Consider the following 113,029-nt stretch of genomic DNA (forward strand, 5'->3'; position numbering starts at 1 on the left):
TCATCTAGTGGCTTGTTCTGTCCTCTGATCTTCAGACAAATTTTATTAGGGTACATAATATATCACCACAGGCTTTGAGGTCTCCTTTGCTTAAACGTTGCTCAGTGTGACACACACTTCCTGTTGCTTACAGGTCAAGATGTAGGACTCTCAGCTCCTCCAGCACCATGTCTGCTTGTACACCACCATGTCCCACCATGATGGTAATGGACTAAACCTCTGAAACTGTAAGCCTCCCCATTAAATGTTTTCCTGTATAAGAGTTGCAGTGGTCATTGTGGGGGGGGGGCAAAAACAGCTTGACCACACAGCTGCCATGACAGGCTTAGGGGTCCAGACATAGCTGCAATGACAGGCTTACTGGCAGGCAACACCCAGATCCAGGAAAAGTCATAAACTTATACTACCCAGGGATCCACTCAGGGATGGGCTAGCATCTAAGGGAAGTACCTGACATCTCAAACATTCCAGCTATTAGATAAGATTGCCAGATGTCCCAGAACCTAGCACACACCTATTTCCCCTTTATACCAAGGTACCCTAGACAAATGTCAGCCAATCAGGGTCCTGAACCCTGGAAATCCCCTCACCCCAACCTCTGCTATGATAAAAACCCTACCCCGCCCGGGCTCGGGGCTCTCTGTTCTCACTGCTGCATCAGACAGACAGAGAGACAAAGCTCAAGCTTGAAAGAAAGGTTGTAACATGAATCTTAAACGTCTTACTAATAAAATCAAACCTGTAGCCAGGTATTGGGGTGAATGCTGGAAGAGCAGAGAAACAGAACAAGCTACAGCTTCCTCATCTCGCCAATTCCTCAGCTGATCCTGTTTCCTCAGACTGGAAGCCTCTGAGTCCTTATCTGAATGGATCTCAGCTGAACTGCTGCTAAAAGCCTAAAAACTTAACCAGGCTCTAGTTCCTGGTTCTCAGGCCTTATATACCTTTCTGCTTCCTGCCATCACTTCCTGGGATTAAAGGCGTGTGTCACCATACCTGGCTGTTTCCAGTGTGGCTTTGAACTCACAGAGATCCAGATGGACCTTTGCCTCCAGAACACTAGGATTAAAGGTGTGTGTCCCACCATTTTCTGGCCTCTATGTCTATCTAGTGGCTGTTCTGTTCTCTGACCCCAGATAAGTTTATTATGGTGCACAATATATTGGGGGACACAATATTACCACATTTTCCCTTTTTTTTTTGTCTAAAATTTAAAGAAGCTTATAACTAATACAAGAAAAACTATATCCAATAAGTATATACAATATATACAGTCAAGAATTCCATTAACTGGCTGGAGAGATGGCTCAGAGGTTAACTGCTCTTCCAGAGGTCCTGAGTTCAATTCCCAGCAACCACATGGTGGCTCATCTGTAATGAGATCTGGTGCCCTCTTCTGGCCTGCAGACAAACATGCAGGCAGAACTCTGTATACATAATAAATAAACAAATCTTAAAAAAAAAAAAAAAAAAAAAAAAAAAAAGCCGGGCGGTGGTGGCGCACGCCTTTAATCCCAGCACTCGGGAGGCAGAGGCAGGTGGATCTCTGTGAGTTCGAGGCCAGCCTGGGCTACCAAGTGAGTTCCAGGAAAGGCGCAAAGCTACACAGAGAAACCCTGTCTCGGAAAAAAAAAAAAAAAAAAAGAATTACATTAACAATGTCTAGTCCATTAACATTTGACAGATTCAGACAAAAACTCCAGTACAATGTCTAGTCCATTAACATTTGACAAATTCAGACAAAAAATTTCATTACTTATCCTATTTAAAACAAGCAATTCCTTTTTAAAAATAGATTCAATAATCTCCCTTTTTATCTTATCATATTCAAAAGGCTCTTTGCTTTTATGTATGGGTTTCTGTCTCTGTGGTGGTCTTTTGGGGGTCCCCATGATCTGGGCATAATAGTCACGATGTCTCTTTACAGCAATAGAAACCCAAAGATAAGAGGTAATAAAGATTAAATGAGGGCTGGAGAGATGGCTCAGAGGTTAAGAGCCTGTTCTTCCAGAGGTCCTGAGTTCAATTCCCAGCAACCACATGATGGATCACAACCATTTGTAATGAGATCTGGTGCCCCCTTCTGGCCTGCAGGGATACATGCAGGCAGAGCACTAGTTACATAATAACAACTAAATAAAAGAGATTAAATGAGCTCATACATGGGGAGGGGCAGATCTAATAGGACTGGTGTCTACGTGGATATGCATACCTGTGTAATACACACACACACACACACACACACACACACACACGCACGCACGCACGCACGCACGCACGCACGTACGTACGCACGCGCACGCGCGCTCGCGCACACACACACACACATACACACACACAAAATACAAAAGAAAAAAATGTGCCTACTGTTTGTTGAGAATCTACTTTGTCTCATATTTTGTTCAAGCCATAAGCATTTACCTTTGTTAATCCTTACTGAGGGTTCATGAGTATGTGAGCTTTCTATCACTATAAGGAATATTTGAGGCAGCTTCAAAAGTGAAAGGGTTTCCTTTGGTGCACAGGTTTGGAGGTTTCAAACCGGGATTGGTTGAGCCCTTTGCTTCTGGGGCCTGCAGTGAGGCAATACTTCACATAGAGTGAAATTATTGTCTTACCAGAATTGTAAGAGGAGACAGGAAGGGGCAGGATCCCACTATCCCCTTCAGTGGCAAGTCTCCCAGTGACTCAAATACTTCCTACCTGGCTAACTAGCACTCTCCTATGAAATATAATTGTGCAGGTGAGATTGTAGTTCAGAAGTTGAAATCATTCTTGATGTTTCAGACAGAGGGCGATTTAAAACTAGGGATTAATTATGAAATGACAAAGCCAAAAAAGTAGCTGTCAGGGACCTGTGGCTAGATCTCCAAGTCATGCTGCAGTAGTGGTGGTTCGACTGTGCAACAAGAACATATAGAAAATCATGGCCAAGGTCACAGCTGCCTAGATCCATGAAGCTGGATGAGAGCTCCGTGAGACAGGTCCTTGTAAAGTTTACATCAGCCAGAGCCTGCACATCATGTGCCACCACTGTCTGGGGAGTAGTACCTTCTTCCTTCTCCCTCCTAGAAGTCAAATCTCACTGGCATAACCATGTCTGTCCATCCAGCATTCTAAAAGGAAAGGTCGCTAGGAGATGGAGCTTTCAGCTTGAAAGCCCTTGCAGCCCAGGGTATAGAGAAATGAGTAAGTGTCGTAGAAGTGGTTTATGGATAGAAATAGGTAACGAGAAGAGATAGTATTTTTTAAAGATTTATTTGTATTTATGTGTCTGTATGTCTGTGTGAGTGTATGCCATGTATGTGCAGGTGCCCAAGGAGGTGAGAAAATGATGTCAGATTCCCTGGCACTGGAGTTACAGACAGTTGCTGGAACCAAACTCAGGTGCTCTGCAAGGGCAACAGCGTCTCAGCTACTGAGCCATCTCTCCAGGTACGATAGAAGAGAATTTTTGCAATAAAAGTGTTATTTGGATCTAAGTGTAGTGTTACATGTCCATAATCCCAGCACTTGGGAGGCTGAGGCAAGAGATCAAAAGACCAAAGTTTGCCTGGGCTACAGAGATAGTTCAAGGATAGCCTGAACAACTTAGTGGATCCCTGGTTTAAAAGATAAAGTAAATAGAGTGTGGGAGATAGAATGCAGTAGTAGTGTGCTTTTTTGTTTGGTTTTGGTTTTTTGAGGCAGAGTTTCTCTGTATGGCTTTGGAGCTTGTCCTGGAACTTGCTCTGTAAACCAGCTTGGCCTTGAACTCACAGAGATCCATCTGCCTCTGCCTCCTCAGTGCTGGTATTAAAGGCATGCGCCACCACTGCCAGGCTAATGCTTTCTTACTAAGCATGAAGCTATAGGTTTAACTATAGTATTACAAAAATAAATAGATTGACAGATAATACTATAAACAAGATGTTATTTGCAGTTTTGTTGTGAGGGTACATGTGTATTGTGGCATATTATTTTAAGATGTGTTACATCTGTTTATGCTGTGGAACATTTGTTTAAAATGATGCAAAGATGTGTTGCATTCTTTTATGTTGCATTTGTTTGACTCTGTGAAGCTGTGTTGCTGTGCCTGTCTAAAATACCTGATTGGTCAGTCTAATAAACAGCTGAATGGCCAATAGTGAGGATGGAGAGAGAAATAGGTGGGGCTGGCAGGCAGAGAGAATAAATAGAAGGAGAAAAACATTAAAGGGAAGAAGAAAAGAGAGATCAAGGAGGAGAACATCAGCGGCCAGCCACCCAGGTACACAGCGAGCCATGGAGTAAGAATGAAAGTAAGATATACAGAAGTAAGAAAAGAAAAAAGCCCAGAGGCAAAAGATAGGTGGGATAATTTAAGTTAAGGAAATCTGACTAGAAATAATCCAAGCTAAGGCTGGGCATTTATAAGTAATAATAAGCCTCTATGTGTATTTATTTAGGAGCTGGGTGACAGGCACCCCAAAAGAGTAATAAAAAAAAAAGGACAACGTGTGTGTGTGTGTGTGTGTGTGTGTGTGTGTGTGTGTGTGTGTGTTTTGTGTGTTGTATGAGTTCATGTGGTGTGGGCAGTGTGAGTGGAAGCCAGAGGTCAACATGGAGCATCTTCCTCGACAGCCTTCCATCCTATTCTTCGCAGTGAAGCTGCAGTGCATCAATTCAGCCAGACCGGCTGCTCAGCAAGCCCCTCCTGTGTCTGCCTCCTCGGGGCTGGGATTACAGGCCACGGTGGGAATCTGAACTCAGGTCCACCCTTATGCTTGCACAGCAAGCCCTTTACTGACCGAGCCAGTAATCATCAATTTTGATGCCATATAGTTATAGGATTAGTAAATTTTTTCCCCAAAGAGTACCTCTGAGACTGGAAGAAATAATCAAAACAGTGAAACCAAAAAAGCAAAAGCCCAGTCCACTCAGTGCTCTGGAAATTCCCCAATAGCATGCATCAAACTAAATATTTATGGAAATTGCTGATGTTGGATACAAAGAGCCTGTGCTATTCTCGACTAGTAAAATTGCTATCCATCTCTATTTCTTTTTGTTTTCAGATTGGCCAATTTGTATTGATCCCTCTTGAAGTGTGCAATTGTTTGCTCTGCCTTTGATGTCTCTCGTAAGTGCTCCTCTTCTGTTACTATGCTTTTCAATTCCAAAATTAGAATTTCCACTTGATTCTTCTGTATAACCTGTCTTTGTTGAATTTCCTTATTTGTTGAATCATTGCTGTCATGCTCATCTTTTAGCTACTTAACTTTTCTAAAACTTAATCTTTAAACTTCTTTAGAATAGCTGCTTTGAAGGCTTTGTCTGATAAACCCAGTGTCTGGATTTCTTTTTTCTGAGTGTTTGTTAAATTCTTGGCCTTTGAAGTACAGTATTGTACCAACTCAAATGGTGTTTTGTTTGTGTGTTTGCTCCAAACTCCGTCTCCCTGACGATGTGTAGCTGTTTTGTTTTATTTTTATGTGTAAGCCTTGCTTCCCAGCCTTTGCCTCTGTGACTTCATAGCTGAGCATTCAGCCAAAGGCTTGCCAGTTTATACTCAGAGCCAAAATGGCTGCTACCCTTGGCCAAGAGCAGAGGCTGAGCAGAAGAATGGGTTCTGACCATGACCACATTCAAGTCTTCTCTGGCTTCTATACTAGGTAAGAAATGAATCTCAACAAAATGACCACACAATCCAAAATACTTCATCAAGATAAAAGGTTTTATTTTGCAGAAGGGTGAATCCCGGTGCCGATCAAGCAGTCAAGCCCTCCCCAGCAGGGGTGCCATTGGGTTTTTAATCCTCGTGTGAATCATTGTGCCTCCCTCTGAGTGGTCAGGAGCTAGACTTCACATCCTTATATGATTGGCTAATTTAGTGCACCACAGCTGGTGAGTAGAATGAAATTTTCAGTACTGAGTGCAACCTTGCACATATATTTTAATTTCAGAAAGTACTGATACTGGAGGAATTTGAATTTCTGTCAAGTGGCTTTACAATTAAAAAAAATTTGCCTTATTTTACCTTTTGATAGAAAAGATAGTACAAAGTAAGAAATAAGGGGGGGGAGTACATTTCTTTTACATATCCCACAATCGGAGAGGGAAAGGAGATAGATGGGAAGAAAAGAAGAGTGGATAGGGAGTGGGGAGCAAGTTTTCAGGGAGTCCCTGACTCCAAGGCACTAACCCCCTGACGGGGGCCCCACCCTCATGACCTCCCAAAGAGTCCTCAAATATGCTCAAATGTGTACGTTCCCAGGAGCTGAAGGAAAAAAACCTTTCTGTCGTACTTGGACATGGGACCTCTCTAAAGTGAAATTCCAACTGGGGCTCCAGTTATACGGGAAAGATATGAAGAGGTAATGGCTGCTGGGTCAAGGAAACTAACCTGAGAATGTACAGGAACGTGTGGATGGATTTCTGTGAGGTGACTGCAGCTATCTCCCCTATACGCATATGCTCATGGGGTGGACACTACATCACATTAGAGACCTCCCTCCCTGTTGTGAGATGATAAACAGGTGAGTTTACCCTTCAGTCCATATTAACTGACTACACTCCATGAGAACATACAGAATTACCTAATCTCGTATACATCATCATATGCCATTAATTTGAAACAATGAACAATATCCTCTGAACAAAGAGATGATCACTTTAAGTAGTGATAATGTTAAACATTGCCATCTTATCACCAACAAATTCTCTTCAAACCATCATGTGGCTCTCTCACGCACAAAAGGTGACAGTTCATAGACCTTAGATTGGGGCAGATGGCAGGAGTCCTTGAGTGCCCCCCAGTGGTGAGTCCTGGGATTTTGGACAAGGCCCTTGTCTGTTGCTATGTACCTGTCTATTGTTAGAGACAAAATTACTGGCTTGCAAGAGGACGTTAACTGGAACTCCACTAAGCCCGAGGAACCTAAAATAATCTTGGAATCTGAAATTCCCACAGTGCATGAGTGATGTCCGAGACACACTCCAGGGAAGACAATGCCAAGAAGAGTTCCACAAGATGGGCCATCATATGGGGATGCACACCTGCAGGATGACTGGAGAGCCATCTGGGGTCTTCCAGGTCTGTGGCCACGATGATGACGCCCCATGAACAGTCCCCACTGAGCGGAAGGGCTGCTTCATTTACAAGTAGCTATTTTAAGGTGAATGGCTAATATCCGACCCCAAGGCCACTGTAACATGACCTACTAATGAAGAAACTCAGAGCCAAGGCAGTAAGAACAAAGCCACCCAGTGAGATGACCAGCGAGCTGTTTTTCACAGTTGTGGAAGGGTAGCACAATGCTAAGAGCCCTCACCTTAGGATTTCACTGACATATGAGCAGTGACCTGTGGCCTTGCCATGTGACAGACAGCAGTGGTGAAGCAGGTTATTGAAAGGATACCCAAGTTGCATGTAGCCCTGTGGAACTCATTATTGGCACCTGAAGAACCCTTCTGAAATCAATGATCGAGTACGTTCAGCAGGTGTGTGTCCTAGGGGACTCAAATGAGGTGCCCCCCGGGGTTTGACAAGTGGGAGTACTTGGAGAACTGCAGCTGAGCAGAGGTGGGCTGCTTGTGAGTGAGTCTCTAGCATCTTCTGGGGTACAAAATGCCCTTAATAACTCTCTTGTCAAGGCAGGTATAGCAGTGCTCCCTGTGCTGGGAAGGCAGACAGGAGAATCCCTGGGGCTTATTGGCTAAGCCAGTCTAACTGAACAGGTCAACTCTGGGTTCAGCAAGAAACCTTGTTTCAAAAATAAGGTGGGCCTGAGGATAAAGGTGATAGAACATTTGCCAAGCACACTCAGGGACTTAGGTTCAGTCCCCAGTACTGCCAACATGACAATCACATGGGAAATAGTTGAGACATTCAACATTAATCTCACACAAGTGCATACACACACATGTGCACACACACAAGAACTCTCCTTTCTGATAGCAGAGACAGAAACTACAAAGAGATACAGGACAGATTCCCAAGGGAAACTCCCTACCACAGCTGAAAACGGAATACATGGAGGCCATGCTAGTCACCCCTTGTTGGAGCTATAACCTGGTTCTGGCAGGAACAGACACATTGCACTGGACTTTTCATAGTGAACCATAGTTGAAAATGTTAAAAGTGTGGTAAAAAGTACCCGACAGAAGATAACTGTGTCATTTTGTACTGTGAAGTTACATTTCTACAGACCAAGAGGCACACTTCACAGACCACATGAAGCAAAGATACTGTATCAAATAGGTACATCCTGGTGCACATAATCTCAGAGTGGTAATTCATTAGAAAATTGAAACGAGAATGGAAAAATATGTTCTCTCTCTTTTTAAAAAAAGATTTATGTATATGAGTGACCTGTCTTCACACACACCAGAAGAGGAAATCAGATCCCATTATAGATGGTTGTGAGTCACCATAATGGTTACTGGGAATTGAACTCAGGACCTCTGGAAGAACAGTCAGTGCTCTTAACCACTGAGCCATTTCTCTAGCCCCAGTTTGTTCTCTTTTTATTTTTAGTAAATATTTATTTATTTTGTATGCATGTCAAGAGGGAAGACACACAAGTGGCGTCACACATGTGGAGGTCAGAGGACAACTTGTAGGAGTCAGTTCTCTGCTTCCACCGTGTGAATCCTTGGGATCAAACTCAGGCCATCAGGTTTGGTGGCCTGTGTTTTTACCCTTGAGCCATCTCACTGGCTTATGAGATTGGTGAGTTGTATCCCCTTTCTCCTGTTAGGGGCTGTGGTAGTTTGAATGTCATTGGCCCCCATAAGCTCATGTGGAGTGGCACTATTAGGAGGTGTGGTTTGTTGGAATAGGTGTGACCTTATTGGAGGAAGGGTGTCATTGTGGAGATGGGCTTTGAGGTCTTATATGCTTAAGTTATGCCCAGTGCCTCGGATCACTCCCTGTTGCCATAGGTCAAGATGTAGGACTTTTAGCTCCTTATCCAGCACCATGTCTGCCTGAAAGCCATCACATCGCACCATGGTGATAACAGACTAAATCTCTGAAAATGTAAGCTGCTGAAAAATTAAGTATTTTTCCTTTATAAGAGTTGCCATGGGGCCAGGCCATGGTGGCACACGCCATTAGTCCTAGCACTTGGGAGGCAGAGGCAGGAGTATATCTGTGAGTTCTAGTTCAGCCTGGTCTACAGAGTGAGTTTCAGGACAGCCAGGGATGTTAGAGAATCCCTGTCTTGAAAAAAACAAAGTAAATAAATAAATAAAATTAAGAAAGAGTTGCCATGGTCATGTTGTCTCTTCACAGCAATAGAACCCAACTAAGACAGGGCCTAAGCATTGGCCAATTTGTTGAATCTGTTCAAAGGACCAACCTCTGGCTTTACTGATTTTTCTCACTGAGTCTGCTGCTATCTGTCATTGTTTCCTTCTGTTCATTTTAGTGCTGTTTTGTTCCTTAGTTTCTCAAGATAGATGCTTAGATGGCCATCCACACATTTCTTTTCTTTAACAAACACCTCTCACAAACATCCAGTGCGAACATGGTTTTACTCACCTCCAGCAAAATTTGAGATGTATCTTTTATTTCAGCCTAACGTATTTTCTAATTGAGCATGGTGGTTTGTAATTGCTAAATGGTTTTATTAATAAAAAAAAAAAACCCAGAGCCAGACATTGGGGTAAAAACCTGAGAGATCAGAGGAATAGGACAAACCACAGACAACCTCACCTCACCAACACCTCAGTCTCCAAAGAGACCTACTTCCTGTATACCCACGCCTATATGCCTTTCTGTTCTGCCATTTCATTTCCTCTTTCCACCCAGCTACATCACTATCTGTCTGTCTGTACAGACCTCCAGACCTCTATGGTTAGTGCTGGCATTAAAGGTGTGTATCACCGTGCCTGGCTCTGTTCCCAGTGTGGCCTTGAAGTCACAGAGATCTGGATGGAGCTCTGCCTCCTGAATGCTAGGATTAAAGGCGTGTGCTACCATTGCCTGATCTCTATGTTTAATATAGTGGCAAACAAACAAAAAAAACCCAAAACTTTAAGTTTTCTGAGTGATGTTAAGTTGCAGATGTGAGATACCATGAAGAGTCAAGGAGTTTGTGCACACAGCCTGGCCAGGGTTCACAAGTCATGGGGCCCAGTGAGGTACAAAAGTTGCCCTCAGCACCTGGAAGAGAAGATCTCCGAAGGTTGTTTGTCCAGCTAAGTTGAACCTGGAGAGCAGGTTTTATTCCAGCGATGTGTGAGGACATCTAGACCCTTGCCTTAGGAACAGGATGCCTTCCTGACCCAGCCAGTATGTTCAGGGTGCAAATGCCCTGGTTCAGGGTACCTGTTGCACAGGAAAAGGAGAGGTGAATGGGGGACACCTTTTGGGGAGTTTGAACAAGAAGGCTGTGAGGTTCTAGAATGGTGTCATCTCCAAGACAACCCTTGCAAACACCAGATATCCATGCTCCTGAGCCAAGCTCCAAAGTGCTTGCCACACAAAGTTCCACCAAGAGCCAGGGAGAGAGCTTTTTATTTATTCATTTGTTTATTTTTCTTTAAAAAAAAAAAAAGATTTATTATGTATACAGCTTTCTGTCTGCATGTATGCCTGCAGGCCAGAAGATGGCGCCAGATCTCATTACAGATGGTTGTGAGCCATCATGTGGTTGCTGGGAATTGAACTCAGGACAGTCTGGAAGGACAGTCATTGCTCTTAACCTCTGAGCCATCTTTCCAGTCCCCTATTTATTTACTTTTTCATCAAGCAATGAACAAACAAAAAAAACCCACTGACCAGTTCTTATTATGGGTAGAAGTCTTCAGGGGGAAAAACATTCCATAATGGAAAATGTGGGGCCTGTGTTAGAAGCATTTGTTCCCATAAATGACTGTCCTGCTGAGTTGTGCCTTTTTCTCTCTCCCAATGCTGAGTCATTTTTATTGCAGGCTCTGAGAACAATGCCATTTTTGAAACCTACAGTTCCCTACAATCTATTCTCCAGCCCCCATCCTCTCCCTCCTTCCTCAGAGAAAACCATGTCTTGAATTGGCCTTTTCTGCAGCTCATGTTTTCGCAATCTTTCAGCCAATTTGTCTATGTGTTGGTTTCTAAGTTGGCACGCATACTCTGTATACCATAGGGAATTTGTACTACAGATGTGTGCTACCACATCCAGCTTTTTATGTGGGTTCTGGAGATCTGAAGTCAGTTCATCAGGCTCGTGCATTAAGTACTTTTACTCATTAAACCATCTGCCTGGATTTCTTGCTCATTTACTTCTGAGACAGGCTGGCCTCCAACTCAGGCCCCTGAGAGTGACCTCAAACTCCCAATTCTCCTGCTTCCACCTCCCAAGATCTGGGGTTACCACCATGACTGATTTGTTTGATGCCTGGGATGGAACCCAGGGCTTTGCGTATGCTAGACAAGTGCTCTACTAACTGAGCTGCAACTCCTGCCCAGAATCTCTTTTCTTTGTAGCATTTGCCTAAGCCTGTAACATTTTACAGGATGAATAGGAACTTTGTGTTGCCTAGCATATTCATCCCAGGTCCTCTCCCTTGGTAGCTCTGATTCACAGGAGAAAAAGTGGTAGAATCAACTCCTCCCCAACTCCCAAGCTAGTCTGCTGAGCTGGGAGCAACCCTCAGCACTGGGGTACTACCATGAGATACATAATGTATCGGGCCTGCCAGGGCCCACAGGCCAGAAATGACATCTCAGGTATCTTAGCATGTGACAACACAAGATAAAATGAGCAATATCGTGATGGAGGCTTTTCTCTATCCCACTCCATCCTGCAGCTGTTTCCAAATAATCACTCAGAGGCTTATATTAATTATAAATGTTTGGCCAATGGCTCAGGCTTATTATTAGTTAGTGCTTACATTTAAATTAACTCATATTTCTTATCTATGCTTTGCCATGTGGTTTGTGGCTTGTTACCTCATTTTCTATACATCTTGCTTCCTAAGTGGCTGGCTGGCGTAACCCCTGATTCTGCCCTTCTTCATCTCCAGATTGATTGTACTGCCTAACTTTATTCTGCCTGGCTATTGGCAGAATTTTTTTGAATTGGCAGAATTGGCAGCTTTATTTATCAACCAATGAGAGCAACACATATTCACAGTGCACAGGAAGACCATCCCACAGCATTTCCTCCTTTCTGTCTAATCAAAAAGGAAGGTTTTAACTTTAACATAGTAAAATTACATATAATAAAACAATTATCAAGCAAGAATTACAGTTACATCAGGCGGTGGTGGCATATGCCTATAATCCCAGAACTCAGGAGGCAGAGGCAGGTGGATCTCTGTGAGTTCGAGGCTAGCCTGATCTACAGAGCAAGTTCCAGGACAGGCTCCAAAGCTACAGAGAAACCCTGTCTTGAAAAAAAAAAAAAAAAACCCAAAACAAACAAACAAAAGAATTACCATTACAATATCTAGTCTATTTGTATTTGACAAAGTTAAAATTATCTATCCTATCTTTATGAGTCTAAAGTTTTATATCTAATTTACTTTTTATCATAACAAAGGAAAACTTTAACTATCCAGTCTTCAACTCCAGGGTACCAGGTATTGTGGCAGGCCACAGAAGTTTTGGGTCAGGAAGATTTATTAAAGGATGAAATCAAGGGCTGGAGAGATGGCTCAGTGGTTAAGAGCACTGACTGCTCTACCAGAGGACCCAGGTTCAATTTCCAGCACTCATATGGCAGCTTACAACTGCCTGTAACTCCCGTTCCAGGGGATCTGGTACCTTCACACAGATATATGCAGGCAAAACACCAAAGCACGCCGGGCCGTGGTGGTGGCGGCGGCGCACGCCTGTAATCCCAGCACTCAGGAGGCAGAGGCAAGTGGATCTCTGTGAGTTCAAGGCCAGCCTGGTCTACAGAGCTAGTCCAGGACAGGCTCCAAAGCTACAGAGAAACCCTGTCTCGCAAAACCAACCAACCAACCAACCAACCAAACAAACAAACAAACAAAAAACCCACCAAAGCACATGAAATAAGTAAAATTTTTTAAAAAAGGATGAAATCAATACAATACAATACACTCACAAATACAGAACAAAGTGCTACCGCTGCTTCTTCTCCACTAGGGAAAGATGGGAAACTCCCCACAAGGTCACCGAGCCGTGGCGTCAGGAACCCTCCACCTAAAAAAGGGTGTACATGACCTTCTTCCTCTGGTTCTTTTTTTTTTTTCTTTTTTTAGATTTATTTATTTCATGTATGTGAGTGCTCTATGAGCATGTACATGTTTATGTCAGAAGAGGGCATCAGATCCCACTATGGGTGGCTGTGAGTCACCTTGTGGTTGCTGGGAATTGAACTCAGGACCTCTGGAAGAGCAGCCAGTGCTCTTAACCGCTGAGCCATCTCTCCAGCCCATCTCCTCTGACCATGCCCATCGGGCCAACCTGCTCCATTCCATTGGTCATTAGCCGGAAGGCAGAATTCCCACAACAATATCCTGAAAAGCAAAACCCACCTTCAAACAGAACTCAGGAAGGTGTGACAGTGCACAGCTGGAGTCTTATTACCCAGGAGGCTGAGGCAGAAGGATCCTGAGCTACATTAAAAAAAAAAATTCAATCCAGAATTTGTGTTCTGTATGAGATCAAAAGACAGAAATAATATATATATTAAATAAAAATTTAAGAATTGCTTACTAAATATTTACAGGATAAGTGATGGATTAATCACTGTGAACACTTTGAGTGCACTAAACCTCACATCTTTAATCCTAGCACTCTCATGTGGGATGGAAGGCTGGGTGGTAAAGTGGCCTGGGAACTCAAGGGCCAGCTATCCTGCAGTTCACAGCTCAGCCCTAGAAACAAGACATACACACACACACACACACACACACACACACACACACACACACACACACATACACGGAGGGAGGGAGTGAGGGAGGGAGGGAGCGAGGGAGGGAGGCGAATGTCATGAGCCTCTGTAGCAAAGGAGAAATGTCTCACAGGCACAGCCAGCTGCCAGGGTCTCCTCAAACCCAGCCGATGAAGCTCAGAGTTAAAACACGGCCCACAATCTTCTGTGTGCCACTGGGAAACCCACAATCCTCAAACCTCAAATTTAGATTCTTGAACTACAAAGTCCACTATAGGCTCAGATCCTCTGGGGTGAGTTCTGTGTGACGTGGTTTGCACCACTGAGGGCTTCTTTTGGGGAGCAGAGTTTGGAGTGAACCCTGGAAATGAGACTGTGCTGCCCACCCCCCAGTGTTTTAGAAATTACAAAGCAGGTTGTTTTTTTTTTTTTTTTCTTATTTTTGATATAGGGTCCCCTGAAGGCCAGGCTGGACTTGGACTCACTATATAGCCAAGAATGATCTTGAACTTCTGACCCTGATGTCTCCACCAAACACTAGGATTATAGGAACATGCCACCATTCCTGGTTTGTGTAGTGCTGGAGTTCGAACCCAAGACTTTCTGTATGCTAGGCAAGTGCTCTACCAACTGAGCTACATCCCAGCAGCTTTTTTTTTTCTTTTTCTTCCCAAGAGATGGATTTGTTTGGGGCAAAATGATCTGAATTTGGACAATTAAATGAAAGCATTTATGAAGACTGTCTGTAACATAATGAACACCCCAGAAACAAAGGAACTCCTCCCCTTGTGTTTGCTGTCTGTCACCACAGCAGGAGGAAGAGGAGGGAGCACTTCCCATGGTCCCCCACATGCTCTGCCTGCCCCACATCTCCAGAAATCATTTTTTTCCCAAGTACTAACCACAGCTCTGCCTATTTTGAGTGACTCCCTGTGTTGCTGCGTCACCCTCTGGTTATTCCGGTGACCACATGACATACAGTGCCTCAGTTCTTCACATCAAGGGCTCCTCAGGAGACAAAGACACTCATCCCAGACCTCAAGCCAAAGCTGTTATTTTCAGGGATTTTCCCGACATAGTGGAGGGCAGATGGGGACATTTACAGCTTCGAAGCCAGAGCCGCCTCCAAGCGGGAAGGGTTGAGAGGTAAGCAGCTTTTGGGGGCCAAGCACCCTCCGGATCATAGTCTCTCCTGCCTAGCACTGAATGCAGGGTCACACACAGAGATCCCACCACCTTGTGGGCCGCTGCAGCTGGGGGGTTGGGGTACAGGTCATTAGATCACTGTTATTCCTTTCCTAACATGACACTCAGGAACAAATAAAAAACATGGTCATAAAGACAAGGGATTCGGGGTCTGGATGTGGGGGTGTAGTCCAGTGTTTGCCTAGGATGTAGGGAGCACTGGGTTGGATCCCCAGCCCCACATAAACTAGATATGGTGACACACACCTATAATCCCACTACTTGGGAGGGGGAGGTAGAAGCATCAGAGTTTAAGGCCGGCCAGAGAGGCGTGTCTCAAACAACAAACGAAAACAACGAGCTAAATAAACCTCTGAACAAACAAATAGAACTTGAGATCTGGAGAGGTGTAGGCCTTCATGCTCTGGGTGGTGTGAGGTATTTTAGGACGGCAAAAAGTTCTCCATCCATCTCTAAAATGGCCATGTGGTCATGTAAAATGAGTCACTATCTGTGCTCGTCACCCTGGTTGGCCGCTGAGGCTGCGTGGGCCTGTGGTTCAGGACTGGAGTATAGAACCCAGCACACTGGGGAGAGAGAAGTGCCTCATTCCTGGTTTCCACCCCTTTCCAACTCCTGTCAGGGTCTGAATACCGGGAAGGTGGCGAAGGCTGAGGAAAGAACAGGCCAGGAAGCAGAAGGACTGGGTGGAAAGGGTCTCAGTGGTGGAGAATCGGAATCAACAGAACAACATCTACAGTTGGATGCAGAGTGGGAAACTGTGTCTACACGTGGGCTAGATTCTGGTTAAAGAAAAAAAAAAAAGTACATGCAAATACTGACCGCACCCGCAGAAATTGCCTAGGCGATGCCTTGAGCTGGGGCCTGCGACAGAGACCCTGGCTTTGGTATCCACAGACTCCTCCAGCGTTGAGGAATGAGAACTCAGCGATCTTGACAGAGTTGGTGCAAGACCCTTCCTCTTACTGATGCTGCTCACAGGGACAACCATTTCCTTTAGAATGGATTCTCTTTGTGGCACTTTAATTTCACAAGTAGCATCTTGGATCCCCAAGCTTCTGACTTCCTCTCTGTCCTACCGTTGACATGTGGAGGGCACTTCAGGAATATCTGTGGGACTTTGGCCTTGTTCCAATGAATCCCACATGTGTAATGAGACGGTGGGTATATAGACAAGTGAACAAAACCTGAGAAGCTCTGGGCCTGGAGGCAGATGGCTGGACAAGACTGGCCACCCAGAGCCACTGACTCACGCTTCTGGTCAGCTGGTGGGCACTCGGGACTGCGGGATTCTTTAGGGCTTACTCCACCTCCCCATTTACAAGTAAACACCATGGTAGAGACTGTCCGGGCTTCTTAGAGCCCTTACTCACAAAACATAGCACCATATACACACCACATACCTACAATACAGATACATACCACACACGTCACATGCCCACACATACATGGTAGATATCACATATGTGCCTACACACCGCACACTGTGTACACCACACACTCTTTATACTACACATCTGCATATACACTCTGGCACAGCATCCATACAAAGATCTCCTTAAGAAAATGCATGTTTTGGCAGAGCGGTGATGGCGCACACCTTTTATCCCAGCACTTGGGAAGCAGAGGCAGGCAGATCTCTGTCAGTTCAAGGCCAACTTAGTCTACAGAGAAAGTTCCAGGACTGCCAGGGCTACACAGAGAAACCCTGTCTCAACAAAACAAAACAAAACAAAAAACAAAACCAAACAAAAACCAAAAAGCATAGAAAAGAAAATACACACTTATTTTCACTATAGCCTCCTTTACACAGAGTCAAGTGTCCCTGCACCACGAAAAGGAGTTGTCTGTGATATTAAGAGTATTTAAAGATCTCTGCAGCTTCAGGACCCTGAGTCTGTCAGAAGTGGTAGGTGGGTGATGGTGTCAGGAATAATAAGTAGCCTTTTTTTCCTGTGCCCTCCTGGAGCCCAAAACCACATGGATTCCTGCTTACCCAGGCCACTGCCCCACTCGCTACCAGCTCGGCACCACCAGCCTAGCTCCTCGGCAGTGTTGCTATGGGGACCAGTCTGTGGCATCCCGGGCTGAGCCCCGCCCGCCTGCCTCCCTAGCTCTCCACATGCTGGCTTTGTCAGGGCTCAGTCTCTGCAGCTGTGGCCAGCAGAAGACGAGGGCGCTGCCAGGGAGGCAGGACCACCCACAAGACCCCAGGCGGGGCCCATCAGGCCCTGGAAGCACAGCTCAGCTCTTGACATCTGCTTGTTGCCCTCTGGGACCCAGTGGAGCTCCTGCGGAAGCTGTCCCTCTGAAAGTGTGCCAGCCTCCAAGGTTGCCTGCTCAGGGCCACAGAAGGCACGGGCTCCTCTTGTTTGTTTTAAAATGACTTTCATTCCCAAAGGAAGTCGGTAAGTACCCTGGATTTCAAGTGGCTTTGGGACCTGGTTTGGGGTCTGTGTGGCTAATTTCCAAGGGGTGGAGCTGGTAGGACTCTTTCTGAGGAGGAGGGTGTGTAATTTGAAGCCTCCTGAGTGAGGCTGTTGGGAGGCCACCAGGGCTGTCTGCTGTGATTCTGGGGTCCTCAGCTCCACACAGAATTAATTATCTAAGTGTTTATTGAACAATATGTGGTAGGTTTTGATGAGATTTCTCCACCCTTGGTCCACTCTTTGATTTTGTTTTCAAATGGACAGGAAGGTAAAATAGTGTACTTGAATAATGTTATCGTTGCCGGTAAGGTCCCCTTTGACGGTGGGACCCCGTGTCAGGGCACTAGCACCTTTTTACACCCTTTTCTTTTCGTTAGTGTTACTAGGTGCTGCTCTCCCTGAGAGTCACCTCTAAAGAGAGTGAAAGTAAACCGGGGAAAAAGGGGTCTTTGGCTTTTCTGTGGGGAACTGGAGGATCGTGGAAAGAAACTTGCTCTTTACGTGATCAAGGGGGAAACTTTGTCAAAGGCCACGCGGGGTGGCGGCCTGTCTGCACTTTCTGCTGCAGACCTCTGGACACTCCAGGTTGCCTCAGGCACACTCACCCTTTCCTCCTTCCTTTTTTTCTTCCTTCCTCCCCATCCCTCCTCTCCTTCCTCCACTCCTCCCTCCGTTCCTTGTTTTTAATGAGACAAGACAGTCACATGTAACCTAGGCTAGCCTCATACTCACATGTAGTGGCGTTGGAACTCCAAATCCTCTACCTTTCAAGGGCTGAGATTATGGACATAACACTACAGTATCCGGCTCAGCTGTGTGACTCTTAGGCTCTATATCAGTGGTTCTCAACCTGTGGGGCGTGACCCCTTTAAAAGGGTTGAAAGACCCTTTTACCGGGCTTGCCTAAGACCATCTGCATATCAGCTTTTTCCATTATGATCCATAACAGTTCATTCACTGCAGTTGTGAAGCAGCGACGAAAATAATTTTATGGCTGGGGGGCGGGTCACCACAACATGAGGAACAGTATTAAGGGGTCACAGCATTGGGGAGGTGGAGAACCACTGCTCTATATCAATCTGTAAATTAAGACAGCTAGAGAGTTCTGTGCAGGGATCTGTGCAGGGGTGACCCAAGCAGTTCTTGGCCACAATCTATGGCTCTTCCTTTCCTGACCTTGTTCTGGTGCAGGGGGTGGTCCACTGAAGGACATCTGGCTTTGAGTCCTGAAAACCAGGGTTATCTAGGGCGGGCAGCTGGTTCCCAGTCCCTCTGCCCCAGGGTTGAGCTAGGCCCCAGGGCGTCTCCACATCCTTGAGCCCAGGGACTCAGAGCTCAGGCTCAGGAAAGCGTTTCCTTATCTGCAAAGTGAGGGCTTGTCTCAGGCTCTTGGTGAGAGTCAGTCTGTTGTTGGCCGGCACTGTTTTGGAAGACTGGGTTACACACATGTGACCTTGGGGTCAGAGCATCGACTGTAATAGGATCATGTGTCACTTACTGGCAGCTTTCTGTGGCGTGGAAGAGCCAAGGGTATATTTGTGCCATGAGTGGCTGGCAGCTGGGTCTGATACGAGCTCCCCACCTCCAGGCTTGGGGGAGGCCACACATATCTGTGTCCATTTACTAAGCTAATGGATGCCATCTCATCCCTGCAGCCACAGATCGGTGCCACTGGGGCATACACTGTCTCTCAGGGAGGGAGGCTGCATAGGGGCCATTAGACCCAGAATGAGCTCAGCATTCCAGGGGCATCTGAGGCCCCATATGTGTCTCCGTGGCCAATGGTCCCATGAGAGGTAAGAAGCTTGCTTGCAGAGATGTGTCCAGGAAGAGGGAAGAGACTGATGGCTGCCCTGTCCAGACCTGCACCTGTCCCTGGGTGCCCATCACAGTCCCCTGTGTGCCAGTGAAGGCGCAGCCATCTGGGCCCATTACAGATCTGTGTGAGCCAGCGAGGGGTTAGCCTGCTCCCCTCCCACAGTCTGCTGGGGAACTCTGTTTGAGTCAGCCTCATGGAGTTCAGGTTGTTCTCAAAGTTGCTTTGTAGCCAAAGATGATTTTTGAATTACTGATCTTCCTGCTTCCAACTCTCAGGAGCTGGGATTTCATGTGAGTATCACCATGCCCAGTTCATACATTCTGGGGCTTGAACCCAGTGCTTCATGCATGCTGTCCCATGAAAACACTATACCAACGGAGCCACATCCCCAGCCTAGCTGAGGAACTTTTAATCTCCCTATGTCCAAAAAGCCTTGTCCTTACTGCAGGGGCTTAACTAGCCCATCGATGACCAGTTAGAAAACTAGCGAATAGAATCCATCCATCCTTCCTTTCTGCTTTTCTCCCTCCCTTCTTCTTTCCTTCTCTCTCCCCATCTCCCTCCTTCTAGATAGCTCTTACAGCACTGCTGTGGCCATCCTCAGTTGATGACAGCTCCGTTTTTTCCCAGTTCTCCACAGCCCCAGCTTCCCAGCTCAGCCTCATCCTGTTGAAAGCAACCCTCTAGGTTCACACCTGCTATCGACCCCTGAGCAGTTTTTGCTTAGGGAGGAGCTGAGGATAAAGAGTGAAGAGTAAAGGTTGGGTCCAAGTGGTGGTAAAAATAACCATTTGACAGGATTTAATGTCTGGATCGGAGACAGAGTAGAGGCAGGTTCCAGCGTCACTCAGGCTTCAGAGTGTGTTCCTGGCTGACGCCTCGCAGCTGCACCGGAACAATGCTGGAATTATGGCCTATTCAGCGCCTGATGGAGGAGGGGCGTGGCCACCCCTTTAGTGCCTTAGCTTTTATGGATCACTCTCTATTTATGCTTCGATGCTTTTTTTCTTATAGTGTAAAGGGGGGGGGGACACGAGTCATAGACTTCGTGTGAAGGGCAGACACATCAGAGCTTTTTGTTGTAAGTAGGAAGAAGCAATTGCTTTCACTTCAGGCTCAAATGTTATCGGAGTGACTGCCAGAGTCACCCTGTAATTATGCCCCCTGTCTGGTAAGCTCTCAAAATGCCACTTCACTTAGGCACTGAGCTGGTGTTGCCTCTTCAGTTCAGTGCTAAATGCTCTGTGGGCTAAGATGACTGAACTGTCAAGTATTTGAAAAAGCTTTTTTTTTTTTTTTTTTTTTTTTTTTTTTAAGATCAAGAGGTGAAGAAAAGCCTGATTAATAGCTACTCTCATGACCTAGTTGGAGTGAAGGGCCCATCCAAGGTCAATGAGCTTGGCTGACATCACACACAGACCTTTGCATACAGGTTTGAGCACCCTGTGGCTACTTCCCGAGAGGAAAAGGCAAGCATGGGTAAAATTATGTCAAAGTTTGGGAAATATCGTTCACTCCCGACCTGAATGCCATTGCAGTTTACGATGACCTAGAAAGCTTTCTAAAAGAAAAAAAAAAAAATGTTTTCAGAAAAGGACTCACTCTCAGCATCCCGCTTCTGGTTTCTTGGCTACATTTTTCCTTAGGGAAATGTAAGGGTAGTGAAGTAGGAATTAAAATCTCCATACATAAACAGACATGGAGACGGCTGGCTCTTGTGCAAGAGCTCTGGGCTGGGGATCTTGGATAAACAACCAGAAGTTTTGTGCTCTTATTTTTAAATGGATTGGCTTTTCTCTTGATTACAAATATTGTGAATTAATCGCTGTGAAATTTATGAGTTATTGAGGAACTTTGAGAAGAAAACAAAAATTACTGAATGCTCATCACAGTCACACAAGTGACCCCGGAAGCTTTTTTTCTTCCTGGGTCTGACTGTCTGTCATTCCACGGGAGTTTAGCTGTTGGACCGGGAAGCTGGTAAGGGTGTCTGGGGCTGGGAAGGTAGCCTAGTCTGTAAAGTGCTTGCCTTGCGAATACAAGGACCTGAGAACAATCCTCAGATCTTACGTAAAAGGAGCTGGGCATGAGCTGGGCATGAGCTGGGAGATGGCGCAGTCAGTAAAATGCCTGTTGTGTAACATGAGGTCGAGTTTCCATCCCTACCACTCACGTCAAAAAAAAACAGTAAGGTAGGGGCTAGAGAGCTGAGGTTAAGAGCACTTGCTGCTCTTCCAGACAGCTAGGATTCGGTCCCCAGCATCCACATAGTGGCTCACAACCATCTGTAACCCCAGCTCCAGGAAGTCTAACACCTTCTTCTGGCCTCTGAGGGCACCGTGTGCACATGGTACACATGCCACAGACATACATGCGTACAGGCAAAACACTCAGGCACAGAAATTGAGGAACATACCTGATCTGGGCTGATGGCTCCCCCTTCCCCCACCCCCACAGGCATGATGTCACCAGTTTGTAATCCCAGTGCTCGAGAGGTGAAGACAGGTGGATCTTTGGGGTTCAATAGTCAGGCATTGTTGGTTAAGTCACGCACTGCTCGGTGGCCATGCCGGCGGAGGAGAGTGCTGATCGGAAGAATCACAGCCATGGTTACCTTTTTAGAGCTTTATTGGGGTGGGGGGAGAGAGAGAGAGAGGGAAAGAGAGGACAGACGGAAGGAAGGAAGGAGTGGAAAGGAAAGAGGGACTCACAGAGGGCCCACCCATTTTTTTAGGCTAGAACGTCGTTGCAGGCTGATGACGCAATTAAGGACCGAATCCTTACAGGCATCCTAACTTACTTGACAAATTCTAAGCCAGTAGAGACTGTGTCAAAACAGAAAAGGTGATCCGGGCATGATGGCACGTACCTTTAATCCCAGAACTCAAGGGGTGGGGGTGGGTTAAAGGTATGTCCATAGAAGCAGGTGGATCTCTGTGAGTTCAAGGCTAGCCTGTCTACCTAGAGAGTTCCAGGGCAGCTGGACTACATAGTGAGACTTTGTGTCAGAAAAAGAGGGGAAGGGAGAGAAAAGGTGTTCAGCACCTAAGGAATGACACCTGAGATTGACCTCTGACCTCCACATGCATATGCACATAGATGTGGCCACACATAGATGAACATGCACACACACACACACACACATACAGGCAAAGACGCTCCCTGTCCAAGCCTCTTGGAAGTAACAGGAGGGTTTCCACCCTTCTGCTTGCTGGTCCGGTATTTATTTTATGGAAATACCATATGGAAAGGTGAGAAGCTCTTGAATATTTTGCCTGACACTTGGATTCTGAAGGGTTCCAGGAAGGATTTGGGATTTGTGACTCTCATTCCCAAAAATAGATGGGTAATTGAGAAAGGCATTCCCTTGTGGCTAGAGTGACAGGCTGTGACCCCAAGAAATGAACAGAAGGGCTCATATGGGGGGTTCCTTGCTGAGAAAGGTCTCAGTGTCTTTCCTTCTCCAGAAACTGCCTTTGGGGCCTGTTGTATGTTCTGTGTCTAGCAGCTGATTTTTAAAGGGTTATTGACCAATCAGGTAATGGCATTTGGCTCTCAGCCTCAGTTGTGGGGTCTGTCCTGGCAATTGGACCTCCCCTGTGGGGATTCCCAGAAAGTGGCATTTTCCGAGTACATTCCCCTGTTGGCAGGTCTCTGCTCCAGGGCTGTCTCATCGAGGCCCCTTTTAGTCCCCGAGTTTACAGCTCCTTGGCTTTTGATCTTTGTAGAGGAGCCTGAGCTAGAGGCCTGGCCTCCCTAAGTCATTGCTAGCTTTCTAGAAAGTAAGGCTTAGGGATCCCACAGGCAATCTAGGGGCCCAGGAACAGGAGTCCTTCCTCCTGGGAGTTGCCTCCTGTGCAGTGAGCTGCTTGGCAGAAGAGGGAAACACCTCCGATGGACATCTCAGGGGGAGCCTGGAGCCCATGTGGTCTTCCTCCGAGGAGCCACTGACTCTGTGAAGTTCTTCAGGGTCCTTGAGACTGAATAGCATTCACAGGCCTTCTTGTCCACCGTGTTATGGTGTGAATCACAAGTTCATGTGTTTGTCTCAGTTTTTGAGACAGGGTCCCACGTTATCTAGGCTGGCCTCAAACTCAGTATGTAGCCAAGGACAACCTTGAGCTGATCTTCCTTTCTCCACCCCTACAGTGATGGGATAACAAGTTTGTGTCACTATGCCTGGCCGGTTAGCGTTAGATTCCTAGTTCATAGCCGGGGGAGTTATTTTGGGAGACTGTAAACCTTTGGCAGGTGGGACCTAGGTGGAGGAAGTGTCAGTCACTGGGGGCATCCCTTGGATGTGTATTATCCTTAGCTCCTTCCAGCCACACCCTCTGCTTCCTGCTCAGCATCGTGTGAAGCATTCTGACACATTCCCACTGCCATGATGGACTCATGGACTGTGAACCTAGAAGCCTTTGGCCCAGATAGGTCCCTCCTCCCTTCAGTTGCTCCTGCTGGGTACAGTGTCTCAGTGATACACAATTAACACATCAGGAGCACTGCAGGGCTGTGGATCTGTTGGGCCATTAGTCTCATGTACTCCAGGCAGAATGATTAGAAAAATTGGAATATGTGCCCTTACTTCCCAGTGAACATCTTCTACCTTGCGAGGAGCTTCCCTCCTTGGACCTCAGGTCACCTCCTTGCTCTTTTCCTGATGAAAACATTGTACCATGTATCTACTGCTGCTTAAGCATCTTCTACACACACACACACACACACACACACACACACACACACACACAGTAGTGAATCTATTACCTCTGCTTAGTTTGACTGACCAGGAATTTGGGTACAAGTTGGCTCTGGATACAGTCAGATGGTGGCTGAGATGAGCATCTTCCAAGATAGGTCATTCATTCATTCATTCATTCAGGGCAAGTTGGAGCTGGCTGTTGGCTGGGGTCTCAGTTTCTTCCACACACGTGTCTCCTCAGGGCTGCTTGAATACCCTTCCAACACGGAGACCAAGTCTACCCTGCCCCAACAAAAACTGCAGTACTGTGTATGACCTCGTCAAGAAGTCACCTGGCCACCTGTGCAGGCTTAATTTACGGACACTAGCATTTATGGGTGGTTCATAGTGGGAGGGGCTATGTAAGAGTTTGTCAGGATATAGACCATCATGGGGTCCTTTTTAGAGGTGTTACCCCAAGTAGAGGCACTGTTTCCTCCCACTTGGGAACAAGAGGGCATTAGGGCCTCCCTCGGTTCTGGCTTTTTTTTGAGGCAGAGTTTTATTATGTGTCCCCAGCTGGCTTGGAAATGGGTATGTAGACCAGGCTGGCTGCCTCTGCCTCCTGAGTGCTGGGATTAAGGGCGAGCGCCACCACCTCTGGCCTCTGCTTTGTTTTTAAGCCACGGGGTTCTCCTTCACTCTCTTCTCTCACTTGCTCTGAAGCTCTTTTCTCCAGTCTTCACATCTGGCCTGATGTGCTGCTGCTCATCTTGACTTCCTCCACCTGATTCCGTGTTCCCAATGGGATGGTTCCCAGTTCTGGTGGGATTCCACTGCTGGCCTCCAGGCTCAGGGTGTGGCAGCAGAGGGACAATTATACTGTGTCAGAGGACAGGTGCTGTGCTTCCTGGCCTGAGTTGGAAGCACCTGGCTGGCCCAAGGCGGCCGCCTCAGGGGACATGGCCCTTCAGGGAGTGAAGCAAAGGCCTCTGGGCCAGATGCTGACAGCCCAGCAATGGAGATTCAGACAGGACTAAGATTTTTCAGGTTACTTGCCTGGGCTAGACCTCTTTCCTCACAACACCTCTAACACACACACCTCTCCATTTTATGAAAGAATTGAGGCTCTGAGAAGTTCCATCCTACCAAGGACATGCTGAGGTTCGAGCTCCTGGAGATCTTGACCACTGTAGCATATCACTTCTGCACACAGCAGCTTTGTGTCATGCCCCTGACCCACCACAGTGGCTAATAGAGTCAGAAAGAACCTGTAACAGCTCTGCATCACCTCACTCTTCAGCTTCTGAAGGGTACAGTGCTCACCTTGCAGACTTGAGGACCTGGGTTTGGCCCCTAGAGCCCACATTAAAAATCTGGGTGTGGTGCTCATTGCAGGAGTTGGCTGTTTGAAACCTGGAGCTTATGCAGGGACACTTGGCTCAGTCTGGGAGGAAGGGACTGGACCTGCCTGAACTGAGTCTACCAGGTTGATCGCAGTCCTCAGGGGGAGGATTTGCCCAGGAGGAGGTGGGAATGGGGGGTGGGCTGAGGGTAAGGGGAGGGGGTGGGAGGGGGAGAATAGGGGAACCCGTGGCTGATATGTAGAACTGAATGGTATTGTAAAATAAAATAAATAAAATTTAAAAAAAAATCTGGGTGTGGTGCACACACTTGTCATCTCAGCACTGGAGAGGCAGAGCCAGGCAGATCCCTGGGGCTTGCTGGCCAGCCAGCCCTAGCTTTCACAGTCCAGTGAGAAACCCTGCTTTTAAAAAATGGATGGACAGCATCCTGAAGAACGATGCCCGGGCTTGTCCCCTGGCTTCCAGGTGCAAGTGCATACAGGTGCATTACATCCCTGCATGCATGCACACATTCATATACACACAACTAATTAGCTGAACAAAACAGGAGTTTAGAGGATTGAGGAGATGGCTCAGTACAAGCATGAGGACCTGAGTTCAATCCCCAGCACCCACGGGGAAAGTCTGGTGCAGTAAGTAGCACACACCTGTAATCCCAATACTAGGGAGGCAGAGACAGAAGGCTCCTTGAGGGGTTGCTGGCCTGCCAGTCTAGCCATGTTGATTGATCCCAGGTTGAGTTAGTGCCAAATACGTAAGGTGGAGAGAAACTGAGGAAGACATTTAGCTTTGACTTTTGGACTCCACACACAGGTGCGCGCACACACATGCACACGTGTACCTGCACACATACACAGAATTTAAGATGAGCTGATGCAGTGGTGCACAGTAGAAATCCCAGCATTTGAAAAACTGAAACAGTGTAAATTCAAAGCAGTTTGGACCACCCGGTGAATTCAAGGCCATCCTGGACTACTTGGTAAGATTGTCTTAACAAAATCCAAAACAAACAAAAAGTTTAGGATAGATTAAAAAGGCATTACTAACCAGGCATGGTGTTGCACACCTTTAATCCCAGCATTTAGGAGGCAGAGGAAGACAGATCTCTGAGTTCAAGGCTAGCCAGAGCTACATAGAGAAACTGTCTTGGAAAAAAAAAAAATCTAAAATGGAGGCAAATGTCCCCATTATTTATTGACTTCCTGAGCTAATGAGGGGGCCTTCCCCTTAGGGCTGACTGGAAGAGGCAGTACTCAACCCTGCTGGGCAGACCTCATCAGCCAGCTCACCAGAGGTTCTCCAGGCCTCTTGGAGTCACCTTGAAACAGTCTTTCAGTCGTGGGGTCTGCCTCTTCCAGCCTTCTGTAGCCATTTCACTGTCCCACCCACCAAGGTTTGAAGACGACCAAGTCTGGCTTCTGAGTCTGTCTGGCCTGGGTCACCTGTCTCCTGGTGCATCCTCTTTTGGCTCGATCTCAGGTCTGCTCAGAGAAGCACACCAAGCCAGATGCAGGAGGCGGGGCTGCAGTGGTCCTCGCCCGGCAACTTGTTAAACTTGAACTCAGCCCTGGCTGCTGCTGCGGAGCCAGGAGCCTGGTATGGTTGTGACTAAGGATTACGCTTTCGAAGTCATCCCACCACAAGCAGATCAGGCCCTTTAGAAACAGCTAACCAACCTCCTCTCACGTTGCGTCATTGCTACGGAAATGCAAATACGCCACTGTTTTGTGACCAATATTGCAAAAATTAGAAAGAGGAAGTTGGGTTTTGTCCTTGAGTGAGTTCAGCTCTGGAGGAGAGACACAGACTGACTGGTCTTGGAAGAACGGTGAGTGGAGACTGACTCCTGGGATCTTTGTTGAGCCCTAAAACATTGTCTGGTGTCGGGAGGGGAGGGTATGGTGGGGGGGGGGGTAGTGGGGGAACACTAGAAGCCAAACAGGAACCATTCAAGGAAGACAGATGTTTTCAAGGCAGGAAGTTGCCGTGGAGTGCTAGAGGCTTCTCATCTCATGCCGTTGTCTTTGAGTGCTCACACTGGTGGAAAGACAGAGTTGCTATAGGCATTGAATGGTAAGCAAGAGACGCTTCTGTAACTACAGAAGACTGGACATGCCGTTGGCAGACAGGGCACAGCTCAAGCTTAGGAGATGGACAGTCTGTCAGCGAAGCTCAAGAGGGGCACAGATCCAAGGATGACCCCATGCAGTGATGACCCCATTTCCCGTGCCTCCAGCCTCTCTCCTGTCTTCCAGGCTTGGGGGAAAGAAAGCAGGCCTTTCTCTCTAAGCTGAGGAGGTGGTCCCAGGTGAGTCCTTAGTGGGGGATAGGCCTTTCTCAATCCAGGTGGCTCTGGAATCTTCTAGAATCTACAGTGTAGGTATTGACAGATGTATCTGTCTAGCAGGACACTGCCAGGAAAGAAAGCTGAGCCCATCAAGGACTCCTTGGGACCCCCAAGCTATGCGTGGGCAGCTATGAGCAGTGGTACCTTAGGAGGCTGGTAGCCTGAGAGGAGGCAGGATCACAGCAGCAGAGATGGAACAATGTGATTATGTTAACACTATGATGCCACACATGGTGCAGAGGGCACAGAGGCCCTCGGAGAGGCAGGGCGTATTTGAAGAGCTGGGCTCTGGGACCTGTGGAGAGTGTAGAGCAAGAGTCACTGTCATTGTGGATGACCAGCCTGTCCATTATCTGGGGATCAGTGAGTGGGGTAGATGATGAGCAGCTGTGGAGGGACAGGAGAAGGACCCTGATGGACAAAGAAAGCCAGGAACAGGATAACGGGCAGTTGTAGAGCCCCAGAACTGTGACTTTGGGCAGCTTCTCAGACTCGGCCTCCATTTCCTTGTCTGTAAAGTGGACTCTGAATGATGTTAAGCTCGCTGGGTTTAGAGCTTATGCAGCTCTGCCTCATTTTAGACTGGTCCTTCTTAACACCCAGGGTGGTCGTTGCTAGCTGTGTGTGTGTGTGTGTGTGTGTGTGTGTGTGTGTGTGTGTGTAAGCCAGAAGACAAGAAGACAATCTCAGGTGTTATTCCCAGGACCTGTCTACCTTGCTGTTTTTGAGACAGGGCTTCTCATTGGCCTGGTAGGCTGGCTGGCGAGTGAGCCCCAGATCGGTCCCTATACCCTCAGCACTGGGATGACCAGAGCATGCCATTGTACTCGGCTGTTTTTTGTTCTTAACCTGGGTGCTCTGGATCACACTGAAGTCCTTATGCTTGCAAAGCAAGTGGTTTACTGTCCGAGCTATCTCCCCGGGCCACACTTTTGTGAGAGATGAAACAGGCACAGAGCACTCTGTCAGCTCATCCTGGGCCCCCAAGCCTGTGAATGGACTGGTTCGTCCCCACATAAACTCTCTGAGCTGATAATTTACAAAGCGCTTGCGGGGACGGGTGGGGCCAGACCCAGCAAGGACAGGCGGAAGTGGTTAGTCTCAACTGGGCTGCTGCAGGCCCCAGGAAGCCTGCTTCTGCTCCTGGGGGAGAAGTGGAGGCTGACTTCTGTTTCTGGAGGGATCGGTACCTCCCAGTGTGCAGGGGCCCCAGAGCCACACTGGACTCCGCATGCAGAGGTCAAGAGCTCATTATGAGATTAGCATTGAAATGAGCTTGTCTTCCGTGGCCTGACAGATGAGTGGGAAGCGTGGCCCTGCTGCCCTGTGATGAAAGGCAACTCTACGGACTGCAACAGGGACTTTGAGTGTCTTGATGCGTGTTCAGGAAGTTTCCACTGCACCGCACCCTCTCATGGGCCCTAGGTAGGCTGATTGTGATCCCCCCGCCATGCACAGATGGAAAAACTGAGGCTTCTTTGTAAAGTGACTGGGAAGGGAGTTAAAAGCAGCGTTGGGCAGATATCGAACCCAGATGATACTGGGTTTGTGGACTGTTCTCACGGCTACAAGGAGGCTCTGAGATGGGTGTGTTAAAACAATGAACAAGGCCAGAAGAAAGCACAGAGGTAGCCATGGTGTGATGGCCTGTCTCTGCCTGCATCTGGGCAGGGTGAGTGACAGGGGCCAGGGACCAAGCTAGGCCAGGAAGGAAATGAGAGCTGAGAAGGCCCTTCATTCATTGTGGCCACTTCCTTCTGTGTGCAGGATCCTCTGTGTCCCAGATACCTACCAGATGGATGAGGGGTTAGACATGGCAGGTCTGTGCTGGTGGGGAGGAATGTGACAGAGCAGATCCTGTGTGAAATGGAGGCAGCAACATGATGGGCTGAGGGCCAGCCACCTACAGCCCAGCCACCTACAGCCCAGTGTCATGCCTTGCACCCACAGTGAAGCAGACACTCGGACCATCTTGAGGTCTGGTCCTCTCTTCCCTCTGGTGCTGTGACTCTGGACAGCCTCTTCCATGATCATTAACAGGTGGTCTCTGTGGCACCTGGGCCTCACATTGGACTTTCCTTTAAGTTGATTAGTGAGACCCTGTTTCAATGACTCCCCAAATGGGGCTGGGCCCACTGGCTGCCATTCACACTGGCATTGAACTTAATTTACTGGTCTCAAGTCCTTCCCCCAACACCCACCCCAGTGAACCCTACTATGGAGACTATACCTCACATGACTTCGAATACTTGCTGCCTTCCCACTACTACAATATTGTTGCCCACCTTTGAACCTCTTGAGATGAAGGATAATTAGATGTTCAGGTCCTGTAAAGCAGGGTGATCTGGACACTCAGGTCCTATGAAGTGGGGTGACCTATGCTGGAAATGAAATCTGGAGTCCAAGGACCCACAAAGAGCACACAGACAAAGTGAAAGTAAGTTGACAAGGCAGCTTTTACTTTTGCATAAGGATGCATTGCTGGGTGGCAAGCACATAGAGCAGGGTTTTATTTGATAGGTTTTTATCCTAACGCAATGGTACTGTGTCTTTTCCCAACTGGCAGAGGTTCAACCTCACAATGTTTCTTGCTATTGGCTAGTTTAAAATTTGATGCAAGTTTGTGAGCCTCTGTGTTAATTGCTACCTACTGCAAATAGAAGCTTCTCTGATGAGGGTTGAGAGACGCATTAATCTAAGGGTCTGAGAAGTCATCAGGAGTGTGTTTAATACAATGGCTATTTGGCAGAATAGCAGTTGTAGGTTCTTCCCTGAGGCCTATGACATGTCTAGTCACAGGCTCTTGCTTGGCCTGATATGCTGCCAGGTATGGGTTTCATCTCATGGAATGGGCCTTAAATTCAATCAGGTAGTAGTTGTTTATTCCCATGATGTTCATGCCACTACTACAATAGCGAGCATGCCTTTCCAGGCCAGTCAGTTACGGTAGCCCACAGGGCACAGCTGGGTATGATGGATGATTACTTTTTCCTCTGGTAGCACACATAGCAGCTTCCAGCACTGTGAAAGCTAGCTAGTCGGGATGAAACTTCCAGGTCAGTGTCGGTTTTATTTCTTCCATGTTTTATGTTTCAAGTATGTGGTATCTTTAGCAACTGGGTCTTAACCATCAAATTCTGTAGGGTAACCAATAACACTGGCCTGTAATATTTGGAGGCCTACGGGGCCTCATTGACCAACAGTGCCATGCCATAAGTGGTAACCCATTCCTGGTACTGGGTATTTTACTTATCAGCCTGTGGTGTTTAGTAGGGATATTCTCACCCCATTATAGGGGAGCTCTCTCTCTCTCTCTCACACACACACACACACACACACACACACACACTCTCGCTCTTGCTGTGTGTGTGTGTGTGTGTGTGTGTGTGTGTGTGTGTTTGCTTAAAGAAGCTTGTATAACAGGCTTTCATATGAGTTTTTTGAAAGGTCTTTAGTGTTATTTATCCCTTCCTGTATTCCCTCCTCTACCTTGTCCTCTCACCCTCATCCCAGTTGAATCCTTCCTGTTCCATTATGCACAGCCCTGCATGGGACATGTATGTCACCCCCTCCTTCCAAGGCTCTGGAATCACTGCAGAAGAGGGAGTGGAAAGATTGTTAGAGCCAAAGGTGTCCTTGTAGATGACTACAAGGAAGGAGTGTCTTCTGGACACAGTAGGGCAGCTGTCTATATGAACTCACAATGGTTGTCACCACATATGTAAGATCTGTGCAAATTCAAGCCAGACAAACACCCAGGATGGAGAGTGGAGGTGGGCACACAGTTTCACTCCTAGTGGAGGAGCTGTTGGCAATTGATAGCGGCTGGGAGAGGGAGAGTAGGTTTTTTTAAGACTGTAGCCCCTGGTAGGCCAACAATGCTCCAGCAGAAGGCCACACATCCAAGAACATATGAGCAGAACAAACCAGGCTTAATGGATTAAAAATCAAAAGGAGGTCAGGCAGTGGTGGCGCACGCCTTTAATCCTGGCACTCAGGAGGCAGAGGCAGGCGGATCTCTGTGAGTTCGAGGCCAGCCTGGGCTACAGAGTGAGTTCCAGGAAAGGCTCCAAAGCTACACAGAGAAACCCTGTCTCAAAAAACCAAAAATAAATAAATAAATAAATAAATAAATAAAATCTAAAAGAGAAACAAATTTGGGTGGGTACAGAAGGGAGTGGGTGTGGGAGGGACTGGGGGAGAGGAAGACTCTGATTAAACAGGTGTGAAATTTTCAAAGAACTAATAAAAAATGAGAGGAAAAAATTGAGTGTAAAGAAAATGAGGGCCGGGCGGTGGTGGCGCACGCCTTTAATCCCAGCACTCGGGAGGCAGAGCCAGGCGGATCTCTGTGAGTTCGAGGCCAGCCTGGGCTACCAAGTGAGCTCCAGGAAAGGCACAAAGCTACGCAGAAAAACCCTGTCTCGAAAAACCAAAAAAAAAAAAAAAAAAAAGAAAAGAAAAGAAAAGAAAATGAAGGAAATGAAACAAGGGGTCGGTCCTCTGCCCTGGCCATTAAACTCTGGGAAGGGGGTAGGACCTTTAGGTAAACAAATGTTTTTAAAGGGAGGGAGATTACAAATAGCATTGCAAAGGTTGCATTCCCGTGATCAATCTTTTGACAGGAAATATTTAAGTTCCTTGTAATTATTACCCTCACATTGGCACTCAGCTCTTGTGAAGTGGGAAAACCTGGGCAATCAAGTCCTATAAAGTGGAATGGTATGGACTCTCAGTTCCTCTGAGATGCTATGACCTGATCCCATGTCTAGTGAAGAAGATATACTGGTTTATTGGATCCTGAAAAGTGGATGACATGGCTACTCAGGTCCTGTGAGGTGGGATGACTTGGACACTCAGGTGAGAGATAGAGCAACCTGTATACACTGTATACAGAAGACACTCAGAGCCTGTATTCTAGGTCATGACTGTCCTCAAAGTCCTCCCAGATTTGTATCTCAGCTTTTAGCTCCTGACAGTTGGACTTGTGGCCTTGTAAGGTTGAGTCATGGTCTGGACCCCTTCCCTGTCCCAGTTTTCTCCTGCATGGTGATGTGATGGGCCTAGTCTAGGAAGGTCTGCTTTCTGATGGAATGCTGCCTTTTATGATCGAACTTTTAGTTTTATGTTTTCAAAATTTGCCAATTGTCAAAGCATATTTCTCTGTGTGGATGTAGACATATTAGAAGGATTCTAAACATTCACTGAGATGTTGATTCCAATTCCTCCATTCATTTGTTTACCCAAAATATCTATTGAGTCTCATGTGCCCGGCTGAGGGCCACATGATGAGATCAGGTTCCTTCTCTTTCAATGACATGCCAATGAGGAGAAGATGAGGAGGATCGTGAAGTACAGGGAAGAGAAGCCCTGGGGGAGAGCAGGGAGGGGGGTTGAATGGGAGAAGAGAGCAGGATGGAGCATATGGGAGTCATGGGGTGTCTTCTTGAGGGGAGAAACCTGTTTGAGGGCCAGATAAAGCAGGGGATGACCAATCCTATTCCCTAATGAGGAAAAGTTTGTGCAAAAGGTCTTAGGGAGGCCCTGGGAGAATATCAGAGCTAAGGGAGTGGACAGTGGTGTGGACAAAATCAGTTTCAGGCTGTCATGAAGACCTTGCTCATCTACCTTGTTTCATTACTTTTTACATTGGAAATCGCCAAACATAATTCCAAACAGAGAGAACTGTATAATGAGTCAAGGAGCTTGTTCTGAAGGCAGCCTGAACTAACGGAAAGAATGGAATTCAGGCGGCCTAAAAGACGGCTCAGCAGGTGAAGGTACTTGCTGCCAAGCCTGAAGAGCTGAGTTCTGGCCTCAAGACCCTCACAGTAGAAGGAAAGAACACACCACAAGCTGACCTCTGATTTCCACACTCAGGCTGTATCACACTCATGCTCCCCCTGCCCCTGAATACAACCATGAACACACAAACATGCATATGTACACACAGCAAACAAAAACTATTGAGTAAACACAGATATGAGAAGATTAAATGTGAGATGGAAAGATGACTGAAGAGGTAAAGGCACCTGCAGCCAAGACTGACAAGCTGGGTCAGTCTTGTGGCCTTGGAGCCTACATGGAGGAAGGAGAGAATCTCCACAAAGTTGCCTCTGACTGCCACATGGCATACACACAAAAGTATATAAGTAGCTGGGTGATGGTGGCACATGCCTTTAATCCCAGCACTCGGGAGGCAGAGCCAGGCGGATCTCTGTGAGTTCGAGGCCAGCCTAGTCTACAAAGCGAGTTCCAGGAAAGGCACAAAACTATACAGAGAAACCCCCTGCCCCCCTAAAAAAGTATATAAGTAGATATAATGGTCAATTTATTTTAAGATTGAATGAGCCAGGTGTGGGCAATGCAGGCCTTTAATCCCAGCATTGAAAAAGCAGAGGCAGGCAGATCTCTGCCATCTCAAGGCTAGCTTGCTTTATAGCAAGTTCCAGACAACCTAGGGCTGCATAGTAAGACTCTGTCTCCAAAAAGAAAAAAAATTACATGAAAAGGTCCCCAGATTTGACTTCCCAAACACAGCCACCCTGTGCAATAGGTAGCTCCGTCCTTGGTGTTCTGCAGCCCTGATGGCCAATCCTCATGCATTCCTGGACTGGCAATCTGTGATTTTCTGTCAGTCTAGTTTCAGGCCCAGATGATTGCTGTGCTTGGCACTCAGTCTCCCTGTGTCCTGCCACAGCTGAGTGGGCTAGGGGCTCATTACAGAGGCCTAGAGCTGTGTCGGGTGATAGTAACCCATCAGGTGGATGTGCCATACTGCCTATTAGGGCTTCCAAAAATGAACAAAATGGCTAATCTGGGTGTGGGGTTGTTGTATGCTGTCCCAGGCTTCAGTAATCTGTGTAGGGCCATACTGTGTCCCTTCTGGGGAACCCAGGGCTAAGTGTAGCCCCTGTTTTCTAGGAAATAAGGCCTCTATACAGGACCTAGCAACATGCAAAACCCTAGGGCTAGCAAGGGCCACATTACCTTGAAGATGTATGTATTGGCTGAAGGTATACCACATAAGTAAAATGACAACCTCGCATGCACAAGGCCTTGGATTCTAGGTTGAGGTGGGAACAGAGGGTGTCGACACAGGCCCTCCTATGAGACCAGGCTGCTGGAGCCTCTGGGAACTTCACACTCCTGGATATGCTGGGAACTCTAGCCTTCTGATCCCCCCTCCCCTGTCTCTGGATCTGTCAACCAGGGAGGTGTCTATGGCCTAGAACTGTAGTCCATGAGAAAGCCATCCCTGCATTTTCCTAAAGTCATGTGCTGAAACTGTAATACTACCAGGGCCACCAGGATGGTCCTCCACTGTCCCTAGCCTCAACCCTAGGTGACAGGATGTAGAGTTGGGCCTTGATCTTGTGGGGAGGACTAGGAAAAAGGGGCAGTGACCCAGGGAACCAAAGCTGTGTGTTAAGGCTTCAAAAACAGGTTGGTGGGCGCTCTCTCCTGGCTCAGACCTCTGAGGGCCACACTCCTCCTGGTGCCCCACCCAACCAGGAGTAAACTCAGGTGTTGGGAGACCTTGGCATCTTGATGTGAATTCTCAGAGCTTTCCCCCTCTTGGTTCAAAAGAAATTGTTCCCTCTAAGCATGGTGGCTTATGCCTGCAATCCCAGTCCTGAGGAGACTGAGGCAGAAGGATGTTGAGTTTGAAGTCAGCCTGTCTCAAAAAAAAAAAAAAAAAAAAAAAAGAGGAAGATACTGTGTTGTCTTCTTTCTTCTCCACTTAGCTTGCCCTCACACCCCTGCCCTGCTTGAGGTCCCACTAACCCCACCCCCAATTCCAAGGTGTGAGGCCCCCCCTACTGTGTTCTCAGCAGATGGGTGGGGATCCTTGGCCACAACAGCAGCTACTAGAGCCCCTCCTAGACTGAGAGCCCATGATGAATACTGATCACTCCCAGGCTCCTCTGGGTCACGAGGTGACATTCATCATGCTGGGTGCTGGTTATCCTACCTGGGCTGAGTGGGCTCGAGGCACCCTGGGGCTTTCTCCTTGATGATATGAACTTCGTGGATTTTCTTTTTTTTTTCTCCCACCCTCACCCCCCAAGACACGATTCTCTGTGTAGCCCTGGCTCTCCTGGAACTGGCTGTGTAGACCAGGCTGGCCTTGAATTCAGAGATCCGCCTGCCTCTGCCTCCCAAGTAAGTGCTGGGACTAAGGGCATGCACCACCACCACCACCACCACCACCACCACCACCACCACCACCACCACCACCACCTGGCCTTGGTGAGTTTTCAATGTGAAACCATTAAGTTAAGCCAAGGAGAAGTTTAAGCAAGGACCCAAAGTGGCTTGCCCACAGCTACTCTGTCAGTATCCTTAGATTTAGGACCAGTACAGTTTATTATTCCTGTCTGACGTTTCCAACATCCAAGTCAGTTATGAGTCAGTGTCAGCTGATTGGGGCTTTGGTTTGGTTTTTTTCCATCATGACTGGTTATATGTGTGTCTGGTAATTGGGAGGAGGGATTTTTTTTTTCTTCCCCACACAAGGTCTATGTAGTTTAGACTAGCCTCTAACCTCCCCTACAGCCAAGGATGACCTTGAACTTTAACCCTCCTGCCTTCTAGTCTGAGTGATTACTCGGGTGTACCACCACATCCAGTTTAGTAGTGCTGGGACTGAACCCAGGGCATGCCTACTTCGTAACTCTTCTACCAATGGAGCTACATCCTCAACCCTGCTGGTAATTGTTGATTATATGCCAGGCATTGCGGTTTTTACCTTGCTAGGTGCTAGATATTTTAGAGTTTTCTTCGAGGATAAAATTAAATTGTAAATGGTTTGGCCTTCCTGTTAAGATTTAAGTGGTGGGCCACTGGAAGGTCAGTGATCTCCTACCACTGAGACAAGACCCTCCTGAGTACTGGACCTGACACCTTACAGATCTGCGGTTTTCAGGCTGGACAGTGGTCACAGGAACCTTGTCCTGTGTAGGTATTGTAAATGTTCCCTCTGGTCGTCTGAGGGGCTGTTCTTTGTCCAGGCTTCTGAAGTGTCCACCCATGAGTACTCAACAGTCCTCGGGAGGCATCTCTGCGGATCTCTGGGTCTTTTTCTGTGAAGCTCTCTTCTTTGTAGGGCTTTGTCCTGTCAGCCCAGTCAGCCTTCATAGTCAACTGGACATCTCACCTGTGAGAGCCCACTGGGCTCTCCTTCCTGCTCCCTGGCTCACGATAGACCTTAGGCAGTCGTCTGAGACAAGAGGTTTCACCCACTGGTTCCCATGTCTCAAGGCTCTGCAGTCTGAGATGGGGTCTTGTAGATGCTCCATTGTATATACAGTGGCACACAGCACACAACTTGGAATGGGTGTTTTCTTCTCCATTCCCTGTTGGTTCCACTAAAAATAAACCTGCTTTCTGAGCTGGACAGGATAGTGTACACCCAGCATCCCAGCACTTGGGAGGTAGAGGCAGGGGAATCAAGGGTTAAAGGCCAGTCTTGGCTACTCAGCAGGTTTGACAGCAGCCTGGATGACATGAGACCTTGTCTCAAAACCAACATGATATGGGAAGATGGCCCAGCTAGAAGGTTCTTGCTGTACAACATGAGAACCTGAGTTCAGGTCCACAGCACCCACATAAAAAGCTGGGTACGGCCCCAAGTTCCTGTAATCCCAGCACCGGGTAGATAAAGAATGATTAGCCAGTCTAACCAAACTGAGCTTCAAGTGTAGTGAGAGCCATGTCTAAATAAGATGGAGAGAGACTAAGCAAGACACTCACTGTTGACCTCTGGCCCCCACACAAACACCAACACATGTCTTGACCAGAAGCCCAACTCCCCTGTTGTGGGGACGACAGCCTCTACTTGGCCAGATCGCAGCCTCTGACCACACGGAGGCTGAACTCAACTGACATTCCTTACAAAGGAAAAAAAAAATTTATTGCTGTGTCATGTCTGACTTCTGGAAAGTTTTATCTCCCGTGCTATGACAAGAATGCAGCAAAACATGTATTTTCTGTTTGGAAGTCTAACATTTCTGTCCAGCAAGCCTGCTAAGAATGTAACATGAACTCTGGTTACTGTTTAGCTTGCTACCATCTTGGAGCATGCTCAACAAACTTCTTTCTGGTTGAATTTAATAGGTAAATTCACTTACAGTCCAGCCACAACAGATGTTTGGACACCTAAGGCTCTTGGCCTTGAGGCATTGTTATATAGTAACCGGAGTAATAAAGCTATTTCCTTTAAAGAAAAAAAAAAGGAATGTGACACTAGCCAATGAAAAGTGTCTTCCTGAAATGACTTTGGAGTCACTGACAGAAAAGCCCACCCCAAGGTAGTTTAGCCACAGGAAGGTGCTTAGGCGCCTATGTGGATGGGAGGAGCTCCGTCCAGTGGCTTTCGGCTCCTACAGACGGGGAACGCCTCTGACTCTGCTTGTCTAGAGGCAAGGCAGTCAGGTGTAGCCCCAGGACAAAGACAGACAGACATCTTTTCCCTGTGTGCGCAAGAGTGTGTGAGGCTGGCGTCTGCACCAATGGTGCTGGCCCTGCTCTCCGGAGAAGAAGGAAGTGAGGAAAGAAGCTGCGGGCCAGGCGGTATCTGCCAGTGAGTGTGTGAGAGCCAGCATGAGCACCGAGCTACCCAGTACCCAGTGGAGGAACAGTGTGAGTACGTTGACTGAGTGTATCTAATGGGGTCACTGTGTGGACGTGTCACTGAGTGTGTCTGGTAGAGTGTGAGCATGTGTGCGTTACTGTGTGAATAGCAGAGCTACTGTGTGTGAGTGTTTAAGAAAACTACTGTGTGTACGTGTGGGAACTCTACAGTGAGTTATTAGGAGTGTGTCTGGGTGGCAGTGTGGTCTAGGGAGGACTCTGATGTGCCCAACTCTCCTAAACCTGGGTGTTGCCTACACATTCCAGCTGATCCCTGACTTCAGGGCACTGCTCACCCATGGGCACCGACCCTGGCACCATCCTTTCTTCTTGGGTCATGTGTGTGGTCTTAGAAGCTGACGGTGAGCCTTCCTGGGCCTGAAGCCTGTGTTCTGTCCTGGGTCTGCTATGTTGGGTGGGGGCCTCAAATGTCTTTCTTTAGAACTGGGCTCTGGCTCTTCCAAACACTGTTCTCTTTTGTGTTTTTCCAGTACTTTCTAAACAGCTCCACTTCCAGTGGTCTGGGCAGGAGATTTCCAATAGACTGTTCTAGCCTCTCTTGGGCAGTCCCAGGAGGAAGCAGGCGTCTGTCTCTGGCAGCCTCATTGGGCAACAGCGTGGGCTAACAGGTAAGTGACTGTTGTCTCCTGCCCCCTTGGTCCCCTGAAGCTGCACTTTAGCATCAAGAAGATGATTTGGGGGACTGTCTATCTCCCTCTAGTCTAGTCTCACCTTTGACCCTCCTCAGAGCTGTTGATGAATTCCTTGAGCTCTGAGAGTTGACACTTGACTCTGTCTCCTGTCTGGTGTGCAAGCGTCACATGAACTACCTGTCGCACCCAGGTCATTGGCTTCATCTCCTGAGAACGCCGGGGTTTAAAAAGCTGTGCGGACACGGCGGTGTGTTATAAACGGAAGCCGCCCCCCTTCTGCTGCCTCTGTCACTGGTTCGTGCATGAATTTTAAATATATTAAACGGCCAGTAGCCTCTCTTCCACACAGTATGCCACAGGATTACTTCTGTGTGGATGGGGGTAGGGTGCGCCCATGTGTATGTGTGCGCACGTGCATGTGTGCATGCGTGCGTGCGTGCGTGCGTGCGTGCATGTAGGCCAGAGGTCACATCGGTGTCTCCCTCTTATTTTTTGAGGCAGGGTTTCTCACTAGATCTCACTCTTTAGGCCGGCCATTGAGTTCTGAGGATTCAACTGTCTCCCCAGCCCCCACCCCTAACATAGGGATTACAGGCACAGTCAGGTACCACCACACCCAACTTTTAATGTTGGTGCTGTGTGTCTGACCTCGGGTCCTCATTCTTGCACAGCAGCAGCTCTTCACCCACTGACTCCCCAGGCCAAGGATTACTTTTTTTTTTTTTGTTTTTGTTTTTGGAGACAGGGTTTCTCTGTGTAGCTTTGCGCCTCTCCTGGAACTCGCTTTGCAGACCAGGCTGGCCTCGAACTCAGAGAGATCCGCCTGCCTCTGCCTCCCGAGTGCTGGGATTAAAGGCGTGTGCCACCACTGCCCAGCCTAGGATTACTTTTTGATGTGGGTGAAAACCTTACTTTTCAGATAAAACATACTCCCTTTGCTGTTCTCTCAAAGCCTGTCTGCATCGGACCCAACTGAAGCCAATGGGGTGTTGTGAAGTAATATTTCCCACACAGCCCCAGCCTGCCCTGTCTGGCTGAGGCTAACTCTTTGGAGGTTGCTTTCAGTGACTGTGCTGAACAGGCTTCTTTCTCCCCAACAGGAAGCCGGCAGCCTCCCAGCCGAGCCCAGTGAGTTTGGCCGTGAAGATGGAATTGGGCAGGAACTCTTCAACTCCCCAAGAAGCCATTGCCCCTCCCGGGGTACTTGGTGCTGGACCCAGAAGCTCCCCACTGGGGAAGCTTCAAGCACTTCCCATTGGGCCAGGTGCTCACCGAGGGGCTCCAGCTTCAGCAGGGGACAGCTCTCTGGGGGAGCCAAGTGGTGCCATGAAGATCCCCAACAGGGACAGTGGGATTGACAGCCCTTCCTCCAGTGTGGCCAGTGAGAACTTCCCCTGTGAAGAGGGCAGTGGGGGCTCCCCAGGCCCTGCCATACTGGGGTTACACCCTGAGACAGCTGTGGACAGCCAGGTCCCACAAGACACCCCCCAGGAGGAGGAAGATAGTGGTGTGGGTGAGGAACCTGACCCCAAGATCATCCCTTCCGGGCCAGAGGAGAATGTTGGCTTGACTCAGGTAAGCCCCGCTTCCTCTACACCCAACGCAGGGTGTCTGGGCAACGCTGGAGATTTGTACTGTGTAACACCTACACCTGTGCTCAGGAAATGTACCCACACACTCACTCCGCACACTGGTAACGCCTGGGATGGAGTCTACCAGAACAGGCCAGATGGGGCCCCCGAAACCTTGGGTGTGCTCATCCATGACACTTGAATGTGGTTTTTTCCTCACTGGTGTGTGTGTGTGTGTGTGTGTGTGTGTGTGTGTGTGTGTGTGTGTGTGTGAGAGAGAGAGAGAGAGAGAGAGAGAGAGAGAGAGAGAGAGAGAGAGAGAGAGAGAGAGAGGTTATATAGATAGTTACCAATTCTTTGAAAGTTTGGTAGAATTTGTAAGTAAGTAAGCCACCTGTCCCTTATCCTTTGTTGGGAATTTTGAAATTATTGATTCAATGTCCTTATTCATTGCTTTTTTTCCCAGATGTTTTTATTTCTTCATGATTTAGTAGTCTTTATAGCCAAGTATTTCTAAACATTCATTTTTTTTAAGGTGGACAACTTGTTAGCACATAATTGCTCACTTTCTTGTATCCTTTTTATCTTCACATCACCAATTGTAACAATACCACCCCTCTCTCATTTCTGACTTCAGCAACTGAGTCTTCTCTCTGTTTTCTAAGGTAACCTAGATAAAGTTTGTGAGGGTTTTTTTTTTTTTTAGCTTTTCAAAAAGCCGACTTTGACTTGATTACTCTTTTGAAATTGTTTTTCCATTCTTTGTCCTTTATCTCTGCTCTGATCTTTCTTACTTCCTGCCTTCTTATAGCCTAGCCTTGGGCTTAGCCTGCTCTTGCTCTTCTAGTTTCTCAATATGTGCAGTTAGGGTGTTTTAAGATGTTTGTGTATATATATAATTGTTTCTCTGGTTCTGGGAATGAACCCAGGACCTTGTACATGATAGATAAGTGCTACGTCACTGACTGTATTCTCAGCACTTCTTTCTTTCTTTGTTTTTTGAGTGTCTGTGTTCACATGTGGGGGGGTACTTTTGTATGCAGGTGCATGTGCACCTGTGTGGGCATGCACGTGGAGGCCCTAAGTTGATGCTGGGTGTCTTCCTGGAGCCCTCTCCACTGTATTTATTGAGGCAGGATCTCTCCTTGACCTACAGTGCTCCCATTGGCTAGTGGAGTTCACCAGCTTGCCCTGGGACCTTAATTTGCCTATATCAGTGGATTTTCTCCATTTTCTGGCTTTATTCCATTGTGACTGAAAAAGATATCTTGAATAATTTCCGCTTTCTTGAATTTGTTAAGACCTGTTTTATGCAGCACATGGTCTGTCCTGAGCAATGTTCATCATATGCTGCACGGTTGTCCGGTGAGCATTATGTATGGTGTTGTCCAAGACCTCCGCTTGCCTACTGATCTTCTGCCTAGAATGGGATCTCTCTGCCCATTACAGAAAGCTGGGTATTGAGGCTTCTAGCTATTAATTTGTTGTTCTCCATCCAATGTAGTCACAGTTTACTTCATATATTGTGATATCTTCTTGGTGATTCTTTTTATCATTTTATTATGCTTTTTATAGTTATTTTTAATTTTTTAATTTTTATTTTTTTATTATTATTTTATAACACCATTCAGTTCAACATAATAGCCAAAGATTCCCCTGTTCTCCCCCTCTCGCCCCCCCCTCCCCCCAGCCCACCCCCCATTCCCACCTCCTCCAGATCAAGGTCTCCCCCGAGGACCGGGGTCGACCTGGTAGACTCAGTCCAGACAGGTCCATTCCCCGCCTCCCAGACTGAGCCAAGTGTCCCTGCATAAGTCCCAGGATTCAAACAGCTAACTCATGCTATTTTTAATTTTTTAAAACATGGTTATTTATTTAGTGTGTGGAGGGGTATGGGAGTCAGAGGACAACTTTGTGGAATGGGTTCTTTCCTTTCCACCACATAGTTCCCAAGGATTGAACTCAGGTCATCAGGTTTAGTGGCAAACATCTTATTCTGTGTGCTATAAATAAGGCCATTCGTTTTTTTTTTTGGAGGGAAGGGGGAAGTTGCTATTTGCATAGGATTTCATCTTCCATCTTTCCCCACTTCCATCCTGTGGTTTCTTACATGCAAATATACAAAATGAGTCTCTTATGAATAACATATGTAGGTGGATTTTTCTGTCCCTCCTGCCAGCTCCCAAATCATGACATGGAGACTTATTAATTGTGAAAGTTCACTCGGTAGCTTAGGTTTTTTTCTAACTAGCTCTTGTTACTTGAATTAACCCATTTCTGTTCATTTACTTTCTGCCTCGTGGCTTTATTGCCTTTGCTCTGTACTATCCATGCTGCTTTCCTGCTTCCTCCATCATGGCTGGCAACTCTCCACGTCACCGCCTTCTTCTTCCCAGCATCCTCTCTGCCCTGAAAATCCTGCCTAGCTATTGGCCACTCAGCTTTTTATTTTATTTATTTATTTTGGTTTTTTGAGACAGGGTTTCTCTGTAGCTTTGGAGCCTGTCCTGGACTAGCTCTGTAGACCAGGCTGGCCTTGAACTCACAGAGATCTACCTGCCTCTGCCTCCCGAGTGCTGGGATTATAGGCATGCACCACCACCGCCTGGCTCAGCTTTTTATTAAACCAATTCAGGTGACAAATCTTCACAGTGTACAAAACAATTATTCCACAACAACATATCTAGGAAAGAGGGAGTGTGATAGTGCACACTTGCAATCCTAGGATTAGAAGCTGAAACTCACCCTCAGCTACACAGGGAGTTTGAGTCCTGTCTGAGTTACAGGAGAGCCTGTCTCAAAACCAACCCAAACAACTATAATTAATTGTTGTTTGTTTGCCCCAGGATCTTGGTGCCCCAGGATCAACCCTCCTGGATGAGGTGAGGTGGGGGAAGAGAGAGGGGGGTTGACTCACTTTATACCTCAGGCTGGCCTGGAACTTGCCTCATAGCCGGGCTGGCTTGTATTCTCAGTCCTCTCGCTGGAATTACAGGCATGTGCTACCACACCCAGCGTCAGCTGTCTCTAGTTCATTTGACCTGTGTATTTTCTTCTGAAGAGTTTACATGATTACATGTAAAGTCAGTACTAATGGGGAAGGACATGAAGGCCACTCGGGAGGTTGCTGCCTGCACCCGGTCACTCTCTTGCTCTCCCCTTTCCTCTCTTACTGTGTGTCTTGCAATTTATTTCATTGATTTTGGTAATGATATACTTTGATTCCTTCTACTCTCCTTTTGTGCATATTCATAGATGTTTTACTTCTAGCTACCATTGTTGTTCCTAAAACATTTTAAATTTGCAGCGTTTCATTTGATGCTGACATCCACCTCCTCCTTCCTGATGCCACAGACTCACCTGGATATGTCACAGACCATTGAAGATGGATTTCACGGTTTTCTTATTACTATTTCTGGGCTGTGTAACCCAGGATGACCCCAAACTAATAATCCTCCTGCCTTAGGCTCTTAACTGTTAGGATTGCAGGCATGTGCCACCACACCCACACCCAGTTGATGTGTGCTGTTGTGGAATCCAGAGACTCCTGCCCTAGGCAAGTGCTGTGCCAGCGGAGCATCCCTGTAGCTCCAATCCGTCATCTCTTCTTGACCAACTCCTTTTGCTGTTCTCCCCCCCCCCAAGATATATGTTCTTATTTATTTACTAGTATGTGTCTAATTAGGGTTTCTATTGCTGTGAAGAGACACCATGACCACGGCAACTCTTATAAAGCAAAACATTTAATTAGGACTGGCTTACAGTTTCAGAGGTTTAGTCTGTTATTGCTATGGCGGGAAGCATGGCGGTGTGCATGGTGGTAAGCAGGAAGACATAGTGATGGAGTTGAGAGTTTTCCTTGATGCGTAGGCAGCAGACGGAGACTGTGTACCACACTGGGCATAGCTTGAGCATATGAGACCTCAAAGCCCGCCTTCACATCAAATTTAGTAGCAAACGCCTTATTTCTCCACTGACTGATTTTAAATGACTTCTTTGGGAGCTGGAGAGATGGCTTGTGGGTTAAGAGCACTGGTTGCTCTTGCAGAAGACCTGGGTTCAGTTCCCGTTACCCACAACTATCTATAACTCTAATTTCAGGGGATATGATGCTCTCTTCTAGCCTCTTCAGGCACCAGGCATACACCTAGTGCACATATATACATGCAGGCAAAACATTTATATACATAAAATAGAAATAAGTAAATCTTGGAAAAAAAAAGGCAGGGTGTGGTGCTGGAGAGATGGCTCAGCAGTGAAGAGCATTGGATGCTATCCCAGAGGCCCCAGTTTGATTCCAAGCACCCACATGACAGCTTGCAACCTTCTGTAACTCCAGTTCCAGGGGATCTGATGCCCTCTTCTGGCCTCCATGGGCGCTGCATGCACATGTGCACAGACAAGCAAAACCACCCATACAATAAAATAAAAAAGAAGAGATGATCACAGCAATTCCTGTTTGAATGACTTCTCTTCAAGTTTGCAGTTTCTTTTGCCTGTTCAAGTCTGGATGGACCCTCTTTATGAGCTCCACAGGCTATTCAACTCTAGAATGTCTGCTTCATTCTTTTTAATGGTTTTGTTTATATCCCTGTTGATGGTGTTTCTTGTTCATATGTCATTTCTTAAATTTTTTTAGCGCATTTATGACAGATTTTCCCCATCTTTGCTTGATCATAGATCTCTCTCTCTCTCTCTCTCTCTCTCTCTCTCTCTCTCTCTCTCTCTCTCTTTCTCTCTCTCTCTCTGTGTGTGTGTGTAGGTACACATGCATATATGTGTACTTGTGTGTGGAGGCCAGAGTACAACCTTATGTCTTCCCTCAACTGTTATCTACCTTGGTTTTTTTGAGACAGTGTTTCTCACTGGGGTCTAGTGCTCGCTGATTAGTCTGGGTAGGCTGGCCAGGGAGCCCCAAGGATCTTCCTACCTCTCCCTCTCCAGTGCTGGAATTACAAGTCATCACGCCTGGCTGTTTATATAAGAACCCAGGACTAAACTCAGGCTCTTGTGCCTATGTGGCAAGGACTTTGCTGACTGAATTGACCCCCTCAAGCCCCAGATCTACTATTCTTTAGGGTCAACTTCAGAGGGATTGTTTTCTTCCTCTGATTGGGTCATAGTCTCCTGCTTCTATGTATGGTTTATAAGTTTTGTTTGTGGCTTTTAGTTTTGACTGGATGGGGGCATTTGAAGAAACCATCCCTCCAGACTGTGTGGAGCTTTAGGTGGAGGAAGACTTTATCAACATCGCTGGGGGTCTCAGAGCATCTGCCTGTGGAACCCGAATTCTTACGTGCTGCTGCTCTTTGTTTTCAGTGACTTTTACACTCCAGTTCTGGGTTCATCTGCTCTCTACTCATGCAAGACAGCGTCCACAGTCCCAAGTCCCCTGGGTAGAGCTCTGAGGAGCCAGACCTATCAGTGCCTGGCTGAGTTTTCTGTTTCTACCCTGCAGGCCTAGTCCTGGTGTGGAAGGGACCCTGGTGTGGGAGGAGCCCTGGTGTGGGAGGAGGCCTGGTGTGGACGTTCCCCCCCCCCATTTGTTCTGTGCCATATTGCATAGGGGGAAGAATGCTGAAGGGCATGACCATAGACTGAATATGCACCCCGGAAGTCACCTGCTAGAGTCCTGTCACCAATGTGACAATACTAAGATCATGGTCTGTTTCGTGGTTAAGCCATTAGGAGGTGTTAAGTAATGAGGAGGGAATCAGTGTCCCCACAGGAGGGAGTGGGGAAAGCCTGGGAGGTAGCCCAGCAGCCAGTGCCTTAGGGCGTGTTCAGGGCAGGGTTCAGTCCCCAGTACTGTAAATAATAAATACAATACAAATACAATAAAATAGCCACAAGGGAGGAGTTCGTGGGTTCCTTTTCTTCTGTTCTTCTGTCCCTTGAGGACGAAGCAGCATTCATCCCTCTTCCCTTTTCCTCCCCTTTCTCACTGTGAGCTCAGGCATCAGCGTCACCATTTTGAAACAGAGACTTGTGACCTCACCAGACACCAGACCTGCCCATGCTTTGACTTTGAAATTCCATCTTCCATAACTGGAATACATTTCTGTTGTTTATAAACTATACACTCACAGGCACTTTGTTATCTGCCAAACAACTAGACTAGGATGGGTATATCCAGTGCCACCAATTTCCCCACCTTCCCCTGGGTGCCCTTTGTGGCACACACCTGTGGGTGCAGTGGTGGCTCACTTTGTGTCTCCAGCTCTCATAGGTTTTCTGGTCCGTATGTTGTTCCATCAGGGTCTCTGTGGAGGACCTGCAGCTTGGTGGCCTTCTGCCTTGTTGATGTCACTTTGCAGTAGTGTGGCAGGCTTTCTTCTGGGCCATCAACCAGCTCCCAAATCACGACACAGAGACTTACTGTTAGTTTTGAAAGCTCGGCCTTAGCTTAGCTCTTGTTTTCATCTGTTTCTCTTTATCAACATTTTGCCTTGGGACTTTTTTTACCTTTGTTTCTTTTTGTATATCTTTCTTTCCTGCTGTCTCCATGGCTGGCTGGCAGCTGGCTGGCTTCTGGCCCCAGGAGTGTCCCTCCATTTCTCCCATGTTCTCTCCTCCTTCTTTTAGACCAATCAGGTGCCTTAGGCAGGCAAGGTGAAAGAAATGCAACACATCTTTACATCGTTAACAAAGGCAGCAGAAATAAATGAAACACGTCTTTACACAATTAAACTAACATTCTGCATAAACAAATGTAATACCTTTACATAGTAGGGCAGATACGATTTTGTGTGTGTGTGTGTGTGTGTGTGTTGCTAGTGATGGAACCCCAGGTTTTGTGCATGGTAGGCAAATTTTCTCTCACTGAGCGGCACTCCAGCTATACATTTGATTTTGATGTGGTTGCTATGGCTGCTCCCTAGTTAGAGGTCCAGAAACATTTCCAGTCCCATCTGGACTGAAGAAGCTTTGGAGAGACTGGCAGAAACTGCTGTGCTTTTTCTAGAACTCTCCATGCAAATAGCATCTAAGAGAACCAAGTACCACATCTGAGACTCAGGAGCCTCTTTCTGCTCTCTCTGCACCCTGGGCATCCTGGTGTATTGTGGGTAGCCTTGTTCGGTGCACCGCCCCCACCCCCAAGTAAGTGGCTCCCTTCTTTCTGCAGCGCTCGGAACCACAGAAGCTGCTGCACATTGCCCAGGAGCTCCTGCACACAGAGGAAGCCTACGTGAGGCGTCTGCACTTGCTGGACCAGGTAGCCCGGAGGGCTGGGAATCCCCTTCTCTCCACGCCCAGAATTCAAACTACAGATCCCTTCGCATTGTTTGGGTATCATGCTTAGAGTACGAAAGACAGGTACTAAAATTCAGATAAAGTGAAGTCTGGCTGAAAACAGATGTTTTTGTTCCCAGTGCTTGTGGCTCTGGAGCAGCAGCTCAGTGTGTTCACAGTGGGGGACATTTCTTCATGGAGAATGCATGATTTGAACACATGAAGGATGTTGGGGTCTGAGGAGATGCCTCAGTTAGTAAAGTGCTTGCCTTGAAGGCACAAGGGCTTGAGTTTGATTTTTAGAACTCATGTAAAAATGCTAGGCTAATAATGATGGTTAATGCTTATAATCCCAGCACTGGGGAGGTGGAGACAGAGAGATACCTCGAGCTTGCTGGTCAGACAGTCTAGTCTTACCTACTTGGCAAGTTTAAGTTTAGTGAAAAGACCTTGTCAAAACAAACAAACAAACAAAAGCCCCCCAAACAAGATGAATGATGCCTGAGGAATGACATCTGAAATTGTCCTCTAAGCTCCACGGCATGCACACATCTATGCCCATGTGCACCTGCACTCTCATGGACGTGCACACATGTACACACACAAAACATCCATAGCTGGGTCAGTGGGGGCTATGCATCCCTGCCCATGAGGAAATGGGAAGAAGATCCTTAGCACAGAAAATACAGCACCCAGGAAAACAAGGTCTGCACAGGGTGTGGCCCCTGCCTGTGCCTCCCAAGTCAGAGGAGATCTCCTTCTACTCCTGAGAGGGTGATGATGAAAGATGTCACACCCCATCCCCCCACCACACACACACACACACACACACACACACACACACACACACACACACACACTGCTCCTACTTAACCCTGATCCTCAGCTGTAAGCAAGCTTTCCATAGACTTAAAGCTGGAGGATTCTGGTTCTGACATTCATCAGGGAAACGTAAATGGGGCTAGAGAGATGGCTCAGCAGGTAAGAGTGTGCCTTGGTTAGAGTTACTATTGTTGTTTTGAAACACCGTGACCGAAAGCAAGCTGGAAAGGAAAGGGTTTATTTGCTTTATGCTTCTGCATCATAGACCATCCTTGAAGGAAGGTGGAGAAACTCAACCAGGGCAGGAACATGGAGGCAGGAGCTGAATGCAAAGGCCATGGAGGAGTGCTGATTCCAGCTTGCTCATCAAACTCACTCAGCCTGCTTTCTTAAGAGCACCCAGGCCCAACAGCCCAGGGACGGCACCACCTACAATGGGCTGGGCACTCTCCCATCAATCACTAATTAAGAAAATGCCCCCACAGCAGGATCGTATGGAGGCATTTTCTCAACAGAGGTCCCTCCTTTTGGATGACTCTAGCCTGTGTGAAGTTGGTGTAACAGCCATCACAGAGTGTTTACATGCAAGCACGAAGCCCTGTGTTTGAATCCCAGCACCCACGTAAAAAGTGCACACTTGGGGGCTGGAGTGATGGCTCAGCAGTTGGGGGCGACGGTTGCTCTTCCAGAGGACCTGGGTTTGGTCCCTAGCACCAATGTAAGGCCTTAGAGCCATCTGTAATTCTAGTTCCAGAGGCTCCGAGGCACAAGGCACACAGGTGCATAGACATAACTCAGACAAAGCATTTGTAGGCATAAAATAAACATAAACAAAGTGCACACACATCTGTCACCCCAGCAGCATGGAGTGCAAAGACGGGAGGTTGCTGGGGTTCACTGGCTGCTAACTTGCCTCTAGACCCTGCTCAAGAGAATGCCCTGGGGACTGATAGCAAGACACTGATGTCTTCCTCAGGCCTCTGCATATACATACACACAGGTGTGTGCACTGCATGCACCACACACACACACACACACACACACACACACACACACACACACAGAGTAAATTTTTTTGTTTGCTTTGTTTTCAAGACAGGGTTTCTTTGAGTAGCCCTGGCTGTCCTGGAACTTGCTCTGTAGACCAGGCTGGCCTCGAACTCACAGAGATCCACCTTCCTCTGTTTCCAAAGTGCTGGGATTAAAAGTGTGTCACCTAATTTAAAAAAAAAAAAATTTAATTAAAAAAAAAAAGCCAGGTGATGGTGGTGCATGCCTTTAATCCCAGCACTTGGGAGGCAGAGGCAGGTGGATCTCTGAGTTCGAGGTCAGATAAAAAAAGAGGAACCCAAGAGCACACTCCTGTGGCAGGTGTCTGGCTGGCTCACGGTGGCCATTGTGGGCTTCTCTGTGACTTCTCAGGTCTTCTGCACCAAGCTGACAGAAGCGGGGATCCCTCCAGAAGTCACCACGGGCGTTTTCTCTAACATCTCTTCCATCTACCGTTTCCACGGGCACTTCCTCCTGCCCGAGTTGCAGAAGAGGATCACAGAGGAGTGGTGAGTATGGTCCAGGGCCACCCACAGGGCCTCTAAACCAGGTTCTTGGGGGTGGGGGGCTGTCTCATGGAGACCTGGGTGCCTCCCTTCCCTGAGATTCTGGTTCCAACCCCAGCACCGCCTCTTCCGGGGTGGTGGCTGTGACTGGGCCTTGGGGGGTCTCTAAGCTTGTGGATCGGGGTGAGATCTGACCTCTGGAAGCAGCACAGTGAACATTCCTGGTGGTTTTATTTTCCCTCTCAGCCTGTTTCTACCTTTGCTTTTAAAAAAGACTTTCTCCTCAAGAGTGGTTCCAGTCCTTTGCTTTCTGTGGCCCTCAGCTTCTGCCTGTCTTTAGAGAAAGCTGCAATGCGATGCCATGAGAGAGGTTGACCAGTTTTAACCATGCACCGCCTGCATTTTGGGAGGCGTGAAGTTTGCCTCCTTCCCTTTGCAGGGCTGGCATGCCCCTCGTGTCTCCTGACTCTGCCTTGGGTGGTTGGGGGTGTGTCTTGTCATCTTTGTCTCAGTGTGTGGCTGGGCCATTTTGTGAATCTTCAGAAGCGGCAGGGCAGGCTGCACTGTGTCCTGAAGGTGTTTAGAGCTGGCCGTGGAGTTCGGGGGACAAAGTCCATGTCTGCAGCACAAGCTTTCTCCTTCCATGCTCTGGAATCCCTACGCATCCTCACAGTGTCTCCACAGTCTTGTAATGATGACGACACAGGGCTACTTGTTGCTTAATCTTGTAAAATCAAAACTTTGTGCATAGTTTCACAGGAGTACCAAGTGGTGGCTTTCTGCCTGTGCTTTTTTTCCCCTTTGGTTTTGGTAATTACTAAGGATAAATCTTCAAAAGAGAGCTTGAAGATCAAAAACTACTGTGTTGATTTTTCCTGTGGAGATGTGAATAACATCTGTTTACCCAAGATAGGGCACCAATGATAGACCAAAAATTTTTTTAAAAAAATTAAAAAGGGGATGCCACCCAATCCCAGCTTAGTTGAAGCAGTGAGTTTATTGGGGTTACTTATGGGAGCATGGGTGACTTCAAGGTGTCTGCAGCAGGGGAGGTCTCATGAAGGCTGCATTCCTGAAGCTCCCCCACAGCTTGATGGCGGCTTGGCCGAGTGAAAAGTCTCTCCCAAGCAATTGCTACCGCTTTTATGACCTTGGGGTGAGGCCTTCTGAATCATGTAAGTTTCAGGAGCTTCCTGAAGTTTTGGTCACTTCCTGAGTCTGGTTAAGTTTTACTGCCTGAGTCTTAAGGACCCCCTCCCCCTTTCCTGGAGGAGATGTTTTAATGCAGAGGCCATAACTGCACAACTGTTATCATAATATTTGCTTCCTAGAATTTATTTGTTCACTCAGCGCACCAAGAACTTTTCGCTGTTTGTCTTGCAAAGTCTGCTTCTCTCTGTGGCTTTGGTGGCAGTGCATAGATCCGTCATTTCTAATCTGTGCTCATTTAGAATAGCATTTCACTGACCGGCCCACCAATCAGGGGCAGCACCATTGCTAAGACCTTGTCTTTGGGCTCCGGGCCTCACCGGTGCTGTTGAAGTATTTAGAGAAACCCTCTCCTAATGTCTAGTAACACTATTTTCTGCTCCACAATGCGGGAGGAAACACGCTCAGAGAGGCTGGCCAGCGTGCTTACCATCAGAGCACTGCTTGTCAGCACTGTTCCACCTAGACGACTGTTCATCCGATGGCCATGCTTCTCCATGCAGGGACACAAACCCTCGACTTGGAGACATCCTGCAGAAACTGGCTCCGTTCCTGAAGATGTACGGAGAGTACGTCAAGAACTTTGACAGGGCAATGGGGCTGGTGAGCACATGGACCCAGCGCTCTCCACAGTTTAAGGACGTCATCCACAGCATCCAGGTTGGTAGCTGAAGGAGTATGATATACACACCTTTTTTTTTTTTAATTCCAAAAAGATTTTTTAAGACAGGGTCTCAGGCCAGGCACGTGCCTCTAATCTCAGCACTCAGGAGACAAAAGCAGGTGAATCTTTGTGAGTTTGCAGCCACCCTGGTTTACATAGCAAATTTTAGGCCAGATAGCACTACATGCTAAAACCATCTCCAAAACAAAAACAAACAACCAAAAACAACAACAAAAACAAACAAAAAATTCCTCCACAACAAAACAAGGCCTCTCGACCTGACCAACTTAACTCCCTATGAAGCCAAGAATGACCTTGAACTTCAAACTTTCTACCTTCACCTCCTGAGTGCTGGGATTGCAAATGTGTACCAACACACCTGGATTCTGCAGTGCTGGGATCACAGGCCTTTATCAATATGCCTGGCTTTTCTGCATGGGTTCTGGGGTTGAATTCAGGTCCTTATGCTTGAGCAGCTACAACATTCCCCCATCCCAGCCCTCTGAAGAAGCTGTGACACTACATTCTCACGTAAGTGTGTGGTACAAGACTCCTCTGTACTGTGAGCTCACATACATCTCCCTCAAGAGGGCAAGACAGTGTTCATCCTGAGCACAGGCCACTGTTCCTGTCCACACAGGGCAGACCAGGCCTTTGGATCCAGCAGGTCCTCAGGTGACCAGACACCTCCAGGATTGGGATGACATTGTCTGCCCTGACTGCCTCAGCACTGTGTTGTCCCTGAACAGTGGGGACTGTCTGGGGATACTTCCTGCTAGACACAGCCATGGTTCTGCCCCTTGGCCCAGACTGTGTCTGCTGACACCGATGTGGCTTCTGGTATCTGGAGGGTAGAATCTGGGGCAGATCTACAATGCACAGGATAGCTCACAACCGCAAATTCTCCTATGCAAATGTCCATGACCAAGGCCAAGAAGCCTTGACCTGAACAAAATGGGATCAAATAACTATCAGATTTCCCTTGGTCTCTGGAGAATTCTTTGCTTGATCCAAAGCATATTATAAATTATAAGCCTTAAAAAATTCCAAACATTTACCAAAAGTTTGTAAAATGACCGATTTAAGGCTAGAGAAAGAGCCAAGAACCTGTTTGGATCTCTAGCACCAGGTAAAGGCAGACATGGTGGCATGTGTCTGAACCTTTGTGCCAGGGGCTGAGGGTAGAGTCATGAGACAGGTACATTCTGGGGATGATTAGCAAGCCTCAAAGAAGCTCAGTTTTCAGCCAGAGATATGCATGCACACACCATACTCAGGCCTGACCACAGAAGGACAAACTTACAGATATTACAGACATTCTGTGCTATTTACCATGATCTCTAAGCACACATGATGGTTATTGTCTTTTGAAACTCATCTGCAGACGGTACTAAAGGTTCATCCCTAAGTGTGAAGCAGAGTGTCTCCCTCACACACCGTGATCACTGAAATCAAGGTCCTCACGTGGCTGTCACTTCACTGTGTCTCCTCGCAGCCTGCACAGTCACCAGCCATCCCAAGGATGCACTTCTAAGTTTTCTCTGCTTTTTTTCTTTTTGTGGTTCACAAACCAAAGAAGGACCACACACTGCTCTCATTATCAGACTGAGTCCTGCCCTCTAGGACAGGCTCTGTCCTTGTCCTCTTGAGGGAATTGACTGTCTCTTGGCTTGGATTTATCTGTGGTTTTTCCATGATTCAATTTGGGCTGTGCCTCTGTGTGAGAGTCATTGGAGCAAAGCTTTTTTTTTTTTTTTCCTCTCTCTATTCATAAGTTTCTAGCAGGGAGGTACTTTGAAGCCCTATGAATATCCATTCCTCATCTTCCCTTGCTTCTTGCTTGAAATAATTGTGTGTGGGGGGGGGTATGCTTGTATGTGCACGTGGAGGTCAGAGGTCAGCTGAGGTTGATTGTCTTCTATCACTCCCCACCTTATGTTTTGAGGCAGGGTCTCTCACTGAACCCAGAACTCATTAGCAGGCTGGCCAATGGTATCTGCTTGTCTCTGTCTCCCCAGCACTGGGATCACAAGCAAGCACATGACACTCAGACTTTTTTTTAGATTTTTTTAAAGTTTTATTTTATGTGAGTATTTTGCCTGTATGTATGTCTGTGAACCCTATGCATGTCTGGCTCTCAAAGAGGTCAGAAGAGGATGTCAGACACCCTGAAACTAGGGTTACAGATGGTCATTAGCCATGTAGTTGCTAGGACTGAACCCGGGTTCTCTGCAAGAGCAGGAAGTGCTCTTAACCTTGAGCTATCTTTCCAGCACCGATACTCAGATTTTCTTTTCATAATTGCAACCTTCATTTAAAAAAGACAGGCATATGGAGGGAGGCACACACCTTTAATCCCAGCACTCAGAGGCAGAAGTAAGTGGATCTCCGAGTTCAAGGCCAGGCCATCCAGCTCTACACAGAGAACTCTTGTCTTGAAAAAGTTAACAACAACCAAAACCAAACCAAACCAACTGCCCTCCCCCCCACTTCAAAAAAAAAAAAGCCTTAATTGTTTTAGGGGCTGAGAAGATGGCTTGGTGGGTAAAGTGTTATGTTAAACACAGGGACCTGAGTTCGGATCCCCAGAACCTGTTGCACCCAAAAGAGTTTTAAGCCCATCTCTACCAGAAGTTTTGTACTGAGGCCTGAGGAAGATGTGGGTAGCTGGGGTCCTGAAGGTGTGAGGGGCAGGGCAGGGCAGTGGGCAGGGTGGGGAGACAACAGGCTCTCTCCGCTGTCCACATGGCGGAGGCAGATGAACCAGGCAGCATGGCAGGAGAGCCCAGTGTGAGCGAAGAGGCCGTAGTGTGCTAGCAGTCTTCGTGGATAGGCCTGTGGGCAGGGTCAAGGGTGGCATGGAAGTGTGGCGGAGGGGGAGCTGTGATCTGGAGGGAGTAGGGGAGGAGTGGAGAGGGGGGACAGTGCAGGGCTAGGCTTCCCTGCACCCACTCGCTCTCTCCTTCCTTTACTATGCGGGGACCCTCATCAGCCTCAAGGCTTGAGGACTGATACTGGGGGAGCTAAGATGACCTCCCCCTGAGTGTGAGGAGGGTCGGGTAGGAGTGGGGATCACTTTTGTGGGGGGAGGCATTGCTCTGGCACCTGTTTTCTTCAATCCAGAGCTACCCACCCAGAAAGTTCCAGTTCTCCTTCCATCATGGGGCACCTCCCAGCCTCAGTTTCTCTAGCCATCAAGTGTGGTCTGTGCCAATTGTGTCTTGAACAGCAGGCAGCTCCAGGGAACCTGCAGGGCCTGTGGTGCCAGAAGCGGGGGGCTAGACTGGTGACCCCACGTGTTCTCTGTTCCCCAGAAGCAGGAGGTGTGCGGGAACTTGACGCTGCAGCACCACATGCTGGAGCCTGTGCAGAGGGTGCCCCGCTATGAGCTGCTGCTCAAAGACTACCTGAAGAGGCTCCCCAGGGATGCCCCAGACCGGAAGGATGCTGAGAGTAAGTGGAGGTGGCTTCGAGGCTGAGGGGGAATCTCTGGAGGAGGCTGAGAACCCTGGGCTGAGACACACAAGAGAAAGGCAGAGGAGGGGGGGAGGGAGGGATATGTGTATATCTAATTTTATATATATATATGGAGAGAGAGAGAGAAACTAGCAGCAAAGTGATTTAGTCTTTTGCTATCTCTGGGGAAGACATTGCCAAATGCTGACTCCATTCAGAGCAGCGGGTCCCACAGTGAGGGCATTCTTATTTCAAGAGTCATGACCAGTGCAACTGGTGGGCAGCACAAGACTGGGAACTGTGCAAGTGAGTCAAGGGTCCCACTTGTGTTGGCCCCAGCAGGCTCAGCAAGTGGCTCTGGGCTTTGTGTCTTCTGGGCCAGACCTCTGGAGCGGTCTGGGCACCCTGAGCAAGGCCAAGTGCAGGAACAGGGCCTCCCACTGGAAGCCATGCCTACATTTTCAGTGTCAGCCTCTCCAGCGAGAACTTGTGAAGTTACCACGTGCCCAGGCTCACTCGGTTCTCCTTATTCAGGGTCCCTGGAGCTCATCTCCACAGCTGCTGACCATTCCAACGCTGCCATTCGGAAGATGGTGAGTTCAGACTGCTGTAGGGACACAAAGCATATGCAGGGAGAGTGGGGGGTGGGTGACCCATATAAGTAAGCACCTTCAGCCCTGATCCCCGGTGGCCCCATCAGTGAGCACATATATACCCAGTCTCCCCAGGATGTACCAGGTACACATCCTAGCACCCCCTAGTAATACCAAGTGCATGCTCAGCCTCTCTCTGTACAAACCAGGTAGGCATATGTCCACTGTCTTAGTTAGGGTTTCTATTGCTGTGAAGAGACACCATGACCATGGCAACTCTTATAAGGAAAACATTTAATTGGGGCTCGCTTACAGTTTCAGAGGTTCAGTCCATTGTCATCGTGGTGGGGAGCACGGTGGTGAGCAAGCAGACACGGTGGGGGCTGCATCTTGATCAGAAGTCTCAGTGTCACACAGAACAAAGTCTGAGCAAAGGAGACCTCAGTGCCCGCCCCCACAGTGACACACTTCCTCCAACAAGGCCACACCCACTCCAACAAAGCCAGATCTCCTAATAGTGCCACTCCCTATGAGCTTATGGGGAGGTGGGGGAGGCAATTACATTCAAACTACCACACCCACCTTCCCAATGCAAGCCAGGATAGGCCATGACTTCACCTGACTCTTCCAAATACCTGCCAGCTCCTGCAAGGTCATAGGTTCTTCCCTGCCCTCCAGGGTCCCAGGTACCCTGTTTGACCCACTACCATCTACAGTGTCCACACAAGAGACAGAGGGGCCAGCCTGACCTGCCACTTCTAGGTACACAGATCAGAATTACAAGCCCAAGGACAGGACATCTGAGGCCTAGCAGGTCCTGGCCCAGCCCTTGTTGGTATTGTCTAAGTCCCTACAGGATCAATTCTACTTTGAATAGTATTGAATTCTAACCAGGAGCTAGAGCCATGAGCTGTTAACCTTGTCCCCATTGTACCTCTGTGCCTTGTGACTTCCCAACCAGGCCTGAGGAATGTGATGTGTAGATTGGCCCAGTCTGGGTCATAGCCACTCAACTGACTCCTGCATTCCTCAATGTCCTTGTCTGAAAACTGGGGATAATGATGCCACTCACCTCATAGAGTTTGTGTCAGAATTAAATGACTAAAATGTGGATGGTGTAGAACAGTCCCTGGTACATAGCAACAGAGGCTTGTGATTTATCACTCTGGATGATGAGTTTCTTGTCACCCTTTGATATTTAGCTCAAATGTCATCCTGTGTGTCCTTCCCTTTTCGATGGCAGCCATTTCATTGCTACAACGGACTCGGGTGGCAGTTGCAGAGCATGGCTTTGCTCACCTCTGGGTCCAAAGCAGTTCCCTAGGCCTTTGTCCTTGCAGCTGCCTGAGCAGAATTCCTGTCTCTTGCAGGAGAAAATGCATAAGCTCCTGGAGGTGTATGAGCAGCTGGGTGGGGAAGAGGACATCGTCAACCCAGCCAATGAGCTGATCAAGGAGGGCAACATCCAGAAATTGTCAGCCAAGAATGGCACCACTCAGGAGCGACACCTCTTCTTGGTGAGTCAGGCTGAATCCCAGCTACAGAATCCCTCATCTGCCTTCTCAGGCTCTGGGCAGTGCCAGCAAGACTTAGAAGCCCAAGGAGGAGGTTCTTCTGTAGCCTCCTCTGATAGTTTGCTGGGCTATCTCTTGTCCATGGCTCTGCCCTGGTTTCCACAAGTATCTAATATTGATGTCCCTTATATCCAGCATTTCTGTTTTCTTTGGTCTATCTCAGTTACAATTAAAGAGTCTCCAGAAACCAGAAATGTAAAGACTGTAGCCAAACATCAAGATCCCAACTGTCCCAGAACTAAACTCTGGTTTACAGAGAAGAGAAGACAGGAAGGAGTTATGGTGAGGGAACCACTCAAGCACCTGACATATAGGAAGAGACACGATCTTTTTTTCCTTTTTTCTATAGCTGCTTCTCTTCTCCCCTACTGCCTCTTCCTCTTCTCCTTCCTCCTCCTCTTCCTCTTTCTTCTTGCTTCCTCCTAAGGCATTATCTTTGCTAGGCAAGCACCCTATCACATTGCCTTCCGCCTATAGCCCCACATCTATTCTTAAATTGGTAGCTGTGTCTTTGAAAGTTTCTTTTCTTTTGTAACCTAAGGCCTGTGACATATCTAGCCACAGGTTATTGCCTAATAACGCAGGTATGGGTTTCATCTTGTGGAGTGAGCCTTAAATCCAATGGGAAAGTGATTGGTTACTCCCACGAATTCATGCCACTATTGTACCAGTGGGCATGTCTTGCCGGGCCAGTTGTTATTGTAGCTCACAGGGTTCTCAGCTGGGTATGATGGATGCTTACGTCTCTCCTCTGGCATAGCATTTTCAGCACTATAGAAGGTATCCAGTAGCATGAAGCTTCCAGGCCAGTCCTGACTTGATTTCTCCATGTTTTGTGACTCAAGTATGTGGTGTTTTCAGCAGTAGAGTTTTCATCAAGTTCTTGAGGGGAACTAAGAGCATCAGCAGGAGCCTGCACTGTGTGGGGGTTTATGGGACCTCACTGGCCAACAACTCCAAAAGAAGTAACCCTTTCCTGAAACTGGGCTTTTTGTTTGTTAGTCTCTGGTATTTAGTGAGGCCATTGCTGTCCATTACAGGCTCAGAATCTGCCTTTTGAATGTTGTGTTTAATGTTAGGGTCCTGGAGAAGTCCCATAAAAGACCACCATCCATGTATGCAATCAATAAGAGCATTTATTACCAGCATGCTGGGGCTGTCCATCCCACACAAAGGCAAAAGAGCGATGACCCTGGGAGGAGCTCTCAGGCTCCTTTTAAGCATAGCTAAGGCAATTAGATCATTTTATCTAAGCAAGTAGCAATCATATTAGTACGTTCTAATGGCTAGGGCTAGTCAGAGGCTGACTAGGGCTACAGTTTCTCTATTTTGGAGCAGGCCTGGACAAGTCCCAGGCTTTGTCCTTATTTGGTTATCTTCTTGAGCTGTTGTGGCTCAGGCTGGCTGGCCTAGTATGCGCTGACTGTGAGGGCTGGCTCAGGCCTGGTACTGCACATAGCAGGCCTCCTCATCCTTGCTGTCAGGGGTGTTGGAAATTGTCCTTTTTGTTCATGGCTCTTCCTCAGAAACTGCTTGCTCAGTCTCAGGAAACTGAAATTGAGGCCTGATCTCTAAGAGAAGACTGAGCAGCCTGTTATGGTGTCTACTTGGTCCTCTTACTTAGAGGCATGTGTGCATCTTTGAATAAATAGATATATACTTACATATTATATATATATATATATATATATATATATATATATATTACTTTAAGACATTAAAGAACGCTTATATGGGTCCCTGTGAGGAGCTCCCTGTAACTATCTCTCCCCATGACACCTTTCTTGCAGTTCAACAATGTGATGCTCTACTGTGTACCCAAACTAAGGCTCATGGGCCAGAAGTTCAGTGTACGGGAGAAAATGGACATCTCTGATCTCCAGGTGGGTGGAAGGGGTACATCAGGGATGGGGATGCTAGGCTTTGATGCTCACTTCTGTGACTCAAGGTTTCTGAGATAGCATCTTGGTCCTGGTATACTAGCCTTGTGGGCAGTGTTCCCCAAGGTCTTGGATTCTACTTCCTGTCAGGTCCCTGATGGTCTCATGCTGAAGGGGACAGGAAACTGGAGCTAAAGTTCACAGCCATGGGGGTCACATAGACACAAGATAGGCTGTCACTTTGTGAGGACAGGACTCAGGACCCCAATTACAGATCCAGGAGTGAAACTCAGGTCACAAATTCAGAATGGGGTATAGGCCTACTTGCCTGGCCTGTACCCCAGGCCGCAAGTTGTCTCATTCCCTGAACTATCTCAAAGTCTTTCTGTCTTTTCTTGCCTTGATCCAAAAGTTGTGACATTCAGGGCTGATATGGATTCTATCTGCCACTGAGAGAGATTTGAATTAATAATTGCTCCAAAAATATTTTCTAATTAAATGAATCTAACTATCTGAAAAAGCAGAGATTTGATTAAACAGCTATCTACTCCATAGAAATTCCCTTGGAATTCTCTGGATCCGTGTTAAGAAATAATTACAAGCCGTGACTAGCTACAGGAAAAACAAAACAAAACAAAACAAAAACTTACTTCTTCCATAGTTAGAGGAAACCACGTTTGCAGTGTTGCTCTATGAGAAATTGGTCCAGGGGCTGGAGAGACGACTCAGTAGTCTCGTCTTTCAAAAGACCCAACATCAGTTCCCAGCACCCAAATGGAGTGGCTCACAACTGCCTGTAACTCTAGCTCCAGGGAATCCAATTTCTCCCTCTGTCCTCCTCGGGCACCTGTACTTGGGTACATAACGGCACACAGACACACACATAGATAAGTCTTTAAAAACCAGTCCTGTTTTAGTGGCTTTTATATGTTAGTATCATTTTCAACATGTAGTGAGAAGGTCCAGAGGTTTCTGGCTGGGTCCAGGTCTGCCTACCTGTGGTGCCTCCAAATGGGCTGACTGAGGTCAGGGGCTCTTACAGAGACCAGCCCAAGAGCTGCCAGGAGCAACTGTGCTTCTGTGGTTTTCTGCTGATGTGAGAGAGTAAAATCTGAGACCTCCAAGGAAATGACACTACTCTATCCACTCTGTCTGGGGCACTCCTTTAAACTCACAGGGCACCTGCCCATGCGGGCCAAGCACCTTCTAAGGGACAGAGGCAAGGCTCTTCTAAGGTTTGCATCCCTCCCAAGGGGGTGCGGCTGTGCTGGGGGTAAAGTTCCGCATGCTGGAAGGGAAAGACTTGGCCAGGGCTGCCTGGGGACAAACAACTGCTAAAGGAGGCCTGATGGACAGGTGTATTTCCCAAGCAGCTGTCTAAAGACAGAGACTGAGGCCCAGCTCTGTGTGGGCAAGACCAATGGCCTGCCCTCCCTCCCCCTGAGCTTCAACATCCCCATTTTGTAGATCTGAGAGCCCATGGGGTCACCCTGACACTTTCACAGGAAAAAATAAATAAAATAATAACCTCTGAATCAGAGAACACAGGTCTGTGTTAAGGAACAGCTAAAATGACAACTTGCATTCGTTTGCTCTGTTCTGTGTTTTTGTTCGTGCAGGTGCAAGATATCGTGAAACCAAATGCAGCACGCACATTCATCATAACAGGAAGAAAAAGGTCCCTGGAGCTTCAGACTCGGTATGGCACTAGCATCTGCGGCTATATGAACATCTTTGACCTGAGATTGTAGCAGATGGCTTCTTTTACTGAATGAGATAATCTTTCAATATGTTTTTATTGGCTTACAGTGTGTGTGTGTGTGTGTGTGTGTGTGTGTGTGTGTGTATGTATTTTTAAATTAAAGATGGGAAGACATCTCTGTGGGTAAAATGCTTGCCTCATGACATGAGGACCTGAGTTTAGATTTCTAGCACTCACGTAAAAAGCCAGACACAGCAATGTGTCTCTAATCCCAGTCCTGTGGAGGCAGACAGGCAGATCCTCGAGGCTTGCTCTCTAGCCCACCCTAGTGGAATTAATGAGCTCCAAGTTCAGTAAGAAGTCCTGCATCAAAAGTAAGGTGGAAGCCAAGTGGTGGTGGTGCACACCTTTAATCCCAGCACTCAGGAGGCAGAGGCAGGCTGATCTCTGTGAGTTCGAAGCCAGCCTGGTCTATAGAGCAAGTTCCAGGAGAGGCTCCAAAGCTACACAGAGAAACCCTGTCTCAAAAAAAAAAATAAGGTGGATAGTGATTGAGGAAGACACACAATACCAATTGCATACATGAACATGTATACACACACACACACACACACACACACACACACACTCTCTCTCTCGAAGGTGGCTATAACAAATAGCATGTGTCTTGGTTAGGGTTTCTTTCTTTTTTGTGTTTTTAAGATTTATTTATTTTTATTTTGTGAGCATTGGTGTTTTGCCTGCATGCATGTCTGTGTGAGGGTGCCAGATCCCTTGGACCTGGAGTTACAGACAGTTGTGAGCTGCCATGTGGGTGCTGGGAATTGAACCCAGGTCCTCTGGAAGAGCGGCCAGTGCTCTTAACCGCTGAGCCATCATCTCTCCAGTCCCTTGGTCAGGGTTTCTATTGCTGCGATAAAACACTATGACTAAATCAGCTTACTGAGAAGAGGGTTTATTTCACTTACACTCCCCAGTCTGTCCACCCCTGAAGGAAGTCAGGGCAGGAACTGAAATAGAGGAACCTGCTTACCAGCTTGCTCCCCATGGCTTGCTCAGCTTGCTTTCTTACATGACCCAGGGCTGCCTGCAGAGGGGTGATACCACCCACAGTATGCTGGACCCTCCCACATCAGTCATTAATCAAGAAAATGCCCCCAAGGACTTGCCTACAGGACGTCTGATGGAGGCATTTCCTCAACTGATGTTCCTCTCCCTCGATAACTCTGCCTTGTGTCAGTTTGACAAAACACTCACCAGGACACCAGTCCTTCATCTTGCTTTTTTCAGTTAGTGTGTCAGGATTCATCCTATGATCTCACACATTTTCCAGGAATAGCACAGTCCCCATCGATATCCTTAACTGGCACCATTGAGATGGCTTCGTGGGTAAAAGCCCCACTGCCAAGCCTGATGACTCGAGTGCCATCCTTCCTGCATGATAGGAAGAAAAAGCCAGCTCCTGCAAGTTGACCTCTAAACCTCCATAGGTAGCACTAACACACATACACAGACACAAAAAAATCTAAATAAACTGTAATGATTTTTAAAAAAAAATCATCAACAGGGTCCCAGGTTGACAGTCTGAGTCTCATTTCGGCAGACTGTGCTGAGAACAGAGTCCCCATACTTGGGCTTTTGTGCACACACACGTTGCTGCCTCTGTGAGATGGACCTCTGAGGGGAAACTACCGGTCAGCATGTGGGATGTCTGCTCTATCTGGTCACCCTGTCCTCCAAGGCCAACCTTGATCTCCCACTAGAAACCCAGTCTGTCACACTCCGCCTGTGCATAAGAGCTTTGTAATCAGCTGCCAGGGTCCAGGGAGCTGTTGGTCTGCAAGATGAGCCTGGCCACATCGGGCCACATATGTTCTGCACACAGAAACTACCTTTCCAGCCTCGAGTTGCAGTTATAAGGCAGTGGCTAGGCAGGCACACAGTGGGTACCCGTGGATGGACTGATAAAATGCTGATTTTGTCTTCGTAGGACAGAAGAAGAGAAGAGAGAATGGATTCAGGTGACGCTTCTCAAGTCTGTTCTATCTCTGTCTTTCCCCCCTGTCCTAGAGCCCGGGGTCTGCTCAGCAAATGCCCTTGTGTTTGGGGGATAGGTTTCGTTAGGGAACAACACTGGTCTCAAACCTTCAACCCTCCTGAGGATTTCAGACATGCATCACCATGTGTGGCTTACACTGCATGTTATTGTAGTATGGTCGTTTCATGTTGGACCACATGACCCAGGAACGCTTTCCTAATACTAGCCCTGCCTGTCCTCATGTCTGAAGGGAGACAATGGCAATGGGGTGCCTCTGTATATGCTTTCAGATACCACAAGCCTTTCAGTCTATTTCCTTCAGTCCATTTCCTTCAGCCCCTTCTCCACAAGTAAGGAACCAGAAAGGGCCCGGAGGGACCTCGGGCTAGGTCTCGTCTTTCCAGAGCCAGTCTCTTTGTTCTTCCTGGCTCCAAGGCATGAGTCTTCGGCCAGGATAAGATGATCAGGGGTGCTCTGTGGACACCTGGGCCCTGAACCCCCAGCGTCCTTCCCTGACTCTCTGACAGCCCTTTGGCTTTGCTGTGTGTCCAGGTTATCCAGGCCACTGTGGAGAAGCACAAACAGAAGAGTGAGACCTTCAGGGCCTTCGGCGGTGCCTGTAGTCTGGATGAGGAGCCCAGCCTGTCCCCAGACCAGCCCGTGAGTCAGCAGCCTGTTGTCGGGGGAAGTGGGACTCAGCTCTTGGCCAGGGAGTGAGGCCTAGGGGTATTGTGCAGACAGCATGAACACGCATTTCCCTGCTTGCCCGGGTACTCATTAAGTACAGCTGCAACCTGATGGACCTGCTGCCTTGCAGGTCAGGGTCCATGAGGAGGAAGTGCTCCTCTAGTGCTAGATGGACATCTCCATGCCTTCAGCAAGGCAGCTATGAGCACCAAGGGACCTCATCTTCCTCCTGTGGAATTGAGTCTCAGAAGCTGAGTGACACTCCCAGGCCACTGCAGTGGTACAAGCATCCTCAGGTCCTGGTGCCTTTTTCACACACTCCACTTGGAACAGCTAGTGGATGTCTTTTTGTGCTTATGTTTTCTCTCCAAATTCCCCTGGACCCCTGAGGTGTCAGCTCCAAGCCCTCTGCCAGCAGAACCAGGGGCATATGATTCTCCATCCCCTTGAGTGGCCCCAGAGGTACACTAAGAAGACACGGCAGAGCAGGAGTAGGCATGGACGTCCCTCATGTCGGGGCTTCCCCAGAATTGAGAGAGCAGACCCGACGTGGAAGATGATGTCTGCCCTGTGGGAGGACGGCCCTAGAGGCTGCACCAGACAGAGGTCACAGCAAAAGCTCCTGGGAAGAGGCCCCCTGGAACAGTGATGCCCACCCCTCCTGCACCCCCTCGCTCCACCTTCATGGGCTGCTTTGCTCACACTCACCTGGTGCATCTGGAGGGAACAGCTGGCCCATCCTAACTCCTCAGTCTGGCTGGCCTCCTGTCCTCAGGGTCTGCCTGCTCCTTATTTATTTGCATCAAATCTGCTCCCATTTTTCCTGGATATATTTTTGAGGACAAGTTAGCACTCTTTGAAGGAAGGAGCCTGTCAGCTGTTTGAGGGCGATGACTTAGAGACTAAGGGTACAGAGCCGGCTGTTGTTAGTCAGCTGGGCCTGGAGCACTAGAAAGCCTGCAGACTCTCTTCACACACCACAAGGATGAGGAGAGCATCCTCAGGGACCACCTCATCCTTTCCACAACGTGTGATTTTTCGGTTTCAGGATTAGGGTGGGCCAAGTCAGCCTCACCCACAGACACCCTTCGGTTCAGGGAAGGTGTGGCTTCTGGAGTCCCAGCATTTATTAGACCACTTCTCTCGTTTACATTACCCCTCGATGCATAGAGGTGTTAGGTGGAGGAAATGTCTTCTGCTACACGGGCCACGCCATGTGACTGGGAAACCGATTCACACTGATCTCTGTTCTCTTCCAGATCACGAGTGCCAGCTCTGTGGAAACCGTAGGAGCAGCCGACAGCAATGGGGGTACTGCAGGGGTGAGTGACTGACACCCAGGGAGTAGCAGGAGTGGGAGGTGGGGGAGGGGTCAGACCAAGGATCCTGGAGGGTGAGGATCTAAGAGTCAGTTTGCCCTCTCCTGTGTTCTCAGGGCCTGGGTGTGTAGATGTGAGGCTGTGCCTGAGGCAAGGTACTGGTGACCTAAGTACCAGAGGTGGGGGCTGTGGGGAGTCTGTTGGTGGGCATTACACAACTATGTGTACCATTTGATCTCTGTATGAATACTTACGAGCTAGCTGTGTGTAAATTTCACCTTGACAATATGTGTAGGAAAGAAGAGCCAGCTCCCTATGACAGTGATGTGAAGACAGGTTTGTCCCTCATACCAAGCAGGTTTTCTGGAAGCTGTGAACTCCCCATCTCTCTCCCCATGTGTTCTCAGAGACAGGCGGCTGGGCTCCTGTGCCTGTCTGCTAGGGACTGACCATGGAAACTTGGAGGGGGCAGTCTTTATTTTAATTTGGGATGTATGATAGGCTGAGGCACACACACATTTGCTGTGGCTTGAGTACCAACAACTGAGCCACATCATCACTTTGGGGCTTGACAGTCTCAAACAGCCGTGACAACAGTAGTTGGGACAACTCTGGGTCGTAGCTTCACTTGTGGCCTGGAGTGATGATTCTGCCTGGCATCTTGCTGGGTCCTGATGGACTACTGCATTAGGGGAGTGACTGGTAAGGTGTCTCCAGCCCATCCCAGACATGGGCTCTTCCCTGGGCCCCTTGACACTACCCCGGGCCACAGTCCCTTGTTCTCCCCTGCACACCTGCCTCCCCTTCCAGTGTGCCTGCTCTTTACCTCCCCCTCTTTCTCTGTCTCTCATTCTGTCTCTGTGTCTCTCGTTCACACTGTCTCTGTGTCTCTGTTTCGTTTGCCTGTTTCCATCTCTCAGTTGCTCATGCATAGCCCGGATCTCCTTGCATTGGAGACAGGAAAGAGCTACCTGACTGGGGCTCAGAACAGCTGGTGACTCAGGCCTGGAACTCTGAAAATATGGCCTTGTTAGCTTGCAACTGCTGGGGTTTTGTCCCCACAAAGAGGAGGACATAAGCTCAGGTCAGTCAGGTGAGCTGCCTTGAAGCAGGTGAGGGACAGGTGTGGGAGGAGCGGCCTGGGATAGAGAACAGAGGAGGGCTGGTGTGACAGTGAGTCCAGTGCACAGACAGACAGTATGGAGCCATGGCCTGTCGGGGTGGCCTGAATATTGCTGTTCCCCTTCCTTGTGACCACAGCTTCCCCAAGCCCCACAGTTGTGAGCTCATGCTGGCCGTTTGTCAGGCAACCTGAGAACGCTTGTGAGGCTTGAGGGAGGGCTGAAACTTCTCAGAGGTATGATGAGGAAAGAACATGGCAGACCCTGAAATAAAAAGGAAGTAGACAAGAGGAGAGCCCCTTGTTGAAATGCTGCTGCTGTCTGGCCTCCCAGAGCAGACAGGCACCCCAAAGTCGAGCTCTGTTGAAACTGGAAGTCAGGAAATCTGAATGTGTTGCATGCAGCCGAGGGGAAACAAACGTTTAGACACCCCAGGGGCTTCCTGCACTATCTGCATGTTCCTGCCTCCTGCAACTCACTGGCCATGGTCTCGCCTCCCCTGGCTCCATCAGGCCTCAGGCCTTGGTACCCACTGTTAGCTCTGCCTTCCTCCAGGAAGCCCCATGGCTTGTCCCAGGGTTCCTGATAAATACTGCTCATTGTCATACCACCTAACCTAGTATCAACCTTCTGAGTAGCTAGTGTGTGCGTGCACATGTGCGTGCATGCGTGCGTGTGTGCATGCGTGTGTGCATGTGCGTGCACACTTGAGTATGAGGTTGGCCTTACCCAGAGTCTTGCAATCCTGTTAGTCTCTTTCCTGAAGCTTGTGGTTATATGGCTGTACCACAGTTGAGCTTCCAGAGGGACGCATAGTCACCTGGTCAAGCCAGGCTCAGCAGTTCGTGAACTCAGAGTCTGGAATGCTCCTAAGCCAGCCCCACATCTTTTGGCCAGGATAGCTATCCATGACTATCTCTCTGATGAGGTCTTGAACTCATCTGTTCCCGCACTGTCCAGTCCTCAGCCCCGGGGTGGGCTTGTGGAAGTATTTCTGGTGACCAGCTGATGCCTCAGGCATCCAGGCCCAGGGAATCACCAGTTTGTCTATGCAATCTCTAGGGCTAAGCCCACAGGCCCTGGAAAGGGAACCATTAGCCTCCAGGAGCTGTAGGCGGGCAGAGGTTCAGGGTGGGGAAGCGGACTGTTTATAGGAACAGTGGTGCCAGGGATGCCCCTGAGGACATTAGCGGTGGTGCTTGCAAGTAAGATGTCCCACAGCTGGGGCTAAGTGGGGGTCAGTGCCAAGATTAGTTGGATGCAGCTGGAAGGAAGTAGAGTTGGCTCCGGATTGAAGCCGTAGGTAAGTATTGCCTACTCCAGCCTTACTGCCTTCTGAGAAAGAGAGCTCTAGGGTACCTAATACGGGCTGTTCTTGCTAGTTGTCCATGTCCTTTGGTTGGGAAGGGACAGCTGGGAGCCCCAGAGTCAAGGCCTCAAGCCATACCCAGGACCTGCCTGGATCAGGACATGGTCACCATACCTGCTGGCACCACGGCCATTCTTGATACCTCGTCTGTCCCACTTTCTTTTCTGCTTCTGCCCCGGGACAGAGCCTTTTAAAGGTTCACAACATTCACCCCACAGCAGCCCAATGTCCAATTCTGAAGTCCTTGTCCCTTCTCCTCACTGAACCAAGCGGAGGCCAGCCCTTCCTCCAACAAACAGGTCCACAACAGCAGATACTCCAGTGGAGTATGGCCATGAGCTTCCCCCTCGACTCCTCCCCTGAGCAGAGCTGAGCTGAGCTGAGCAGAGCTGAGCTGAGATTTTGGTGAGCTCAGGATGGTTCAGAGACATCTGTGAACCTGCACTGAACACCTTGATAGGGTATACCACAGAGGAAACCTACAAGACACTCAAAAGCAAGGCTTCATTTTCAATCAGAAGGGTTTTGGCTATGGGTGCCAGACTTACGCCACCTCTTGGCATGTTTGGAGAGGAAAACAAATCCCTTCAATGTACTGGGCTTGTGTCCTGTGCCTAGGTGTCTTCTGACGTACATCCTCTGTCAGCCCCTCTTTCCTAAGAGAAGCCAAACCCCATCCAGGAAGCTTTGCAAGCACCCTTGCAGAATTCAAAGACTTCCTCATTCTGTTAGGAGTAAAAGTCCAGTTGTTCTTCACAGAAACACACATACACACACACACACACACACACACACACACACACACACACACACACACACCACAATCTGAAAGTCTTCCCCTGACCTCAGAGCTCCAGACCTACTCTAAGTGACATAGACCTATCCAAGGTGTCATCAAAGCACCGTCCCTAATCACCCACAAGGCAATGAATGGTGTCTCTGTGATACTGGAACTGCCTTTTCTCCATAAGGCCCTATTCTGTATCCGCCATTGAGTTCCAGAACAGAATTGCCATTAGAGGAGCAGAGGGGCCAGGCTTGGCTTCAGCTGAGCGTGGCCACCTCCTCTTGGAATGACTTCCAACAGGACCTGAGGTCCTTAGCCTGTGTCTGAATGGACTGCTGGGTCATCGTATGACTTGATATAGGCTGCTGACTAGGGCTCACATCTCTCTTACTGGGAGGTCCCTTTAGCTACCAAGCTAACCTTCCAAAGCAGGGACACTGAAGAAATAAACTCTGTTGACCCTCAGTGGAGAACAGTTTCTGGGTTGATGTTGTAGATGCTTTTGGCTGGAGCTGCTTTGCCAGTTACTTCCTGGCAGTCTTGAACCTAGACTTCCTGTCCTGCATCACTTGGACAGGAAATCTGGTTCAAGTCCATTGGTCAGCCCTGCCTGGTGATCTCATCCATGAAGGAAGTATACTTGGTTGGGAGACCTGTCCTTGGCTATATACATGGGTGTCATCATGCCTTGGCTGCCTCATCTCCTGTGATCAGCAATTCAACCAGGCCTCTTGTGTTGTGGATGGCATGGTTGGAGATCAAGTCCCAGGCATGGCTGGAGATCAAGTCCCATGAATGGTGGGCCACAGTGGACCTCATCATCATGGGATCCATGTGGGGCTAAAGCTCCTGTCTGAGCACACAGATTGGCAGCCCTGTCTTGGCCAGGTGATGCTTACTAGATGAAAGAAGCTGAGGGACAGCCGGGCAGTGGTGGTGCATGCCTTTAATCCCAGCACATGGGAAGCAGAGCCAGGCAGATCTCTGTAAGTTCGAGGCCAGCCTAGTCTACAGAGCAAGATCCAGGACAGGCACCAAAGCTACACAGAGAAACCCTGTCTCAAAAAGAAAGAAGAAGGAAGAAGGAAGAAGGAAGAAGAAGAAGAAGAAGAAGAAGAAGAAGAAGAAGAAGAAGAAGAAGAAGAAGAAGAAGAAGAAGAAGAAGAAGCAGCAGCTGCTGAGGGACTTCTGTCATCTAATCTACTAGGTCCCGACATCTTAAGCTCTTTGCCTCAGGAACTTCCCTTTGTGTGAACCCCATTGGTCCCAGAGCCTGAGCTCTTGGTCACACCCCAGCTCACCTCAGCCTTTCCTCCATCCCCAAGTGCCCCCACTAGCATACCCTGGTGACCCCCAGAGCCTCCAGCATTCTCAACTACCTTGTAGGACTAAGAGTTGGGGGTTCTGCCTGAGGTCCCCGAGAGCCACCACATGTCAGGGCTATTCGGCCACCAATTAATGCCAGCACCTTGACATTTAGAGTCCTCACAGGAAACAGGAACATAGACATTCTGAATGTGTAGAAGGTGGCGGCTGCAGGGCTAGAGCAGGCCTGATCCTTCTGCTCCTCTGTCTTCTTTCCTGCCTTAGCCGCCCCCCCATCTCCATGAACACTTGAACACTTCCGCACTCCTGAGAGGAGGCCACAATGGGAAAGTCTTATATAGGGCTGGGGGGTCCTGAGGCTAGGTGAGGGGTACAGTTCGATGCAGGAAGACTCAGAGCCCTTGAGAGTGAGGGTTTTGCATGTCAGGTCTGGAATGCCTGCCCGCCACCGACTGGGCACCAAGCCTTGACAGTGGACCTGAGAACAAGGTACATTGTAGAGGGAGGAGGTCAAGACCATCTTCCTCCTTTGTCCTCGGGGCAAGGACTCACAAAATGGCAAGTGGCAGTGCTGCAGGAGACACAGCAAGAGGTCAAGTCTGAACACAGCCTCACTGGCTTGTTTTCCTCACATGGCCTGTTTCTGCAGGATTGGCACCCAGGCAGGTGGGTGCACATGTGTGCCTATGCATATGCTGTGCCTGTCGCCAAGTGCTCCACACAGACTAGGCATGTGACAGGGTGAAGAGTGACCCTCGGATCTAGGGGTCACACGACCCCTCTGGGATGCAGTCAAGGACACCCCAGGCTCTGGCAGCAGGTGCCATCTGTGTAGACTCCTGTCCACACCACTTTCTTCCACTTCGCCTCACAATATTTTCTCAGACACACCAGACAAAGCCACTGGCCCAGCTGTCTTGACCTCTTGGAACCTTACTTCAGGCAGTGTGTGCTGTGATGCATGATGCACTGGGGTGGTCCCTGGGGGAAGGGCTGCCTGTCCCCGTCTACAATGTCCACTTTTGCTCTGGGCATGGCCACTCATAGAATCCTTAGCTACCCCCCACATACACACCCACACCCACGCCCACCCACAGTGGGTCATCATGTGCTCACACTCTGAAGCTGACAATGGCCACTTGCCTCCTTGTAGATCGAGTCCAGAAAGTTGTCCTCTAAAACAAGACGTGACAAAGAGAAGCCTGGATGTAAGAGCTGTGGTGAGACCTTCAACTCCATCACCAAGAGGAGGTATCGCTGCAAGCTGTGTGGCGAGGTGAGCGCGGGGCAAAGGGGAGTGGATTGGACAGGGGCCAGGTGGATCTCACTGAACCTTCACAGGTTCTAGTGGGTGGGCAGCAGCCACTACTAGCATGCACTACTAGCATGCACTACTAGCATGCACTACTAGCATGCACTACTAGCATGTACTACTAGCATGGGTGGTATGTACTTCTTGAGAGTCATCATGTGCACAGCTGGCGGGCTCTGTGAGCCGCACGGCAGCCCCCATAAGCCTGCCTCCTCCAGACCCTGTATAACTTTTCTCATTGCTCTAACATGTGATACCTGGCAGAAACCAACTCAATAGAAGAAGGCTTTGTTTTAGTTCACTATGTGCTATGAGGGCACACAATCCATGGCAATCACGGGTATGAAGTACCTGGTCATGTTGTATCTGCCGTCAGGAAGCAGGAAGTGGACAGGAAGTGGGGTTGGGCTATCAAACATTAGGCCCTATCCTTCCCCTAGTGACTCACTTCCTCTAACAATGTTTTCTACACTCTTCCAAAACACCGAGTGTTCTCACATAGGAGCCTGTAGGAGACATTTCACATTTAACCCAGAACGTAGTCCCCTACATATAGATGTTCTTGAGTGTGAACCTCTAAAGTAAAAGCTAATTTCTGGGTGGCTCTGATGTCTCACAACATTCCTTCCACCTGTAAAACTGCTAGCCTTGGAGCCTCAGTGCCCAAGCTGGGAGTGAGTAAGATGTAGTGTTTCTGTCCTGTGATAGAGAGGTGATGATAGCGTCCTTATGGAAGATGTCACCTTTAATCCCAGCACCTGGGAGGCAGAGGCAGGCAGATCTTTGTGAGTTTGAGGCCAGCCTGGTCTACAGAGTAAGTTCCAGGACAGCCAGTGTTATACAAAGAAACCCTATCTCAAAACAAAAAAACAAACAAACAAAAAGAATGGAAGAGTTGTAAGGGATGCTTTACCCAGAACCTGGGCTGCAGTTGAAGTGAAAGATCCCAGGCTGGCTGGTTAATGTGGAGTGTGGGGAGGGCCAGTATGTTCCAGGGTACTACCTGCATGGGATTGTCCAGTTAAAAAATGGAGGCAGGAGGTACCAGAGGCCATTCAGAGAGGGGTGAGCATCCAGGAAAACGCCCATGTTTCAAAGACTTGAATATGTTCAGACCAAATAATCCTTGCATTTAATTTGGCCACAAGAAAGCCAAGGTTTTTAATCCCAGCACTTGGGAGGCAGAGGCAGGCGGATCTCTGTGAGTTCGAGGCCAGCCTGGGCTACCAAGTGAGTTCCAGGAAAGGCGCAAAGCTACACAGAGAAACCCTGTCTCGAAAAACCAAAAAAAAAAAAAAAAAAAAAAAAAAAAAAAAAAGAAAGAAAGCCAAGGTTGTTGTGACCCAGGCAATGTCAGCCAAAGGTGTAAAAATAACCAGGACAAAGGAAAGAATGGAGTGCTGAAAGGAGGTGTGGTGGTCCTAAGACAGAAGAAACTTGTGCTTGGAGAAAGATTCAGCAGAGGAAGGGAGACCAAGGCAGAAGAGAGAAAGGACACTCTAAGGAGCAGAGGGGTCTGCCAGTGACGGGGGGGGGGGGTGGTTCAGGAGTCCAGGGTCTCCCATCGAATCCAGAGCTACTCAGTTCAGCTAGGCTGGCTGACCAGTGAGCTCCAAGCACCTGTCCATCTCTCTCCCCAGCTCTGGGATTGTTAGAGGCAAGCCACTACACACAGCTTTTACATGGGCCGTGGAGATCTGAACTCAGGTCCTCATGATGGCACAGCAAACACTTTACTGACTGAGCCATGGTTTTGATGTGTATTTTCTTAATGGCAGTGTCTTGGGTCTTCTTACGTGAGTAGGCTATGCTCTTCTTACATGCAGGGCTTCTGAACTCTGGGTGGCCCTTGTAAGGCAAACGGGTCCTGGGCACCTAGGGAGACTAAAGTCACTCTGCCCTTAGATGTGGCTTCCAGCATCCCAGGACAAGCATTGCCCCCTCCCTCTACAGGTCTTTCCTCCTCATCTGCTCAGGATACATGCATGGTCAAAGGCACCCTCTTGTCTTGCAGGTCATCTGTAGGAAGTGCTCCGAGTTCAAGGCTGAGAACAGTAAGCAAAGCCGTGTCTGCCGAGAGTGTTTCCTGGAAGAGCCCTTGGTCCCTGCAAGCCCTAGCTCTGAGACTCCCACTGAGCTCAAACAGAATGCAGAGGTAGGTGTCCCTGGTTCCTGGGACCAGGACGGATGCAGGGGGCATCTCTGTGGTCCACAGGTCTGTAATCAGGGAAAGCTGCTTGGAGTATGTACATGTCTAAAGACTTCTCAGGACTAGTCAGGGCCAGGGCCTGGGAACCATTTGCACCTAGGAGTTAGATGGAAACGTGTCAGCTCCACTCTGTGCCTGATTGGAGGTGCAGCATGAAACTGCCCCCAAATCTAGGCATTGAGGTTCATGGAGCAACTCCTTTACCTTAGGGCAGGTAGAGCCTTGGATGTGCTGCTGGTGGTTAATGATGGGGGAGCGGTTTTGGGTGCCAGCTCCTCCTCCATTACTACCTCCTCTTCCTGAATGTGGCTGCTACTTTCCCAGCCTTTCTTCTTAAAGGACACAGTCCCTTTTATGGAGTGGCTGGACATCTCTGAAAAGAAAGCCTTTGTTTACCAGGAAAAATACATTCTCCTTTGTCTCCACTTTGATGCATGCCATTGTGGTCTCCTGGGAGTTATCTCAAATGTCAGTCTCCCTCCCAAAGATGGTGTGGGATGGTCCAAGAGGGCTAGGGTCAACAACTGTCAAACTCCTGCCACCCTGGCTGGTAGATGTGTCTAGGAAGCCAAGGGCATAAGACTCTTAAGGACTGAGGCTACAGCAGCCTTGAGGTGAGGCTCTGACCCCACCTGCTGATCGGCCTTCACTCTGCACTCTCAATCTGAAGATGTATTCTGGGAGTCCTGAGGATGTGGCCTAAGGCCTTGGAGGGGCACTGAGTCCTGGGTGGATCATCTCCAGCAAGAGGTATCAGAACCATGTTCATGTGGCTCAGGGGTCTTGTTTCCATGGTAGCACTAAAACACATCAGAAAGGAAGCAGGGTCCACAGGAGGTGTATGTGAGGTATGTGTGCACACATGTGTGACATGGAAAATATGTATGTGGTGAGTGGGGGTATGTAGTCTGTGTAGGGTGGAGGGTATAATGTGTTTGGTCCATCCACCATGTGACCATACTCTTGTACTTACTATTGAACTTCCTCCATTTATTTATTTGTTTATTGTATTATGTATCCCAGGCCAGCCTGAGACTTACAATCCTCCTGCCTCAGCCTCCCAAGTGCTGAGATTATAAACACAGAGCACCATGCCTGGCTTCCCCTTGATACTTTGATGTTGTCCTGATCTGGAATGGTCTCCTAAGAAGGCCCGACTCCAAACCTACTTGAGACCACATGCACCCACTCACTGGCCTCCAGTGACCCTTAGAACCATAGAAAGCTAGCCTCAGCCTGTATCCAGGCCATGTCTCCGTGGTCACCTCCTTCCAAACACGGGCCCTGGGCCAGGCCCAGACTCCTCAGGTGACACTACCACCAACCTATTGTTCTGTCTCCAGAAGCCTCCCTCTGTGGAGCCTCGGCCCAGCCTGCTCTGCAGCACCCTGCGTCTGTCAGACAATGGTACAACCTGGCGTGAAGTGTGGGCGGACATCCCTGAGTCAGGTCCTCAGGTGCTAGACCTGCTGGCAGGCAGCCAGGTATGTGTTCCTGTCCTTATTCATGCCCAGGGCTATGTGCTGTGAGATGTTCTCTGCTGCCACAGTGCACAGCCTCAAGCCTGAAGTGCCCACAGCAGGTCTGGGCCACTTCTTTGACCCCTCCAGTCATGTGACCTGGGCCTCCACTTCTCCCAATGCCCAGAATAACCCTCTGCTCCCCTCTCATGGAAGACGGGTTCCTGTAATGTCAAAATCCCAAAGACAGCCAGAGTGGGAGCAGACATAGTCAAGGGATGCAGAGGCTGGACCCTCCTCCCCACACATTCATTCACTCACCCCTTCGTTCATTCAGACGTCTTGGGCAGATGCATGAGCATCTGCTGGGCACTTGCTGAGCCTTGTCCTGCTGCTCTCAACCCCCATTGCTAAGTCACAGGAGTTGTCCTGCCTCACCTACCTGGGACAGGGGTTCTGAGGGAAGCCATGGATCTGGGGAGGTCTGTTGAAATGGACAGAACCTCCTCCCAGCCACCTGAAAGCCTGCCGGGCAGCCTGTCTGCAGTTGTCCTGGTGACAGGCTGCACTATGTGGGCCTGGGCATGGTGGCCTGCTTGGGTGGCCGCCGGTGTGAGCTGAAGGGCCCACTGACCCTCTGTCTTTCCTGCAGGCCGGCAGACTGCTGCATACCATCCCTCTCTCTGGCTGTACTGTAACGGTGCCCGAGCCTGAGGAGGGGCTGGAGGCAGGGTGTGTGTGGAAGCTGCATCGGGGCCCACAGACCTGGTGGCTGAGCGCCCCCTCCACACAGCTGCAGCGGTGTTGGCTGGAAGTCCTGAGCACCGCTGCCCGTGGGGACACATCTGGGGACAGACCAGGTGCCTCGCAGCCCCGAGCCTCGGCAAGCACCGACACTCCATGATCAGGGCCTCCTGCTGTCCTTCCCATGATTGTGTGCGCCCTGTGTTCTTCTTGGGTGACCTTAGAAGTCACATGAAGGAATGAAGGACTCCTGGGACCGCTGAGGACAGACTGATGGCCCAGAGAAGAGTAGCAGTGGGCCCTAGATCACTCCACAAGTCTTAGACATGAGTTGGGCTTCGGGCTCCAGCCCCGGCATTGTGGTCAGAGCAGAGGAGAATGGCCACTGCAAAGCAAATGTCATCTCAGCCCTCAAAGGCACAAGGAGGCCGGGGGGCACCCCCCAGCCGTGATCACGTCTAACCTGATGTGATATCACTCTGGGAAAGGCAGGGGTGTCTGACCTGGCCTTTGTCCATCTACCCACTGTGTGAGCCGGACCCTGTGTGAGGTGGACCACGACCTGAGTGCCACTCCTCTGAGCTCCACACCTACACTCTGCTCTCCCCTGAAGCACTGCTCATCTACTATCCCTGCTGAGTGCTTGAAGGGAAAGGAGCAAGGGCCTTCTCATCCTGCCATTCCCATACAGCCACACGCAGAGACTGTGAGGAGGCCGGCCCTCACCCCTGTGTGGCAGGTTGGTGAGATTTCAGACTGGCCCCTCTAGGGGCAGGTACCATGCTTGCCAGTATAAATAAATGCTGGCCATCAGTCTCAGGACCTTCAGATCCACTCTTCACAGGATTCCCCTCAAGCCAGGTGGCTAGCAGAGGGATGGTGGGCAAAGGTGACAAAATGGCATGGACCACACTCTCGTCTGGGAGAGCAGTTCTGTATCCCAGATGCTGCAGGGAGTGGGTGAGCAGCTAGGCCATATGGCAGGGTGAGGATGCTAGCAGTCAAGTTGTGGGGTTGTGACGAAGGTCATGGGGTTCAGGGGGTTGTTGCCTCTGGAGGAAGAGGAAATTTAGAGAACAGTGATGGAGTTTCGGTCCTTCAGGATTCCAGCACACTAGCATCAGCACAGCACTGTGTGGGGACAGCTAGGCAGGCATAAGAGCAACTACCTGGTGAGGTGAGGGGATGCAGAGCCAGAAATGGGTGCAGGTTATAGGGAACACTGGAAAGCTAGGATGGGGTGGGGCCTCAGGTGAGACGGGGGCTCAGGTAAGGTAGGATGGGGTAAAAGTAAAGTGGGTTGGAGCAGAAGTGAGGTGGACGGGGCAGAGGTAAGATGTGTGGGGCAGGGGTGAGATGGACAGGATACAAGGGTACAGGTCAAGTGTCAGAGCACAGCTGAGCCTATGCAAGAGCCAGCTAGACCAGGCATGGCTGCCTGGGGATTGCTTGCAAACACCTGGTTCTCTGCTTGGCACTCACCATGCTGAGCTGAATGGTCCCACTTCACCCAGAGGAAACAGCAAAACAAGCTGAACACTTGCACACTTGGAGGAAGGAGGCCGGGGTCTTTTAGCTCCTACTCAAGGGAATGCAGTGAAGACCTTGCCCAGTTCTGGATGGGGCAGTGGTGAAGGTGGTCCAGGTGGAAAACCAATCGAAGGAGGCGCCTTCCTTGGCTCAGCACACTCATGGTGGACGTTCCAGATGGCCACAGCCTTCATGCTCTGCCCATCTTCTGCTGCTTCCTCCTGCTCACAGACGTTCTGGCCTTTGCAGTTCAAGGATTCCAAGTGCCTATCCTCTGAAGAACCAGAGCCTGAGGAGGATGCCTCTGTGGATCCTGCCCCAGGAGGTGGACTAGTCAGCTTGCGGTTTGGGAGCCCCTGGAGCTTCCTGAGCAGAAAGGTGTATAACTTGCTTTTCTTGTTGCTGGGACAACATATTGGACAAGCACCTTACAGAAGAAAGGGTTTGTTTGGCTCACAGTTAGAGGGCACAGTCCGTCACGATGGGGAAAACAGGCTGCGGGAGCGCTGGCTGCGTTCTGTCCAGTCAGGGAGCAGGAAGGGATGAACTGGGGTCCTACCCGCTTTCTCTTTTTTATTTATTCCTAAGCCGGGGAATGTTGCTGTTCACATTCGGGGTGGGTTTTCTCTTCTCAATTAAACCTTTCTGGAAAGGACCCTAATGACATGGCCGGAATTTTGTCATCTTAGTGATTCTGAATCCTACCAGGCTGGCAACACCAACCATCCCAAGTCTACCCCTTGTCAATTTGACACTCAAACCCATCACTTTTAAACCTTATCATTCTATCCTTGGAAGCCTTATTCATTTATTATTTATTATTATTCATTTCATAAAGCATATACAAACTTCCCAATTTCAAATTTTTCCCAAGGTATAAGCACAGAGTCTCTGCTGAGTCTCAGGTAATCTCTTAACTTCAAGGCCCTGTGAAATAAAAAATAATACAAGTTATATACTTCTAATATGCAATGATACAGAATAAGTGTTCCCATTTCAAAAGGGAGGATTGGGGCATGGGAAGGAGACTCAACAGTTAAGAGCACTTGCTGCTCTTACAAAGGACCACAGTTCAGTTTCCAGCACCCCCTCAGGTGGTTCACAGTTACCTGTAGCTTCAGCTCCAGGGGACCTGATGCCCTCTTTGGGCCTCTGTAGGTACCCACATGCATGTGAAAATACATGTGCACAAATAAAACAAGTCTTCAAAACTGGGGATTAGAGGCACAACTAAGACTGAATCAAAGCAAAGCTATCACCCAGCAAGCTAAACACCAAGTCTTGACCCAGCACATGGCACAGTGGCATCATCTAGGCTCCCACAGCCTTGGGTATCCCCTCCTCTCCACTTCTGCTTCCTGCAGCCCACACAGCCTGTCTTTTCGTTCAGTTCCACCCCATACCTGCAGCTTTCCTCAAGAGGCATCTCAGTCCCGGCGCCTTCAACATCCTAGAGTTGCAGCTCGGGGCTCCGCCTTCACAGTTTCACACAGTGGTCTTTCAAATCTCTTTGAAGAGAATCTGACCACATCAGACATTGTCTGGCCACAGCTGCTGTCTAGGACTTTAGCGCAAGCCTACCAAACGCTGAAACTCTTGCATCTTGCATGCCTACAACCGGCACTAAGTTCTGCTTCTGGCTCCTCTCTACCCCAGCTGCGGTGGCTGTGTGTACCAGGGTGGTCTAATCAGAGGAGACACTTCTCTAGGCTTTGTTTTCAAGCAGGAAACCTCAGTGGCATTCACAAGCCAGGCTCTCTCCTTTCAAACGGATTTGTGGTCTACAAGTTGGAGCCCTCCATGGGTGGGCTCTTGAGGTTCAGGGTGCCTTCCCCATTGTCCTGGTGATGAGCTGAGGTTTCTCTTTAAGTGAGTTAATGTCTTTAACAGGGACAGCTGCATTCACAGCAAGGCCTCCCGTGGACTTTGCACTCCCTCACACTCTTTTGCTCACTCAGCTGCACACTTTCCATATCTTCCTGCTCCAGTTTCTGCTTTGTTTACTGTAGACTTAGAAGAGCAAACAGTGACCAGAGGCCGAATGCTATCCTGTCTTGAAACATCCTCCACCAAGCAAATTAGTCTATTGCCTTTGAGTTCAGCCTCGTTCAAGTTTTTGGAACATGGACAGACTTCAGGCAGATTCTTTGTGAGAATATCACACACATGACCTGTAGCCCAGTTCCCATAGAGAGAGTCCTTGTTCCCCTCTGAAACCTCGTGAACCAGGCCCTCACAGTTTCTCTCCACATTCTGGTCCTCTAAACTCCCACCGGAATGGCCCATTAAACTCTATTTACAGGAGAATTCTAGGGCTTCTCTAGCCTGCAGTTCTGAATTCCGACATTCCCTTTCCTCTTGCCAGCTCATTCTAAAGGCCCAAGAACCACATGGTCAGGTTTCTCACAGAATAGCCCTGCTCCTTGGTACCAATTTTCTGTCATTTACTTTTTCCTTTGCTCAAAAGCAGCTAGAGGAAGGAAGGGCTTTTTTCCCCCTCACAGTGAGAGGATAAGGTCCTTCAGGGTAGGGGAGGCATGGCATCAGGAGCATGAGGCAGCTGGTCACATGGCATCCACAGTCAGGCCACAGAGCGCTGAGCACTGCTGCTTGTTCAGCTTGACGTTTTTCTTCAGTCCTAGACCCCATGTTGTGGGATGGTGCCCACCCTCATTCAGGGTGGACCCTCCCTGCTCAGTTCTCCCTGGAAATTCCCTCACAGACAGGCACATGTTTGTCTTCTTGGTGATTACAAGGTGACAGTTCAGGACGACATCCTCTCTGTGCCTGTGTGGTCTCTGGGGTTTGAGCATTAAGCACCCCTTGCTCCAAGACCTTTCTTGCTGCCCTTTAGCAACCAGTCCAGGCACTGGGTGTCCAGGGAAGGGAGAAGCTCACCTTTGTCTCTGGACAGGTCTTAGGGGCATGGCGGGAAGAAGTCTGGGCCCAGCCAGCAGTCGAGACAGCTGCTGTATGGTGATTCTGTGGCTAGATCCTTCAGTGGCTGCCCTGAACTGTCTTCCTTGCAGGGTTCCCCATGGGCCTGGGTGAGGCCAGATGGGTCTAAGCCTGTCTACCTTCTCAGCACTGCCGGGAAGTTCTCCCACAATGCTCCTCCCATCCTCATCTATCACCATAGGTGGAGCATTCCTGGGGAGGAGACTGAGAGAGAGGATCCGCCCAGGCCACAGGCTCCTTCTCCCAGCCCTGGGCTCCACCTCTGGCTGCCGGGGTGTCATGATGCCTGGGCTGCAGGTCTTGGTGAGGCAAGGTGGGAGGCCATAGATCCGGGCAGACTACGGGCAAGCAGTAGCCTCCGCCAACATCCTACACATTCCAGGCGTCCTTGGCCCACCCAGCCCGTGGGTGTCTGAGTTGGGTGCCTGCTCTCAGATGGGAGTTCTAACCCAGCCTCCAGCAATCCTCCAGAAATCTATTTCTTAACCACCGGGACAAGGTGTGGTCACACAGCAATCCCACATCACCGACCAACCTATCAGTTCACCTTTGGATCCTGAGGACTTCCAGACCTCTTCCTGCTGGGCCATAGGAAACACATACCCAGAGGCTGTCCTGGGTAGGAGCATTCCCAGAGGTCTCTGAGGATGGTACCCACCCTCTCTGCCGTCTTTGCTCTCCCTGTGCTTGCAAAGCCAAGGATGTGCTGTCCAGAGATTGGACTCACCCATCTCTGACCAGCTGGGGCAAGACTCAGGACTACAGGAGACCGTGCCAACAGGTGATACAGGGACATAAACCATCTCAGAGAAACATTAGAGGCAGGGAATGCGTCACTGCAGCTCTTAATTCTGGTAAAGTCAAGGGTATGCTAAGAAGTGGGCTACCCACTCTGCATCCATGACATGGACAGGACTAGCAAGTACCCAGTTCCTTCAGTCCCAGAGATTGACTCAGGGTGGCACTGTGAGCCAAGATGAGGGTACTGTGACCATGGGAGGAGCAAGCTACCCATGACATAAGTTCAGGTCATTTTGGAGCCAGAAGAAAGAAGCTCTCACTGAATTCCAAACAGAAGCAAGGAAGACAGGCTGAGCTCTGATTGCACCTCAGGCAGAGATACCCTGGACTAATTGATCTCCATTAGACCTCCTACAAACAGGTGACCTGCCCACACAGCAGCAGCCAGCAGGCTAATGATATCTGTTAGACTCTCTCATCTTGTCCACGTCATCTCCCGCACCTAGAACCCAGGTTCACAGCACTCCAGTGAGGGGTGGGACCCTTCTTCTCCTGCCAGGGCCATGCCTGCCCTCCAGGAAGCTTAGTCTTTGGGGTCCCGTCAACAAACACTGCAGCCCCTTTCCTCATGAGTCTCCATCCCAAACAGGAGCTCAGCTTTCCTTTCTTTATCAAAACTCAAAAGATGTGAATTATTGCCCCCTTTGAAGAAAAGCAACTCCTGTCTCCAAAAAACAACTAGAAAACTATTGACAACCCCAGAGCCCACCCGTTTCTAGGGGAGATAGTTTCTCATCTCAAAGCAGCCACCTCCAAGAGTCAGGGAGGCTCTGAGTCCTCTGTCCTTGTAGAGCCTCATGGGAAAGCTTCTGTCCTTCCCCATCTACAGAGGAGAACCCTGTTGCTCCTTCCAGGAGCAGACCCTGCAATATGGGTTTGGGCTCAAGGAATTTATCTGGAAGGCAACTAAGGGGCAAGGCTGAGAAGGACCAGCGCTAACACAGGTAAAAAGTGTTGAAAGGTGCCCTTTGACTCCTGGAACCCCAGATGAAGTCTCTGCTGTGATTTGTGAGGTGTGGGGCTTCAGCGAGGCCCAGGATGGTTGGGGATACTTGGACCAGAACGGCAAAAAGACCAAGTTTATTACAGAGCCCAGAGAGTAGCGCATCTCACAGGGCCAGAGGGAAGAAGAGAGCATTTGGGACCTGTGTCTTTGCCGGGGCCCACAGTGCTGTAGAGGAGAGTCTCCTGAAATACTAGATGGGCTCATCGGAAGGTCGCGTAGGGCTAAGTGCCAGGGACTCGGGGGAGGCTGTCACATTTGGGTCAAAACACCTGACAAGGGCAAGTTAAAGGAGGAAGGTTTATTCTGACTCGCGCTTGGAGGGCACAGCCTGTCATGGTTGGTGGGGAAGTTGTGGCAGCCGGAGAGATGAAGGCCGGTGCTCAGCTCACTTTCTCCTTTTTATTGAGTTCAGGACTCCAGGCCATGGGATGGTGTGACTGACATTTGGAGTGGACGAATCAGAGGTGTGTTCCAAGGGTGATTCCTCACCTAGTCAAGCTGACAGTGGGGATGGACCACGGCAACTGTCAGGGCCAGCGAAGTGGCCGAGGGGTCTTATCTGTCTAAAGGAGGAACCGAGGGGGGAACGCCTCCAAAGATGCAGGTCCCATTGTCTGAGCCCGGACGGGGCAAAGGATAGCTACCAACATGGGGGGCCGGGGCTATAGCTGAGTTGGTAGAGTTCTTGTGTCATAAACCAGATGACCGTGCCAGTAACCCCAACAGCACTCAGGAAGCAGAGGCAGGAGGATAAGACATCCAAAGCTGGTCTCTATTGTGTAACAGATTCAAGGCTAGGCTGGACTACATAATATTAGAGAAAGAGAGTGAGTGAGAGAGAGACAGACAGACAGACAGACAGAAGCCATACTGATGAGAAAGATCCTTAAATCCAATGGTTTGTGTTTTTCTTTTTTCTGTTTGTTTTTTTGTTTGTTTGTTTGTTTTTTTGTCTTTTGTTGTTGTTTTTTGTTTTTTGAGACAGGGTTTCTCTGTGTAGCTTTGCGCCTTTCCTGGAACTCTCTTTGGAGACCAGGTTGGCCTCGAACTCACAGAGATCTGCCTGCCTCTGCCTCCCGAGTGCTGGGATTAAAGGCGTGCGCCGCCGCCGCCGCCGCCGCCGCCGCCGCCGCCGCCGCCGCCGCCGCCACCACCACCACCCAGCATTTTTTTTTTTAAGATTTATTTATTATGTATACAGCATTCTGTCTGCATGTACACTTACAGACCAGAAGAGGGCGCCAGATCTCATTGCAGATGGTTCTGAGCCACCATGTGGTTGCTGGGAATTGAACTCAGAACCTCTGGAAGAGCAGTCAATGTTCTTAACCACTGAGCCATATCTCCAGCGGTTTGTGTTTTTCAAAAACAGAACATCATGGCCCTGCTGCAGCCAGGGTCTGTGTTGATGTCTGTGGCTCCTGTTGCCACCAAGGGCCGTGTGGATGCCCAGGGTCAGGTCAGCCACCTGAGTCCATGCTGGTATCCAAGGGCCATGCTGCAGCTGGAGCCATACAGATTTCAGTGGCCTGCGCTGCTACCCAATGCCATGGTGACGTCCAGGCCAGAGCTGCAGCTTGAGGGCCATGTCTGGGTCTGGGTCTCTATTGCAGCCAGGGTCTATGTTGACGTCCGAGGCTTCTGTTACCATCAAAGGCCATGTACATGCTTGAGGTCTGGGGCTTCAATAGTGTCTGAGGGCCATGCTGCTGCTGGGGCCATGCCCATCTGAGTGACATGGGGCAATGGTGACATTCAGACCCAGCTGCTGCCCAGGATCATGTCTGGGTCCGTGGTCCTACTGTGGGTGGGGTCTGTGTTGAAGTTCAAGGCCCGTGTTATCACCAAAGGTCACATAGAAGCCCAGTGTTGGGGCCACAACCTGTGGCCTTGTTGGTATCTGGGGCCATCCTGCCACCACAGCCATCCTGATCTGAATGGACAGTGCTTCCACCCGGAGCCAGGATGTCATCTGGGCCTGAGCTGCTGCCGAGGACCATATCTAGGTCCATGATCCAGCTGCAGTCGGGATCTATGTTGATGTCTGTGGCCTGTGTAGCCTCAGGGGGCTGAAGGAACAATGCATGATGAAATCAGAAGGTCATGCTGAACCAGCCCCGCCTCTCACCGGACACTGCAGCAAAAGAGCTGGCCCTTGCACTCAGGAGAGATGGCCCCACCCCTCACCACAGTCAAGGGAAAACTGACCCTGGTGGCTGGGACTGACCAGGTCAGCTACTACCCTGGCCCACAGCTGGGCCTTGGGTTGGCCTGCTCTAACATCTACCCCATCTAGGACCTGCTGGAACTCCTGAAGGAACTGGTCCTGTGGAACGATACCTGCAGGATTTCCATGACTCAGGGCGGCCACGGGAGATCCCAGAGGAGTTCGGGTGAGGATCCAGTGAGGATGGTGTACCAGAAACCAGAGGCCTTGAACCAGACCAGTGACACATTGCAATGAACATTTGCAAGTGAAGCTGAAAGGACAAAAGTAGACCGTGTGACACACAGCTCCCAGTGCCACCAGGACTAATGAAGAGGGGCTGGAGAGATGGGAAAAATGGAGACATGAAGAGGTTTTTTTTTTAAAGTTTTCTTTTGGGGGGTGCTACAGGGGTGAGGGGAGGATATGGGGGGACTGGAAGGTGAGCAGAATTAGAGTGCATGATGTGAAATTCCCAAAGAATCAATATAGAAATTAAGTTAAAAAAAAAAAAAAAAGAGAGGTCATTGGGCTGGAGAGATGGCTCAGAGGTTAAGAGCACTGGCTGCTCTTTCTGAGGTCCTGAGTTCAATTCCCAGCAACCACATGGTGGCTCCCAATTATCTGTAATGAGATCTGGTGCCCTCTTCTGGCCTGCAGGTGTACATGCAGGCAGAACTTTGTATACATAATAAATAAATCCCCCCCCCCAAGAAAAGAAATGAAATATTATTTTTTTTTTAAAAAAAAAAAGAGGTCACGTTGAAATGTAGAAGGGAGGCCACTGGACAGCAGAAGCAAAGAGTGGCGTGATGGAGGCCACAAGCCAAGGACCACGGAGGGTTTCTTGGAGTCAACAGAAACTAGGAAGACACAGGAAGAATCATTCCCGAAGGTTTCAGAGCGTGCCCAAGCAGAGGCCTCAATGTTAGACTTGTGGCCTCTATGGGAGAGAGTAAGCTCCCATGATGCTAAGCAGCACTACACACTGCTGTTGATTGTGTTACAAGCGTGTGTGTGGGGGTAGGGGTGATGTGTTACTGTCACAAGTACTTGAGAGTGTGAGCGTAGCTTGGGGGCTGGGTGGTGTTGGAGACCAGGAGAATATCAAGGGGTGCTATAATATGGACATCGGTAATTCCCTCAAAAGCTCACTTATTGAAGGCCTAGTCCTCAGTACGGTGACAAGGGCGGGACCTTTAAGAGGTAGATCCTGGTGGGAGGTCTTTACCTCACTGGGGCATCTCCTGGGAAAAGACTATGGGACCCAGTCTCTCTGCTTTGAGAAGCGACCTCTTCCCAGTGGTTTTCAACCTGTGGGTTGTGACCCCTTTGTTGTTCAAATGACCTCTTTCACATCGGTCACATATCAGATATCCTGCAAATCAGATATTTACAATTCATAACAGTAGGAAAATTACAGCTATGAAGTAGCAACAAAATAAGTTAATGCTTGGGAGTCACCATAATATAAGGAACTGTATTAGAGGGTCTCAGCATTAGGAAGATTGAGAACCACTACCTCCTCCCGTGTACACACTTACCATCAGTCTTCCCAAGAGCTAGGCTGATGCAGACATCATGTCCTTGAATCTCCAGAGTTGAATGAACCTCTCTCTCTTCTTCATAAAATTCACCTACTTTGGATTTTTTTTCTTTTTCATATAACAAGACAAAATGCACTAATACAAGGAGCTTAGAAACTCCTAGAGCTATGGCTTGAAGGTTGTGGCTGAATGACCTGCCCCCTTTAAGTCTCTGGTATTTGAATATTTGGTCTCCACTTAGTGGCTGTTTGTGGAAGATTAGGAGGTTAAGGCCTTGCTGGAGGAAGTACGTCACTTTGAGGTTTCAAAAGACTCATGTCATTCCCTGTGTCCTCCTGCCTCCTACCTGTGAATCAAGATGTGAGCTCTCAGCTGTTCCTGCTGCCACTCACGCCTTTGCTCCGCCCTCATGGACTCTGACCCTCTGAAACCAGAAGCCCAATTAAACACTTTCTTTTTTATAAGTTGCCTTGGTCATGGTGTTTTGTCACAACAACAGAAAAGCAACTAAGATAAATGTGTGTCCCTAACAGTGTGTTGGAGATTTAACAACAGTTTCAACTGTGTTGAGACCTTGAATTCCAGCACTCAAGAGGCAGATATGAAGTAAGGCCCTCCCCTTCCCCCATGTGATTTGTTAACCACTTTGCCATGCAGGTAGAAGGTCCTTGTCAGATGCCAGCACCTGAGTGCTGACTTTCAAGTCTCCAGAGCCATGAGAACTATACCACTGTTTAATAAATTACCTAGCTTGTGTTATTCTGTTACAGTAACACAAAATGGACTAAGAAACACACCAATTGCCTTCAAGTGATTCTTGTAGCCAAATGGCCAAAACTGCATTTAAAAGTATTCAATATCCTTAGCCATTGGGAAAACTGAAATTAAAACTTTGTGATAGCTCCTCACTCTAATTAGAATGGCCATCACCAATAAATCTGATAACAAAAATTAGACAGGATGTGGAGAGAAAGGAATTCTTATTCATTTTTGGTAAGGTGCCAATTAATATATCCCTTGTAGAAATCGGTTTGGATATTTCTCCAAAAATCAAAAATAGAACTACCATATAACCCAGCTATTCCACCCTTGGGCACATACCCAGAGAATTACATACCATATCATAGAGATATTTGTACCTCGTGTTTATTGCTGCCCTTTTCACTACAGCAGAGAACTGGAACCAACCTGCTTGTTCGTCAACAGATTAATGGACAATGAGAATTTGATAATACATATAAAGTGGAAAATACTATTCAGCTCTAAATAAAAGTGAAATCACAAAATTTTCAGGAAAATGGATGGATAATATTAAGCAAAGTTACACAATCTCAGAAAGGAAAATGTGTGTTCTCCTTCATATGCAGAACCCAGATATATTATATATATATATATACACACAAATGTACATGTGGGCACAGTATAATAGGAAGATAAGAGAACAAGAAAGCCTAGATATTAGAGGTGAAGAAGAACTAAGTGTAGATAAGGGACACAAGTTACTAAAGAGGATAAAAAGCTAATGATTTTTCCAATTCTAACTTTGTCATTGATTTTGTTTGTTTTCATGGTGGATGAGTGTATAAAAACACACTCATACTGAAAGTGTAAAATCCAGTGCAACACTTACAGCTTCAGAATGGCTGTTCTAACTGCATAGAGATTTGCTGAGTCTTTGGATCAGGTTAATTTTATTGAGTGATTTTTTGTTACTTTTTAATAATTATGTTTAAGGTTTTTTTTTTAAGGGTTAAAAAGTGATTGCTGTAGAAATGTGGACATTTATTTTAAAGTGTTTCTGGTGAGGACTCAGAAGAATCGAGAAAGCTCTTGGATACATCTGCCTTGAACAGAATGTTAACAGAAATGCCGACATGTGTGGAGCCTGCAGGGCCCTAGAAGGAATGTAACATGTGCTGGCTGTCCTGAAGGTGCTTTCTAGAGTGGTGGAAAGCTGGACGGAGTTGTCTTAAGTGCTGGGCGGGAGGAAAGCAGAACTCATTAGCAGTGAAGTTGGACATCTAACCAAGGAATGTGTGCTTCAGGCAAGGTGTGGATGATGTGGCCTAGGTTCTCCTGGCAGCTTGTAGTAATCGCTGAGCAGTAAGTAATCACACTGATGTGTGACAAAACTTCATGGGAAGATGAAGTTTTGTCACACATCAGTCTACTCCCCACAGACAGGGATCCCACGACAGACCACCAAAGTCCAACTTAGTGAACCAATGAGTTTTATTGGGGTCACTTACTGGAGAAGAAATGAACTCAAAGGCAGCTGCATCACCAAGGCCCACCCCAGCATGGTGACAGCTCACAGAGCTGGGAACCTGGAGCACACTGCAGGGGACTTCAGGAGGTTGGAGAGTGTCTTTTCCAAGTGACTGGTCCAAACTTCTTCCAGGCAGCTCGCCGGTCTCAGAGTCTTGGCAGCTCCTCTAAGAGTCTTCTTTGTAGCTCAGCTTCCTTGGAGCTGAAGGGAGGACTCTCAGCTTTCACTGCCTACTCTGGCAGGCAGGGGCCTGGTGAATCTGATCAGTTTCATGGACTTCCTGAAGCCATTTTGAGTTGTGTATCTACCTGCTTGAGGAGCTTCCCTGCAGGATGGAATGTTTCAATCTCAGAGGAAATGGTTAGACAAGAGAGAGAGAAGTTGAGGAGTGATTGGGTGGGTCCACAGCCTGTCCAGATTGCTAAAATTAGGAAATGCCTTGTTGAGAAAGGGTGGTGCACGCCTTTAATGCCAGCACTGGGGAGTCAGAGGTAGGCAGATCTCTGTGAGTTCGAAGCCAGCCTGGTCTACAGAGTGAGATCCAGGACAGCCAGAGCTGCACAAAGAAACCCTGTCTTGGGGTAAAAAAGAAAAGAGAAAGAGTGGTCTGACCACAACGCTGAACGTGTTGGCCATTACTTGTTGAGGAAATGAGGGTGTGGCCCATGAGTAATGGTTCATCTCAGAGTCCGAGAACAGAGAGGAGATCTAGAAATATCTAGAGGCAGAGGCTCTTGCCGGAGGGTGTCCATGAGTTACTCGGGACACTGACAGGTTTCCTGAGACTGTGGCAAAAGGAGAAACGTGGCTAGCTTGGACTGGGAGGCATAGATGGGTGAGGTGAACAAGCCAGAGCTGGGAGGGCTGCAGAGGCAAGCTGGGAAAGCAGGCCAGTGGCTGCCAGTGAGTGGACCACGACCATGGGCTCAGGGCACAGAGCATCAGGCCCTGGGGGATTGGTCCAAGACCGTAACTCCTAGTGGAACTTGTTGCTGGGGTTCAGATTTACCTTGGACCAAATTTCTCTCCAATCACCATCTCTTCTATGACTATAACAAAATACCCAAGGTAGTTAACTTAGGAGGAATAAAAGGCTATTTAGGCCCACCGTTGTGGAGCATCTGGGATGAGCTGAGCTGTGTTGTTCAGGGCAGATCCTCACTGGTGCTTCAGGCCTTGGTGGAGTGGGAGATCTACAAGTAAGTTCCAGGGTCAGAGTCATTCTTATGTGCCCATTTGGATGATCCCTGGCCAGTCTTAGAGGATATTGAGACACCCTTCTGGAATTCCTACCCTGGAGGAGTCAAGAATCACCACCCCTCCCTCAGAAGGAGAGGAACTTACAGGCCCCTCCCCACACTGAGAAACATCCTCTCCTGTGATGTAGCCACTAGTCATGTGCCTATGCTCCTGTAAGCAAACCCTAAGGAAACTCACTGGGTCACAAAAAAGAGTCCCTTCACTCTTGGTACCCTACAAACTGTCACTCCTTTTCACTGAGACCTGGAGAAAGAGACAGGAGACCCCAAAGGGTGGAGGCTTACCCAGGGCCCCCAGAGGCCAGGCCCAGCAGAGACAGGAAGAGTCAGAACTGAGGCACAGGCCCCCCACAGTTGCTAAAGACTAAGTAGCTGCTGCTCTAGCATGTGTGAGGGCATCATGGGGGAGGGAGGGAGGGAGGGAGGGACGGACGGAGGGAGGGCCGGGCTGTCACACTTGTCTGGAGCCCAGGCCCTAGAGGCCCCCCTTCTCACTGTGTGGGTGCTAGGTATCAAAGAAGCTTAATGGACCCCTGAGTATTAAGCCTCTGGTCACCCTGGAGCTACCAGGTCACCTTCTTACCACCCAGCTTATCTGGGAGCAGCCTCCTGCTAAGGAGAACACTACACTGCCTCTGGAAAGCTATGCGCGAAGGGAACGCTTCAGATCGCCATAATGAGGCTAATCCTAGCAGCCAAGTGACCGTGGGCCACGTGGATCCTTCTCTAAGCCTTAGTTTCCCCATTTGTAGAGGGAATATCATCTCATACCTTTCCTTCCTCCCACCCCCTCCCCCTTCCTTCCCCCTCCCTCCCTTCCTCCCTTTCCCGTTTCTTTTACTTCTGGCTTTAGTTTTCATTTTGGTGGTTTTTAAAAAATATTTATTTATTCATTATATATACAGTATTCTGTCCACATACATGCCTGCAGGCCAGATGAGGGCACAGACTGAACTACGGAGGGTTGTGAACCACCATGTGGTTGCTGGGAACCGAACCCAGGACCTCTGGAAGAGCAGACAGTGCTCCTGACCGCTGAGCCATCTCTCCAGCCCCTCATTTTGGTTTTTGAGACAAGGTCGCAGGTACAGGCTGGCCTAGATCTCCTTATCCTCCTGCCTCCACCTCCCAAGTGTTGTGTTGGGTTACGGGCGTGGGCCACCACGATCAACTAGCCCACGTCTTTTCTGACAGCTACGAAGCACAAAGGCCTTGGGTGTGTTCGAGATTGTTTACGAGTATGAAACTTTGACAGATATCCGTTGTCTGGAACTGGAGTTATGGTTCAGCAATTAAGAGCACTCGTGCTCTATTCCAGAGGACCTGAGTCTGGTTTCCAACGCACGTACATCAGGCGGCTCACCACTGCCTGTGACTCCAGCTTCCAGGGATCTGGTGCTGTCTTCTGGCATCTCTACAGACATTTTTTTTTTTTTTATTCCCTCCCTCCCCCTCTTCGAGTATTTGTTTCCTGGTTTTGGGTTTTTTTGTTTGTTTGTTTGTTTGTTTGTTTTCGAGACAGGGTTTCTCTGTGTAGCTTTGCACTTTTCCTGGAACTCACGCTGTAGCCCAGGCTGGCCTCGAACTCACAAATATCTGCCTGGCTCTGCCTCCCGAGTGCTGGGATTAAAGGCGTGTGCCACCATCGCCTGGCTTATTTCCTGTTTTTTATTTTAATTTAGCATATGTGTGTGTGTGTGTGTGTGTCTGTGTGTCTGTGTGTGTCTGTGTGAAGGCAGAGGGTCACTCTGTGGAGTTGGTATTCTCCTTCCACCTTTGGTAGATTCTGGGGGCCCAACTCAGGTTGCCAGGCCCGCAGAGCAGGCACCTTTACCCACTGAGCCATCCTGCTAGTCCTATTTCCTGTTTTCTGACAAGACAATACATTCACTCATTGTAGTAAATTGTTGACAAGCTGGCTCAACTGCCAGGTAGGACTGCCCAGTGGTCATGAACCAGGCACAGCCCGCACCACTCATCTCCTTCCCTAACCTGCCATCAGGAAGCTGACCCTAGCGGTCCCTTCCCATGGAAGGCTCCAAAGGGCCGGGCAGAAACATTTTAAGGGACATTCTAGTTTTCCCTAACATCTAGCTTGTTGGAGGTACAAATTTGGGTTATTTAAAAATCCCTTTTATGCTTAAGGGAAGTTCCTTGTCTGTGTACCCTGCATATTGGGCATTAACAGCTTAGATGCAAGATTGTAAAACATGGGTAGCGAACTTCTGCCCTCCTGGGTTCCCCCATTGTGCTGTAAGCCTGTATTTAAGACCTCCTCCCTCCTTCAGTAAATGGCATTCGGCATCCAAAAAATAAATAAATAAACACCACACCTATGCTCTGTAAAAATAAAAATAAAGAAATAAAAAGGAAAAAAAATCCCTTTTATGCTTAAAAGGCGAAACATCTTTAAAAAGAGCAGAAGCCCATGAGCCCTTCCTGCTTCTCTGAATCTTATTAGCCTTTGACAATGAAACTTTAGGGGCGCGATCCATTGTGAAAGGTTTGAGGATGAAATTCTCATTGTTTTAATTGAGTAGAACTAGAATAAAGAATGAAGAAAACAGAAGCTGGAAGTATAGCTCAGTAGTTAGAGCACCTGCTGTTCTTGGAACGGGATTGAGTTTGGTACCCAGCACCCACCTGGTGACGCACAAGTAAACATTGGCATGCACAAGGTGCACATTCATATGGGCCAAACACTCGTATACATAAAATAAAGTAAATCCAAAGAAAAAAGTAACATGCTCCCTCGAGACTTTGGAGAGCTCTGGCCTTGCCCAGACCCCATCTCTGGCTTCCCACCTCCTGTATGATGGATGAGATAACAGCGTTCTGTTGTTCTGTGTGGAGCTCCAGCTGTAGCGCTTTGTTCTGCAGGCCGAGGGAAACATTTTGACCTAAATAGTCTGTTGGCCAGCACTTGTGGACACCTGGAGGCCTGAGCTACACATGGTGGTGGGTCACGTTTTCACATCTGTCCCGCCTCCCATCCGCAAGCCAGGGGCACTTTAGATCCCCGCAAGTCCCACTCGTGATTCTACAGGCAGAGAGGGGCCCACACAGGGCGGTGAGATCGCTGGCTATTTGACAGGGAACACTGGTGTCTCAGAGTGTGCTCCGGAGAAGGTGGTAGGGGGGTCGGTGTCACAGTGGGGTCTGCGGATGGACCTGCCTTTCACGATGTGGCAGAAGGGACTAGATTTCGATACAAGGAAATTGAAGAAAGCCATCACGTGAGACCCACAAGTTCAAGTGGAAAGGGGATATTAGTGGATGTAACCAACCCTGACTCCAGAGGAGAATGAGAAGGCATCTCTCACTGTTCAGAAAGCAGAGGCTGGAGAGCCTGCCTGGCTGGAAACCGGTTCTGTGATCTAACAGGACATGCACTCTCCAAGATCACCTGCTTAAGCCCTCTTGTCCAGAGGAGGGCCTGGAGAGGAAAGGCGTGCAGAGAGACTACCAGAGGGACTGTAGCTCAAGGGTTGACTTCTAGGCGATCTGCCTGAGGCTCCTCAAAGTCTGCCCCACCAGGGGTCCAGTCCCCAGCTCCGTCAGCCTAGCCCCACCCCAAGGCGTAGGCGGGACCTGACTAAAGTTCAAAACTAGTGTCTTGGAGGGAGTGTCCTGGGTGTGGCTAGAGACAGCCCCGCCTTCCAACGACCCGCCCCTCTGTTAGGCCCCGCCTCCACCTAGACAGGCTTCGCTGACAGCTGCAGAGCGCTCAGGATGCGCCGGGTGTCTGCGACCCTCCGCGGCAGGACGAGGCCCCGGGGGCGGGCCGGGAACGCAACGCCGGTTCCAGGGAACCGGACAGGTGAGGGCTGGGGTCGTGGGTCTCAGCGCCCTTTTCATAGACGGAGAAGCAGAGGGGCGAGGGGCTGCCGTTATGGGGACCATGTCCAGGAAGGGGCGTGCGTTGCACCGCCAAGGCCTCCTTGAGAACGAACTTTTCCGACTTCCCACCGATCCAACAGGCGACCCCAACTGAGCCGAAACCGGGCGGCGAGCGACTCGAAACCAGGTGGCGGGCGCCTCTTAGCGTTTGCACGAGTTTGGCGATAGTCGGCCCCCACCGCCGTCCCGGACGCCTGCGGAAGTCGGAACCGGCTTCACCTGGCGGTGTGCGCGGCCCGGGGGCGGAGGGAGCTGCTGGGGTGATCTCTGGGCTGGAGGAAGGTGTTATCTTTGGAGTTCTTTGATGACTACTCCAACTTGACTTTACAAAACGGGAAAGTGAGCCTGTGAGATCGGAGAGGCTGAGGCCATCCAGCAGCCGGGACCCGGGTTGCGCCTAGGCTGTCAGAGGTCAAGGGTCTTTGGAAGGAGGGAAAGTGACTTTTAAGTGTGTCGTTTCTAAAATGTGCTGAAGAGGGTTCTAATGTCAGCTTTGATAACTCTTAGAAACACAGCCAAAACTGAACCCCGCATTTCTCTAAGAGCGCAATCCTGTGCAGCCAGGAGGTGTCTCTGAGGAGGGCCTGGGCCCATTGCACTGGAGGTAGCACTGCCCTCATGGAAGGGCAGTGGTTCTCATCTTCCTAATGCCGAGGCGACCCTTTCATTACAGTTCCTCATGTTGAGGTGACACCAGAACCGTACAGTAATTCTGTTACTACTTTGTAACTGTAATTTTGCTACTGTTATGAATCGTAATGTAAACATCTGTGTTTTCTGATAGTCTAAGGCGACCCCCAAAGGTGTCCCTACACAGGTTGAGAATTGCTGCCCTAGTGGGTTTGATTTGTTTGGTACCATCCCACAGCGTCAGGCCATTGTTGGCCCCACAGGTGTGGCTAGTTTTAGCTTCTTATTGTTACTCCACTGGAGTGCCTTTGTGTTTGAGGAGGGAGGCCAACCCCAGGCCTGGTAATGCTGGAGAACCGGGGCTCTCCTGGGAGCACCTTCTGCACAGCAGCCTGGAGGAATAGGTGTCACCAGCTAGAAGAGGTGGCTGTCCTTGCCCAAGGTTAGCCCATGGCCCTAGGGTGGCCTGAGGCCCCCCGGAGTTTGCATACAAAAGGCTATTTGCATAGGAATCTTGGGAGAAGGTCTGTGAGTCCAGCGTCTTGGTTGTCCTTTGTCCTCCCTGGCTTCAGGAAAGATTGGTGTCCTTGCAGTGTGTCCAGGCGGGTCCCAGACAAGGCCCCTTGCTGGAGTTTTGGTTGTAGTCCCTTCAAACCCGGGATGAGGGGTAGTCCTACCCCTGTGCCTCAGTTCCCTTCTGAGACACAAGGTGAGTGCTGCGTTCCTGCCTCCAGGGACTGTGGGCAGGACTAGCAGACTACAAAGAGAGTTCTTGTCTTTGAATAATGCAGTAGGTGGGACTTCCTCAGCCTGCCCTGTTTTGTTTAATAGGCTGGGAAACCAAAAGAAGGGGCCCGAAGCTACATGGAGATAGTTTGGTGTTGTCAAAAAAAAAAAAAACAATAATTGGGATGTAAAATAGTACTTGAGGTGTGTGGTTCCCACAATCTGTAGAATGGGCCCATTACTGAGTGGGCCAGAGGTCTCCTGGAGGTCTGTAGTCTCCTGTGGGTAGGAGAGGCTGGCTTAGAGTAGGACTAAGTGTTGGCATCATCCACCCTCCCACCCCCCAGCCAGGGTCTCCTATCTGGACTAGATGGAGGGTTTTGGCTCTGCTCCCGGGGCAGCTCCCAAACTCCCTAGTCCGGGAGGTTTTCCAGGAACACGGGGTTCCAGTGGCTGGAGGCCACCTCCTGCTAATTCCGCAAGGGACCTTGAAAAGTGCAAGAAGAAGCTCAATGGATAGATGCAGGTGGGCCTTTGAGTGAGTGTGCTCTTGGCTTCATCCTTGAAGCCTGCTGTGCCCATAGTACATAGGGTAAACTGAGGCCCAGTGATAGCCAGTGTGAATCAGCATGAGGCTCCATCCCCTTGCCATATACTCCCCCAGAAAATTCAAGGGATACATTTTCCTTGTCCTGCCGTGGAGGAAGCACATAGCCAATGATATGGAGCCCAGCCTAGTTGGCCCACAGTTCAGGGCCATGGAAAGATAGCCTCAGAAGGGACAGATGGCTTCCCAGGGGATACACAGCCAGGCTGTGGGACTTACATACTCAGTGTTAGAGCCACATGTTATCCTGGCTGCTGGTGTCTCGGGGACCCTGCTGTCAGAGTGCCTGTGTATGCATAAGTCAGTCATCTCTAAGAACTTTGAACCCGCCCCCTGCCCCAACCATGATTCACATTTGGCATTTGGAGAGATCAGACCCAGAGCAAAATTACATAAGGACTCGCTGGCAGGTAGAACACAAGCCTGGTTAGTAAGGCCTGGTAAGGCTGTGCCCAGAGGCCCGCCTTCCCTTTCCCAGCACTACTCACACAGCCTCTGCCAGTATAAAAGGGAACTTATTAAGAAGGTCAGGGTGAGGAGGGCATGGGCCCCAGGAAGGACAGAAGATGCTGGCCCCTGCCTGTGGTCCAAGGTTCCAGATAAAAGATTAACAAACAAGGCTCTTTCCCAGGCATCCGGCTGGCCTCAAGGACTAGGGGAGGAGAGGGGGGGAGGAGAGGGGCTCCTCCCAGATCTAGCCATGCACACCTCAGGGTGGAAGGACCTGGGAACACAAGCTACTGCAAGTCTACTGGGTGGAGATGTCGGGTGGGACAGGCTAGAGACCCTCATGGGCTGCGAGGGTCACCTTGCTGTGCCCATCTGTCCTCCGCTCTATCCCAAGTCTAAAGGACCAGGCTGGGTCGTGTGTGTTTTTCATGTTAGAATTAATCCCATTTGCTTCATTTTTTTTTCTGTTTACTTTTACATGGAACCAAAAAGTGACCCCCAGCGATACTGAAGTAAAGGCTGTACCAGAACCGCCCAGATGATAAAGGGTCAGGTACATGGGCACAGTGAAGGACTGTAGGACATGCTGTGTCCAGTGTCCAGAGGTAGTTCTCAGAGAGGCCTGAAAGCCACTTGTCATCACTTAGTTGGGTGCCATCCTGGGAACATGGGGTGTCTTCAAGTTCAGTTAGGAAGTAGAGTGTACCTGCTGGGCCTGGGTTCGGTGGGACATTTTGAGCAATGGAGGGGCAGATGGGCTCCATTCTTAGATGCCAGACACGGGTAGTCTGTGGAGGGTCAATGGGGAGTAACTGGGGGACTGTAGGTTGAGTTGGTGAGTTTCTTTCTAAGGACCTTTTTTTTTTAAAGACAGGATCTCTATGTAGCCTTGGCTGTCCTTGAACTCGCTCTGTAGACCAGAGATCTGCCTGCCTCTGTCTCCTCCCAAGTGCTGGATTGAAAGGCATGCGCCACCATGCCTGGCTCTTGGTAATGCCTTGAAGCGGTCTCCTTGTGTCGCCCCTGCTGGTTCTCTGGCCTGCTTCAGCCTCCTGAGAGCTTGTACCGCTGCACCCAAGGGTTGCAGGCCTAGGACAGCATCTCTGCCTGCCCTGGGCTGTCTGCGCATCCATTTAAAGGCCACCTGGGGCTGAGGACACCTAGGTGCCCACCCTGGTGCTTGCCTTGAGCAGATCTGGGGGCCTCACTCAGCCTCCTCACCTAGAAGATGAGTTCACCCCAGAGTAGAATCTATTGGCCCTGCAGACCCAGGGATGGATGAAAGAGACCTCCCTCAGGGAGTGGAGGTCCCTTGTGCTGTGGACTTGGGAGAATGGAGACTGTGTGAGCGCACACGTGCGTGCATGCACGCCTGCCTGCCCTGCTCATGCGTGTTTTAGTGCCACTGTGGTCTGGAGTGCTTGAGACATGGCTTAAAGTCTTACCCGAGGGATGTAGTTCTGTTGGTGGAGCACTTACTTGCCTAGCATGCATAAAGCCCTGGATTCTAACCCTGGCATGGTGGATAGACTCAATGTGATGGCGGACACCTGTAATCCTCTCACTGGGGAGGTAGAAATAAGAGGATCAGGAGTTGATTAGCTACATCATCAATTGAAGGCAGCCTGGAGTACATGAGAGCTGGCCCAGGTTCCACCTAGGCACTAATTCTGTGAACCAGCCCTGCCTCAGTGTCTCCCTGTAGCCCAGTAGGGCAGAACACCCATTTTGCAGATGGGCAAGTCTGGGGAAGCCAGTGTGGAATGTGGGCTGGAGCTTCCTGCTGGATCAGATCCAGGAGCCCATGTGTTTTTCCCTGCCCTAGTATGAGGGGGAGCCTCGGGGGTTGTGTTGGGGAGACACTCCCAGCCAGGGCCACACTCTCTGTGCTTCTTTCAGCTCTGTTTAAAGGAGTCAGTCCTCCCTGGCTGGAAATCTTGAAGAACACAGGAAAGAAGGGCTTATCCCCACTGTCCACCTCTGTCCTTTGCCCATCCAAACTCCTCTATTTAACTTTTAAAATGTTAGGACAATAGTTAGGCGGCTGGGCTCTACACCCTGTGAGTTCCCTGGAGGGCTGGCTGTTTGGGACCAGGACTGCACCTGAAGCCCCCCTCTCTCCCGAGTCTCCCCAAGTCTGCCATCAGGCTGCTCTCTCCACCCTACCTTCTTCACATCTTCTGCCCTGGGGCTGCGGTCCCTCTTGTAGGCCTTGCACTGGAAGTGTTTGTTTCTCTGCTTTTCTTTAGTTCTGTAGCTTGATGGAAGCTCCTGGGCTTCTGACAGCCAGTGTGGCAAGGCTAGCTGGCTCTCTTTCCTTGTGACTTCACACGCGCACACACCCCACAGCTATGAGGCTCAATGACAGGGCAGGAAATCTGCCCTTTAAGATTCGTGACTGCCTGACGATGAGGTATGCTAAGGCCTGCAGTCACTAGCTGAGGACAGGCACCCCTTCCCTGCAGAGCCCTCCCCAGAGCACCGGATGTGGCTGTTGACAGACGTAGTGTGAACCAAGTGGGGACATTGTGGTGCCCCGCCCGCTCTGCAGTTAAGACATATTTAGGGGAAGTGGACCACGGTGGTTTCCTTGGTGGGCCACCGACCTTTCCTCATCCAGTCCTCTCCTCGCTGCCTGGTGTTCCATTTGCAGGTGATGACACACGTCCAGGAGAAGAAGTCCCCAGGTAACGAAGGCACCCCTGAACTAGGTCCCCTGGCTCCACAGCCAGGGCTGGCCCGACTTGGGTACATGGAAGGCTGCAGTCTGTTATGGCCAATCCTATGTGGCAGATAACTTCTGCTTCTGGCCACCCCTACCAGCCAGGACCCTTTGTGATGAAGTTCTAGTTTAGTAAAGCCCTGTGCTGGTGGGCCACTGTGGGTGCTGCTACCCCCCGGCCCCCCCCCCGCCCCCCACTGTCTGGCTGTGAGCAGGCTGGTGGCAGGTGGTGAGGGTGGGCCTCCGCTCTGCCAGCTCAGCTGCAGAATGCAGAAGTTGTGACTCTAAATTGAGGACTGGGAAGTGTTGGCTGCCTGGCATCCTGGGGAAGAGCTCTGGGGCTGGTCAGTGTCTGCCCAGCCATGTCTACCACAGCCCCAAACCCATGCCCACTTCCCTGGCCAGGGGGATAGTGTATGTCCACATTCCAGAATTATGAAAAGGCAAAGGGGAGTGTGGAGCATGATTAATCTGTGAAGTCAGCTTCCTTCAGCCCTACCCTGATGTCTGTGGAGACAGCTGGTGCTTCATGAAGAGAGACAAGACCCTGGAACCAAGAGTTCAAATTTTGGCCAGGTGGTTGTGGCACACATCAATCCCAGCACTTAGGAGGCAGAGGCAGGTGAATCTCTGTGAGTTTGAGGCCCAGCCTGGTCTACAGAGTGAGTTCTGGGACAGTCAGGGCTGCACAGAAAAACCCTGCCTCAAAAAAAATAAACAAACAAATCAGATTATGGCTGTACCAGTGACAGCCAGTAACCAAAGCCAGTGAGCTAGCTCAGGGTTGGTGGTCTCCATGCTTTGGTGACCAGCATTTTACTAACTGAGCCAGCTTCTCACTGGCCTCCGTGTCCCTATTTAAGGACAACATAGCTGTCCCTGCTTCGTAGCCTTTTGCTATAATTTGTGGCTGTGCAGTAGCACATTTGTTTGTACCTTGACAGGTGAATCTATGCTTCTTGCTAGAGATATGGATGCTTTCCAGATTCTTCCTGTCCACCAAGCTCTGAGGTGAACATTCTGCTTACAGGAATGGACGGAGCATTGTGGTGTGTACCACATAAGCCCTCACACTTACCAGACTCTGTCTAAGAAGCCTGGCTATCACTACAACCTGGGGAGTCCCTTTTCTACCTCAAGAGATACAGGTTTTCATCATCATCATCCTTAGTTGTAGCATGCTGTGATGGAACCCAGAGCCTTGATGTTAGGCAAGTGCTGTACCACAAAGCGACAGCCTTATCTCATTTTTTTCTTTTATCTCAGCCACCTTGGTGCTGGAGAGGTGATGCTGTGGTTAACAGCACTTGCAGCTGGGCCTAGTGGCTCACACTTTTAATCCCATCACTTGAGAGGCAGAGGCAGAGCGGTTCTCTGTGAGTTCGAGGCCAACCTTGTCTACAGAGTGAATTCCAGGACAGCCAAGGCTACACAGAGAAACCCTGTCTTGAAAAACAAACAAACAAAAAGATTTCTGAAAAAATAGATCTTAACCACCTTGCTGAGGGAAAGATTAACTGTCATTCAAGTTTTTTGGCTTGCTGTGTGGTAAGCATGTTTTGTGGCTGCTAGCCATTGTATTTCTTGTATTCCTTGCTTACACATTAGCTCAATTTGAAAAGAAAATTATATGTTTAACTCTCATTGGGAAGATCTCTTTGCAAAGGAATTTGGAGTTTTTACTTCCTAAATATCTTTCCTAATTTTGTTTATCTGAGTTAATGTTTATCTTTCTGTTATTAAGAGGTAATGCATCACTTTTCATGTCTGTTTTTCTCTCCTCCTCCCTCCCCCTCCTGCTTTGGAACAATGCTTATCTAATCATTGTGTATTGTCATATTGTCTTGTCACAATCCTCAGACCCTACAGATTTTATTCTCTTAAGGTCAGCCCCGCTCTGGAGGGTCTCCTGGGGGGCTGTGGTAGTGCCTCTCTGCCTTCTGCTGACCGCACCCCAGCCTCACAGACACCTCTTTCTCCAGGCACCTGTGCTCAGCTCCATCCGCCCCCTCGAGGCACCTTGCAAGTTGTCCGTGGAGATGGCACCTCACTGGGGACTGTGCTCATGTTCCACTGTCCCTCTGGACACCAGATGGTGGGGTCCGGCCTCCTCACTTGTGCCTGGAATGGGAGCATCGCCGACTGGTCTTCAGGAAGCCCTGTGTGCAAAGGTAAGCCCCCACCCCAGAGATGTCCCAGCTCAGCTGCTGGTGGGGTGGTGAGATGGGGACCCCAAATACTGTCACATTGAAGGTAGTTGGTGTCCAGTCATAGGCTGTTCCACATTGAGGATTCTCTTCCCACTGTTGCATGCTGTGACGACTGGGGACAGATATCAGACCCAGGGCTGGCTTCAATCCTGCTGCTTCCCTGGCCCCTGATTGGTCAGAAGTGAAGCAATCACTACTTACTGTCATCTGTGAAAACAGGAAACAAATCCTACCCACTTTTTTACCACTCTCCCTTTCTTCATGAATGCCTCAGGCAACCCCTGAAGGGTGTTCTTGGTGCCAAGAATTCTAGGAATTGGAGTGCAGAGAGCCAGGATTGTGCCAGCTCTGGATCCTGTCTCGGGAAGGCAGACACACTTTCCAGTTATCTAGTTGTTGTGTAGCACAGACCGAACCTGTTTGACTGTCCAGTGCCCCTGGGGCCTTTTCCTAAGTGAAGGCTGGTGTGTTATGTTAGAGCCCTGAGTCGAATTAGTTTGCTGCTCGTGTGTGTATATGTTGCAGGACTTCTGAGGGCCCTTAACGTCCTGGTATTGGCTCAGTCTCTTGAGATGAGGGTGCCTAGAAGAGAGATTGAGAACCCAAAATGGCAGGGCTAACCTGTCAACGTCATAACCCAGGTGGTGGCAAGGTGTCCCAGGAAAGAGCTCTGTGGGGTTAGGCTCCTGTGGCAAAGGGCACACCCTTGCATCGTGTGGGTGATTCTTAGCTCTTGTCCCTCCATATCACAGCTCTTTATCTACCATTGGCCAGAACATGGCCTGTCTCTGAGAGTTAGAGTCTAAATTCTAGATGGTCAGCATCCAGTCAGGGGGCTGAGGTTGGCCTGGGGACCTGGGCTATGCCAGCTGCAGGTATATTATGCATATGCAGCTTATACAGTTGTTATTTGTTTGTTCCAAGTATGCTCTTGAGGTCTTTTTCAAAGAATATTCCTGACGATCTAGTGGAACGTGTTCTCAGTGACCGCTGAGGTCACACAGCTGACCCTGTGTACGCCATTTTCCATTGTCTTCCCCGTTTCGGGCAGAGGAGCTGGGAAGGCGCTGCAGAGCTTTTCCTTGGCATTGTAAAAAACTGAGGCGGCCTCTGCTGGTGCCTGCTGGTGCGGCCGCAGTGGGTGGGGGCCGGGGGCCTCCAGAGTGTCCTCCTTGTTAGAACTTACCCAGTTCGCTGTTCTTTGAACTGCTGTGCACCCTGCCAAACCCAGCCAAACACCCCCTTCTTGAGAACGTCTTCCCTGATAAATCCCTTTAAATATATTCTTTGCAAATCTTTGCCTTAGCCACTGGAGCCTTGACTACCTTCCCCAAAATGGAGCTCATTGTGGGCCCGCCTCACTTCCCTAGGCCCAGCAGGTCAGGGTCCACTGTGCCAGGAGCTGGTGGTTTTTCTCTCTCTAGCCGTACACACACATGAGACCTTCGGCTTCAAGGTGGCAGTGATCGCCTCCATTGTGAGCTGCGCAATCATCCTGCTCATGTCCATGGCCTTCCTCACCTGCTGCCTCCTCAAGTGTGTGAAGAAGAATGAGCAGCACCGAGCCGACAGGTAGAGGGCAGCTGTCCTTCCAGGGGGTGGGCCTGAGTTAGGGTTGCTTACCACGCCTGCCAGGCACCCCAGGGCAGTGTCCTGAGCGTCCCACAGGCCCCGTCTGTCCTCGTGGGTACAGCCACAGTGTGTGCCTGTTGGGATTCTAAGGCATATAGCCGGTCTGTGAAGACATGGGACATTGTGCGTGTGTATGCGTGTCGTGTGTGGTCTTTCTGTATTTATGTCTGTGTGCATGTGCAGTTGGTCATGGATGAAGTGGGTGCATGCATGAGGAAGTCACAGGACAACCTTGGGCGTCTGTCAGAGATTCTCCTTTCTCTACCTCTCGTCTCCCTATAGGAATGCTGGGATTACAGACACTCACATTACATGTCCAGCTTTTTACATGAGTTCTGGGGATTTGAACTCATGTCCTCATGTCGCACGGCAAATGTTTTTCCCCCCGCTGAGCCATTTCCCTGTCTACATACGGGGGGCACTTAGTGAACCTGCACACACACATTGTCTATTGTGTTAGTGACATTTTGGGCTGCCACAGATGGATGCTCCCCACATCAGGTGGGCATCATATCTTCGCAGACTGGGAGTCTAGGATTGCAGGTGTGCACCACCACACCCCGGCAGTAACTGACTCCTTGTTCACATTGTTTCATGGTGTTCACATAAATTACTCACTGTTAAGGGTGTTACTGGGGTAGGTGGGACGGCGCCTGGGTAAAAGGCCCCGTTGTCAAGTTGAGGACCTGAGTTCTGCTCCTGGAACCCACACGGTGGGAGGGAAAGAACTGACCCCCACGTTGTCCTCTGACCTCCCTCCACGTGTGGCTTGTGGTACCTGTGCCTCCCACCACAAAATAAAAACGTAATTTAAAAAAATCAAGACCCTGTATATGCTGTTCAGCACTGCAACAATAATGAATAACAAACTAATTTTTTAAAAGCAGTGCCGTTCTGCAGCATGCAGTGTTCAGCAGTCAGCACTGCCTCAGGCTAGAAATTTCCACTTCGTGTTTGCTAAGTTGCTTCTCTCCGGCCTACATGCTCCCCCCCCCCGTTCCCCCCCATCCCTGGCTGTCACATCCAACAGCACAGGTGTCCCGCTCCCACGCCTAAAGTGTCCTGCTGTGTTCACTGGGCCACTGCCACCCAGAGCCCAGATGGGCCATGTAGAGGTATTTCTGCGTGTGCACAGCTGGGAGATGACCCCCCCCCCAAGGCTCTTCATCCTGAACTTTCTCCTCCAGGACGGCACAGCTTTGGTACCAGCTGAGAGGCGAGGACCTGGAGACGGTGCAACCGCCTACCTGGGCCTCAAGGGACCACAACTACAATAACAGCAGCAGCATCCTACGATCTTGTCTGGATAAGAGGACTTTCTTCAGTGCTGGGGATGGAACCTAGGGTCTTCAGTACAGCAGACAGAATGGCTGTCTTGTGTCTATAGTCAGGGTTTCTGTTTGCCATGCTGATGAAGTATCATGACCAGAAAGCAACTTGGGAGACAAGGGTCCACTTCCAGCTTCAGTTCCACCTTACAGTCCATCACCGAAAGAACTCGGGGCAGGAACACAAGGCAGGAAATGAAGCGGGAACTGTAGAGGGACTGCTTACTCCCCAGGGCTTGTTCAGTCTGTTCTCTTATGGACTCCAGGACCACACTGCCTAGGGATGGCCGCACTCACAATAGGTTGGGCCCTCACATCAATCACTAATTATGAGAGTGCCCAAGGGCCTGCATGCAACCCAGCCTTATGGAGGCATTTTCTCAGTTGTGGCCCCACTTCTCAGATAACTAGAGGTTGTGTTAAAGCTGACAAAAAACCTAGCCAGGACCATCTCTGAGCTTCATCCTTCAACACTTCTTAGGTTTGCCTGCTCAGTTTCAGAAATGATTGTTTCAATTTCTCTTAAGTTCACAGCCAGTACTGGGTGCGCAGCTGCCACTTCTGCAAACTGTGGAAGTTGAGAGGGCATAATTTTTGAGTATAAGTGGTATCTGAGATAGACAATTTCATTTACAGAGCGTTGGTTAGTGACACACTTAGCATCATTGTGGGCCAATAGAAAAGACTCCATGGTGGTTTTGGTGGTGCTTGTGATCACATAGAATTGGTACGGTTGTGTACATTATGCTAAAATTCTGGTTCTCTGGTGGGATGAAGAAGCTCCCACTTTGATAGCATTTATTGATTTTCTGGTGCTGTAAAGGACGTCATTGCCACTATGGCAGGTCTAGGATCTAATTTGGACACAACTTTGCAAATGTCTTGAACTTTATGTAAAAAACTGCTTAGCTCAGAGGGTTCCAGTTGGACTCAGAAAACCCTGACCTGTTTACACCCGTGTAACCAAAACTCCAGGCTGGAATTCAGGGCCAGTGGCTCTCACCCCTAACTGCTCTCCAGTGTCAAGTCCCCCAAACGAGGATTCGGCACAGCCAGGCCCAATCGTGTATATGTCGAGCCTCACAATCATTCGCAAACAATTCTAAGAGCACGACAGTGTCGTTATTTGCTCTCAGGTAAGACATTATCGAGACAAGAGCTCACGGGCGGAAGTGCGATAGTTACGTGTGTTTCCCATCACAGATTCGTACGTTCCACCACTATTTGGTGCTTTATCCTCCCTTTTGTCGCCCCTAGTCCTAAAGGCCTCTTGTTCTATCGCTCTGGGACATGGCCACACCGACGTCTGGGGGACCCAGATGTATTTCTCTGGTGCCTCAACTCCCAACCCCAAACTTGTTGCAGCGCCTCGCCCGCGACTGACGTCCTTAGCCCTCCCATTAGCTTACCAGTATCTGACGTGATTTAGCATCACCTTCAGCGAGAAAGTTTTACTACACTCTGAGACCAGCTCATGCTGTTTCCACGAAGGTAGCTGAGACTAGCTGTTTCATGACGTATATCCTCTCTCCAAAAGTGCCCCTCCGCACTGTGAGCATGCGTGGATAAGAAGACGTTCTGTCTGAGCTCACTACTTGAGCTCTCCATAACTCTCCCTCTCCTGCGGTCAGTCACCACAACTTCTCCCCTATGTATGTCTTGTTGTCTCACTTCCGTAGTGTCTCAGTCTCACGAGCAATGTTCAGTTCACTTTGATGGCCAGCTTCTACTGTTGGCCAGAAATCCTTGTTTCCAGGCCTCGGTGCCCAGCCGGGGGTGGATTGACTTTTCGGAGAGGAGGTGCACACTCACGATGTGACTCTAAGGAGCAGTGGTCAGAAAGGCCTAATTTTCTCTCTCTTTTACAACAATAATATATAATATTTAAATAATAATGATATATAACGGCGCGATACACAGAGTTACAGGTTTACTTTGACGTTTTATTTTCGTATGAGAATACTCATGCTTTAGGATACATTAGGTCTGTGCATTCATGTTGGATGAGAGAATTCACGTTTCCACTCTCATACACTTTCTCATACAACTCACTCCCTCTCTAACTCCTTCTCAGGTGATTCTTCTCCACACATTGCTACACATGTACTTGCACAGGCCACTCATATTATACCACCTCATCGCATAACCTACTTCAACACCAACACACACGTAGCCTAGGTATACACCTAGATTGACATTCTTTATCCTTAGTGTGCTTGCTGTTATGTTCCAATTAAACTGCTGGAGGGTATCGTGAGAACCTACTGTGCAAGATAAACATCAGACCCACTTACTTCTTATCAGATGAAGATACAAAGCTGGCGCGATAGTACGAGTGCCTACGCGCTTACCAAATCACTGTCTGTTATATTTGTATGGTTCTCCGATGTGCGCATGCACTGGACGCTACCATATGAATTATAACTCACAAGTAAACGGCTGCGAGAGTATGGTGATGGGCTTAAGTGCTACCACAGAGCACACACCACAATGTGTGCTGTCTCGAAAACCAGATATAAATATAAAATAAAGAAGACAACACATATAAATAATAGAAAAGAAATCAACACGCACAAACGACTTCAGGTGAGGCCAGACAGCACGAAAGCTTGCCTATATAGCAATGCAATACATACGTATAGTTGAGCGGACTCCATCCAGTTCACCTGTGTGAGACGGCTGAGAGCGTGCCTAGCGCTTTTGCTCGCTACCATAGGGTACCACGCAAAGGGCTCCCCCCGATGTTATAACAGCGTCCAGCTCATGTCACGCGTAGCGCAGCGAGAAACTCTCTTAAAGAATCGTCTAATATAATATTCCACATATCAATAACGAATATAAATATGATAAAAATAAACAAGTGAGTGCCATTACAAGTGGATATGGATTAGATATAGTCGCGTTTTCGGTGGTTTAAGACAGCTATGTGTAAGAGAGAATCATAGAACACCTGATGATAGCGCATCAGTAGGCTGCCTGCCATCCCAACAATCTTGGTCTTGGTTAGTCACACACAACGCTGCTAAGCGGAACTCATGGGAGAGGTCTCAGTTCTGCGTTTGAGTCGCGTCGGATAATTCTGGCGGTTATTCCGCGAGAGCACTCTTTGCATTCCTAACAGTGTGACGACCTGCAAGAAAGTGCTCCCATCAGAGCCTCATGAAGTATCCTTTTCCTCTTTATATAGGTTACTCGATCGGCTCTCATATATTCTGCGAGGGCCTGACTATATTCAGCTCTTAGAGTGTGTCTAAACTGCGGTGTGAGTTTAGTCCTGTGAGCGCTTATCGCTATAGACAGACCACTGCGCAGCGTTGCCGTGTTCTCTGTATCAGCAACCTATGTGGGACGGTATCCCTCTCATCCTTTCATCCCTCTTGTCCTCTGAGCTATGTGTGTTCTGTCCTTTCTCCACACACCCCACAATTCCTACAGAAGTCAATCTAGGTGTCCTTCACAACTCGGGAGCTCTCGCGTGCTCGTTTCTCGGGACTACTTCCAATTCTCAGAGCGGAGAGCGGAGACGAGGCTCTTCACGGCCTTGTGAAAGTAGCTCACGTTCTCATTGAAGGGCGTTCGGAAGAAGCTATGGTATCAGATCGATTACAATTGGTGGGACGTGCCGCTTCGCACGTGCTTCCCACCGGCTGACGCGATTTGTCCTCGAGTTCAAGGTTACGAACAGATGGCCTGTCTTGGCACATCAGAAGTTGCGTGTGTGTACTGTGAAACATCGTCCGGTGGAAACTCCAGGAGTCTGATATATAGCAGCGAAAACTGGCTCGAAGTATGTAGGAGATGAGAAGATGAAATCTCTGTGTGGCGTTAACAAACTTTGTCATCAATGTGTAATAAATTCAATCACGTCTGAGGACCAAAAGATAGGGTACAAGGAACTCGACACTCTCAGCACCATGTATATAGACGCAGAAAATGGCCCTCACCCACAGGCCAGATTGGCGGGCGTGGCAGTCTTGGATCACTCACACCTGTAGTGGCTAGGGGAGTGCCTGTGTGCACATGGAAACTCAGCAATAGCTCTACGCGATCATAATTCTTGCGCCCTCAAAAACTCTCGTCCAGTATATCTCCCCTGACTAGGTGAGGACAGCGCTGACAAGCAACCACTTCTGCAGTGTCCAGGGATGGCCGCTAACTTGCGCTGTGGAACGACAAGGGAGTACTCACAGAACCTCCCATTCACCCCTTACAGGGTTCTTTACTGTTGAACAAACATACGTTCTCTCCATAAATAACTAAGAGAGAAGAGGGTGTAAAGTTATCATCATATAGCGGGTGCAATAATGTCTTAACAGCCTAGAGGATATCTCCATGTATATTTGGGAAGCCACAATTTTGCGTGCGAGTGAAATGCTCCATACACGCAAATATGTTTGCAGAAGTAACAACATCTCTGTGAATCATAGTGTCAATTGCTGAGAGATATATATTATTGATACATTTATAAACTATGATTAGTGTGCCACTCACCCAAGATAGGTTATACACTAGCGATATATAAAAACTGGCCAAGGTACATATATATTTGAGAGATCCAGACCCGTGGCGAGTTGGAATACACTGGGTAGCTTGTGTAATGCGATGCCTCCACATCCTAGATCTGTGCGAAGAGAGTTACGATCGACTAGTCCACCACCTCTCCAAAGTTTCCTTATTTTTTAATTTTTATTTTACACAAGTGAGGGATCTTAAACAACAGCACGAACTCAATCACACATGAGAGCACTCGAAACCTCAAATCAACTTAAACAACAAAAAATATATGACACGTGACACAATGATCCTCAAATAAACACCCACAGCGATACTATAGAAAGTCTCCAAGGCACATCTTCAAAACCTTAGTGTTATCCGAGCTTATCGGTCAGATTCCTCCTTAGATACTTACCCATTTCTGTAAGGCGTGTATACTTGTTCTACTCACACCTCACAGGGCAAGTTCCTAGCTCCCGCATTCTCTAGTGATCCGCCAGTAGCACTATCTATTTTCTTTTATCTCCCTCCCGACCAAAAACCTACAGGCTAGAGAACACCTCGTGTGTAAGTGCAGAGTCCACACATACCACCACTCTGTCCTCATCGGACTGCTAAAACGACTCTCACCCATGTTGATACATGTGGTGCATATTGTTGAAAGGATTTTCTTCTTGAGCTCACACATAGCTCTTTACACCTCCTCAATTCTTTCCTGTGCGCCCTTTTGCTCGAGTACAGAAAAAGGAATGGAATTGAAGAGAACATGGTCATACCCTGAATTCATCTCACTCCTGACACAGTGCGGTATGGGTCCTGGTCCCTAGCACACAGCCTGAGAGCGGTTTCAAGTGTAAAGAAGGGCAGAGGCTGAGAGGGGTGGCTTAACAGTGTTGGTTCCAGACGGGAGCTCATCGAGATGTGCGGGGCGGTATCATTAGAGGCCAGCCCAGCACTGGCAACGAACCAGCGGCGGAAGGCTTCCCGTGAGGAAGTCAAGAAGCTGATTTGTCTCAGGCCACGTATAGGCTTCAGATGACCATGGCAGAGGACTGCATTATCATGAACTTTTCCAACCCCGGTCTCGACACAAACGACACAACGTCTCACGGAGGCTGCCAGTATCTTAGTAACGTGCTTGTAGATCAACAATTGGAGAACACAACATAATCCACCTTCTGGGGGCATGATCTCATGCTTCACAGGATAGAATCATGTGTGAGCCTAGGCGATCACTGTACCTTTCACTGTAAGGAAAGAGGCCAAGGTTCAGGGCTGTCTCATTCCACTGCCATCATATTCCCAAAGCAAATGGGGGCAGCTTTCCCCCACCTAGGTCTGCCAATGGACTCTCTGTACTGTGGCTGCAGCCAGAACTTGAGTTCAGTGTCGACAACTTCCACTTCCTCTTGAGACTGATTACCTCCCCCAGAAGCTTGTGAAGTTATAAGGCCAGCCTAATAGTGAGACAGCCACTGTGTCTCCAGACCTGAGAACGGCTTGGCACTTCAGAAGACACACCACCGTGGTGCACGGTTGTATGAGACCTCCCTGGGAGACGCATCACACACATTTGTTTTACCCACCCAAATAGGGAGCCCATGTCAGACCAAAGCACTGATGCCGCCAAGTCCAACCTTGGTGAGCCATTGAGTTTTATTGGGGTTACTTATAGGAGAATAGGTGAGGGGTTACTGAAGTGACTTGAAGACCACTACCAAAGCCCACCCCAGCATGGTGACAGCTCACACATCTGGGAACCTGGAGCACTCCTGAACAACCTACAGGCAGCTCAACAGGTCGGGAGTGTCCTTTTCAGGTGCTTCAGTTGGTCTAAACCTCTTCCAGGTGGTTCTGCTGGTCTTTGTTTCTTCTAGACAGTGGGGCTGGTCATAGTGTCTTCCAGTAGGGCTGGGCTCGTCTGAGTATGACTCTTAGCCGTCTGGGTGTTTAGATACTCTCTGGGGGGAGTAATAAATCTGGTCAGTTTCAGGGACTCCCTGAAGCTGTTTTGAGAAGTTTACTTTCTGTCTTGAAGAGCTTTTCTTAGGATGGAGAGTTCACCTGGCTGGAATCGGAGGAACCTATTACAGGACACGCACCCCAGAGCCATGGACACACAGTCCTGGAATTTGCTTCTCCTGGCTGTGTCTTTAGCTTTGAGATGGGTTTTGCGAGTTTGCTGCCCCTTGTAGTTCAAAACCCCACTAGTGCAGTGGGGGCCCACCCCAGAGCCTCTGCGGGTTCCCTACTTGGTGGCTAACCGTCTAAGAGCTTGGGGAGTTTCCTGTGGTAGGACCTCATACTGGCAGTTGTGAGCCAGTAGGTTTTGAAAGGGACATCACAACAAGTGAGCAGGCGATTTGAATGAGAAAGTGAAGGAGGAGAGGGGCAAAGGATGACAGCTGCCCCATGACTTTCCTAGGGAGATAATGCAGGAATTGAAATCCACAGATACCGATAATGCATCTGTTATTAAGGGGTTATATGGGTATCAACTCACTGATAGGGGATATGGCCATTTCAGTCCAGAGTCCCTGGGAGGCTAAGAACCGGTCCCATGCTGTTTCATTGCCTGGTCCGGTCTTCATCATCCAAGAGCATGCAAGAGAAGGGGTGACGTAGGTGCCTCTCAAGTCTTAAGCTGGCCAAGAGGCCATACCCTAGGGCTGGTACTCCAAGGTCATAGGTAGAATGAATACCCACTACAGGGAGAGGTAAGACACATCGTTTCACCCCAGATAAGAAGGGCACTGAGACTGTAGGGAGAAGAGGCAGAGGAAAGAACATCCTGCCCCTGACTTGACCCCAAGCCTGAGACCAGGGTCAAGGGAAAGCACTCGACCCAGAGATTCTGAGACTTTGGAAATCCCTACCCCTGTGACTCAGTGTTACCGGCCAAACAATACTGTACTTTTCCATGGGGGGGGGGGGTTGGTGGGAAAGCCTGCCCTCAGGAGTCTTCCCTGCTGGCCAGCAACTGGGCAGTGATGTGTGGGGGGTTCCTGGGGATTGTTGTGTCCCAGGGCCTAGGTAGAGGTGGGACTTTCTGGGTGGGGAGAAGAGTCACTCTCCTTTTGGTCCAATGAGAGCTGGCAGAGTCTGTGTCTCAGGAAGCCACTGGTGTTGCAGGGGGGATGAGTAGGTTTGGGGTAGGGCGTGGGTCTTGTAGATTGCAGGGTCCAATGGGGGGTCTGGTGGGGGAGCCTGCCCCCAGAAGTCTTCCTTGATGGCTGGCAACTAATACTGTACTTTCAACTAGCTCATTTAGGAGCATGTTCTAAAAGCCCTATAAAAGCCTCCCCTCCCCAGCCCCCTGCTGTCCGTTTCCAGTCAGAGGCAGCCACTATCTGTCCTCTCCCCCAATAAATCTCTTGTGTGGGGTTTGTTGCATGGTGTGACTTTGTGGTATTGCTTGGCTCCCGACTGCTAGGATACCATTGTGCTGGAAGAACCCTTTCAGAAAGACTAAAGAAAGGACTGGCGAAGTTCCTGCTTAATGAACCAATGAGTTTATGGGAGTTACTTACAAGATCATGGGTGACTCAAAGGCACCAGACTCCCAAGAAGTCCTGGGAGCAACGTGTGGGTAGCTACACCACCGAAGAGTCTCTTGTGTGACATATGGGTAGCTATACCACTGAAGAGCCCCCCCTGGGTGATATCTGGGGGGCTACACTATTGGAGAGTCCCACCACAGTGATTGTCTGCCTCTTATGCAACCTAGGAGAGGGAGGAATATGTGAGATCTTGTGACGGCTTTGGACCCCCACTCTGATCTCATGAGAGACTTGCCCTGACTCAGGATGGCTTGTGTCATGTCCGACCTGGAGGAAACAGTTACACAACAGCACCAGAAGCAGAGGGGGTGTGTGGCTGGTTGTGACTAGTTTACTCTCACTGGGGAGGAAACCCATCATACCACAGGCTCAAGAATACCTAAGGCAGGGGCACTTCCAGCTCTGTCCACAGGAGACTTCCGACCCAATGTAGGACGTTGAAGCTGGGGACCCGAGAAAGATAATATGGAATCAACCTGTTCTACTCAGGCCTCTTTATTTTGATTGAGATTTACCTATCTGGATTCCATGTACAATTCTACCTGAAAGGAACCTGTCCTACTTAGGCATCTTTATTTTGATTGAGATTTAGCTATCTGGATTCCATGTACAGTTAATTCTACCTGAAAGGTGGCCACATGTAATGGAAGATGGAGAAAGTTATTAATCCAGAGACAAAGCCTCAGACCTTGGGTGGCTGCTCAGTCTCCCTGGGAGCAGGTGTGCACCGGGCTATGGGGGTGTGGGCGGGTTGTGTATCGGGATTTGCCTGTGTGGGCAGGTGATGCACTGGAGCGTATGTCCTGTGTAGAGCAGCGTGTGCACCGGGCCATGGCCTGTGGTGCGGCGGATTCCGCGGGCCATGTCTGTGTGCAGGGCTTCAGTCATGCCTCGTGTGCTTCCCTTGGGCCCGCCTGTGTCTGTCCCTCACTCTAAAGCCTAGGTTCTCATTCTTTGTTATTAGATCACTCGTTTAAACTGGTGCTACGATGTGATCTCTCTCTGATAAGCTGTTCTTGGCCAATAAATGCACATCAGGCACATTCAGTCTTTAGTGGAGGCGTTGTGGAAACTGGCGTGATCACCCCAACTCTGTTGACTCTTCGCTCGGCTGTATCTTGCCACGCCTTATTGTGTGTTTTTAAACTTCATGTAGTAATGATAACTCATAAGTCCTTAGTGTCCGTTTTACACTTTCTCAGCTAGGACCCTCCTTCGAGGGCACAGTGCTGGCTAATCTACAAAACGTCGGCGGAGAGAAAGAGATCACACGGCAGTGGAAACAGACTTTCCACTCCATCAGCGATCTCTCTTTCTGTTATAACATCACTGCCTCACTCGGTGTTAGCACAGTTCATACCAAATTTAAGCATTCCTTTCAATAGCTGGATAATGAATGCTGGATACTCCTGCTAAGACCTTGGTGAGTCCAGTGAGGTTTACGGATTATTCGCACTGTAGGCGGACTCATGTGGATGTTCAAGATATTTGCATTATAAAGCATTTCACTGAATATTTGCGAAATTTTGAGTTAGGGATGCGTATCGGATACTCCCACCTCATCGCCCTCTTAACCTCCCAAGTTTGCAAGAATATATGGCAAATTTGAATTATAAC

The 113,029-nt window shown here is 49.0% G+C and overlaps 2 protein-coding genes across 7 annotated transcripts; both read left to right on the forward strand.

Moving 5' to 3' along the window:
• Positions 1-17,122: 17,122 nt before the first annotated feature.
• Positions 17,123-77,959, forward strand: Fgd3 (FYVE, RhoGEF and PH domain containing 3). Of its 6 annotated transcripts, XM_037205743.1 has the most exons (19): positions 26,627-27,138; positions 28,955-29,082; positions 38,784-38,921; positions 40,046-40,520; positions 47,643-47,732; positions 49,994-50,130; positions 51,840-51,996; positions 55,315-55,453; positions 55,991-56,049; positions 57,420-57,566; positions 59,414-59,506; positions 61,123-61,202; positions 63,196-63,226; positions 63,796-63,903; positions 65,190-65,252; positions 71,006-71,128; positions 73,179-73,319; positions 74,717-74,857; positions 75,486-77,959. In XM_037205743.1, exons 4-19 carry the CDS (start codon positions 40,092-40,094, stop codon positions 75,735-75,737), a joined length of 2,190 nt encoding a protein of 729 aa, XP_037061638.1. In that variant the 5' UTR covers positions 26,627-27,138; positions 28,955-29,082; positions 38,784-38,921; positions 40,046-40,091; the 3' UTR covers positions 75,738-77,959. The 6 variants fall into 6 exon arrangements, with proteins under 6 accessions (XP_028719669.1, XP_037061638.1, XP_037061636.1 ...); XM_028863836.2 differs by lacking the exons at positions 26,627-27,138; positions 28,955-29,082 and adding an exon at positions 17,123-17,425; XM_037205741.1 differs by lacking the exon at positions 28,955-29,082.
• Positions 77,960-92,842: 14,883 nt separating this feature from the next.
• On the forward strand, positions 92,843-103,374 carry Susd3 (sushi domain containing 3). The gene is made up of 4 exons (XM_028863843.2): positions 92,843-92,973; positions 100,171-100,359; positions 101,823-101,970; positions 103,218-103,374. Exons 1-4 carry the CDS (start codon positions 92,886-92,888, stop codon positions 103,372-103,374), a joined length of 582 nt encoding a protein of 193 aa, XP_028719676.1. The 5' UTR covers positions 92,843-92,885.
• The last annotated feature ends 9,655 nt before the right edge of the window (positions 103,375-113,029 follow it).

Source organism: Peromyscus leucopus, chromosome 5 (assembly GCF_004664715.2).
Source record: "Peromyscus leucopus breed LL Stock chromosome 5, UCI_PerLeu_2.1, whole genome shotgun sequence".
Taxonomy (NCBI): Eukaryota; Metazoa; Chordata; class Mammalia; order Rodentia; family Cricetidae; genus Peromyscus; species Peromyscus leucopus.

What these genes read in the sequence shown, in the direction of transcription:
- Susd3 (XM_028863843.2), top strand. Translation starts at nt 92,886, where the DNA reads ATGCGCCGGGTGTCTGCGACCCTCCGCGGCAGGACGAGGCCCCGGGGG. An exon ending in GGTTCCAGGGAACCGGACAG is followed by an intron (nt 92,974 to 100,170) that starts GTGAGGGCTGGG and finishes CTCTTTCTCCAG; the next exon opens with GCACCTGTGCTCAGCTCCAT. An exon ending in AGGAAGCCCTGTGTGCAAAG is followed by an intron (nt 100,360 to 101,822) that starts GTAAGCCCCCAC and finishes TTCTCTCTCTAG; the next exon opens with CCGTACACACACATGAGACC.
- Fgd3 (XM_028863836.2), top strand. Translation starts at nt 40,092, where the DNA reads ATGGAATTGGGCAGGAACTCTTCAACTCCCCAAGAAGCCATTGCCCCT. An exon ending in AAGAGGATCACAGAGGAGTG is followed by an intron (nt 50,131 to 51,839) that starts GTGAGTATGGTC and finishes TTCTCCATGCAG; the next exon opens with GGACACAAACCCTCGACTTG. An exon ending in AGACCGGAAGGATGCTGAGA is followed by an intron (nt 55,454 to 55,990) that starts GTAAGTGGAGGT and finishes CTCCTTATTCAG; the next exon opens with GGTCCCTGGAGCTCATCTCC.